The 144,179-nt window shown below is 38.7% G+C and overlaps 7 protein-coding genes across 7 annotated transcripts; all 7 read right to left on the bottom strand.

The window, feature by feature from the left end:
* Positions 1 to 32,962: 32,962 nt before the first annotated feature.
* On the bottom strand, positions 32,963 to 33,369 carry LOC148778699 (keratin-associated protein 19-5-like). Its single transcript, XM_088836258.1, has one exon. It carries the CDS (start codon positions 33,332 to 33,334, stop codon positions 33,113 to 33,115), a length of 222 nt encoding a protein of 73 aa, XP_088692384.1. The 5' UTR covers positions 33,335 to 33,369; the 3' UTR covers positions 32,963 to 33,112.
* Positions 33,370 to 40,706: 7,337 nt separating this feature from the next.
* LOC148778698 (keratin-associated protein 19-3-like) lies at positions 40,707 to 41,120 on the bottom strand. The gene has a single exon (XM_088836210.1). It carries the CDS (start codon positions 41,043 to 41,045, stop codon positions 40,824 to 40,826), a length of 222 nt encoding a protein of 73 aa, XP_088692336.1. The 5' UTR covers positions 41,046 to 41,120; the 3' UTR covers positions 40,707 to 40,823.
* A 9,410-nt stretch (positions 41,121 to 50,530) lies between these two features.
* LOC148778694 (keratin-associated protein 19-3-like) lies at positions 50,531 to 111,463 on the bottom strand. Its single transcript, XM_088836175.1, has 2 exons — positions 111,171 to 111,463; positions 50,531 to 51,054 (listed from the first exon to the last, which is right to left on the bottom strand). Exon 2 carries the CDS (start codon positions 50,965 to 50,967, stop codon positions 50,746 to 50,748), a length of 222 nt encoding a protein of 73 aa, XP_088692301.1. The 5' UTR covers positions 50,968 to 51,054; positions 111,171 to 111,463; the 3' UTR covers positions 50,531 to 50,745.
* Positions 56,731 to 56,910, bottom strand: LOC148778697 (keratin-associated protein 19-7-like). The gene has a single exon (XM_088836133.1). The coding sequence runs from the start codon at positions 56,908 to 56,910 to the stop codon at positions 56,731 to 56,733; it is 180 nt and encodes a 59-aa protein (XP_088692259.1).
* On the bottom strand, positions 75,979 to 76,467 carry LOC148778696 (keratin-associated protein 19-5-like). Its single transcript, XM_088836110.1, has one exon. It carries the CDS (start codon positions 76,219 to 76,221, stop codon positions 76,000 to 76,002), a length of 222 nt encoding a protein of 73 aa, XP_088692236.1. The 5' UTR covers positions 76,222 to 76,467; the 3' UTR covers positions 75,979 to 75,999.
* LOC148778695 (keratin-associated protein 19-5-like) lies at positions 87,286 to 87,507 on the bottom strand. Its single transcript, XM_088836056.1, has one exon. It carries the CDS (start codon positions 87,505 to 87,507, stop codon positions 87,286 to 87,288), a length of 222 nt encoding a protein of 73 aa, XP_088692182.1.
* Positions 111,464 to 129,679: 18,216 nt separating the features above from the next.
* LOC148778693 (keratin-associated protein 19-9b-like) lies at positions 129,680 to 129,853 on the bottom strand. The gene has a single exon (XM_088836025.1). The coding sequence runs from the start codon at positions 129,851 to 129,853 to the stop codon at positions 129,680 to 129,682; it is 174 nt and encodes a 57-aa protein (XP_088692151.1).
* Positions 129,854 to 144,179: the final 14,326 nt, after the last annotated feature.

The raw sequence follows: 144,179 nt of genomic DNA, 5'->3' as shown, positions 1-144,179 counted from the left end.
GTTTTAGTCAATATTTGTTTTGTGATATATTTGCAGTTCACTGTTTTTTTCTCATATTTTATCACTCTGGCCAGAAAGGTATTAGAAATATTTTCTAGTTTGTGGGATATCTCCTTTTTTTCAACTCCTGCCAACTTTCTGGAAAGGAAACCCCAAGACAAGACTTGTAACTTCTATGTAGTTTGTTACTTTCAGAATATCAAATGTTAGCAGTTGATTCACTATTCTTTCAAGGGAGCACAGCACTTTAGATATAAACTGTTTATTAAATGTGGAAAACTATCTTGATAGCTTCTGTTACTCAGAAGTTGTTTTGATCGAAAAAATCTATTATTTTTTGGTGTTTCTGACACATATTGCATAATGTTGTGCACAGGTGTGCTTTCTGATGGACATAGGAAAACGCTAGAGACAGAGCAATCTTTTCAAGGGGGCTGAACGTTCCATTTCAGAAGCAGAGCATATTTCTTATTAATGACAACTTTAAGCACGCTTCTGTGTAAAGGGATGAAAGACCTTTTGAACAATGTCCATCTGTTAATACCAAATTACATTGTCAGGTTTCTATTGCTGGCTGAAAAAAAGATCACAACATTAAAAAAAAAAATCATTGTCTTTTCTCCATTGAATATTCTTACCTCCTTTGTCAAAGATAAGGTGTCCATAGGTGCATGGATTTATCTCTGGGCTTTCTATTTTGTTCCATCGATCTGTATTTCTGTCTTTGTGTCAGTACCATACTGTCTTGATGACTGTGGCTTTGTAGTAGAGACTGAAGTCAGGCAGGATGATTCCCCCAGTTCCATTCTTCTTCCTCAAGATTGCTTTGGCTATTCGAGGTTTTATTTTTTTGTATTTCCATACAAACTGTGAAATTATTTGTTCTAGTTCTCTGAAAAATACCATTGGTAGCTTGACAGGGATTGCATTGAATCTATAGATTGCTGTGGGTAGTATACTCATTTTCACTATATTGATTCTTCCGATCCATGAACACAGTATATTTCTCCATCTATTAGTGTTCTCTTTGATTTCTTTCACCAGTGTTTTATAGTTTTCTATATATAGGTCCTTTGTTTCTTTAGGTAGATATATTCCTAAGTATTTTATTCTTTTTGTTGCAATGGTGAATGGAATTGTTCCCTAATTTCTCTGTTTTCTCACTGTTAGTGTATACGAATGTAAGGGATTTCTGTGTGTTGATTTTATATCCTGCAACTTTACTATATTCATTGATTAGCTCTAGTAATTTTCTGGTGGAGTCTTTAGGGTTTTCTATGTAGAGGATCATGCCATCTGCAAACAGTGAGAGTTTTGCTTCTTCTTTTCCAATCTGGATTCCTTTTATTTCTTCTTCTGCTCTGATTGCTGTGGACAAACAAGTGGTGCTGGGAAAACTGGTCAGCCACTTGTAAAAGAATGAAACTAGAACACTTTCTAACACCGTACACAAAAATAAACTCAAAATGGATTAAAGATCTAAACGTAAGACCAGAAACTATAAAACTCCTAGAGGAAAACATAGGAAAACACACTCCAACATAAACCACAGCAGGATCCTCTATGACCCACCTCCCAGAATATTGGAAATAAAAGCAAAAATAAACAAATGGGACCTAATTAAAATTAAAAGCTTCTGCACAACAAAGGAAACTATAAGCAAGGTGAAAAGACAGCCTTCAGAATGGGAGAAAATAATAGCAAACGAAGCAACAGACAAAGAATTAATCTCAAAAATACACAAGCAACTCCTGCAGCTCAATTCCTGCAAAATAAATGACCCAATCAAAAAGTGGGCCAAAGAACTAAACAGACATTTCTCCAAAGAAGACATACAGATGGCTAACAAACACATGAAAAGATGCTCAACATCCCTCATAATCAGAGAAATGCAAATCAAAACCACAATGAGGTACCATTTCACGCCAGTCAAAATGGCTGCTATCCAAAAGTCTACATGCAATAAATGCTGGAGAGGGTGCGGAGAAAAGGGAACACTCTTGCACTGTTTGTGGGAATGCAAACTAGTACAGCCACTATGGAGAACAGTGAGGAGAGTCCTTAAAAAATTGGAAATACAACTGCCATATAACCCAGCAATCCCACTGCTGGGCATACACACTGAGGAAACCAGTTTTGAAAGAGACACTTGTACCCCAATGTTCATCGCAGCACTGTTTATAACAGCCAGGATATGGAAGCAACCTAGATGTCCATCAGAAGATGAATAGGTAAGAAAGCTGTAGTACATATACACAATGGAATATTACTCAGCCATTAAAAAGAATATATTTGAATCAGTTCTAATGAGGTGGATGAAACTGAAGCCTATTATAGAGAGTGAAGTAAGTCAGAAAGAAAAACACCAATACAGTATACTAACATAGATATATGGAATTTAGAAAGAAGGTAATGATAACCCTGTATGCAACACAGCAGAACAGACACAGATGTACTGAACAGTCTTTTGGACTCTGTGGGAGAGTGTGAGGGTGGGATAATGTGGGAGAATGGCATCAAAACATGTATATTATCATATGTGAAACGAATCACCAGTCCAGGTTTGATGCATGATACAGGATGCTCAGGGCTGGTGCACTGGGATGACCCAGGGGGATAGTATGGGGAGGGATGTTGGAGAGGGGTTCAGGATGGGGAACACATGTACACCCGGGGCAGATTCATGTCAATGTATGGCAAAACCACTACAAATTGTAAAGTTAAAAAAAAAAAAAATCATTGTAGACAAAAATAAAAACTGGTGATCGCAATTACAATCATTAATCCATTCACTTCTATGTTACTTTTAAACACAGTAGACTCAATTTTGTGGGTTTTCTTCTTTTATTTCATCATTTATTATTTGTTTATTTTTGGCTGTGCCAGGTCGTCTTTGCTACGCACAGTCTTTCTCTAGTTGCAATGAGTGGGGGTTGCTCTCTACTTGTGCAGGGGCTTCTCGAGACAGGGTTGCAGATCATGGGCTCTGGGGCACAAGGGCTGCAGTAGTTGGGGCGCACTGGCCTAGTTTCTCCACGGCAAGTGGAATCTTCCTGGATCAGGGATTGAGCCCATGCTCCCTGGATTGACAGGTGGACTCCCAACCACTGGACCACCAGGAAATTCCTTGGACTTTTCTTTTTAATAATACATTCTACAACCATATACTCTTATAATCCATAAAAAATACAAAGTTGGGTTGGGTATTAGTTCAGTTTTCTGTTTGTTTGCTTTGCCTTGTTTTAAAATAGCATAAAGAGAAGTTTATTTGTCCAAGATCATACAGCTAGTTAGTGGTGTATTGTAAACTCTGTTTTACTTTTAAAACTCTTTTTAACATATCACCCTATGCAAGAAGTAAAAACAGATTAACTGGAAAAGAACACATCCTGATGATAATGAACCATAACAATCTTCTGGGTAATTTGTTTTTGGTCAGTCGCTCCGTTGTGTCCAACTGTTTGTGATCCCCATGGACTATTGCATTCCAGGTTTCCCTGACTTTCACCATCTCCCTGAATTTGCTCAAAATCATGGCCTTGAGTTGATGATGCCATCCAACCATCTCATCCTCTGGGTAATAAAGTATCTATTTTCCTTATTAACATCTTCTAAGCATTTGACATCAAGGAAACATTGAGCATTAAGTTTTCAAAGGCCTGAAAAAAATGTCACATTTTGTTATTAAGAATCTATGCTCTTAACAAATCACATGTCTTCATATTCATTTTACAAAGCCCAGTAAAAATTAAAATGAATGCTGACTAATGCTCTGAATAATTATAGCCATACTTATGATGAATATCAAAGAATATTTTTTGAGCAAGTGGAGTACAAATTGAGAAATGATGATATGAAAGAAATAGTGTAGAGAATTAAATGGAATTGCTTGCAAAGAGAAGTTCTACTTAAATTGTGACCCTTCTACACAAAGACAAGAATACTCACGCACAAGACCCAAGCAAAGAGTAGGCTTTCTTACACATGATATAATGCATTCTCATTAAACCCATTCGGCTACCACATTCTCATAACAACCAAATTAGAGACTTCCAACTATTATGAGATTGACTTAGGTCATGGATTTCACATAATACAGAAGGAATACAAAAAGTACCAACAAGAAAATTAAAATTAGGAAACATTTTCATTTTACTCTTTTATACATCATGCACAGAATATTTTGCTGCCTACCGAAACAGAGAAATGCAAGCATGTAATGATAAATTTTAAATTGCTTAAGCTCACAGTATCAGGCTCCTTTGAAGCAGTGGTCAAATTCATTCTAGCCACTTAAAAATCATGAAGTAGACCAGTTTTGAACAAATTATATTATGAGGAATTAAGATTTATTTAGTTTGTCCATTGTTCATCTCAACCTCCAAAGATGGCTTATATCGCAATGACTACACATAACTATTCATTATTTGTCTCTGTTTTTCATTCTATTGCATATGCAACCATTGAGAATATTCAACCATTTTCTATTTACATATAAAAAGAGCTCTATTAATAATAAAATGCTCTCATTTTTAAAAAGTGTTTCCTGAAAGTGATAACACTAAGTTACGGAGAGAAAGAGAGACTGGTTTTACTGAGAAACTGAGATCTTTAATATCCTCTGAGTTGTTACGGCAGGATGACACATCTATTAGTTTCCACATCTTATTCTTGAGAAATCTTCCTAATTTTTTTTCCTTTTAAACTTAGTTATCAGGGATGATTTTTTTTTTTTTAATCCCTGAGATACAAGCTGGTGAACCTTGGTGGCTTACCTTCTAGCCTCTATTTCGTCATTTTTACACTTGGATTAAAATTGCATATTTGGCAGGATTAGTCTAGGAACTAAAGGAGACATTATATTAAAAACACTTATTACCTAATGGAAGGTGGTGGCAACATTATGTCTTTCTTGCTACTATTTTTTATTAGTTTTAATTTACACATCCTAAAACAGGGAGATTTCTTCAGTTGATACTTAATACTGAATGGGGGCAGGGAGGAAAGAAGGGTGGAATGAATTGGGAGATTGGGATTGGCAATATACATGGCTACCGTATGTAAAATAGGTAGCTGGTGGGGAGCTGCTGTATTTTGTGACCCACCAATAATATAGAACTCACAAACTGAAAAACTTTGCTAAGATTTTCCACATCAGATTTATCAAAGCAACTAATTTCATGTCTGAGCACAGGAAGTTCAGCTCGGGGCTCTGTGATGACCTGCTGCTGCTGCTGCTAAGTCACTTCAGTCGTGTCTGACTCTGTGTGACCCCATAGGCGGAAGCCCACTAGGCTCCCCCGTCCCTGGGATTCTCCAGGCAAGAACACTGGAGTGGGTTGCCATTTCCTACTCCAATGTGTGAGAGTGAAAAGTGAAAGTGAAGTTGCTCAGTCATGTCAGACTCATAGTGACCCCACGGACCTACATGGGTGTAATGGGGGCTGGGGGGAGGGAGGTCCAAGAGGGAAGGCATATGTGTATGCATGCATACATCCCATCCCATCTCATTCTATTCTATTATTTCTCACTAGAAGAAGTACTGATCACCATCAATAAATAGATTATGTGACCCACTAATGCTACAGAACTCACATACTGAAAAATTTTGCTAAGGAGATTTTCCACATGGGACTTATTAAAGCAGCCGATTCCATGTCTTCCTACTTGACCTTACTGCAAACATTTTCTTCTTTTTTATGTAACAGCACACTCTCTCTCTCCCAGTAAGTGAAACAAAATTCCTATTAGACAGTTGTTCTACCCTGGGTCACTAGATGTTTGCAAAAGAAATCTTAGAATTCTAGATACTTTTTAATCAGATAAAATTACAAACTTTAGATGGAAAGATACTTTAGGATAAAATCAGTTGTTATTCTAAAAAGGATAAGTAATAATTAGGAAAGCATGTTGAGGCAAATTTAAATCAATTAAAAATATCTCATATATGTCTCTGCTTATATCATAATCAAAAAGAATACTAATGTGTTTGAGTTTGAATTCTTTCCAGTTAAACCCTTAACAAAGTTTAATGTTCCTCATGATGACGGAGAATGAGATGGCTGGATGACATCACCGACTCAATGGACATGAGTTTGAGTGAACTCCGGGAGTTGGTGATGGACAGGGAGGCCTGGTGTGCTGTGATTCATGGGGTCGCAAAGAGTCGGACATGACTGAGTGACTAAACTGAACTGAACTGAATGTTCATACCATGTTTTACAGTTTATATGGCACTTTAATACACATACATTACATTATGAACACCACATCGTATATTACAAAAGATTTAGGTACTTGCTTCTTTTACAAAGATATTGCATTACAGTGTGCTCCTGATGGAGAATTATGTGTGTGCATGTGTGTACTCAGTCTCTCAGCCATGTCTGACTCTTTTTGATGGCATGGTCTGAGCCCATCAGACTTCCCTGTCCACAGAATTTTCAAGGCAAGAATACTGGATCAGGTTGCCATTTCCTACTCCAGGGGATCTTCCCCACCTAGGGATCAAACCCTACAATCTGCTTAGATGGTAGAACCCACTTCTATAATCCCACTATCTAGTATTAAATTCTTTGTCAAGAATGAAACAGAGAGAAAGCTTTGGCTGGATATACAGGAGCTGAGCCAGTGACATTATAGAAAGAATCGTGCAGCCATCATGGATTTGGGAATTGTCTTGAAAGGCACAAGGAAGAAATGGACAAAGTGGCTTGGATAGGAAGACTGAAAAAGAGAAGCTACAGGGAGCCCCAAGGACCTAACTGAAGTTTCCAGAATGACAGACGATAGCAGTTCTGAGGCGTTCGTTTTTAGGGAGTGGTCTGAGAAAGTGTTTCAACCAGTATTCTAACCTTTGTGCCTTAGTAATGGACGTAATGTCAACACATGATTTCGGATGAATCCATCACCTTACTAAAAGTGCAGGTAGACACATGTCATGTGCATTAATATTTAGTTGAATTTCCTGGGAGTTAGTGGTGAGGGAGACTTACTTATATGTAATAAATCTTGTAATCATTTTCGGAAACCTTTTCTCTTTTTAAAGTAATCATTTCACATAATTTTAGCCATTAATTCTCAAAACACTGAATTAAGTATTTGCCAAGACCAAGCATCTCAGGAAACCTGAGCTAGGACAACTAAAACATAGGCCTTTAAAAATAGTCTAATGACACAGTTTTATCAGATGAAAAATTATAATTTAATCTAATCACCACCCACCTTGCTGGAAACCTTTCAAAAATATCACATATCTTCAAAGGAAATGTGGGAAACCGAAAGAATTAAAAACTGACACCTCTAGTCATTAAGACAATTAGAAGTCAATCAAGGAAACATATATGCAAGCAAAACCCTAGAACAAGTGAGTCAGAGAGGATTTCTCATCAATCAGCCAAACAGTTAGCATCTTTTGACTCATTATATGTCAGACACATGCTGTGTATAGAGTGTTGAACAACACTGGAATGATTCCTTATCACAGAGAGCTTACATTCCACTGACATTACCAGGTATTTAGTTTAGTTCAGTTCAGTCGCTCAGTCGTGTCCGGCTCTTCATGACGCCAGGAACTGCAACACACCAGGCTTCCCTGTCCATCACCAACTTCCGGAGTCCACCCAAATCCATGTCCATCGAGTCAGTGATGTCATCCAACTATCTCATTCTCTGTCATCCCCTTCTCCCCTGCCCTCAGTCTTTCCCAGCATCAGGGTCTTTTCAAATGAGTCAGGTCTTCGCATCAGGTGGCCAAAGTATTGGAGTTTCAGCTTCAACATCAGACCTTCCAATGAACACCCAGGACTGATCTCTTTAGAATGGACTGGTTGGACCTCTTTGCAGGACAAGGGAATCTCAAGTGTCTTCTCCAGCACCACAGTTCAAAAGCATCGATTCTTCGGCGATCAGCTTTCTTTATAGTCCAACTCTCACATCCATACATGACCAGTGGAAACACCACAGCCTTGACTAGACAAACCTTTGTTGGCAAAGTAATGTCTCTGCTTTTTAATATGCAGTCTAGGTTGGTCATAACTTTCCTTCCAAGGAGTAAACGTCTTTTAATTTCATGGCTGCAATCAGCATCAGCAGTGATTTCAAAGCCCAGAAAAATAAAGTCAACCACTGTTTCCACTGTTTCCCCATCTATTGGCCATGAAGTGATGGGACCGGATGCCATGATCTTCGTTTTCTGAATGTTGAGCTTCAAGCCAACTTTTTCACTCTCCTCTTTCACTTTCATCAAGAGGCTTTTTAGTTCTTCTTCACTTTCTGCCATAAGGGTGATATCATCTGCATATCTGAGGTTATTGATATTTCTCCTGTCAATCTTGATTCCAGCTTGTGCTTCCTCCAGCCCAGCGTTTCTCATGATGTACTCTGTATATAAGTTAAATAAGCAGGGTGACAATATACAGCCTTGACGTGCTCTTTTTCCTGTTTGGGACCAGTCTGTTGTCCATGTCCAGTTCTAACTGTTGCTTCCTGACCTGCATACAGGTTTCTCAAGAGGCAGGAGAGGTGGTCTGGGATTCCCATCTCTTTCAGAATTTTCCACAGTTTATCATGATCCACACAGTCAAAGGCTTTGGCATAGTCAATAAAGCAGAAATAGAAGTTTTTCTGTAACTCTCTTGCTTTTTCCATGATCCAACAGATGTTGGCAATTTGATCTCTGGTTCCTCTGCCTTTTCTAAAACCAGATTGAACATCTGAAGTTCACAGTTCACGTATTGCTGAAGCCTGGCTTGGAGAATTTTAAGCATTACTTTACTAGCATGTGAGATGAGTGCAATTGTGCAGTAGTTTGAGCATTCTTTGGCATTGCCTTTGTTTGGGACTGGAATGAAAACTGACCTTTTCCAGTCCTGTGGCCACTGATGCTGGCATATTGACTGCAGCACTTTCACAGTGTCATCTTTCAGGTCTAGTCAATAGATTAATAATAATTCGAGGTGTTCATGCCAATGGTGATTTTAACATCTAGACTGACTCAGCACAATTACACTCAAACCCATCAACCTGTAACAAATGAAACATATAAAGACATATCAAGAGAACAGAGAATAAGTGAACAAGAGCTGGTGAAATCTGATTGCCGCAACCCCATCCCTGCTTTTCAACTCCATGACTCATATCTACAAATAAACTTTATATTAGATGTCTCTTCCTTTTTTTTTTTTTTTGTTTGTCTGCTCACTCTTTATTAGCCACCACTGGCTTTTCCCTGCTGAAATGCTAGGTTACTGGTCGTCAATGCCCAGCTAGTGATCAAATTCAGTGGATTCTTCTCATACTTCCTTGCCCTTTCTACACTGTCTCATGGGACCACTTTTCTACGTTTCTTGAAACTCTCTTCTCTGAATCATTTATCTGATTCTGCATCACTTTGATCTCCGTATCCACCTCACCACAAATTCTCCATTGTCATGTCCTTCTTTTCAGTCCTCAAAATATACGCATTTTGCAAAATGGAGTACCATGCTCGTTCTTTTTTTAGTTTTTTAATACTCTATGACTCCTCCCAGGATAGCTGCATCTTCTTTAATGTTTTTCACTGTTAGTTTTACAGGTAATCTAAAAATTTGCATTCAAAATCTTAACTAGTTTTCAGAGAAAAGTCTTGAATGTCAACTAATTCCTAGCTATCTCTTGCTGTGTTTGTTAACCATCAATATCTCAAAGGCAGCTTGCAAAATTTCGACTGATTGTTATATCTCCTTATTTCTACTAAGATAAGCCCTTTACTTCTGTAACCAAGACTCAAAATCTTCATATTGGTTTGGCTTTTATCCTTCTCTTAATCTTCATTTACAACAAATTAGATTAGCCTGTTCTTTTAGAATGTTCTCAGCAGCTACCATTTGTTCCTATTTCTTTGCTTCTCTCTTACATAGACTTTTGCAAGCTCTTGTCAGGCAATATTGCAAGGACTTTCCTCTGTCTGATTGCTTCCTATATAAATTTAGTCTCTGTGTTAGATACAACTAAACTTAATTGATAAAACAGAATTTCCTTCTTAAATCAGTTAGCATCATTCCTCTCCTTAAAGCTGTTCAGTGGTTGGCCAACAAGACTAAAGATTTCCTGAGAACTATTTGCTGGCATATGTGATACGTACTTCACCTCAGAATTCAAAACTCGGTCAAATTGGCCCCTCATTCATCTGCTCAATCAATGAACCATTCAGTTATCATTCATTTGTTCAGTAAGTACTTATAGAGAATCTCTAAAGGCCAAGGTTTCTTTTAAGTTTTATTGAAATGACATATATCAATTGCCCCAGTGTTCTTTGTTTTTTTTTAATTGAACAGGTTTTCAAAATTTTAAAAGGAAGAGATCGAAAGATATATTGGTACTCTGATTATTTTTTAAATCTTGTAACTCTTAGCCTGACTCCTAAAGGACAATATACTAAAACTGCCAAATGTTTCCTTTTATCCTGGGATATGGTCCTACAGTTCACCAGTTTCTTTTAAACTGAATTAATGTGATTAGAAGTTGTTCATGTATTTGTACTGTTTTTTGTCATAAGGTAAAATTTAAAAAATGGTGAAATATTTCTTGAACTCTCAGTTCAGTTCAGTTCAGTCGCTCAGTCGTGTCCGACTCTTTGCGACCCCATGAATCACAGCACGCCAGGCCTCCCTGTCCATCACCAACTCCCGGAGTTCACGCAAATTCATATCCATCGAGTCGGTGATGCCATCCAGCCATCTCATTCTCTGTCGTCCCCTTCTCCTCCCACCCCCAATCCCTCCTAGCATCAGACTCTTTTCCAGTGAGTCAACTCGTCACATGAGGTGGCCAAAGTACTGGAGTTTCAGCTTTAGCATCAGTCCTTCCAATGAACACCCAGGATTGATCTCCTTTAGAATGGACTGGTTGGATCTCCTTGCAGTCCAAGGGACTCTCAAGAGACTTCTCCAGCACCACAGTTCAAAAGCATCAATTCTTCGGTGCTCAACTTTCTTCACAGTCGAACTCTCACATCCATACATGACCATTGGAAAAACCATAGCCTTGCCAAACAGACCTTGGTTGACAAAGTAATGTCTCTGCTTTTTAATATGCTATCTAGGTTGGTCATAACTTTCCTTCCAAGGAGTAAACGTCTTTTAATTTCCTGGCTGCACTCAGCATCTGCAGTGATTTTGGAGCCCCCAAAAATAAAGTCTGACACTATTTCCACTGTTTCCCCATCTATTTCCCATGAAGTGATGGGACCAGATGCTGTGATCTTCTTGAACTCTAGTCTCTAGCAAAAGTGAAAAAAAAATTGAGGTCTCTATGTTTTTAAAAATATGAAAGAAAGAACATATTTCTTTGTGAAAGATTATTTCTACATACTGAATACACTAACCATATTGGTCAACTGTGTTCATGAGAAAATAAAAATAGAACCTAAGATACTATTTGAAATATGATGTATGGAATCATTATGTGAGACTCTCTTGTGCTCATTTATATAAACTGCCTGTCTCTTGTTGCTATTTAAATATGAGGTCTCACCTTTGCACAAGATAACTTACTTAATTCTCACGACTCTGTGGAGTTGGCACTAGAAATCAGGGAAAACAAATAACATGCCAAACAACACCCAGCTAATAATTTTTGAAGCTGGGAACCTTAGCTCAGTCTGAGTCCAAACTCATCTTTTCAGTACAGTTCTTTCACATAATAATCTATGATTTGGTTCCAACCTTCTTTTTCTAATTCGTTTTCTCCACACTCCAAATTATTTATCAATTTCCTCCCATCCAGTACTTTTATACACACTTGCTTTTGTTTGAGACATTGCTCGATTGTTTTCACATTTTGCAATGCTCGACTGCTTTTATGCATATTCTGACACATAGAAGACTGTATAAGAAGTGTTCAGAAGTGTTCTTCTGCTCTATGAGATTGCTACTCATAACAATCACTTTTCTTATATTGAAGAACAAGGGGTGTTCCTGTATGTTTGCTTCCTACTATTTGAGTACATACTTTCCTAAAAATCTAATACAGCATCCAGCTCTGGTTTTTTATTGTATACTAGAACTTCCATTCTTATTTATTGTTTTGGACTTGATGTAATCAGAGGAGTCTACCTAGACAAAATATATTTTATATAATAGTTCCCACAGTATTGCTCCTCTTTCTAATGTTATGGCCATTAACAAATATGGGAATACTATGATAAGGTAATCATTTTACTTGTAATCATCTACTTCTTCAAGAGATAGTGGATGCTGTTCTGACGGGGTAAGATATTGACATCACAGTAAGAGTGCATGCTTAGGTTGTAGCAGATGTTCCAAAACATGTGATTTCTTGCATGAGTACATAATTATTGAAACTTACACATAAGCATTACTAGTTTAGCATCAATGGTGGGGTCAAAAGTGTTTGTACCTATTTTTTTTTTTTTTCAATTTTCTCGACCTTTCACTGAAGACATTGGGATATGGTATACTCACAGTGATGACTTTCTGAAAGACTCAACCATTGGCTTTTCCTTATGAAAGCCATGTTGCTAAGCAACACATGTGCATTGGTATATTTCTTTACAAAACCATCTATCATGAGAGAGGCCAGGGCTTCTTCACTTGTAATTACCAGAGTCCGTTGAGAAATAAACCACAGCACAGCCACTAAGCTTTGCTTTGTAGTTTGCATTGGATTTAATAGGAGATGAGTATTCCACTTGACCCCTGAGTGCAGAGGTGATTTCCAGCAAAGACATTTTCAGGTTGAAATAGAACATGATTTATGACACATCTCAGAAACCACATCAGCTGCTGTCCTCCATTATGTTGCTTAACTCTGATCCCTATAAGGCATTTGCCTTACAAAGGCTGTGCCTTGCAAGGCGCATAGAAAATCATGTTTTCTATTATTGATACACAGCCTCTGTTTTCTTCAGGTTCACGTATTAAAAACCAACTGGCTGAGAAAGCTCAGTTTTTACATTCAATTTTACATTTGCCACATGTTCTGAAATTCTAATAAGGATATATGTGTGTGTGTGTGTGTGTGTATGGAGAGAGAGAGAGAGAAATCTCCTTTTTATATGTTGACAAAGGCAAAATGTCTCCAGTAGTACCTTCTGTACACCAAGGATTATGTTATATAGTTTCAAAAATCTATACTCTTTATTAACTGAAAATAAAGGATTTTTGGTAATGAGCTTTTTTTCTTTTGAGAAGCATTAGACAGTATTAAAGGATTCTTTCTAAGTGTCCTTAAGTATTACTGTTTTGGCATTGATTTTAATGAGAATTGTTCTAAGTAAGGTCTAAAAGATCCTCAGCAAATTAGCAATGGACTGCAACCATCCAAAGCATGTAAATCATGGAAAACTAGGTCATGCTCATCCTATTTGCAGAAGTTTCTACCTCAATGGAAACATCAAGCTTCACAGAACAAAGAATTTAGGCTTTTAAATAAGGAAAGTTTGAAGAGTTTTATTCCAATCTTAAAATGGTTCCTGTTGGCTTCTAAACGACACAATATTAACTCCCAGCCAACTTCAGCTCTTAGATCTCCAAGATAAAATTAGAAGAGACCAAAAGTAGTCTTGAAAGATTACCAAATGATCAGTGAGACAACAAGGAAGACAGAGTGAATGAGAGTTCTCATAATTACTTTAGAAATTTCCTAAATGGTAAACAATGGCGACTCGCCCCCTGGTGGACAGACATTCCCCTGCAGCTGTTTTGTCACAAAAAATGGTGTGGATGTGCATCATGGATTACCAGAGACTCTTGAATCTTGAGAATATCAAATAGATTCTCTCCACACTCACAGAAGCAGAAGATACTAAGAAGAGGTGGCAAGAATACACAGAAGAACTATACAAGAAAAAAAGAACTTCATGACCAAGATAATCATGATGGTGTGATCACTCACCTAGAACCAGACATCCTGGAATGTTAAGTCAAGTGGGCCTTAGGAAGCATCACTACGAACAAAGCTAGTGGAGGTGATGTAATTCCAGTTGAGCTATTTCAAATCCTGAAAGATGATGCTGTTAAAGTGCTGCACTCAATATGCCAGCAAATTTGGAAAACTCAGCAGTGGCCACGGGACTGGAAAAGGTCAGATTTCATTCATATCCCCAAAAAAGGCAATGCCAAAGGATGCTCAAACTACCGCACAATTGCACTCATCTCACACTCTAGCAAAGTAATGCTCAAAAGCCAGGCTTCAACAGTACATGAACCATGAACTTCCAGATGTTGGAGTTGGATTTAGAAAAGGCAGAGGAACCAGAGATCAAATTACCAACATCAGTTGGATCATCGAAAAAGCAAGAGAGTTCCAGAAAAAACATCTACTTCTGCTTTATTGACTACTCAAACCCTTTGACTGTGTGGATCACAACAAACTGTGGAAAATTCTTAAATAGATGGGAATACCAGACCACCAGACCTGCATCCTGAGAAATCTGTATGCACATCAGGAAGCAACAGTTATAACTGGACATGGACAACAGACTGGTTCCAAATAGGAAAAGGAGTAGGTGTATAGGAGTACGTGTATATACAAGACTGTATATTGTCACCCTGCTTACTTAACGTATATGCAGAGCACATCAAGCAAAATGTCAGGCTGGATGAAGCACAAGCTGGGATCAAGATTGCTGGGAGAAATATCAATAACCCCAGATATGCAAATGACACCACCCCTATGACAGAAAGTGAAGAAGAACTAAAGAGCCTCTTGATGAAAGTGAAAGAGGAGAGTGAAAAAGTTGGCTTAAAATTCAACATTCAGAAAACTAATATAGCATCTGGTCCCATCACTTCATGGCAAATAGATGGGGAAACAGTGGAAACAGCGACAGATTTTATTTTGGGGGCCTCCAAAATCACTGCAGGTGGTGACTGCAGCCATGAAATTAAAAGACACTTGCCCCTTGAAAGAAAAGCTATGACCAAACTAGTCAGCACACTAAGAAGCAGAGACATTACTTTCCCAACAAAGGTCCATCTAGTCAAAGTTATGGCTTTTCCAGTCATCATGTTTGGATGTGAGAGTGGGACTGTAAAGAAAGCTGAGTGCCAAAGAATTGATGCTTTTGAATTGTGGTGTTGGAGAAGACTCTTGAGAGTCCCTTGGATAGTAGGGACATCCAACCAGTCCATCCTAAAGGAAACCAGTTCTGAATATTCATTGGAAGCACTGATGTTGAAGCTGAAACTCCAATTCTTTGGCCACCTGATGAGAAGAACTAACTCATTAGAAAAGATCCTGGTGCTGGGAAAAATTGAAGGCAGGAGGAGAAGGAGATGATAGAGGATGAGATGGTTTGATGGCATCACCAACCATGAGTTTGAGCAAGCTCTGGGATTTGGTGAAGGACGAGGAAGCCTGTCGTGCTGCAGTCCATGGAGCTGCAAGTAATTGGACATGACTGAACAACTGAACTGAACCGTACTCACAACTTTCTTTTCAAATATTATTTTATTATTAGCTCCATTTATTTAACTTCATTTATGTGACCTCTGCTGTTCAAACCATTTTCCCTTTAGTAATAATCCAACCACTCTCAGCACAGAGAATCCAGACTTGATGTTAGGCACCATTGTATTCACGTGCTCAGTCACTCAGTAATGTCTGACTCTTTGTGACCTCACAGACTGTAACCTGCCAGGTTCTTCTGTCCATGGAATTATCCAGGTAACTCTTCTGTCCATGGGATTTTCCAGACATGAGTACTGGAGTAGGTTGCCATTTCCTTCTCCAGAGGAATCTTTCTGACCCTGGGATTGAACTTTCATCTCTTGTGACTCCTGCATTAGTAGGTGAATTCTTTACCAACAGTGGCCACCTGGGAAGCCCATAAGCAACATTGCACCTTAGAGAAATGTTCTATAAAGGGAGGATTTCTTCTTCCTTTTTTGGGGGAGGGGGGCCCATTCCATCTAGATTATTCTTTGAAATTTTCTTCTTCCAAATGCCCTAGGCTATCTCTCATGAAATTTCCTGTTCTCCTTGGGAGAATTTTGGCAAAATTTACCTTCCTTAAAAGTTATCTGATAGGATTTGAGACATTATATATCCCATGGTGAAACAGAAAGGGTTAGCGGAGATGGGGCAAGATTAGCATGTTGCTTATATGACAGTCTTCCTTAGCTCATATTCCGGTAGACCTAAGCCCACTGTTGCAGTTCTGAGCCCTATGAAGTTTCCTCTAACAAAGTAAATTTTCTGTCCATCCTCAGCTTAAAAGTATAGGTCCTGTTTGACAGTGATACACAAAATATCATTAATATTTATTTCAACTGGTGTAAAATATGATATACTAAAACAAAATGCTATAGAAAACTATTCACAGTTGGTTTATACTAGAGTTGCCTTAATTTTTCCTGGGTGTGTGCCAATGAAAAACTCCTGATCTAAACAAAACTTTTTTCCTATTTTTTTTCTTGTTTCTAGATTTCTTCAGTCTTACCAATTAATGCTCGATTTTCGTTAGCCAGCAAAGACAAAGAAGTCAATCTACCATCTCTTGCAATCCACAATTTATCCTAAATATCAGAACTGATGCCTTCTCTCTGGGAACAGCAAGGTGTTGAATAAAGAACAAACATGGATTGTGAATCCAGATTCGAATCTTGACTTTACCACCTACTAGATGTTTGATATTGGACAACAGGTGACACAGTGGTAAAGAATCCCACCTGCAGCAGATGTGATTTGATCCCTGGTCTGGGAAGATCCCCTGGAGAAGGAAATGGCAACCCACTCCAGTATTCTTGCCTGGAGAATCCCGTGGACAGAGGAGCCTGGTAGGCTGCTGTCCATGGGGTCGCACAGAGTCTGACACGACTGAAGCGACTTAGGAGCAGCAGCAGTAGCAGAGTAACTAATTGTTAGGCACTATAACTCAAACTCATCAAAAAGCACATGTTCACTTGTTTTATTTTTAGCAATAAAAATCAATTCATAAAGGGTAAAGAAATGTCTTGAAAATAAAAATCAGTTAACCCAAGTTATTTCAAGTCATGAATTTAAATATTCATTAGATTCTTCAGTAAACATTAAAGAGCAGTTATCTTTTATGACTTTTATTTTAGGTAAAGCTGAAAACATATATTTGGCTTGAAAGTTGTACCACTTTCCTCATAGATTTTATAGGCTACTTATTAGATAATCAGGCAAATAATAGGGACAATGAAGCGACATTTCATGACATTCTGTTAAGATAAAATAAAAAAACATATAAAAGCACATATATCTGTAATAATTTTTAGTTGTAATAACAATTCTTAGCCATCTTAAATCAAAAGACAGTATATAAATATATTAAGGGTATTTGATTTTATTTTCAAAATAAAAATTTAGCATGCAAAAAGTACACTTAATATCTAGTAATGGTAAAAACAGGATCATAGACTATTAAAATATCTTGGTTATAATATGAATACATTCTTAATTTACAGATGTTGAAAGTGAGATTCAGTGAATTATGAAAGGAATATAAAATATGTGAGCATGACATATGATGCTTAAACTATACTACTCTGAAATAAAGATGAAAAATATGAACTCTGCAGATATAATCACAGTGGTTTCCCTGGTGGCACAGATGGTAAAGAATCTGCCTGCAATGCAGGGACCCAGGTTCAATCCCTGGATGGGAAAGATCCCCTGCAGAAGAGAACAACTTCTCACTCAAGTATTCTTGCCTGGAGAATTCCATGGACAGAGGAACCTAGCAGGCTACAGTCTATGGAGTTGCAATGCGTTACACACAGCTGAGCGACTAACATACACAAAGTCACTATTATAGACTATTTATTGGTGTTTCTAAAAGTAATAAAAGATATAATTCTGAGGTAGATATTAAGCAGTTTGAAAGATTGCAATATGATTTGCAAGGTATTAAAGTTGAGGTTTAGTCCACAACAATTAAATACTCATTACTTGCTGAAATTATTTTGGGGAAAAATGTCATGCTTTAAAAATTCTGATCTACAAATGTGATGGCACAAAGATAATCTTACATCAATAAATCCAAAATGTTAGCATCTTGTTAATGGGTGTTGAATTGATTACTGGGAACATGAACTTTCCATGACCTGACAGAGGCCAGAATAATTTACCTTGTCTTCCAAAGTTCTCATCTCCATAGTCAGAATGAGAGTGGCGACTGAAACCACCAAGGTCACAGTACCCATTGCAAAGCTTCTGGGGAGTCCTGGATTTTGCCAGTCACCACAGCTCAATCTATGACGGCGATGAATCCAGATGAGGAGTAAAAGTTCAGTTACTTGAGCTTCATTGTTCCTCTCAGCACAGGGACTGCAAATCCTCAGAAGTGGGACTAGTGAAGCCTGCAGTCTTTACATCTCAAATGGCATCTGAGCCTCCCAGTCCCTTCAACATTCCCTGGATGCCAGCAAGGGAGGGACTGGGCCTGAGGCAGGAGATAGATGAGCTTCAGTCCCACACCTAAAATTTCCTGAGACAGGAGATAGGGGGGCTGCAAGTTAGGTATTTACGATCAGCCTCCTGTTTACACTTTGAAACAGCTACAGAAACAGGGCAAATTAACCAGATAAGTAGCCAGGCTTTTCCTGTTTCTTAGTTTCCTGTGGACACTTTAAGATGCTTCCCTGGTGGTTCGGATGGTAAAGAATTGGCCTGCAATGCAGGAGACCCAGGTTTAATCCCTGAGATAGGGGATCCCCTGGAGAAGAGAATGGTAACTCACTCCCGTATTCCTGTCTGGAGAATCCCATGGACAGAGGAGCCTGGGAGCTACAGTTCCTAAGGTTGCAAAGAATCAGACCCAAGTGAGCTACTAACACACACACACACACACACACACACACACACACACACACACACGGCACATGTCAGAGACAGAGAGGACTAAGCCCTGTTTGAGCAAAAGATCAAGAGGTCACATATTTCCCCTCCTTGGGGCAAGGGAGACACTTCCTCCAAGCGCAGGAAGGCCCCTCGGGAGTCATAAAGGGGGGCCCACTCTCTGCAGCTGATGATGACAAGGCCCTCCCATGGGCTGGAATCCATTTTGCAAAAACTGCACCTGCGTGTTGGCGAGTATCCTAGGGCAGGCCAAGCCTGAGAAAGAAAGCATATACTTGGCCAAAAGCAAATAAAGGCCCAGAACTGTCCTATATAAATGATTTAACTGCTTCCCTGCTCATTAAGGGGGAAGCCCACGCCCTTTCTCTCCACGTGTGTATCTCTGCCTTGCCTCTGTCTTAAATAAGCAAATTGCTTCTCTGTACGCTCTCCCATTTGTGCTGGGTCTTTAATAACAAACTTTGCACCTGATTTGACAGTTTGGCCTCCTTGAGAAACGCATTGTTCAATAGTGGCAAAGGCCAGGGGATTTTGTTTCTAGCTCCCAGCCCCTGGTGGACACTGGCTAGGAATCCTAGTTTTTATCCAGGCTACCCAGGGCCAGGTCCTTTGCAGGGAACTAAGATCTCACTTCAGGCCCCGGCTCACTGCTGCCTCTCCGAGAACACTACATGTTAACACGTTTTAAGTTAGTATACCTTTAATCAACGTTGTGCCTATTAGAGGTAATTTTTCCATTCTCAAAGCTTTGGCTTTTATGTGACCCTGGTTAGATTCCCATAAACTGACTCTATGACATGAGGTAATATCCCGACTGTATTTCAAAAGATTGTTTTGGTTCACTAATTATATATGACTGCTTCTGACATCCTCTGTAAGAAGATGTTTTATGTAAATGTCACATCTGCCATTATTCAAAACCAGGCTCTGCTAAAGTGCTAAAACCACTTCAACTGATTCCCTGGAACAGACATATCTCACAGTTTGGTAATAATAATAGTAAAAACAGTGTCTATTCATATTATCATGTTCAGAAACTTTACATGTATCCATTCATTTAATAAAATGACCCTGTGAGGTGGATACTGTTGCTATTCCCATTGCACTGATGGCTCAGAGCACTTAAGTGGTAACATGCCTAAAGGCACCACACTGCTAACTGCACAGGTTGGATGTGAACTTAGGTAAGAGACTCAAAAGCCTATTTGTCTTTCACTTGCCCGAACTGCCAATTAAGAGAACCGTCCAGACCGGGGAGAAGATAGACACTCCCGGATGGTCTTTCTCCAACACTCTTAGAACAAGGGAAAGCCTAAGGCATAACTTTGGTAGAGGTGATTGATCTTGGTGGCTTCTCTTCCATTTCCTTTTAGTCACTGGCTCTCACCCCTGTCACATCTGTTCTTAGAATTCCCCTCACTATGTGCTGTCTCCTGGGTTTGCAGACTGAAAAAGAAAAATGCACAATCTAAAAGTTGAGAATTATGTTTTATTTGGAGGACATTCTGAAGGCTTCAATCCAGGGAGGCAGCTTCTCAGAGGGCCCCGAGGGACTGCTCCAAAGCACTAAGGGAGGAGTGAGGATAAACAGGAGGTTTTGCAGCAAAGACCAGGCAGTCAGAACATCGAAAGATTACTGCTAGTTAAAGAAAACCTAGACATCTCAAGTCAATAAATTGAGCACTTCTCTATGTAGGGGAAGACTGCACCTGCTCCTTAGCTATCCAGGGTCCGTTTCCTATTCTTTCCCAGCCTGAGTCCCCTTGGGCTGCACCGTTGAGAATGGCTACAGAACCTGAGGGCTTGGCAGTGGGCCGTCCTTTTGTCTCCATCCTGAGTTCCCTCCGGGCAGCTGCAACATCTTTTGTTTACTGACCTGGCAGGGAACGTTTTCATTCATAGGTTCCATGGTTTTCGCTGCATCATTCCAGAAGTCTGCTCTCTTATCACCTTATCTCTTGCTCCAGATTTATCTCTTTGTTTTCTTCTTCTCTTCTTTTCTTTATTCTCCCAACATTTTTGTGTCTAGTGTTTCAGGGACAGGTGGGGAATAATGTACAGTCTGCCCTCCTCTCAAGCCCTGAGAAGTAAATGAACAGTTCTAACCATTGAGCTCATGTCATAACCCTAAGGGCTAAGTGGTGATTTCACTTGGTTTAGGGAAATTTTCATCACCTATAGAAAACTGGAATGGGTGAATTTAACTCGGATGACCATTATATCTACTACTGTGGGCAGGAATCCCTTAGAAGAAATGGAGTAGCCATCATGGTCAACAAAAGAGTCCGAAATGCAGTACTTGGATGCAATCTTAAAAATGACAGAATGATTTCTATTCATTTCCAAGGCAAACCATTCAATATTACAGTAATCCAGGCCTATGCCCCAACCAGTAATGCTGAAGAAGCCGAAGTTAATCGGTTCTATGAAGACCTACAAGACCTTTTAGAACTAACACCCAAAAAAGATGTCCTTTTCATTATAGGGGACTGGAATGCAAAAGTAGGAAGTCAAGAAACACCTGGAGTAACAGGCAAATTTGGCCTTGGAGCATGGAATGAAGCAGGGCAAAGGCTAATACAGTTTTGTCAAGAGAATGCACTGGTTATAGCAAATACCCTCTTCCAACAACACAAGAGAAGACTCTACACATGGACATCACCAGATGGTCAACACCGAAATCAGATTGATTATATTCTTTGCAGCCAAAGATGGAGAAGCTGTATACAGTTAGCGAAAACAAGACCAGGAGCTGACTGTGGCTTAGATCATGAACTCCTTATTGCCAAATTCAGACTTAAATTGAAGGAAGTAGGGAAAACCACTAGACCATTCAGATATGACCTCAATCAAATCCCTTATGATTATACAGTGGAAGTGAGAAATAGATTTAAGGGACTAGATCTGATTGATAGAGTGCCTGATGAATTCTGGACGGAGGTTCGTGACATTGTACAGGAGACAGGGACCAAGACCATCCCCATGGAAAAGAAATGCAAAAGAGCGAAATGGCTGTCTGAGGAGGCCTTACAAATAGCTGTGAAAAGAAGAGAAGTGAAAAGCAAAGGAGAAAAGGAAAGATATAAGCATCTGAATGCAGAGTTCCAAAGAATAGCAAGGAGAGATAAGAAAGACTTGCTCAGTGATGAATGCAAAGAAATAGAGGAAAACAACAGAATAGGAAAAACAAGAGATCTCTTCAAGAAAATTAGAGATTCCAAGGGAAGATTTCATGCAAAGATGGGCTCGATAAAGGACAGAAATGGTATGGACCTAACAGAAGCAGAAGATATTAAGAAGAGGTGGCAGGAATACACAGAAGAACTGTACAAAAAAGATCTTCATGACCAAGATAGTCACGATAACGTGATCACTGACCTAGAGCCAGACATTTTGGAATGTGAAGTCAAGTGGGCCTTAGAAAGCATCACTATTAACAAAGCTAGTGGTGGTGATGGAATTCCAGTTGAGCTATTTCAAGTCTTGAAAGATGATGCTGTGAAAGTGCTGCACTCAATATGCCAGCAGATTTGGAAAACTCAGCAGTGGCCACAGGACTGGAAGAGGTCAGTCTTCATTCCAATCCCAAAGAAAGGCAATGCCAAAGAATGCTCTAACTACCGCACAATTGCACTCATCTCACATGCTAGTAAAGTCATGCTCAAAATTCTCCAAGCCAGGCTTCAGCAGTATGTAAACCGTGAACTCCCAGATGTTCAAGCAGGTTTTAGAAAAGGCAGAGGCACCAGAGATGAAATTGCCAACATCCGCTGGATCATGGAGAAAGCAAGAGAGTTTCAGAAAAACATCTATTTCTGCTTCATTGACTATGCCAAAGCCTTTGACTGTGTCGATCACAATAAACTGTGGAACATTCTGAAAGAGATGGGAATCCCAGACCACCTGACCTGCCTCTTGAGAAACCTGTATGCAGGTCAGGAAGCAACAGTTAGAACTGGACATGGAACAACAGACTGGTTCCAAATAGGAAAAGGTGTACGTCAAGGTTGTATATTGTCACCTTGCTTATTTAACTCATATGCAGAGTACATCATGAGGAACACTGGGCTGGAAGAAGCACAAGCTGGAATCAAGATTGCTTGGAGAAATATGAATAACCTCAGATATGCAGATGACACTACCCTTATGGCAGAAAGTGAAGAGGAACTCAAAAGCCTCTTGATGAAAGTGAAAGAGGAGAGTGAAAAGGTTGGCTTGAAGCTCAACATTCAGAAAACAAAGATCATGGCATCTGGTCCCATCTTCATGGGAAATAGATGGAAAAACAGTGAAAACAGTGTCAGACTTTATTTTTTGGGGCTCCAAAATCACTGCAGATGCTGATTGCAGCCATGAAATTAAAAGACGCTTGCTCCTTGGAAGGAAAGTTATGACCAACCTTGATAGTATATTAAAAAGCAGAGACATTACTTTGCCAACCAAGGTCCGTCTAGTCAATGCAATGGTTTTTCCCGTGGTCATGTATGGATGTGAGAGTTGGACTGTGAAGAAAGCTGATCGCCGAAGAATCGATGCTTTTGAACTGTGGTGTTGGAGAAGACTCTTGAGAGTCCCTTATACTGCAAGAAGATCGAACCAGTCCATTCTAGAGGAGATCAATCCTGGATGTTCATTGGAGGGACTGATGCTAAAGCTGAAGCTGCAATACTTTGGCCACCTCATGCGACGAGTTGACTCACTGGAAAAGACTCTGATGCTGGGAAAGATTGGGGGTGAGAGGAGAAGGGGACGACGGAGAATGAGATGGCTGGATGGCATCACCGACTCCTTGGACATGAGTTTGAGTGAACTCCGGGAGTTGGTGATGGACAGGGAGGCCTTGCGTGCTGTGATTCATGGGGTCGCGGAGAGTCGTACACGACTGAGCGACTGAACTGAACTGAACTGATAGAAAACTGGAAGAATTGTTAAGAGAAGGAATAGTGTATACAGACTCTTTGCTACCCTATGGACTGCAACCCACCAGGCTCTTCTGTCCATGAGATTCTCCAGGCAAGAATACTGGAGTACAGTTGTAACCAGGAAGGATTAATTTTGAATTTATGTTGGATCTGCGTCTGTGACTTTAACCTTTATCTTGCCAGTTTGTAGGCATACATAATGGGCTGCCTCAGGGAGTTAACCTGACCCTGCCCATCTGTGAAGGACTGGAATATGCTTGAGTTCGTTATGGCAAATTGTTCAGCAGCTGGTGCCTCCTCCTTGGGGGAGGCCGGAATCATAGACAAATGTGACATCTTTGTTTGTTGATATGACAGAAGATGTTGCATTTAATACCGTCCATGAAATGACTCTAAGAACTGAAACTAACACATCCCTTACCTGAGGCTTGCCATTCTAGGAGATATTTGCAGGAATTAAATGGTCTTTTTATTTTGTTTCCTCACCTGCCCCCATCTCTGATCCATCAAAGATCTAACATCCAGGTCCCTAAAAGATGATTGTTTTGAGGTGCTAGCTTGCCATCTTCTCAGTCAGCCATCTCCTGAATAAAATCCCTTCCTAGTCCCAACACTTCATCTCAGGTTCATTGGCTTATTTTGCAGTGAGCAGAACAAGCTTGGACTCCGTAACAAGTTGTCATGCCTTCTACCCAGGGATTGAACCCACGTCTCTTATGTCTCCTGCATTAGCAGGCAGGTTCTTTACCACTAGTGCCACCTGGGAAACCCTCATAGAAAACTGGAAGAATTATTAAGAGAAGCAACAGTATACATAGATATGGATGTTGTAAATACAGCGTGTATATGTATACTTTTACTTGTGTTTATTTTAAGGAATTGATTCACAGGACTATGGGGGCTAAGAAATCCAAAATGAAGTGAAGGTTGGCAAGCTATAAATTCAGGTAAGGTTTGGTGCTGCAGTCTTAATGGGTTCTTTCTTTGGAAAACCTTAATTTTTGCATTTAAGACTTCCAATTGATTGGCTGAAATCCATCCATATTATGCAGGTAATCTCTTTTATTTAAAGTGGACTCATTGTGGATCTTAACTGTGTCTTCAAAATACTCTCACAGCATAGTGTAAACCCTTGGCAGTTGTTTTGTTTTACTTTTTTCTCTTTGTAAACCAAGGGCCTGACTTAAGCTTTGATCACCCAGGCAGCCACTTCAAAGAGACATCCACTTCAAAGAGGCTATCTGGAACAAACGCAGTGCCAGCCACATGATTAGATAGAGTCAAGGCAATTTTGTTTTGGAGCTCTTGGTTGATTTCAGTGACTGGCCATTGGAACCACTTGTTTTTTCTCTTCTTGCACTTTGAATCTACACTCTTACATACTAACTTCTCCAAAAAAGGCTAAGACCAAGTAACCCTTACCCTGAGTCCCACTAAAAGCAGAATCCCAGATATATGCGCTCTCTCTCCATTGACCTTGCTATATGACCCCGGGTGTGTTGTATACTTTCCAGGTCCTGTAAGTAATAAACCTTTTGTTTTGTTTTTCCCCTAAATTTCCTGGCAGTTCTTGCTGACAGTGTCTCACAATTATAAGTACCACAGGACTGGTCCAACCACGTCAGCCCAACAGTAATGGATAAGGCGATATTTTAAGACTGCAACATTGACACGATTGTTACTCCAACCATCTCTGCACCCCTGGATCTTGGAAAAGTTGTTAAACTAATCTCCCAGCTTACAAACGTTTTTTTGAGTAACCCATATTCTCAGTAAATGTATTTGTTTTCAAATGATTTCCATCTCTTTTGATCAAGAACTATGTCACATATAGCCTATTTCTCCTTACATTTACTTCTGAAAGAAAAGTACATGATGAAGACAGTGATAACTTGAAGTTATGTGAAGAACTGGCAATCTTTCTTTGAACCTCTTCCTTGCCTAGTAAATCGTGCTGTCCTAAGATCTCTTTATTAGAACTTCCATTCCAACAGTCATTTGTACTATGAAGAGACACAAACTCATGTTCTCACCACCAGTTATTCCTTTCATCCACCAGATTACCCTAAGGTTCTCTTCAGAGATCTTGCTGCTGTAATCTGGTGGATGGAAGGAATAACTGGTGGCAAGAACATGAGTTGGTGCCTCTTCTTAGTACAAATGACTGTTGGAATGGAAGTTCTAATAAATTATTGTACTCACAGTGTGCATTCACTGTCTACCTAGGAAACAATGCATTGTTTTATAAGGGCTGTTTAAACCTTTTTTGAAAATTATTTCAGTTATCATTTTAGCATAAAAATATAGCATAAAGGAAACTGCCTTAACAAGCATCTAGTATTATAGAAACGGATGAAAAAAAAAAGTAAAATATTTCTCTAATGAGTCTATAATAAATTTCAATGCAGCTGTATTGAAGGTGAGTAAATATAGACTTCAATGAAGGAGTTCAATGAAGGAGCAGCAGAGAAATATAAGCAAACATCACCTTATAAAATAATGGTTATTGTGAAAAAAATAAATCATGTGAAAAGAATATAGTTGAACACGGATTTTAGTTTTTATATGCTAGGCATTAGAGGATGAGGGTACTTTTATTGAATTAAATAGAGGGAAAAGATATGTACTAATAAAATTATTAAAGTAATAATTATACTTATAGCTAACGAATATTGTTTACTCTGTCTGGCCATTCTTTGTACTTTACAAACATTAGCTCATTTAATACTCACAATATTACAAAGAAAACAATGAAATAATCTTTAATTTTCAGGTAACAAAAATGAGACTCAAAATAAAACATATTCTCAAGGTCATAGAGTTAATCAATATTGACATTATAACCCAAGCAGTGATGTCAAACTTTGGGTTTCTAACCAATAAGATGAATGTAAGGGAATGACATCTTAAGATCGGAATGGAGTGAGAGTTGATTTCAGAAGACTCTTAATAGAGAATATTGTGAATTGATGAAAACATGTCAAATAAAGAAGAAGAATTGGTGATGAAGATGACATTTCTTTTGGGAAGATTTAGATGGCAGAATTAAAGATAAATCAATGAATGAGGAGAGGAGACAAACTGAAAATTGTTTTCATGACTGGCTCAGTCTTGGAGTGCTAGGTAGATGGAAATACCAGAACAAAAGGTCTGTTTCCTCTCAGTTGGAGACCAGCAATTATATTTGTTAAATTAAAAAAAAAAAAAATCCCACTTATTCAGACTTGGAAAATTGACCACGTATAATGAATTTTTATTCTATATGCACAAAAGATAAAATATCTAAAAAGTCCTTTCATATCAATGGAGCATTTTTCATTGATTAAAAAGTTTTTGTATTGACTTTAATCAGTAGATTCCCTGTGACCAATTTGAATTATAAAGAGATTATGATTTTAATGTTTCTAAAACCCTTTTCAGTGGAGATAAGAAATTTTACACTTTGATAAGCACATTTCAAGAAATTATTCTCCTTTTACTTCTATTCTTTAACAATTATCCTGGATCCTAAAGTATGCAATCTTTATTTACTAGCATACCAGGGATAAAACTGACAGTATTATACCTTCTATTTAATCAAGAGATTTCTCCTCTACTTACATTCTGGAAAGTTCCATGGACAGAGGATTCTGGCAGGCAGTCCTTGGGGTCACAAAGAGTGGGACACAAATTAGAACACACATATATACATGCCAATTTTTTGTTTTCAGGAAATTTCTAACTAGACTTTTCCAAGATATCAACTAGACCTTTCAAAGATGTTGATAATTTTACTTGTTCAAAATATTTTTCAACTTGCAAAATCCTCTGAAATTTTATAAGGACTTGTACAACCCGGAATACTTAAATTATCCAAATACATGGCACAGTTGGAAAAACGGACAGAGAATAAGGATATGCTTCTTGGAAACTTTTGATCAGGTATTCACAGAGTTCCTCAGGTTAGCCCAGTGAGGTTGTTACTAACACCCAAAGCTGGTCCCATACCTGAAAAAGCCCTAAGTAAATGTGCCCATAGCTTGAAATTTGAGAAAGTTCCTTGAAGGTCAAGAAACATGTTTTATGGGAATATAACAATGGCAAGCCATTCCAGTACTCTTGCCTAGAAAATCCCATGGATAGAGGAGCCTGGTAGGCTGCAGTCCATGTGGTCACTAAGGGTCGGACACGACTGAGCGACTTCACTTTCACTTTCACACATTGGAGAAGGAAATGGCAACCCACTCCAGTGTTTTTGCCTGGAGAATCCCAGGGACAGGGGAGCCTGGTGGGCTTCTGTCTATGGGGTCACACGGAGTCGGACACGACTGAAGTGACTTAGCAGCAGCAGCAACTGTATTGCTAAGCTTTTGCTGAGATTTATAAGCAACATTTGGATAATGTATTTTTGTCAGATTTGTTCTCTGACATTATCCTACTATCTAAATAAAACATAGCAACAGTATTGTCTAAAGAATTTATATGACTGTGATGTTAAAATGAGGAACATGTATATCATAGCCTGAATAATTGTGTTGGCTATCCTAGGAAATATTTGAAGGTTAATGTGAGTTTCAACAGGCTTTCTGGCTACAGAATGGTATTGCCCCAATGTCAGACTTTAATCTCTTACTTTATCTTTGCTTACTATTTAATCTGCTACTTTAACTCAGTTTTATACCATTTTTATTTTGTATTCAGATAAACAGCTGATTGAAAATATTAATATTTTTATTTTTAATGAATAATTTAGAAATACAAATAAATTACATAATATTAAAGATTTCACACTCTTCTTGTATGATTTAGTCAGAGCATATGACCAGGATTAATAGTTGTTTTTTTAAAGTGTTAGGCTGTCTCTACTTTATACATGGAAAAAATATGGGATATAACTAAAAATCTTCAATAACAATAAATGCTAAAAAAAAGAAAACAAATAACAATGGTATTCATATTTTACAAATGCTCATTAGCTGTTTGAAAAAAATGAAAGCAAAAATAATTAGAAAATTATGGAACAATTTTTTTTCCCCACAAGCACAAGAAAAAAAGTCACGTTGGGAATTTCTCTGGTGAGTTATTATTTTCCTGTTTAATCAGTGGATCAAAAGCAGATTCGGATTATATTTGTTTTAATTTTTAAATCATGACCTAAGTTTCTATTCATGTTGATGGGTGAAAGAGTGAAAAATGTTCTCACATTTTTCCTAGAAGAAGTCTTTTGTTATAAATTCAAAACATTTACTTTCATCTCAGAGATAGATCAATGAAATCTTAGCCCAGAATTATGACAATATTGATTACATTAAGAATATCAGCAATAATAATAATAGTATTGATTACTGCTTGTCATCCTTATGTGTATCGTCCCTAGAGATATTCAGTTCAGTTCAGTTCAGTCGCTTAGTTGTGACCAACTCTTTGCAACCCCATAAATCACAGCACGCCAGGCTTCCCTGTCCATCACCAACTCCTGGAGTTCATGCAAACTCATGTCCATCGAGTCAGTGATGCCATCCAGCCATCTCATTCTCTGTCATCCCCTTCTCCTCCCGCCCCCAACCTTTCCCAGCATCAGAGTCTTTTCCAGTGAGTCAACTCGTCGCATGAGGTGGCCAAAGTATTGGAGTTTCAGCCTCAGCATCAGTCCTTCCAATGAACACCCAGGATTGATCTCCTTTAGAATGGACTGGTTGTATTTCCTTGCAGTCCAAGGGACTCTCCAGAGTCTTCTCCAACACCACAGTTCAAAAGTATCAATTATTCTGCGATCAGCTTTCTTCACAGTCCAACTCTCACATCCATACATGACCATGGGAAAAACCATAGCCTTGACTAGACGGACCTTGGTTGGCAAAGTAATGTCTCTGCTTTTTAATATACTATCTAGGTTGGTCATAACTTTCCTTCCAATGAAGAGGGAATAGAAATTCTTCTCTTCTGCATCAAATTATTAATATATAGTCTGATTCTTCAACAGAGCAACTTGCCTTTATTTCTCCTGCTGAGCCCGCAATGGTGCTACATACAACCCCTAGATAATGCTGACTGAAAGAAAAGATGGTGAATTTTTGATTTGCTATGTTTTGGTTTGTTTTTATTTAAACTTGAATTTTAACATTGCTTATTGTTTAGTTACATTAAAAAACAGATAAACTAGAAATTGGCAATTTCTATTCTCTGTTTGAGAACAGTAAAAATGTTAAAGAAACACAGGTATTGATTTATGAGACCAGTCCATAAAATGAGTTGTCATAATTCAGCTCTAATAACTATCACCAAAACTTTTTAAATGCTCTATCTGAGAACTTTCAGGGAGAAAATATTTGGAGAGTGAACCTTGTATAGTCATCATGGAAATCAGGACAGCAGAGTTCTGTCCATTATTTTGTCACTAATTTTCAAGGGAAAATCATTTGTTCCAAGATCCCCTGTCTGCAAAATCATGCTGTAAATCCTTCAGCATAGGCTTCAACAGTATATGAACCAAAAATTTCCAGATATACAAGCTGGATTTAGGAAAGGGAGAGGAACCAAAGATCAAATTGCCAACATCCTCTGGATCATAGAAAAAGCAAGAGAATTCCTGAAAAACATCTGCGTGATTGACTATGCTAAAGCCTTTGACTGTGTGGATCACAACAACCTGTGGAAAATTCTTAAGGAGATGGGAATATCAGATCACCTTACCTGCCTCCTGAGAAACTTGTATGCACGTTAAGAAACAATAGTTAGAACTGGACCTGGAAAAACGGACTGGTTAAAAATTGGAAACGGAGTACATCAAGCTGTATATTGTCACCCTGCTTATTTAACTTATATGCAGAGTATATCATGTGAAATGCCATACTGGATGACTCACAAGCTGGAATCAAGATTGCCTAGAGAAATGTCAATAACCAAAAATATGCAGATGATACCACACAAATGGCAAGTGAAGAGGAACTAAAGAGCCTCTTGATGAGGGTAAAAGAAGAGAGTGAAAAAGCTGGCTTAAAACTCTACATTCAAAACACTAAGATCATGACATCCAGTCCCATCACTTCACAGGAAAGAAAAGGGGAAAAAGTGGAAACAGTGACAAACTGTATTTTCTGGATCTCCAAAATCACTGTGATGGTCACTGCAACCATGAAATAAAAAGAAGCTTTCTCCTTGGAAGCAAAGCTGTGACAAACCTAACTATGACAAACAGCATATTAAAAAACAGAGATATCACTTTGCCGACAAAGGTGTGTATAATAAAACCCGTGGTTTTTTCAATAGCCATGTACAGATGTGAAAGTTGGACTATAAGGAAAGGATGAGCACAGAGGAATTGATGCTTTTGAACTTTTGGTTGAAGACTCTTGAGAGTCCCTTGGACTGCAAGGGGATCAAACCATTAATCCTAAAGGAAATCAACCCTGAATATTCATTGGAAGGACTGATGCTGAAACTCCAATACTTTGGCCATCTGAAGTGAAGAGCTGATGCATTGGAAAAGATCCTGATGGTGGGAAAGATTGAGGGCAAAAGGAGAAGGGGGTGACAGAGGATGAGATGGTTATATGGTATCATGAGCTCAATGGACATGATTTTGAGCAAAATCAGGGAGATAGTGAAGGACAGGGAGGCCTGGTATGGTGCCTTCCATGGTGTCCCAAAGAGTCGGACAAGACTTGGCAGCTGAACAAACACAACAGCCTTGCCTACAAGATTATGAGGCAGCACTGTAGGGTTTTAACTTTGCATTCAAGCCTCTATGATTTCACTCTTTGTTGTTTTATAGAATTACTGTTGTTTAATAACTAAGTTCTGTCTGACTCTTGTGACCCCATGGACTGTAATCAGCTAACTTCTTTGTCCATGGGATTTCCCAGGTAAGAATACTGGAGTGGGTTGCCATTTCCTTCTTCAGAGGATCTTCCTGTCCCAGGGATTGAACCCAGGTCTCCTACGTTGGCACGTGGTTTCTCTACCACTGAACTATGAAGGAAACTCTTTTTAAAATTATATTTTCCCAATTTATGCCAAATATTATTTGGTTTATATCATTTTCTGAAGATATCATGCAGTTTTATGAAAACAGTTTAGAAACTCTGGTATTCTACATCTGTTCCTCCATTCTTTTATTTAAATAAAATAATTATTTTTGAAGGGAGAATGTTTTACTGAAATTCATCTTTATATAATTTTTAAAAAATCGTTCAATGATAATCTTGTTCAGTAGAAGATAAACAATGTTTTGCGCATTTATTGTTCTTAATGAATTACAATATTTCAGTGTAGCAATGACTATGCAAATGAAAAACTGTGTTCCCATAGGAGGGTAAGTGCGATGAATGAGCTGAATGACTAAATTTCACATTTTTATTATACAGATTGTTAAAGACTTTTGAGTCACTTCAGTTCAGTTCAGTCGCTCAGATGTGTCCGACTCTGCGATCCCATGAATCACAGCATGCCAGGCCTCTCTGTCCATCACCAACTCCCGGAGTTCACTCAAGCTCATGTCCATTGAGTTGGTGATGCCATCCAGCCATCTCATTCTCTGTCGTCCCCTTCTCCTTCCACTCCCAATCCCTCCCAGCATGAGAGTCTTTTCCAGTGAGTCAACTCGTTGCATGTGGTGGCCAAAGTACTGGAGTTTCAGCTTTAGCATCAGTCCTTCCAGTGAATACGCAGGACTGATCTCCTTTAGGATGGACTGGTTGGATCTCCTTGCAGTCCAAGGGACTCTCAAGAGTCTTCTCCAGCACCACGGTTCAAAAGCATCAATTCTTCAGCCCTCAGCTTTCTTCACAGTCCAACTCTCACATCCATACATAGTCAGTGTTATTTTACATGTATAACAAAGTAGGTGAAAGCAGAAGATTATGAACAAAAGAAGACATTACAAAATATAACTAAAAGATTCACAGAGAAATAGAACTTACTTTCCCTGAAAATTTAGAAATATGGATTTTAAGATTTGTGAAATGCAAGTTTGCTCTCACTACAGTTTTAATTAAATATGGATGACTAGCCACTATAAATGGGTACATATAACATGCCTTGTTTTTATAAAAAAATTAAAGGACTTAATCCTTGGTTTATAACTGTCAAAGAGCAAAATTACATACAGATATGTACACATAACTGAGTTAAATAAACTGCAAAGAGACATATATTTTATTTCCAATTAGAACATTTATTGGTCACCAACATAAATCATCTGCTAGTGCCCAAGCAAATGAATGCCAGGAGACATGTGATAGACAAGCTTACAAATAATAAATTCTCTGAAATTCTTGAGTTTAGCATGCTATATAGGGCTAGGGTTATCTTGATTCATCGACTGAATAACCTTATGTCAAATCCACTCATGGTAGCAGATGTTGGGTTACTAGAGTCAGAGTTTAGTAGAAGCTGGAGAAACCACATCTTCTGAAGAACAGTGGACGGTGACAGCAGCCAGAGCCAAAGCTTCCGAAACCAGAGCCACACCCGTAGCCTCCAAAGCCAGAGCCAAAGCCCAGCCTGCGGAAGCTGCCGCATCCGCAGCCACGGCCAAAGCCCAGGCCGCCAAAGCCTCCGTAGCCGTAGCCCAGGCCTCCGTAGAAGTTGCTGCAGTGGCACATGGCGTCAGGGGTGGTGAGTCCGGTTTGCTGTTCAAGACCAGGTCCTGAGTGTGGATGCCAGCTCGTTCAGAGGGATGCTTTTATACCCTTGATACAACACGTGGTAATACATAAGGCCATTTCTTTGTATCATTCCAAATTATGCATTTACTTGAGGCAAATTGCTAATCTGTTTGCTCACACAAGGAGAAGCACATACTCATTAAATTGTTTGAGATTGCATAACTGCCTGGTGAAATGTTCTTGAACTCATCACATTCTTTTTTAATGAGAGAAGAAAATATCTTCAAAGTCGCAAAATAAAAATTCCCTGAATAGAATTCATTACTAAACATATTGCATCATTCATATTGGGCAGTATTTTCTTATTGAATAGATCTCATTTCTCATTTTCATAGCATTCTTTGGATTTTTATGTATTAATTCCACCTAGATTTAGAAACATTGATCAAGATTAAATTTTTTAAATCTGTGAAATTCTTTAAAGAAATCTCAAATTTATTTCCATTTATACATTATGGTCACACAGAGTCGGACACGACTGAAGTGACTTAGCAGCAGCAGCATACATTATGTACATAGAGAAATTATATAATATACATATGTATGAGATATATACACACAAAAGAATACTATTTGATTTTATGTAACAACTTACAAAACATTTTTTTTTTGGTTTATCAACTTAATAAAGTTTATTTCAGGAACTGACAGACTATCAAAAGGAACTAATTCACTTTCATAATCAGTTTGAAAACTATGAAAAAATATTCTCTTTGCGTTGTTGTCCACTTTTCCAAATTGGGCAATACCCAGATATCTTAAAATGCAGGTGATTTTGTCTGCACGCTTTAGAGTTACCATTTTTCTTCTCTATGTACACTTCTTCATTATCCATATGTTACTCTCTTATTCAGCCTTTCTTTAAATCTCATTCCACAGTCATTCCCAATACATGCTTGCACCACCTGGATTTTTGTTTTTATCTTCTTTCCCAATCAATTTTTTATCCCTCTATTCATGTCTCTAGTTTGATCATATTATTTTTGCCTTCAAAATTTCTCTAACAGTTCTGACTGTCCAAGCCCCTTATTTTTTTCTCAAGCAATCAGCAATTTTTTTCATAATAAATTGCTTACTTATTAAGGCTTTAGATATAACAAAAAAGATTTATATGCTTTTAAAAATTATAGAACATTTCTAGTGGAGCTTCTTGAAATCCTGATGCCTTGAATATTGCCAAAAATGAATGTAGTGATGAAATCACTGAGACAGGAACAAGCATTTGGTGCAACTGGCCAGTCTTCTGCTTTTGCTTGGTTCACTCTGTAAAGATGGTAAATCCAACCTGTGTTCAAGTTCCTCTGAATGTTACCATATCTTGGACATGAGTCTTTAACATGTTCACTTTCCATTACTTAACCATGTTACAGAGTATTTTGTTTTGTTTTGTTACTGGTGCTTTGTTTTCATTTGTCTTGAGGTTTATAAATGACATTTTCATTGAGATATAATTGACAAGTATTAATGTATTGGTTTCAGGTGTACAGTGTAATGATTCAATATTTGTATACATTGTAAATTGATCGCCTTAGTAAGTCTAATTAAATCCATACCACACAGTTGCAATTTTTTGCTGTGATAAAAACTATTAAGTTTTACACTCTTAATAATTTCCAAATGTACAATATGGTGCTACTAACCATATCCCCTATGCTGTACCTTAGATGCCCATGATATATATTTTAAAACTTGAAGTTTGTAACTTTTGAGCACTTTCACCCATTTTGCCTAAGCCTCTGCACCTGTCTCTGGCAACCACCAATATGTTCTATCTGTGAGTTCAAATTTTCGTTTTCTTAATCCTACATAAATGTGAGATCATACAATATTTGTCTCTTTTTTTTTGTCCTTTTTCAATTAGCATAATACTTTCAAAGTTCATCTATGTTGTTGCCAGTAGAAAAATGCCTTTCTTTTAATGACTGAATAATACTTCATTTTACACATAACACATTTTCCTTGTTGATTTTTCCATCAATTGTCTCAGTTAATTCCATATCTGGGCTATTCTTAATAATGTACCCATGATCAGTCGCTTCAGTCATGTCTGATTCTTGGCTATGCTATGGACCATAGCTCACCAGGCTCCTCTGTCCATGGGATTCTCCAGGCAAGAACACTGGGGTGAATTGCCATGCCCTCCTCCAGGGAATCTTCCCAACCCAGGGACTGAACCCAAGTCTCTTATGTCTCCTGCATTGGCAGGCGGGTTCTTTACCATAGTGCCAAATGGGAAGCCATGAATAATATATATGCTGTGCTGTGTTTAGTCACTCAGCTGTGTCTGACTCTTTGTGACCCCATGGACTGTAGGACTGCCAGGCTTCTCTGTCCATGGGAATTTTCCAGGAAAGAATACTGGAGTGGGTTGCCATGCCCTCTTCCAGGGGATCTTTCCAACCCAAGGATAGAATCCAGATCTGCAATCCAGCATTGCAGTCGGATTCTTTACTTTCTGAACCATAAGGGAAGCCCAAGAATACTGGAGTGGATATCCTATACCTTCTCCAGAGGATCTTCCCAGTCAAGGAACTGAACTGCGGTCTTCTGCATTGCAGGAGGATTCTGTACCATCTGAGCTCCCAGGGAAGCCCCAAATAATATATATGGGGTTGCAAATATATTTTCTTTTTTCTTTCTTTCTGTTTTTCTTTGTTTTGTGAGACCACAGGGCTTGTGGGATCTCAGTTCCATGACAAGGAATTGAGCCTGATACCTGACAATGAAAGCCCAGAATCTTAACCACTAGGCCACGAGAAGACTCCACTCAAGTATCTTTTTCAGTTAGTGTTTTAATGATGTTTTTGATAATACATTTTCCCAACCAGATTTATTTACTGTTTTTCCAAACAAAAAACTTGTCAAATTAATAAAATAATAAATTCTGCAGGCCACAACTTGTAATAATTACTTAAGAAGAATTATTAACTCAAATGGCTTTCAGCTTTTAAAGAAATATTTAACTCAAAATAAATCAATCCTACTGTTAAATCCTCCTTTTTTGTTTAACAAACTATATTTCATCTTATTTTTTTATTCTGAAAAGGAAAGTCGTTGTCAAAGACTATTTTTTTCCTCAATGAGTAACTTTAAAGTCAAATAATGACAAAGAAATCTAAGTTTAAGCATCCCATAAATGATTAAGCGAATCTGCTAGACTGAGTGTGATAAGGGCTAATTTATGTTCTTATTACCAATGAAAATAGCTATGTTCATGTGATATAAAAAAAATAGATTTTACAATATTTTAAAAGCTGAACGATGAAATTTATCATTTATTATTATTTATTTATAATTTGTTAATAAATAATTTATTATTTATTTATTAATAATAAATTAATTTATTTTGTATTTTCAAAGAAAATAGTAATAGGCAAATATATAATTAAGAACAAAAATGTGAATGAATGCTAAGAAATATATGAATCAGGTATTTTTTATATATTCTATTTTGTGTAAAACAACAGAACAATAGTTATATCCTTTGGATATTAATTATTTTGAAAACTGAAATATGTATATTTCTTTTGAGAATCCTTTACAGAGTGGCCTTTGTGGTTAATTCAATGGACTCTAAGACTTGGGCAATTTGTTAATCGTTTTAGGAACTGCTACAAGAAGACAATAGGGCTTCATGTAAATGGAATGATACAGTATGTACTTTTTAGTGCCTGGCTCCATTCACTCAGCATAGCATTTCTGGGTGGTATTCTCTTGGAAATCTTTTTATTAATTCTCACAGAGGGACTGTTATGGTGTAGGCACTGTGCTAGGCATAGCACATGCTCAGGATTTTATGGCTGGTCATCTCTTTATCTTTTATTGCTACGCATCTGCCAGCAATGCGGGAGATGTGGGTTCGATCCCTGGGTTGGGAAGATCCCCTGGAGAAGGAAATGGCAAGCCACTCCAGTACTCTTGCCTGGAAAATTCCATGGACGGAGCAGCCTGGTAGGCTACAGTCCATGGGGTCGCAAAGAATTGGACACGACTGAGCAACTTTACTTTACAAGAAGACAATGAAGATTGTGAAGATTGTGAAGCTCGGCTCCTGTTTTGACATGCTAAATGATGAAAATATATTTTTCCATTGGCCAAATTGTAGCTTTTATTTAGAAGCTAAGGGTGTTTCTGAATGTTGAGCTTCAAGCCAACCTTTTCACTCTCTTCTTTCGGTTTCATCAAGAGGCTTTTTAGTTCCTCTTCACTTTCTGCCATAAGGGTGGTGTCATCTGCATATCTGATGTTATTGATATTTCTCCCAGCAACCTTGATTCAAGCGTGTGCTTCTTCCAGCCCAGCCGTCCTCATGATGTACTCTGCATATAAGTTAAATAAGCAGGTGACAATATACAACCTTGACGTACTCCTTTTCCTATTTGGAACCAGTCTGTTGTTCCATGTCCAATTCTAACTGTTGCTTCCTGACCTGCATACAAGTTTCTCAAGAGGCAGGTCAGGTGGTCTGGTATTCCCATCTCTTTCAGAATTTTCCACAGTTTATTGTGATCCACACAGTCAAAGGCTTTATTATAGTCAATGAAGCAGAAAAAGATGTTTTTCTGGAACTCTTTTGCTTTCTCCATGATCCAGCGGATGCTGGCAATTTGATCTCTGGTGCCTCTGCCTTTTCTAAAACCTGCTTGAACATTTGGGAGTTCACGGTTCACATACTGCTGAAGCCTGGCTTGGAGAATTTTAAGCATGACTTTACTAGCGTGTGAGATGAGTGCAACTGTGCGGTAGTTTGAGCATTCTTTGGCATTGCCTTTCTTTGGGATTGGAATGAAGACTGACCTTTTCCAGTCCTGTGGCCACTGCTGAGTTTTCCAAATTTGCTGGCATATTGAGTGCAGCACTTTCACAGCATCATCTTTCAGGATTTGAAATAGCTCAACTGGAATTCCATCACCTCCACTAGCTTTGTTCGTAGTGATGCTTCCTAAGGCCCACTTGACTTCACATTCCGAGATGTCTGGCTCTAGTTGGGGAAACAGTGGAAACAGTGTCAGACTTTATTTTTTTGGGCTCCAAAATCACTGTGGATGCTGATTGCAGCCATGAAATTAAAAGACGCTTACTCCTTGGAAGGAAAGTTTTGACCAACCTAGATAGCATATTAAAAAGCAGAGACATCACTTTGCCAACCAAGGTCCATCTAGTCAAGGCTATGGTATTTCCCGTGGTCATGTATGGATGTGAGAGTTGGACTGTGAAGAAAGCTGATCACCAAAGAATTGATGCTTTTGAACTGTGGTGCTGGAGAAGACTCTGGAGAGTCCCTTGGACTGCAAGGAAATACAACCAGTCCATTCTAAAGGAGATCAATCCTGGGTGTTCATTGGAAGGACTGATGCTAAAACTGAAACTCCAATACTTTGGCCACCTCATGCGACGAGTTGACTCACTGGAAAAGACTCTGATGCTGGGAGGGACTGGGGGTGGGAGGAGAAGGGGACGACAGAGAATGAGATGGCTGGATGGCATCACCGACTCGATGGACATGAGTTTGAGTGAACTCGAGTTGGTGATGGACAGGGAAGCCTGGCGTGCTGTGATTTATGGGGTTGCAAAGAGTCGGACACGACTGAGTGACTGAATTGAACTGAACTGAAGGGTATTTCTGGTGGCTCAGTGGTAAAGAATCCACCTGACGATCAAGAAGACTCAGGTTTTATCCCTGGATTGGGAAGATCCCCTGATGAAGGAAATGACAATTCACTAGAGTATTATTGCCTGGAAAATCTCATGGACAGTTGAGCTTGGCAGGCTACAGTTCATGAGGTCACTAAAGAGTTGGACACAAATAGGGGAGCCCAAATTAGTGACTAAACAGCAACAACAAAGGGCACTTCTACCATGAACTCAAAATGTGTTCCTTAGACAAAACTAATTGAATTGTAAAGTAGAATGTAATAAAACATGATCATGTATTTTTTTTAGAAATGTTATACACAATACTTCTCTATCTAATGACATTGATGACTCTTTATTTTTAGTCTTTTAGAGCATGTTCCTAGGCTTGCATGGGTGCTTGCTTAGCCGCTTCAATCTTGTCCAGCTCTTTTCGACCCCACGGACCATAGCCTGACAGGCTCCTCTGTTTATGGGATTTTTCTGGCAGGAATACTGAAGTGGGTTGCCAGACCCTCCTCTAGGGTATCTTCTGGACCCAGGAAACAAACCTGTGTCTCCTGCATTAGCAGGCAATTCATTACCACTGAGCTATCCAGGAAGCCCTTTTAAAAATTATATTTGCCAATTTATGCCAAACATTACTTTGTTTATATCATTATCTGAAGATATTCCATTTTAGGTAAATAATTGAGAAAGTCTAGCATTTTACCTAGTTTATTTCTCATTTCTTATATTGCAATAAAATGATCATTTTTGAAGTGAAACGTTTTACTGAAATTCCTCTACACATAATTTTTTTAAGTATTACCAAATGGTAATTTTCGTCAGTTGAAGATTAACAGTTTTACTCCTTGACAATTGTTCTGTGCATTTATTGTCCTTGTTGTTCAGTCGCAAAGTTGTGTCCGACTCTGTACAACCCCATGAGCTGCCGCACGCCAGGCTTCCTTGTCCTTCACTATCTCTCGGAGTTTGCTCAAACTCTTGTCCTTTGAGTTGGTGATACCACCCAACCATCTCATCCTCTGTCACTCCCTTCTCTTCCTGCCCTCAATCTTTCCAGCACCGGGGTCTTTTCCAATGAATTCTTACTGGATTACAAATACGTCAGTGTAGTAATGATAGTACAGATGAAGGGCTGTGTTTCCACAAGAGGGTGAGACGAGTGAGTTGAATGACCAAAGTTCATGTTTTTATTGTGTAGTTAAAGACTTTTAGATCATTTAAGTCAGTCTTGCGTTACATGCATAACAAGCTGAGTGAAAGTAGAAGATTGTGAAGAAAGGAAGATAACGTATAATTCAAACAGTCACAGGAAAACAGAGCTTACTTTCTCCAAAAATGTAAAAATATGGATTTTAAGTATTGTGAAATGCAAGCATGCTTTGATATAGTTTTAATAATATGGCTGACTACCAGTTATAAATAGCTATATCTATGATGACTTATTTTCATAAAAATTTAACGGAGATAATCCTTATATTTATAATTGACTAACAGCAAAATTACATATAGGTATGTATACATAACTGAGTTAAATGAACCACAAAGAGCCATATTTTTAATTTCCAATTAGATCATTTATTGTTCATCAACATAAGTCACCTCTTAGTGTCCAAGCTAACAAATGCCAGGAGACATGAGACAGACATGCTTCTAAATAATAAATTCTTTGAAAGTCTTAAGTTTTTCATGCTATATAGGCCGAGGGCAATTTTAATTCATTGACTGAATAATGTTATATCAAATCCACTCATGGTAGCAGATGTTGGGTTACTCGAACCAGAGTTTAGTAGAAGCTGGAGAAACCACATCTTCTAAAGAACAGTGGACGGTGACAGCAGCCGTAGCCAAAGCTTCCGAAACCAGAGCCATACCCATAGCCTCCAAAGCCAGAGCCAAAGCCCAGCCTGCGGAAGCTGCCGCATCCGCAGCCACGGCCAAAGCCCAGGCCGCCAAGGCCTCCGTAGCCGTAGCCCAGGCCTCCGTAGAAGTTGCTGCAATGGCACATGGTGTCAGGGGTGGTGAGTCCGGTTTGCTGCTCAAGACCAGGTCCTGAGTGTGGATGTCAGCTGGTGCGGAGGGATGCTTATATACCCTGGTCAGAACACGTGGTAATGCATTAGGCCATTCCTTTGTATCATTTCAAATTACACATTTTCCTGAGGCAAATTGTTAATCTGTTTGCTGACACGAGAAGAGGCACACAGTCATTAAATTGTTTGAGATTGCATAACTGCCTGGCTAAAAGATCCTTGAACTCATTACATTTTTCTTTAATGAGAGAAAACAATCTGCTTTTAAAGTCGCAAAATAAAAATTCCCTGAGCACACCGCGTCATTCATACTTGACAGTGTTTCCTCATTTCCATTTTCGTAGCATTCTTTGGATTGTCGTGTATTAATTCCACCTAAATTTAGATACAATGATCAAAATTAAATTTTTAAATCTATAAAATTCTTTAAAGAAATATCAAATTCATTTCCCATTTGTATACAATATATAGATTATATATAATATGCACACATATAATATATATATATATATTTACACAGAGAGAGAGAGAGAGGAAAACTCTTTTGATTTTATCAAACAGCTTGCAAAACATCTTTGGTTTATCAACATAATAAAATTTATTTCAGGAACTGAAGGACTATCTAATGGAACAAGCTCATTTTTTATAATCAGTCTGAAAACTATGAAAAAAATATTCTCTTTACATCATTATGCACTTTCCCAAAATAGACAATACCCAAAATTTCTAAAAATGTAGATGATTTTTTTGAGAAAAAACAATCTTTTTAATAAGTGTTGCTGAAAAAATTTCATTCTTGTTGAAGAATGAAATAAGTATGATTCTATAGTACAATATACAAAAAGTAGACACAAAATGGAGCAAAGATCTAAATGTGATACTGGATACTATAAAGTTTTTAGCTTCATTGATCTTTGCTATTGTTTTATTCACCTCTATTTTATGTATTTCTGCTCTGATTACTTAGAATTTCTTTCCTTAACATAACTTTGTGTTTTTTCATTTTTTTCTCTAGTTGCTTAAAGGATAAAGTTAGCTTGTTTATTTGAGATTTTTCTTATTTCCTGAGGTAAGATTTTCTGTCTGAAAAATCTGTGCACTGATGAAAGTAGGGTTTTAAAGTTGCCCATTATTATTGCCTTACTGACTTGATTTCTTTTTATGGCCATTAGCATTTGCCTTATGAGATGGAAGCTGAGGTGCTCCCATCTTGAGGCATATAAGTTTACAATTGCAATATCTTCTTGGATTGATCCTGTCATTGTTATACAGTGGCCTTCTTTGTCTCTCGTGACAGTTTGTGTTTTAATGTCTGACATGAGTACTGCTACTCCAGCATTCCTTTGATTTCCATTTGTATGAAATATCTTTGGCCATCCTTTCACTTTCAATTTGTATGTGTTCCTAGATCTGAAGCAGCTCTCTTGTCAACAGCATATATGTGAATTTGTTTTCATATCCATTCAGCCAGTCTATGTTTTTCACTTGGAGCATTTAATCCATTTACATTTAAGGTAATTATTAATTTGTATGCTATTATTGCCATTTTGTTAATTACTTTGGATTTACTTTTGTAAGGGCAGGATATATTTTCTGTGAAGAGTCAGCTCTCTATTATATTGTGCGATATCCTGGGTACCATTAACCTCTGCATCTTGTACTACACTCTCCTTTGTTACAAATAGCGCTTCCTATTTTAGAATAACATTAACATTTAGTATGTACATATAATAAAAAGTACATATAATAAAAAGCTGACTTAAAACTCAGCATTCAAAGAACTAAGATCATGGCATCGGGTCCCATCACTTCAAGGCAAATAGATGAAGAAAAATATAAACAGTGATAGACTTTATTTTCTTGGGCCTCAAAATCACTGAGGACAGTGATTGCAGCCACAAAATTAAAAGATGCTTGTTCCTTGGAAGAGAAGCTGTGACAATCCTAGACAGCATATTAAAAAGCAGAGAAATCACTTTGCCTACTAAGGTCTGTCTGGTCAATGCTATGGTTTTTACAGTAGTCGTGTATGGATATGAGAGTTGGACCATAAAGAAGGCCGAGCTCTGAAGAACTGATGCTTTTGAACTGTGATGCTGAGGAAGACTCTTGAGAGCCCCTTGGTCAGCAAGAGTATCAAACCAGTCAATCCTAGAGGAAACTAACCCTGAATATTCACTGGAAGGACTGATGCTGAAGCTCCAATACTTGGCAATGTGAGGAACTGACTCATAAAAAGACCCAGATCCTGGGAGAGATTGAAAGCAGGAGGAGATTGTTGAATGGCATCACTGACTCAATGGACATGAGTTTGAACCCCTCCAGAAAGACAGTGGAGGACAGGGAAGCCTGGCATGCTGCAGTCATAGGGCCGCAGAGTCAGGGACGACTAAGTGACTGAGCGACACCAATGGCGCACGCGATGCACCTTCTTCACTTTTCAGCCTGTGTTACATGTGGAAATAACGCAATTGACAACTTTAAGATATTACAGCAAGCAAAGTGTTATCCTTCTTTGTCAACCCAGGCACACTATTCACCATAAAATAGATATTGAAAATTTTACAGACCATACTTGTCCACTACTTGGGAAAGATTGACCCACCACCACTCACTCTGATTCTGTGTGAGAATCAGCAATACCCAGAGCATCAACATCCCGTAACAGATAACCCTGATCACAAATAGTGACAGCTGCAAGTCCTAACATGTGGGCAGTGAGAGCCAGCTCCTGACCCAACTTTTAAGCTACCATTCTGCCTAACGTTCCTAGTTTCACAATTTGGAAGCAAGTGGAGAATGTGGCCATGAAATCCAAATGTTCAGCATCTATCAGTGCAATGGCACTACCATGGAGTCCCTCTTCCTGAGGAGCTAGCAGGGTTCCGAGGAGAACCAGTGGAGCCCCAGCCGAACTGGGCGCAGACATGAGAAATTAAGACAGGAAAACAGACTTCACAGGAGACTCTGTGAAAAGAACTGATCATCAGCCTCAACCCAGCAGGTGCAGTAGCTCCACAGAAGTGACAGAAGGCTAAGACCAGGCAAAGAACTGAAACCTTCAGGGACAGAAATACACCAGAGTTCAGTGGATTTCCTTCTGAGTGCCTGATTGGTTTCCAAGACTCTGGTGAATAAGTCTGTGGTCTGTGAAAATCTGAAAAATTTGAGTACCTTGTACCCTTGTGACAGTGGACGCTCAAAGAAGAGAAAGGGACTATTTGTAATTCTCATAAAAACTTTGGGTGTGGTGATCCAGTGGTTAACACTCTGCCTTGCAACACAAGGCACACCAGTTAAATCCCTGGTATGGGAAGATTCCACATGCCACAGAGCAACTAAGCCCTGTGAGTAGCAACTCATGAGTCCAATCACTGCAATTACCGAAGCTTGTGGTACCTAGAGCCTGGGAACTGCAACAAGAATCCACTGCAATGAGAAGCCTGTGCACTGCAATGAAGAGTAGACCCTGCTTGCAGCAACTAGAAAAATCCACATGCAGCAGTGAAGACCCACTGCAACCAAAAACTTTAAGCAAATAAATACATAAATAGATAATCATTAAAAAAAATACTGGACCTGGAAAAAATCCTTGGTATGGGTTTATTGAGTGAATGACTGAAAAGAAAATTAGGGGTCTTATAGGTTTTGGTAATGTGTGGACACAGCAGTTTTGTATTCCGGTGGAGTAGGCGAAAGTAATAAATAATAATAGGAATTCTACCAGGCAGAAGGATACGGCAGTGCTGCAGGAGCCTTGGGTGGCCTCAGATAGCCAATCCCCCACTGTCCCTACCATCTGGCCTCTGTGGCATGGCCCAGCTCTTCTTGAGTGGAGACTAGGACATGGTGTGGAAAGCCCTTCATCCTGAGACACAAGGCAGAGTGGAAAAGCTGCCTCGCCCTCACCCATCACGCGCCACCAGGTGCTCAACCATTTGTAGACGACCTATTTCTGGGTTGGGGTTTATGACTTAGCAGAGCAGCTCCCTCACTGTTGTTCTTGTTTGGTCTCTCAGTCGTGTCCATTTCTTTGCGACCCCATGAACAGCAGCACACCAGACTTCCCTGTCCTTCGCCTTCTCCCAGAGTTTTCTGAAACTCATGTCCATGGAGTCGATGAAGCCATCCAACCATCTCATCCTCTGCCATCCCCTTCCCCTGTTGCCGTCAATCTTTCCCGACATCAGGGTCTTTTCCAGTGAGTAGGCTCTGAGCATCAGGTGGCCAAAGTATTGGAGTTTGAGTTTTAGCATCAGTCCTTCCAGTGAATATTCAGGATCGATTTCCTTTACAATTGACTGGTTTGATCTCCTTGGTGTCTCTGGTGGCCCAGATGGTAAAGTATCTGCCTGCATTGCAGGAGACCCTGGTTTGATCCATGGGTCAGGATGATCCTCTGGAGAAGGGCATGGCAATCCATTCCAGTATTCTCACCTAGAGAATTCCATGGGCAGAGGAGCCTGGCAGGCTACAGTCCATGGAATCACAGAGTTGGATAGGACAGAGCAACTAATACTTCCCTCACTGACATCTATTGAATCTCAGCCCTGGAGACAAGGGTTTGGAAAAAAAAAATAGTAATAATAATCCTTACATGAGAAAGAGCCTGTGGACTGATTGATGGGTTGGGATTCAGGTCTATGAGGGCAGACACTAATTTCAATTTCAGTTTGCTTTTGTTTTCTTTGTTTGTTTGTTTTTCAACTGTCAATTCTGACAGAAGTTGTGAGAGAAGTGGAATCCATCTTTCAGATGAGACAGCTTGAAGGCCAGAAGCTGTGGACATATGAGATGAAGAAACCAACTGGGAAACTGTGCAGGGGAGCATGGAGGCCCTGAGTGAAAAGGGGCCCGTGCTGGACGTCACTGGGGCAAATAGAAATGAAGGAGGTGAGGTCTTTATGAACAGCAAAGCACGCTGAGAATTATACTTGACTCACAGTCCAAAAGGTTAATAAATCTCAGACCAAAGAGGGAAGAACAAAACGCAGATAATCTTGATTCTATACTTTACAGTTGCCATTTCTCTTCTCTTCTCTACTCTTCTTCATAATCCATATATTGCTCTCTTATACAACCTCTCTTTAAATCTCATTCTGCACTAATTCCCACTACATGCTTTGTTGATCTAAATTGTTTGTTCTTATCTATTTTTCCAATTAATACTTTATCCCTCTATTTGGGTCTCTAGTTCTATCATAATATTTTTGCTTTTAAGTTTCCATTATTCTGTGTGTCCCAGCCCCTGTCAGGTAATTAGCAAATATTTTTTCATAATATATTACTTCTTCATTAAGGTTTTAGATTAAAAGAAAAAAGATTTATATGCTTTAAAAATTATGAAGAAACCAACACACTGTATTTTTTAATTAAATAAAAGATAGAAAAAATATATAATATTTTAAACAGAGCTTCTTAAAATCCCAATGCCTTTAATATTTCCAGAACTGAATATGCAGTGATGAAATTACTGAGACAAGGATAGATATATGAAGTATGGTTAGTCATCTGCTATTTCTTGGTTCACTCCATGAAGATGGTAAGTTCAGTTCAGTCACTCAGTCATGTCCAACTCTTTGTGACCCCATGAACGGCAGCACACCAGGTCTCCCTGTCCATCACCAACTCCCGGAGTTTACCCAAACTCACGTCCATTGAGTCGGTGATGCCATCCAACCATCTCATTCTCTGTCATCCCCGTCTCCTCCAGCCCTCTATCTTTGCCAACATCAGGGTCTTTTAAAATGAGTCAATTCTTCTCATCAAAATATTTGAGTTTCAGCTTCAACATCAGTCCTTCCAATGAACACCCAGGACTGATTTCCTTCAGGATGGACTGGTTAGATGTCCCTGCAGTCCAAGGGACTCTCAAGAATCTTCTCCAACACCACAGTTCAAGAGCATCAATTCTTCTGTGCTCAGCTTTATTTATAGTCCAACTCTCACATCCATACATGACCACTGGAAAAAACAGAGCCTTGACCAGACGGACCTTTGTTGACAAAGTAATGTCTCTGTTTTTTAATATGCTGTCTAGGTTGGTCATAACTTTCCTTCCAAGGAGTAAGCGTCTTTTAATTTCATGGCTGCAATCACCGTCTGCAGTGATTTTAGAGCCCCAAAAAATAAAGTCAGCCATGAAGATGGTAAACCCAGCCCATATTCAAGTTCCTTTGAACATGACCATATCTTGGACTCATGTCTGTAAGAACATGTTCACTTTCCATGGCTTAAACATGTTATTGAGGATTTGTTTTGTTTTGTTTTGCTACTGTTGCTTTGTTTTGATTTGTCTCAAGGTTTATAAATAATATTTCTGTTGAGATATAATCTACATATATTATTATATTAGTTTCATATATATAACATATATATATGAAATAATTATATTAGTTTCATATATATATGAAATAATATATAATATATGGTGCTTCCCTGGTGGCTCAGATGGTAAAGCATCCGCCTGCAATGCGGGAGACCTGGGTTTGATCACTGGCTTGGGAAGATCCCCTGGAGAAGGAAATGGCACCCCACTCCAGTATTCTTGCCTGGAGAATTCCATGGACAGAGGAGCCTGATAGGCTATTATTATTATATTATTATATCAGTTTCATATATATATGAAATACATATATGAAATATTATATTAGTTTCACTATAAAACATAGTGATTCAGTATTTGTATATATTGAAAAATGATCATCATAATAAGTCTAGTTAAATCTATCACCACACAGTTAAATTTCTTCCTGTGATAAAACTACTAACATCACTCCCTTAATAACTTTCAAGTGTAAAGTATGGTGTTTTTAACAATATTCCCTACATTGTACATTATATCCCTATGATATTTATTTTATAACTGAAAGTTTATAACTTCTGACCATTTTCACCCATTTTGCCCAACCCTCAGCCCCTGTCTCTGGCAGCCACCAATCTATTACATCCATGAATTCAGATTTTTATTTTTTTAATTCAGTGTATAAGTGAGATCATACAATATTTGCCTCATTTCACTTAACATAATGTCTAGAAAGGCCTTCTATGTTGCTGCAAGCAGGAACATTCCTTTATTTTTAGGGTTGAATAATATTTCACACATTTTCTTTGTCCATTGTTCCATCAATTGTCTCTTACGTTGATTCCACACCTGGGCTATTGTAAATAATGTTGCAATGAACATGGGGGTGCAAATGTTTTTCCTTTTTTCTTTCTTTCTTTCTTTTAGCCCTGCCATATGGCTCATAGCAAGCTGTAGAAAATTCTTAAAGAGCAGGGGATACCAGACCACCTTGCCTGCCTCCTGCAAAACCTGTCTAAAGGTCAAGAAGCAAGAGTTAGAACTTGTCATAGAACAATGGACTGGTTCAAAATTAGGAAATGAGCACAGCTGGAATCAAGATTGCTGGGAGAAATATCAATTACCTCAGATATGCAGATGACAACACACTTATGGCAGAAACCAAAGAGGAACCAAAGAACCTCTGGATGAAGGTGAAAGATGAGAGTGAAAAAGCTGACTTAAAACTCATCATTCACAAAATGAAGATCACAGCATCCGGTCCCATCACTTCATGGCATATAGATGGGGAAACAATGGAAACAGTGAGACTTTATTTTCTTGGGCTCCAAAAATCACTGCAGATAGTGACTGCAGCCATGAAATTAAAAGATGCTTGCTCCTTGGAAGAAAAGCGATGACAAACCTGTTGCCGTGATGTGCTTAGTTGCTCAGTCATGTCCAACTCTTTGCGACCCCATGGATCCCGGGTTCCTCTGTCCATGGGATTGTCCAGGCAAGAATACTGGAGGGGTTGCCATGCCCTTCTCCAGGGGATCTTCCCAACCCAGGGATTGAACCCAGTTGTCCCACACTGCAGTCGGATTCTTTACCATCTGAGTGATCAGGGAAGCCCAAGATAAATCTAGACAGCATGTGATAAAGTACAGATATTACTTTGCCACCAAAGGTCCATCTAGTCAAAGCTACAGTTTTTCTAGTAGTCATGTATAGATGTGAGTGTTGGACCATAATGAAGGCTGAGCATTAAAGAATTGATGCTTTTGAACTGTGGTGCTAGAGAAGACTCTTGAGAGACCATTGGACAGCAAGAAGATCAAACCATTCAATCTTCAAGGAAATCAGTGTTGAATTTTTACTGGACAGACTGATGCTGAAGCTGAAGCTCTAATACTTTGGTCACCTGATGAGAAGAGCTGACTTATTAGAAAAAAAATCTGATCAGGGAAAGTTTGAAGGTAGGAGGAGAAGATTAGCACAGAGGATGTGGTGTTTGGATGGCATCACCAACTCGACGGACATGAGTTTGAGCTAACTCTGGGAGATGGTGATGGACAGGGAAGCCTGGCATGCTGCAGTGCATGGGGTCACAGAGTCAGACAGAACTGAGCAAATGAACCACAACAACAAATTTGGCTTGTGGGATCTCAGTTCTCTGACCAGGAATTGAACCTGGTCCGTGGCCGTGAAACTCTAGAATCCTAACCAGTAGATCACCAGGGAACTCCCTCAAATTTGTCTTGAGTTAGTGTTTCAAGAACATTTTTGATAATACTTTTACCTGTTTTTGTTTACTATCATTCCAAATAAAAATATTTGTTAAATTAATAAAATAATAAATTGTGCATGCTACAACTTGTAATGATCCCCTAAGATAAATTATTCATTCAAATGGCCTTTGGGATTTGAAGGAATATTTAACTCAAAGTACTAATTAATCTTATTATTGTTTTCCCCTTTATCAAATTTATTTTATTTTTATTATATTTTAGGAAAAAAAATCAATGCCAAAAACTATAGTTTTCTCAAGGAGTAATTTTGAAGTCAAATAATGACAAATAAATCTAACAAGTTTAAGAATCATTCCATGTATGATTAAGTAGTCTGCTAGATTAAGTGTAATGAGGGCTAATTTTGTTCTTATTTCCAATGAATATAGCTATGTTCATATGAGATAAAAATTCAATAGATTTTACAAACTTTTGAAAACTGAATAAAGAGATATGGCATGATTTGTTCTTGTATTTTTAGAGAAAATACTATTTAAGTATATAATTAGAACAAAAAATTTTGAAACAATGCTTGAAATATTTGAACCAGGTTTTTTTTCATTTATTTCATTCTGGGTTAAATAATGGAACAATATTAATATCCTTTGGATATCAATTATCTTTGGAAGCTGAGAAATATATGTTTCTTTTGTGAGAAAGAAATGTGTAATAATATGGATATATTATTTCATATATGTTTTAATGTATTTTAATAATATGGATGACTACCAATTATAAATAGGTATTCTAAGATGATTTATTTTCATAAAAAATTAACGGAGATAATCCTTATATTTCTAATTGACTAATAGCAAAATTTCATATAGGTATGTACACGTAGCTGAGTTAAATGAACCACAAGGAACCATATTTTTTATTTCCAGTTAGATCATTTATTGGTCATCAACATAAGTCATCTGTTAGTGCTCAAGCTGACAAATGCCAGGAGACGTGAAACAGACATGCTTCTAAATAATAAATTCTCTGAAATTCTTAAGTTTTTCATGCTATATATGCCTAGGGTAATCTCACTTCATCGACTGAATAATGTTATATCAAATCCACTCATGGTAGCAGATGGTGGGTTACTCGAGCCAGAGTTTAGTAGAAGCTGGAGAAACCACATCTTCTAAAGAACAGTGGACGGTGACAGCAGCCAGAGCCAAAGCTTCTGAAACCAGAGCCACACCCGTAGCCTCCAAAGCCATGGCCAAAGCCCAGCCTGCGGAAGCTGCCGCATCCGCAGCCACGGCCGAAGCCCAGGCCGCCAAAGCCTCCGTAGCCGTAGCCCAGGCCTCCGTAGAAGTTGCTGCAGTGGCACATGGTGTCAGGGGCGGTGAGTCCGGTTTGCTGTTCAAGACCAGGTCCTGAGTGTGGATGTCAGCTCGTGCGGAGGGATGCTTATATACCCTGGACACAACACAAGGTAATATATGTGGCCATTCCTTTGTATCATTTCAAATTATGCATTTACCTAAGGCAAATTGTTAATCCGTTTGCTCACACAAGGAGAGGCACACACTCATTAACTTGTTTGAGATTGCATAACTGCCTGGTTAAAATGTTCTTGAACTCATCACATTCTTTTTTAATGAGAGAAGAAAATGTCTTCAAAGTCACAGAGTAAAAATTTCCTGAATAGAATAGAATTCTTCATTACTAAGCATATTGCATCATTCTTATTTGATGGTGTTTTTGCATTGAACATTTCCTCATTTTCCTATCATTCTTTGTTTTGTTGTGTATTAATTCCACCTAGATTTAAATACAATGATCAAAATTAAAAATTTTAAATTTATAAAATTCTTTAAAATAATATCAAATTTATTTTCCATTTGTGTATATATAGAGACAGATTATACATAATATCTGTATATAATATAGATACACACATACAAGAAAACTATTTTGATTTTATGTAACAGCTTACATAGCTTCCTTTTGATTTATCAACATAAATGTATTTTCGGAACTGAGGGACTATCCAAGGGAACTAATTTGGAGCAGTTTCATGAACAGTTTGAAAACCATGAAAAAATATTCTCTTAATATCACTATCCACTTTTCCAAAATGCATAATACTCAAATATCTTAAAATGCTGATGATTTTGCCTCTATGCTTTATACTTAGCCTTTCTCATCTCTACTTATTTTCATAATCCATATATTACTCTCTTATTCAACTACTCTAAATATCATTCTACACTGATTCCCATCACATGCTTGTGCCATCTAGAATTTTTATTCTTATCTATTTTTTCCAGTCATTATTTTATGCTTTTATTTGTCTCTAGTTTTATCATAAATTTCTACTTTTAAATTTTCTTTACCTATTCTGTGCATCCCATCCCCTTATTTTCTGTCAGGTAATCAGCAAATAATTTTTCATAAAGTATTCCTTGTTCATTAAGATTAGATTTCCAAATTTTATATGCTTTTAAAAATTATGGCAAAAACCAATGCAACATTGTTAAAAAAATTTTTTGTACACTTAAAACAGTTGAAGATATATATACAACACTTTTAACAGAGCTTCTTAAAATCCTGATGCCTTGAATAACTCCAGAAATGAAGGTACAGTGATGGAATGCCTGAGATAGGAACAGGTATATGAAGTAATTGGCCAGTCTTCTGCTGTTTCTTGGTTCACTCTGTGAAGATGGTAAACCCAACCCCCATACAAGCTCCTCTGAATGTGACCATATCTTGATCTTGGGTCTTTAACATGTTCGCTTTCTATGACTTAACCATGTTACTGAGGATTTTATTTTGTTACTGTTGCTTTGTTTTGATTTGTCTTGAGATTTATAAGTGACATTTTTATTGAGATGTAGTTGACATACATTATTATATTAGTTTCAGGTGTACAACATAATGATTCAATATTTGTATATGTTGCAAATGATTACCATAATAAATCTAGTTAAATCCGTCACCACACAGCTGCAAATTTTTCCTGTGATAAAAACTGTTAAGATATACTCCCTTAATAACTTTCAAATATTCAGTATGGTATTTTTAACCATACTGTTTTTTTTTTCCTTTTTTTTTTCTCTTTTTGCCTTGCCACATGGTTTGTGGGATCTCTGTTCTATGACTGGGAATTGAACCTGGGCCATGGTAGTGAAACTCCAGAATCCTAACCACTAGGATAAAGAGAACTCTGCACAAATATCTTTTTGAGTTAGTGTTTCAATTACATTTCAATAACATTTTTGATGATACATTTTCCTAACTGGATTTGTTTTCTGTTTCTTTCCAAACTAAAAACCTTGTTAAATTAATATAATAATAAATTCTGCATTCACAGCTTGTAATGATTCTCTAAGATGAATTATTGACTCAAATGACTTTCGGTCTTAATGGAATATTTAACTCAAAGTAATGATTAATCCTACTGCTAAATCCTGTTTTCTCCTTTATCAAATTTTATTCTATCTTTATTTTTTATTCTAAAAAATACTTGGAAAAAATGATACTTTTCTCAATGAGTTATTTTGAAGTCAAATGATGACAAATCTAACAAGTTTAATCCCATGAATGATTAAGTAAATGGACTATATTGAGTGTGAAGTGTGAACGTCGCTCAGTCGTGTCCGACTCTTTGCTACCCTATAGACTTCAGAGTCCGTGGAATTCTCCAGGCCAGAATACCGGAATGGGTAGTCTTCCCCTTCTCCAGGGGATCTTTACAACTCAGGGTTCGAACCCAGGTCTCTTGCATTGCAGGTAGATTCTTTACCAGCTGAGCCACAAGGGATGTCCATATTGAGTGTGATGAGGGCTAATTTTTGTTCTTATTTAAATGAAAATAGCTATGCTCACATGAGATAAAACCCAGTAGAACTTAAAACTTTTTAAAAAGTTGAATAATGAAATATGCCATGATTTACTTGTGCATTTTCAAAGAAGATAATAATATGTAGATATATAATTAAGATAAAAAATTAGAAAACAAATCTGTGAAATATACCAACCAGGTAATTTTTTTTTATTGATTTAATTGTGGGTTAAATAAAGGAACAATGGCAATATCTTTTGGATATTAATTAACATGAAAACAGAGAAATGCAAATTTCTTTTGAGAATTTTCTTGGCTTTTTGTTTGCTTTGTTTTTGTTTTTTGTTTGGGTAATTCAATGGACTCAAAGACTCGGGCAATTCTTTGTTAGTCTTTTTGGAAACTGTCTACAAGAAGGCAAGGAGTTGATTGTGAAGCTCAGATCCTGTTTTGCCATTCTAAATCATGAAGACATATTCTTCCATTGGCCAAATTATAGCTTTTATTTGGAAGCAAAGGGCACTTGTGGTGGCTCAGCGGTAAAGAATCCACCTGCTATTGCAGGAGACATGGATTCAATCCCTGAGTCAGGAAGATCCCCTAAAAAAGGAAATTGTAACCCACTCTAGTATTCTTGCCTGGAAAATCCCACGGAAAGAGGAGCCTGGCGGGCTACATTTCATGGATTCACAAAAGTGTCAGACATGGATGGGGGAGCCTGAATTAGCAACTAAACAACAACAACAAAAGGCACTTCTACCACTAATTCAAAATGTGTTTTTTAGAAAAAATGAATCGAATCATGAAGTAGGATGCAATAAAATATGATAATATATTTGACCAGAAGTATCATTCACAATACTTCTAATGACGTTGATGGCAGTTTTAATTTTTAGCCCTATATGGCATGTCCATAGTTAGAACCAGAAACGGAACAGACTGGTTCCAAATTGGGGAAGGAGTACATCAAGGCTGTATGTTGTCATCCTGTTTATTTAACTTCCATGCAGAGTACATCATGGAAAATGCTGGGTTGAATGAAGCACAAGTTGGAATCAAGATTGTCAGGAGAAATATCAATAACCTCAGATATGCAGATGACACAACTCTTAGAGCAGAAAGCGAAGAAGAACTGAAGAGCCTGCTGATAAAAGTGGAAGAGGAGAGTGAAAATGTTGGCTTAAAACTCAGCATTTAGAAAACTAAGATCATGGCATCTGGTCCAGTCACTTCATGGCAAATAGATGGGGAAACAATGGAAACACTGACAGACTTTATTTTCTTGGGCTCCAAAATCACTACAGATCGTGACCACAGCCTTGAAATTAAAAGATGCTTGCTCCTTAGAAAAAAAGCTATGATAAACCTAGACAACATATTAAAAAGTATAGACATTACTTTGCCAGCAAATGTCCATGTAGTCAAAGCTATGGTTTTTCCAGTAGTCATATATGAATGTGAGAGTTAGACAATAAAGAAAGCTGAGCAACAAAGAATTCACGTTTTCAAACTGTGGTGTTGGATAAGACTCTTGAGAGTCCCCTGGACTGCAAGGAGATCAAACCAGTGAATTGTAAAGGAAATCAATCCTGAATATTCTTTAGAAGGACTGAAGCTCCAGTAGTTTGGCCAACTGATGAGAAGAGCTAACTCATTAGAAAAGACCCTGATGCTGGGAAAGATTGAAGGCAGGAGGAGAAGGGGACAACAGAGAACAAGAGGGTTGAATGGCATCACTGACTCAATGGACATGAGTTTGAGCAAGCTCTGGTAAAGGGTGAAGGACAGGGACACCTGGTGTGCTGCAGTCCATGGGGTCACAAAGAGTCAGACGTGACTGAGGGACTGAACAACAGTAGGGCTTGTCCATATACTAGGAACTATTACCTGATTGCTTGGGTGCATATTCAGTTGCTTCAGTCATATCTGACTCTTTGTGACTCCATGGGCCATAATCCGCCAGGCTCATCTCTCCATGGGATTTTCCCAAAAAGAATATTGGAGTGAGTTGCCCACCTCTAGGGGATATTCCTGTTCCAAGCATCTAACCCACATCCCGTGCCTTGGCAAGTAATTTGTTACCACTGAGCCACTCAGAGAGCCCTTTTTAAAATTATATTTGCCCAATTTATACAAAATATTATTTGCTTTATATCATTTTCTGAAGATATCATTAAGTTTTAGGAAAACAATTAAGAAAATCTGGAATTTTAACTATTCCCCATTTCTTATATTGCAAAGAAATGATTGTTTTTGAAAGAGTCATGTTTTATTTACATTCCTCTTTATATGATTTTTTAAAAACTTATCAGATGGAAATTTTGATCAGTTGTAGATTTTTTGCTCCTTGATAATACTTCTGCGCATTTAGTGCTTTTGTTTTCATTGTTGTTCAGTCTCACTGAATCATGTCTGTCTCTTTGTGACCCCATGAACTGAAGTAGGCCAGGCTTCCCTGTCCTTCTCTATCTCCCAGAGTTTCCTCAGACTCATATCCATTGCGCTGGTGATGCCATCCAGTCACCTTACTCTCTGCTTCCACGTTCTCCTCCTGCCCTCATCTTTCCCAGCATCACTGTTTTCTCCACTGAGTTCTTACAGAATTACAAACACTTCAGTGTAGTAATGATGATGCAGATGATTTAAGAGGATAAGTGAGATGAGTGAGTTGAGTGGCCAAAGTTCATATTTTTACTATCCAGTTTCTTAATGACTTTTAGATCATTTTACTCAGTCTTATCTTCCATGCGTAACACTAGATGAAAACAAAAGATTATGAATATAGGACGACATTATAACCACATTATAATTAATAGATTCACAGAAAACCAGCTTATTTTTCCTAAAAATTTAGAAATTTGGATTTTAAGATTTGTGAAATGCAGGTATGCTCTGACTACAGTTTTAATAATATAGATGACTACCAACTATAAATATGTACATCTAACATGACTTGTTTTATAAAAATATTAAAGAAGATAATCCTTACATTTATAATTGACAAATAGAAAAATTACATACAGGTATATACACATATTGAATTAAGTGAAAACCAAAGAGCCATACTTTGCATTTCCAATTAGATAATTTATTGGTCGTCAATATCAGTCATTTGTTAGGGTGCAAGCTAACAGATTCCAGCAAACATGAGACAGAGAAGCATATAACTAATAAATAAATAATTAATTTTCTGAAATTCTTAAGGTTTGAGTGTATGCAGTCCTAGGGTAATTAAATCCATCGACTGAATAACGTTATGTCAAATCCACTCATGGTAGCAGGTGTTGGGTTACTCGAGCCACAGTTTAGTAGAAGCTGGAGAAACCACATCTTCTGAAGAACAGTGGACGGTGACAACAGCCAGAGCCAAAGCTTCCGAAACCAGAGCCATACCCGTAGCCTCCGCAGCCACGGCCAAAGCCCAGGCCTCCAAAGCCTCCATAGCCGTAGCCCAGGCCTCCGTAGAAGTTGCTGCAATGGCACATGGTGTCAGGGGTGGTGAGTCCGGTTTGCTGTTCAAGACCAGGTCCTGAGTGTGGATGCCAGCTCGTTCAGAGGGATGCTTATATACCCTGGACTCAACACGTGGTAAAACACGTGGCCATTCCTTTGTATCACTTCAAATTATGCATTTACCAGAGGTAAATTGTTAATCAGTTTGTTGACATAAGGAGAGGCACACACTCATTAAATTGCTTGAGATTGCATAACTGCCTGGCTAAAATGTGCTTGAAATCATTACATTCTTTTTAAATTAGAGGAAAAAAAATTGCCGTCAAAGTCACAAATTTGTGTCGGCACAGTCACAAAGTAAAAATTTCAGGAATAGAATTCTTCATTACTAAGCATATTGCATCATTCATCTATGATGGTGTTTTCTCATAAAATTTTTTCTCATTTCTCATTTTCATAGCACTCTTTGGATTCACTCTTTGGGTTCTCATGTATTAATTCCACCTAGATTTAAATACAATGATCTAAATTTAAAATTTTAAATATGTAAACTTTTTCAAATAAATGTAAATTTATTTCCCATTTGCACGTGTATATATATATATACATATAATATACATAATATATAATATATATGCATACACACACAAGAAAGCTATTTTGATTTTACATATGGTGTACAAACCACCCTTTTGGTTATAAATATCGTAAAATTTATCTCAGGAGTGGAAAGGAGCTTTCCAAGGGAAAATACTCACTTTCATAACCAGTTGAAAACCATTATAAAATATTGCCTCATACGATAATCCTCTTTTTCAGAATGGACAACACCCAAAATATGGTCTAAAAGTGCAGATGATCCTGGCTCTATGTTTTACAGTCACTATCTTTCTTCTCTTCTCTTCTTCATGATCTGTGTATCATTCTTCTGGGAAACCACTCTTGAAATCTCACTCAGCATTCATTCCCAGGCATGCTAGCATCAGCTAGGTCTTTTGTTCTTATCCACTCGTTCCAATCAGTATTTTATCCTTCTACTCATGTGTCTAATTTTATCATAATATTTTTTATCTTAAATTTTCTTTAGCAATTTTGTTTGTCTCAGTCCCTTATTGTCTCTCAGGTAGTAGGCAAATATATTTTTTTTTCATAATACATTACCTACTCATTAAAGTTTAACCTTAAAGGAAAATTATATTGTCTTACAATTATACAGCATTTTTAACAGGTTATTTTAAAATCCTGATGTCTTGAAAATCTCCAAAAATGAATGTTCAGTGATGAAATGACTGAGACAGGAGAAAGGTACAGGAAGCAGTTGGCCAGTCTTCTGCTGTTCCTTGGCTCACTGTGAAGACAGCAAACTTAACCCACGTTTAAGCTCCTCTGGATCTAATTATATCTTGGACTTGGGTCTTTAACAACATATCACTTTCCACGATTTAAATTATTACTGAGGCTTTTGTTCTTTTGTTACTGTGGCTTTGTCTTGAGGCTTATAAATAGCATTTTTATTGAGATATAAATGACATATTGTATTCGTTTCAAATGTACAATGTAACCCTTGCAAGGAGATCCAACCAGTCCATTCTAAAGGAGATCGATCCTGGGTGTTCATTGGAAGGACTGATGCTAAAGCTGAAACTCCAATACCTTGGCCACCTCAAGCGACGAGTTGACTCACTGGAAAAGAGTCTGATGCTGGGAGGGATTGGGGGCAGGAGGAGAAGGGGACGACAGAGAATGAGATGGCTGGATGGCATCACCGACTCCATGGACATGAGTTTGAGTGAACTCTGGGAGCTGGTGATGGATAGGGAGGCCTGGCGTGCTGTGATTCATGGGGTCACAGAGTCGGACACGACTGAGTGACTGAACTGAACTGAATTGAATGATTCAGTATTTACATACACTGTAAAGAGATCACCATAATAAATCTAGTTAAATTCATCACCACACAGGAGTTAAATTTTTTCTTGTGTTAAAAACTATTAAGACTCGCTGTCTTAATAACTTTCAAATGTACAATAGTATCCCCCTGACAATCTATTTTATAACTGAAAGTTTGTAACTTCTGACCACTTTCACCTATTTTGCCCACCCTTCACTCCTGCCTCTGCCAACCAACAACGTGTTCTCTGTATCTATGAGCTCAGATTTTTGTTTTTGCTTTTGTTTTTTAATTCCACACATAAGTGAAATCATACGATATTTGTCTTTCTTTGACTTACCTATTTCACTTCGTGTAATGCCGTCAAAGTCTATCTATGTTGCTATAAGTAGAAAGATTTCTTTTTATGACTATGTAATGTTTCACTGACCTAGAGCCAGACATCTTGGAATGTGATGTCAAGTGGGCCTTAGAAAGCATCACTACGAACAAAGCTAGTGGAGGTGATGGAATTCCAGTTGAGCTATTTCAAGTCTTGAAAGATGATGCTGTGAAAGTGCTGCACTCAATATGCCAGCAGATTTGGAAAACTCAGCAGTGGCCACAGGACTGGAAAAGGTCAGTCTTCATTCCAATCCCAAAGAAAGGCAATGCCAAAGAATGCTCAAACTACCACACTTGCACTCATCTCACACGCTAGTAAAGTCATGCTCAAAATTCTCCAAGGCAGGCTTCAGCAATATGTGAACCGTGAACTTCCAGATGTTCAAGCAGGTTTTAGAAAAGGCAGAGGCACCAGAGATCAAATTGCCAACATCCGCTGGATCATGGAGAAAGCAAGAGAGTTCCAGAAAAACATCTATTTCTGCTTCATTGACTATGCCAAAGCCTTTGACTGTGTCGATCACAATAAACTGTGGAACATTCTGAAAGAGATGGGAATCCCAGACCACCTGACCTGCCTCTTGAGAAACTTGTATGCAGGTCAGGAAGCAACAGTTAGAACTGTACATGGAACAACAGAGTGGTTCCAAATAGGAAAAGGTGTACGTCAAGGCTGTATATTGTCACCTTGCTTATTTAACTTATATGCAGAGTACATCATGAGGAACGCTGGGCTGGAAGAAGCAAAAGCTGGAATCAAGATTGCCGGGAGAAATATCAATAACCTCAGATATGCAGATGACACTACCCTTATGGCAGAAAGTGAAGAGGAACTCAAAAGCCTTTTGATGAAAGTGAAAGAGGAGAGTGAAAAGGTTGGCTTGAAGTTCAACATTCAGAAAACAAAGATCATGGCACCTGGTCCCATCACTTCATGGGAAATAGATGGCAAAACAGTGGAAACAGTGTCAGACTTTATTTTTTTGGGCTCCAAAATCACTGCAGATGCTGATTGCAGCCATGAAATTAAAAGACGCTTGCTCCTTGGAAGGAAAGTTATGACCAACCTTGACAGTATATTAAAAAGCAGAGACATTACTTTGCCAACCAAGGTCTGTCTAGTCAAGGCAATGGTTTTTCCCTTGGTCATGTATGGATGTGAGAGTTGGACTGTGAAGAAAGCTGATCGCCGAAGAATCGATGCTTTTGAACTGTGGTGTTGGAGAAGACTCTTGAGAGTCCCTTGGACTGCAAGGAGATCCAACCAGTCCATTCTAAAGGAGATCAATCCTGGGTGTTCATTGGAGGGACTGATGCTAAAGCTGAAACTCCAATACTTTGGCCACCTCATGCGATGAGTTGACTCACTGGAAAAGACTCTGATGCTGGGAAAGGTTGGGGGCGGGAGGAGAAGGGGACGACAGAGAATGAGATGGCTGGATGTCATCACCGACTCTGTGGACATTAGTTTGAGTGTACTCCGGGAGTTGGTGATGGACAGGGAGGCCTGGCGTGCTGTGATTCATGGGGTCGCGGAGAGTTGGACACGACTGAGCGACTGAACTTAACTGAACTGAACTGAATGTTTCACTTTATATATATAAAACACAGTTTCTTTATCCATTTGTTTTTCCATTTTCTCTTAGGTTGATGCCATATCTGGCTCTTGTAAAAATGATGTTTCCGTGAACAAGAGGGTGTAAATATATATATATATTTGGCCTGCTCTGTGGCTTCTGGGTTACCAGTTTTGCAACCAGGGATTAAATCTGGCCATGGCAGTAAAAGTTCAAAATCTTAACCTCTAATAAACCAGGAAACTCCTCACGAAAATCTTTTGAGTTATTGTTTTTATAACATTTTTGATAATGCATTTTCCTAACTTGATTTGTTTATTGTTTCCCAACCAAAAATATTTGATGAATTAATGAAAAAGTAAATTTTATGTGGCAAAACTTTTGATAATTCTTTAAGGTGACTTATGGACTGAATTGACTTTCAGGTTTTAAAGGAATATTTAACTCAAAGGACTAATTAATCTTAGTGTCAAATCCTGTTTTCTCCTTTATCAAGCTTTAATTTTTATTTTTATTCTGAAAAAGAAAATAATTGGCAAAAATTATATTTTCATCAATGAGTCATTTTGAAGTCAAAGGATGACAAATAATCTAACAAAGTTAAGAATCCCATGAATTGATTCAGTATATACTAGGTTGATTGTGATGGAGCCTAATTTATGTTATTTCCAGTGAAAATAGCTATGGTCACATAAGTTAAAATCCAATAGATTTTACAAAATTTTTAAAATGCTCAAAAATGATATGTGGCATGATTTATTTGTGTAATTTCAAAGAAAATAATAATATGTAAATATATAATTAAAAATCATGGTAAATTGGAAGTGGTCAAGAGGAGATGGCAAGAGTACACATTGACGTTTTAGAAATCAGTGACCTAAAATGGACCAGAATGGACGAATTTAATTCAGATGGCCATTATATCTATTACTAGGGGCAAGAACCCCTTAGAAGAAATGGAATAGCCTCATAGTAACAAAAGAGTCCAAAACGCTGTACTTGGGTGCAATCTCAAAAATGACAGAATAATCTCTATTCGTTTCCAAGGCAAACCGTTCAATATCACAGTAACCCAAGTCTATGCCCTTAGGGAAAGCACACTGACTGAAACCGCCCACCTTGGCCAGGCACCATAGACACCATTTCATGAGCTGTTTTACACCACGAGGTCCTGGTAAGGAACTCAGAACTAGTAAGTCACCCCCAACCGGAAGAGTTCAGGAAAAGTCAAAAGGAGACACCACATGTCCGACCACCTCCCAGAATCCTTCTCACTGGCAACCATCTTGGCTGAACGAGATGCAGCACCACTTGCCCCACCAGGAAGGACTCTGAGTCAGAATGATTGGCTAAAGACAACCAGGAAACTAATCCCATCACCATAAAACCAGGTGCAGAGCAGTTCTCCTGGGTTCTCTTACCTTACTGCTCTCCACCCGGGTGCCCTTTCCCAATAAAATCTCTTGCTTTGTCAGCACATGTGTCTCCTCAGACAATTCATTTTCAAGTGTTAGACAAGAGCCTAGTTTCAGGCCCTGGAAGGGGTCCCCCTTCCTGCAACAAATGGCGACTCTGGTGGGGACTCTTTGCTGCAACTGACATCCTGACCACTCAGGATACTCAGGGGCCAGCTTGCCCACCAAAGGACCAGACCGCAACTGGGACCCTTTTGACCCTGGTCTCTCCTGACACAGACAACTGGCCAGAATGCCCTGACTGGGTAAGGAACAAGGGACTTTATTGACCTCCCTCCCCTTCCCTCTCTCTTTCCTCTCCTTAACCCTTCCTATCCTTCCCCTTTTTTCTAGTTCCCCGGTCCTGGATGCAGGAATCTGGTCGAAGGGCCTCAACCTGACCTGAGGATTGGAGATTGATCACCTCGTTTTGGCAGAGAACTCGAATTCTGGTTCTGTTCTGGTCTGATTTCTGGTTGGGCTGAGTTCCAGCCCTCCCTTCTCCGGAGGCCCAAGGTAAAGTCCCATAATGCCTGGTTATCTGCAGGTGGCAGGAGACGTCTGTAAGGCCACCCTGTTTGCCCCCCTCTCGCTCCTCCTCCCCCTTCTTCTTTCAGCCTGGTTTCCTTTCCTCTCTTTGAAATCTTTGAAGATCTGGGATATTTTCATTCACACTGTTAATACTTGGATCTGAAGTTTTGTGTCTTTATAAGAGTCCCTTGGACTGCAAGGAGATCCAACCAGTCCATTCTAAAGGAGATCAATCCTGGGTGTTCGTTGGAAGGACTGATGCTAAAGCTGAAACTCCAGTACTTTGGTCACCTCATGCGACGAGTTGACACACTGGAAAAGACTCTGATGCTGGGAAGGATTGGGGGTGGGAGGAGAAGGGGACGACAGAGGATGAGATGGCTGGATGGCATCACTGACTCGATGGATGTGAGTTTGAGTGAACTCCGGGAGTTGGTGATGGACAGGGAGGCCTGGCGTGCTGTGATTCACGGGGTCACAAAGAGTCGGACACGACTGAGCGACTGAACTGAACTGAACTGAACTGAAGAGGTTTCCTGAGAGACTGTATACTTGTATTTAAGGGAGTGTCTGATAAGGACTGCCAGGTCTATGTGTGTATTTTAACTCTGTGTTCTGTATTGTGATTTTTGATGGCCATTTTGCTTTGTCTGGTCACCATTTGGTTTAGACCTGCCGCCATTTTGTTAGAACTTGATTTCCTTTGTCTGTGCCTCCCTGTCCATCACCAACTCCCGGAGAGTGCTTACAAATCAAATAACTCTAAATTAAACAATAAATGCCAGGTTCATGTGACCTGGGAATTATTCAATTTTAAATACCTGATATTAATGTTTGTTTGTTGACCTATCTAATATAGACATGTCTTAGAGTAATTAACATTAAGTAGAATATTTTCATTGTACCTAGGTTTAATATAAGTCAAATGTAATCATATCTGTTACAAGTCTGTAAACAAGGAAATTACCTCAAATGAAGAAACTTCTAAAAATATGTAAATGATATATGAACTTTTAGATAAACTCTATTAAGAATAACTATGCTTTAGAAATGTCTGTCTAAAATAGTCTCTCCAGACTTAGGTAACTTGAATTTCAAAGGGTTGTGCTAAAATAAGTGTTGGAAGTCTATTGAATAGTTAGGTCATTTCCAAATAAAATAAGATTTTGAAACATTTCCTACTAAACACTAATTTCCATTTACAAAAAAAAATAAAGAGATTTGGGACTATAAATGAATAATGTTTGGTGCCGTCCTAAAATGTTCTAAGAAAGCAAGGGTTTTAGACATTGTCACTGGTATTTATGCTCAACAATCCATAAAATGCTAATATAAAAGTTAGTTCTTGGTTGCTAACGGAAAGTAGGAAGTGTTTCTTCAGAAAAAGAATAAAAGGTATGAAAAAATACTAAGAAGAATTATGCATGATTAGATTTTCTAAAATTAGATTACAATTAGTTAGATAAATGGATTTTGTTAAGAATGACACAGCCATAGGAAAACTGGTTAGAGCCAACTAGGTCCAAGATTTGACTTTCACTAGACCTTGGTATGTACACCCATTGTGATATATCAACAAGCTAAATTATACACCCATCAACACTGACTCAATCTGACCAAATGTTCTAAACCCTTTTAATTGATTTTTTTAAGCCCCTGCAACATCCCAAAGAGAGATATTAAACTAATTATGTTTATTTGGTTGGTTAAATTACATGAAAAAGATTATCAAATGAGTAATCCACTCATGTTATAATGTATGGTAAAATTACTAATACAGATATCCTAGAAATTATATGGAGTTCTTAACATTCTGATATGTCCTGGTTTTCTAATGGAAAACCTGATGACTTCACAAAAGTTAACAAAAGGACTGAATGAACCAGTGAATATGCTTATAACTTTTATGGTTTCTATCTGAAAAATTATGGCTTTGAATCTTGTGTTTTCGTGGAATAGGGAAAATCTTCCTCTCAAACTAATTATGAGAATAATTTGGTAAGATTATACGTTAGAAACAAAACAATTATATTTTCTTTCTATCTGACTCCTCCAGAAATTGGAAACTCTTAGATTTTCATTAAGTTTATCAAATGAATTAGGAAGGTTATCTCACTAACAGGTACAAAAATCTCAAAGAATTTTTGAGACCTAAAAAAGGGAAGAATTCACCTAGATTTGTTAGGTGAAATCTGTGATAAGCCTTGGTGTGAGTTTCCCAGCCCTGTTTTATTTTAAAAGTTTAGTCTGAGACTCTATAAATGTCTCAGCAAAATAAAAAGCCTATGATCAATTATGGTTATATCATCAGGCAAAAATTAGTGAGAGCAGGCCTATTTTGCAAGCAAACTAGTCTTAATTTGATTATATTTGATAAAAATGAGGGTAATTTTAGGGGAAAAAGATGTTTCAATAAAGGTTAAATCCCAGTTTATTCGTGGAGGTTTGCATCTAGTAAGACTCATTTCTTGGATAGTCCTTTGCTGTTATGCGATACTAATGTAAAATTTAATTGAATTCTTAAAGAACACACTAAATTTGTTTCTGAAGCTTATTTCAGTAATCCATCTTTGGATGAAGATCATTCACCTCATGACCTGCAACCAGGACTGGAAAAAGACATAATATAAGGGACTGTATCCAACTTGGATGGAAGGTCTCTTTATTCAGATACTCTTAACTGGCTCATGCACAAGGAAACTGAAGGGAAATTAACTCTGAGACTAATTCCCACTTCCAAAGGCCCCTGCACTGGATGGTTTATAGGGAAGACAGCTGACCTGATCTCACCTTAAAATGATGCTCAAACAGAGGAGAAACTGCCCTACACCAGGATGAGAAGACGACGACCTCAGAGGGAGGTAGCTTGCCCAAGATGCTGGGCCTGATTCGTATGACCATTTATAATGTTTCCTTAACTTCTTAGACATTTGCATAGAATTCAAATGCTTTTCTATCATAGGCCTGATCCTATGCTAGTTTTAGAAATCAATCCAGTTGTTGAGTCTGTGGCCAATTACCTGTGTCGAGTTCAGGGTTACCTTGGTAAATTTCTCTACTACAAGGCTCTAACCTGTTGGCCCTGAGAAAAGTTACTTTAAAAAAAATTATAGTCATATTCAGGTCACTATTGATATTACTAGATGGGAACACTTCACCTGGCCAATTAATAATGCCTGATCTGAATTGGCCATAAATTTGAGTTTTCTACTATTATTCAAGCTCAATCAAAGCAACAAACAAAGTTTCAGCAAAGGGAAAAACTCTTATAGTTATGGGATGGCTTTATATAGATAATACCAGGCTATGGTAATTTAGATTTAAAGTCTCCTCTACGTTGGAAACAATTACATCATACTAAGGATAATCAGTCTAGTAATGCTAGAAAACTGGGCCATATGCCATAGACAGTGCCAATATATAAGTTCCCTGGAAGATAAAGATTTGTACAGAGTAGACTAAGTCAGATGACCTTGGATATACTGGGCTACATCTAACGGAATCTCTTAAGTTTACTTATGACTTTACTAATACTGCTGGCTATGTTATTTGTATTTCACCTGTTTTACAAAATTGCTGTTTCTTACACTGCCAAATTTCTCCAAGCCAGGCTTCAGCAGTACGTGAACTGTGAACTTCCAGATGTTCAAGCAGGCTTTAGAAAAGGCAGAAGCACCAGAGATCAAATTGCCAACATCCGCTGGATCATGGAGAAAGCAAGAGAGTTCCAGAAAAATATCTATTTCTGCTTCATTGACTATGCCAAAGCCTTTGACTGTGTGGATCACAATAAACTGTGGAACATTCTGAAAGAGATGGGAATACCAGACCACCTGACCTGCCTCTTGAGAAACCTGTATGCAGGTCAGGAAGTAACAGTTAGAACTAGACATGGAACAACAGACTGGTTCCAAATAGGAAAAGGAGTACATCAAGGCTGTATATTGTCACCCTGCTTATTTAACTTATATGCAGAGTACATCATGAGGAATGCTGGGCTGGAAGAAGCACAAGCTGGAATCAAGATTGCTGGGAGAAATATGAATAACCTCAGATGTGCATAAGACATCACCCGTATGGCCGAAAGTGAAGAGGAACTCAAAAGCCTCTTGATGAAAGTGAAAGAGGAGAGTGAAAAGGTTGGCTTGAAGCTCAACATTCAGAAAACAAAGATCATGGCATCTGGTCCCATCACTTCATGGGAAATAGATGGGAAACAGTGGAAACAGTGTCAGACTTTTTTGGGGGGGGGCTCCAAAAATCCCTGCTGATGCTGATTGCAGCCATGAAATTAAAAGACGCTTACTCCTTGGAACGAAAGTTATGACCAACCTAGATAGTATATTAAAAAGCAGAGACATTACTTTGCCAACCAAGGTCCGTCTAGTCAAGGCTATGGTTTTTCCCGTGGTCATGTATGGATGTGAGAGTTGGACTGTGAAGAAAGCTGATTGCCGAAGAATTGATGCTTTTGAACTGTGGTGTTGGAGAAGACTCTTGAGAGTCCCTTGGACTGCAAGGAGATCCAACCAGTCCATTCTAAAGGAGATCAATCTTGGGTGTTCATTGGAAGGACTGATGCTAAAGCTGATACTTTAGCCACCTCATGCGACGAGTTGACTCACTGGAAAAGAGTCTGATGTTAGGAGGGATTGGGGGTGGGAGGAGAAGGGGACGACAGAGAATGAGATGGCTGGATGGCATCACCGACTCGATGGACATGAGTTTGAATGAACTCCGGGAGTTGGTGATGGACAGGGAGGCCTGGCGTGCTGTGATTCATGGGGTCGCAAAGAGTCAGACATGACTGAGCGACTGAACTGAACTGAACTGACACTGCCAAATATGTGACTGAGCCCTCTGATAAAATAATGTATAGTTCCATGTGAGATAGAATATGGTAACAGTGTAACTCTAGATATGGAAAGAAGCAACAAGAGGGAATGTTTTACGGGTCCAAGAAGCTAGTAAGACAGGTGGTCCAGGGAATTTTGGATACTGTTTTATGTCCTAGTCCAGTAACACCACACTGAGTGACCTGTCAGCAAAATCCTTGCCAAACCTGAGAATGGACATTCTCAGCACTGTGGGATAAAATGCTAATGAAATGCCCCCCCTCGAAATCATGGTTAAGTTTATGAGCAAAAAGGGGCTCTGCCAACTGAAAACTGACACTTGCCATCCACATCTACAAATATTAAATCATGGCCACTGCAACTGCTGACCTTCAACGCCCCTGAAAGGAGTTTAGGGTAAAAATAAGGAATGAGGCACTCTGTGCTGTGGGAAAAACTGGCAGACAGGCCTTCAGATAGTTAGATCTTTTCAGGAGAAGATTTTATGAGTCCCAATTCTTGCATCTTCTCATACCTAGAGAAACACTGACATCATTAATGGTGACATCTGCTTTGGCTAATAAGGAAATTTTTACAACTATAAGTCAAAATAGAATAGCTATGGTTCAGACATCCTGGGAAATAACTAGGTGATACTGTGGATGTAATTTCAGACTAGACCTTGTATTGCTAAACACTTGAGTTTTCTGCGTCATGTCAGGCTTGGATGCCACCATTCTCAAAACAATGTCTGCTGGAAGCTAGTGACTGCAACCTTACTTTTTATAAAACTAGGCAACTGGCTACCTGGCTACAAGTCTCCCTGAAGTGCCAGGTCCAGACTGGGTTTCAGGTCTGTTCTTCTAAAAAGAAATGAGATTTATTTTGTCTATTAAAATTCCAGCTATCATTCCTCCAACTACTTCTAATTGGGTCTGTTACACCAAATTGGCAGACCAAGGGATTGAGATTTTAATCATACAAGACTCAGATCTAGGAATTGGAACTCAGGAATACTTCCAATTCAGTGTCTCTTCTCCAAGCTGAGGCAGTCCTATGCCCCATTTTGGCAGGAAGTTATCACAGTCATAGTTGCTTAATTCCCTAAATTAAAACTGAGCAGGACTCTGTGGGGCTCTGGAGTACAGATCTGTTCTGTGTTCTCCATTTCTTGTCTATATGATATAGGCTTCATTCAGCCTCCTTGACCTTCCCTGAGTTCCAAACGGTGGATTCAAATAATTGCTAATCAGGGAAGGGAGGGGATACAGAAACAAAGGAGAAACAATCAAATGGTGGTACAGCCTCCAGACAGGGTTCTGGTTCCTACTCAAAAAATATGCTTAACAATGTCTTTGAGTTCTTCTACAGAACTGGGTCCCCCACCAAGGTGGAGGATGGCAACTTCAGACTGAACACAAGATTCCTGGAGCACAGCTCTGTTGCTTCACCACCAACCAATCAAAGTCACAAAACCTGCAGCCCTCACCCCAAATGTTGCCTTCTGTTTCCGAGGACCAGAGATGACCATCCTATTAGGTCTCCTGCTTGGCCCCTGTCTATTTCATCTCTGAGAGGAGCCAATAGGATCAAACTAAATTGTTATTATTACAAGGGTGATTGCTGGTTTCAGGCAGAAACATACCTCAACTTAGATCAGGTAGAGAAAGACTTCTGCTCTACTAGGCAGGCCTGCGCACATGCACAGCAGGAAGAAGTTACAGAAGAAAGAGACCTCTGCCCCAATTCCCAAGAAGTATCTTGAGTATGAAGTCTTTCAAGGGGGAGTTGTTAGGGGAAGCACACTGACTGAAACCGCCCACCCTGGCCAGGCACCATAGTAACCATTTCATGAGTTGCTTTATGACAGGAGATCCTGGTAAGGAATATGGAACTAATAAGCCATCACCAACCAGAAGAGTTCAGTAAAGTTCAAAAGGAGACACCACATGTCTGACCACCTCCCAGAATCCTTTTCACTGGCATCCATCTTGGCTGAATGAGATACACCACCACTTGCACCACCAGGAAGGACTCTGAGTCAGAATGATTGGCTAAAGACAACCTGGAAACTAATCCCATCACCATAAAACCCAAGACTGCAAAGCCACATGGAAGAGCAGTTTTCCTGGGTTCACTTACCCTACTGCTCTCCACCCGGGTGCCCTTTCCCAAAAAAATCATTTGCTTTGTCAGCACGTGTGTCTCCTTGGACAATTCATTTCTGAGTGTTAGACAAGAACCCAGTTTCGGGCCCTGAAAGGGATCCCCCTTCCTGCAGCACTACCACTAATTCCGAAGAAGCTGAAGTTGAATGGTTCCATGAAAACCTACAAGACCTTCTAGAACTAAAACCAAAAGAAGATGTCCATTTTATCATACAGGACTGGAATGCAAAAGAAGGAAGTCAAGAGACAACTTGAGTAACAGGCAAGTTTGCCCTTGGAGTACAAAATGAAGCAGGGCAAAGGCTAACAGAGTTTTGCCAAGAGAACACATTGGTCATAGCAAACATCCTCTTCTAGCAACATAAGAGACGTCTCTACACATGTACATCACCAGATGGTTGATACCGAAGTCAGATTGATTATATTCTTTGCAGACAAAGATGGAGAAGCTCTATAGTTAGAAGAGACAACACTGGGAGCTGACTGTGGCTGAGATCATGAACTCCTTATTGCCAAGTTCAGATTTGAATTGAAGAAAGGGAATCAAATCCCTTATGATTCTACAGTAGAAGTGTCAAATAGATTCAAGGGATTAAATCTGATAAACAGTGTGCCTGAAGAACTATGAATGGAAGTTCATGACATTGTACAGGAGGTGGTGATCAAAAGCATTCCCAAGGAAAAAAAAAATGCAAAAAGGCAAAATGGTTGCCTGAGGAGGCCTTACAAATAGCTGAGAAAAGAAGAAAAGCTAAAGGCAAAGGAAGAAAGGAAGATATACCCATCTGAAGGTGGAGTTCTAAAGAAGAGCAAGGAGAGATAAGAAAGCTTTCCTAAGTGAACAATGCAAAGAAATAGAGGAAAACAATAGAATGGGAAAGACTAGAGCTGTCTTGAAGAAAATTAGGGACACCAATGGAACATTTCATGGGAAAATGAGCACAATAATGTATAGAAAGAGCATGGACCTAGCAGGAGCAGAAGAGATTAAGAAGAGGTGGAAAGAAAACACAAAAGAACTATAAAAAAAAAAAAAAAAAGCTCTAAATGAACCAAATAACCACGATGGTGTGATCACTCACTCAGAGCCAGCCATCTCAGAGTGCAAAGTCAAATGGCCCTTAGGAAGCATCACTAAGAACAAAGCTATTGGAGGTGATGGAATTCCAGCTGAGCTATTTCAAATCCTAAAAGATAATTCTGTGAAAGTGCTACACTCAATATGCCAGCAAATTTGGAAAACTCAGCAGTGGCCACAGGACTGGAAAAGGTTAGTTTTCATTCCAATCCCTAAGAAAGGCCAAATAATGTTCAAAGTACTGCACAGTTGCACTCATCTCACATCCTAGCAAATTAATGCTCAAAATTCTCCAAGCCAGACTTCAACAGTACATAAACTGAGAACTTCCAGATGTGCAAGCTGGGTTTAAAAAATCAGAGGAACTAGAGATCAAATTGCCAAGAACTGTTAGATCATAGAAAAAGCAAGAGAGTTCCAGAAAAACATCTACTTCTGCTTCATTGACTATGCTGAAGCCTTTGACTGTGTGGATCACAACAAACTGTGGAAAATTCTTAAAGAGATGAGAATACCAAACCACCTTTCCTGTCTCCTGAGAAACCTGTATGAAGGTCAAGAAGCAGTAGTTAAACTGCACTTGAAATGATGGACTGGTTCAAAATTGGGAAAGGAGTACTTCAAGGTTGTATACTGTCACCCTGCTTATTTAGCTTCTATACAGAGTACATCATGTTAAATGTTGGGCGGATGAGGCACAAGCTGGAATCAAGATTGCTGGGAGAAATATCTCTAACGTCATATATGCAGATAACACCACCTTTATGGGAGAAAGTAAAAAGGAACTAAAGTGCCTTTTGATGAGAGTAAAAGAAAATAGTGAAAAAGCTGGCTTAAAGCTCAACATTCAAAAAATAAGATCATGGCACCCAGTCCCATCACTTCTTGGCAAATAGATGGGGAAACAATGGAAGCAGTGAGAGACTTGATTTTCTTGGGTTCCAAAATCACTGAAAATGTTGACTGCAGTCGTGAAACTAAGACAGCTGCCTCTTGAAAGGAAAGCTATGACCAACCTAGACTGCATATTAAAAAGCAGAGACATTACTTTCCTGACAAAGGTCCATATAGTCAAAGCTATGGTTTTTCCAGTAATCATATATGGATGTATAAGTTATACCATAAAGAAGGCTGAGAGCTGAAGAATTGATGCTTTTGAACTGTGGTGCTGGAAAAGACACTTGAGATTCTCTTGGACAGCAAGGAGATCAAGCCAGTCAATCCTAAATGAAATCAGTCCTGAATAATCATTGAAATGACTGATGACGCTGAAGCTCCAATACTTTGGCCACCTGTTGCAAAGAACTGATTCATTAGAAAAGACCCTGGTGCTGGGAAAGATTGAAGGCTGGAAGAGAAGGGGAGGACAGAGGACAAGATGGTTGGATGGCATCACTGACTCAATGGACATGAGTTTAAATAAGCTCAATAAATGGTGAAGGACAGGGAAGCCTGCTGTGCTGCAGTCCATGGGATCGCAAAGAGTTGGACACGACTGAGGGAATGAACAAGAACAACATTATTAAGAATAAAAAATTGTGAAACAATGCTGTGAAATATATGAGCCATGTATTTTTATTTATTTCATTCTGTGTTAAATAATAGAACAAATATAATATCTTGTAGATATTAATTATCTTTGAAAACTGAGAAATGTACATTTCTATTGAGTGTTTTTTTTTATTTTTTGGAAGTGTGGTTTTGTTAATTCAGTGGACTCTAAGATTGAGCCAGCTTCCCTGACAGCTCAGTTGTAAAGAATCCACCTGCAATGTGGGAGACCCTGGTTCAATTCCTGGGTTGGGAAGATCCGCAGGAGAAGGGATAGGCTACCCACTCCAGTGTTCTTGGGCTTCCCTTGTGGCTCAGCTAGTAATGAATCTGCCTGCAATGTGGGAAACCTGGGTTCGATCCCTGGGTTGGGAAGATCTCCTGGAGAAGGAAAAGTCTACCCACTCCAGTATTCTGCCTGGAGAATTCCATGGACTGTATAGGGGTCACAAAGAGTCGGACATGACTGAGCAGCTTTCACTAATACCTAGATTGAGTAATTCTCTGTTAATCTTTTGGGGAACTGTCAACAAGAAGACAGTGAGTTGATTGTGAAGCTCAGATCCTGTTTTGATGTACTAAATGATGAAAATATATTCTTGCATTGCCAAATTATAGCTGTTATTTGGAAGCCAAAGGCACTTCTGGTGGCTCAGCGGTAAAACAAAATCTATGTGCTAATTCAGGAGACACAGGTTTGATCCCTTGGTAAGGAAGTTCCCCTGGAGAAGGAAATGGCAACCCACTCCAGTATTCTTGCCTGGAAAATCCCATGGAAAGAGGAGCCTGTTGGGCAACATACAGTTCATGGAGCTGCAAAAGATTCAGATGTGAATCAGTGACTAAACAGCAGCAACAAAGGGCACTTCCACCGTGAATTCAAAATGTGATTGTTAGACAAAATTAATTGAATCATAAAGTAGGATGTAAAAAATTAGGATAGTATATTTCGCTAGGCTTGTCATCCACGATGCTTTTCTATATAATGATATTGATGGGTGCTTTTATTTTTAGCCCTATAGGGCATGTTCATAGACTAGGAACTATTACCTGATTAAGTGTGATATAAGGGAGTCATTAATGTATAATATCTCATCTGTTCTGTATATTGAAACTTTGTAATATTCAGACTGGATTGATTGAACGGATAGATGACAACTCATGCCTGAGCAAGTTTCTTTATACGTAGATGGTCTACGTATAAATGAGGACTTTCATCTTCTATAGACAAAGGTATATACATATACATATATATATATAAAATAGATATGCATATAAATATAGGCAAGATATAGGGCTTCCCCAGTGGCTCAGCAGTAAAGAATCCACCTGCAATGCCGGAGCTGCAGGAGCTGCAGTTTCAATCCCTGGGTTTGGAAGATCCCCTGGCTGAGGGCATGGTGGCCCACTCCAATATTCTTGCCTGGGGAATCCCATGGATAGAGGACCTTGGCAGGCTACAGTCCACGGAGTCACAAAGAGTCGGACACAACTGAAGAGACTTAGCATGCGAGCACACACATAGGTAAAATCTAGCTAAAGCTAGCACTGAAATTGAATTTCAGTTTTTTATATATTCTACAATAATAAAATATAAAAATGGCAATTCTGTCTAAGAAAATCTTCTTTCACATCCCCCATAAATTCAGCTAAGTTCAGGGGAGCTGAGCAAAGCTTTCAAGGTACTCTGCTTGCCTGCATGGATTGAGGGAAAGACACTGAAGGAGGCTGCCTTCTGGCACCGACATTCAGATCTCGGCCTTAGTCCTGATCTTGTCACTAGAGGTGATAGAACTCTTTAGAAACCAACTGCTTCTCTGACTTTTTTTTTTTTTTGAAGCTACAAGATGAGCTACAAAGCACTACTGATATTTAATGTTTGTTTATGAGATTGCTGTCTGACTGAATCAAATATATTTAACCAATTTTAACAAAACCCCTTCATAGATACAGAGAACAGATTGGTGGCTGCCAGAAGAGGAAGAGTTGGGGTGGGAAAAATGGGTGAAGGAGGTCAAAAGCTACAAACTTTTAGTTACAAACTAAGTAAATGGTTGTACATCATGATGATTATGGCTAATAATCACACTATATCACATGTTTTAAAGTTGATAAGAGAATACTGTTAAAAGTTCTCATAGGAAAAAAAAAATGAGACTATGTGGTGATGGATGCTAACTAGACTTAATGTGATATATATTTTGCAATGTTCTCAAATACTGTAGCTGAGTTGGTAAAGAATCCACCTGCAATGCAGTAGGCCTGGGTTCAATCCTTGGGTTGGGAAGATCCCAACAAGAAGGGAAAGGTTACCCATTCCAGTATTCTGGTCTGGAGAATTCCACGGACTGGATAGTCCATGGGGTCACAAAGAGTCAGACAGGACTGAGAAATTTCACTTTCACTTCACTTTCACAAATACTGAGTCATTATGTTATACACCTGAAACCAATATAATGCTATATGTCAAGTATAACACAATAAAAAAAATATTGTTTATATTTTTACCCAAATACATCATTTGATTTCAGAAAAGAATTGGTATGTGCTTACATATTTTTCTTATTTAATCAGTAAAATGTTCCATTCTGCCCAGTTTAAAAGGAAAAATTCAGATTTAACTGAAATTCAGATTTCTAGAAAAGCTCTTTGGATTTATCTGTGCTTGTCATCAGTATTAGCTAAAAAAGAAATTAATTCACAACTACATAATTTTGTTTCTTTTCCTTGTTAGGTTAAAAAATGGTCAATATAATGAAAGTAGAAAAGAAAAATATCACATGAAGTCATGAAGATTAAGTAATAATATAGGAGAGCTAATTCGAGATGTCTTATTTAAAATATTTTTAGTTAAATGATGTCCTATGAAAAATATTACCCTAATTCTTTATTTACTTATAGATCAGATGCTTGATGAAAGTATCAAATGAAATAATATGCAGAACAGAGTGATATAAAAGGTGAATTAAATTTTTGGATAGGTGGTTTACTTTCCTAATTAGCCTAGTGATGGTTTAATCTACTACCATTTGTTTGCACTTAAAATAAGCCAAATATTAATAAATTTTGGGTAAATGGAAAGATTCATTATACTAAATTAAGAAATGTGAGCTACATTACATAAAACATTTTTTAAATAAATTTGAAACTATGTTTAATCAATATTGCCTTTTGTTCACTTAAATCTAAAGACTATCTAAATAAAAGCAAGAAATAGAAAAATATTGGATCACTGAAAAACCTGTTCTTTTTAGTCTAGAATTAGTCCTTATGTCAGCCTTTCCATCTGTGCAGATACTTGTGAGTAAAAAAAGATTCTAAACTAAGGCAATACCACCCTTTATTGACAGTTGAGTAGGATGAAAACTTCATAACTTTCATATATTTTTCTTTCATGAAGAAGACAAAAACCAAATTTTATTTTCAAATTTAATGTTTTATTTGAAATTGAACAGATAATCCAATCAGTTTCAAAAGCAAAATTAGAGGATTCTAGGATTATGATGGAGATATAGAAGTATATTAAAAGACTATGCAAAATTCTAAGAAGTTAGATGCTTCTGTGCAAATAACTCCAGAATGATCTTTGTTGTCTTACTATTGAGATCAGACTTGGAAAGTCCCCTATAACTTCAGATGTTGGAGAGGGATTTCAGTAGAAGCTAGAGAATCCATATCTTCCAAAGAAAGATGGGCAGCGATTGTAGCCATATCCAAAGCTTCCAAATCCAGAGCCACATCCGTAGCCTCCAAAGCCAGAGCCAAAGCCCAGCCTGCGGAAGCTGCCGCATCCGCAGCCGCGGCCAAAGCCCAGACCGCCAAAGCCTCCGTAGCCGTGGCGAAGGCCTCCGTAGAAGTTGCTGTAATGGCACATGGTGTCAGGGGCGGTGAGTCCGGTTTGCTGGTCAAAGCGAGAACCTGAGTGTGGATGTCAGCACGTGTAGAGGGCTGCTTATATACCCTGGTCAGAGCATGTAATAAATCACATGTACCCTCGTGTTAGTCATGGTTTCATTATACATACTTGTCAGGCAACATACTTGGCACAACTCATTAGTTCATTATTCCCTAACACAGGGAGAAGGCCTTACACTCATTAAAATATTTAAGATCACTTTGATGCCAAGTTAGTGTGTCCCTTAAAAGTCAGGGCATCACTTTATCTTAAAAGCTATTGCATCACTTTATCAAATCATCACTTGGCACACTTTAAATACACACAATTATTTTTGTCAATTATACATCACGAAAGCAGGTGAAAACAGTTATTGCATCATTTTGTAAGAAGGAATGCTATATCTTCAAAGTCTAGACACTTCAGACTCCAAATAACATTCTTCATTGTTGGGCATACCGATCATGTTTGATTGTGTTGTGTTTTTCAATTAAATACTTCTTCATCTGGTTTTTTTTTCCCCCTTAGATGCTTCACTTGCAAACCAAAGAAACTAGGTCAAATTTAAAGACCTATAATCTATCATATCCTTTTAAATCATTTTTCCTCTGTTCCAATACTGACTTATTTCTTTCAAAAATAAAACAAACATTTGAGAGCCATAATGAATCAACTTGACTGTTGCAAACACCAGTAAGGACCTCTAGAAAAATAAATTTGTTTAGTTTTAGAATGTTGACAATCACAACTGACACGCATATTGCTTTTCATGCTACTTTAGAAATTAAAAAATATTTTGCTTTTTATAATTGATGAGCCAATCCTGCCATGTAATTTTAATTAAAATCCATTGGTTGCTCGTCATTCTCTGTGCTGTACACCTGCATGTGCTCTGACAATCACAGAATAAAACTGTTCCAAAACTGACAGCAAATCACAGTAATCAAAACTTCATTTCAGAACTTCTGCTTTAAAAGCAGATTAAAGGTTATCTTCTCAAATCCTCACCCTCTTCTCTAGCCTGTCATCCATCCAAGTTGCCTCCAAAGGGCATGTTACATCTCCCTCCTTGTCTTTACATTCACCATCTCCTCCTGTTTATTCACCCACATATCTACCTCATACAATACCCTTTTTTAATTAATACATTTTATTTGAAGGACAGTTTTAAGTTTACAGAGTAATTGAGCAGGAAATACAGAATTCCTATATAAACCCCCATACACACAATTTCCCCTATTATTGAACACCTTGAATCATATGATATATCGATTATAATTAATGAACCAATAATGACACATTACTAATTAAAATCTATGGTATACTGTCCTGTGGGTTTTGACAAATGCATAATGTCACTGACCTCTATTACAATATCATACAGAATAATTTCTGTGTTCTAAAAATCCCCTGTGCTCCAATTATTCTTCGCTCCTTCTTCAGAACTCCAGGAAACACTAACCTTTTGACTGTCTTCATTGCGTTTTCTTTTCAAGAATGTCGGACAGTATTTAGTCTTTTCACATTGACTTCTTCCACTTAACAATAAGCCTTTATGAGTCCTCCCTATCCTTCCATGGCTTGATACCTCATTTCTTTTTATTGCTGGATAATATTCCGTTGCCTGGATGTACCTCAGATGATTTATCCATTCACTCTTTGAAGGACACCTTAATTACTTCCAAAGTTTGACAAATAGGAATAAAACTTCTATAAACGTCCATGTTCAGGTTTTTGTGTGTTTATGTTTTCATTTGGGTAAATACCAGGGAAAGGGATTGTTGAATCTTTTTCATAAAACCGTCTTTAGCTTTGTGAAAAGCTGCCAGATTGTCTTCCAAAATTGCTATACCATTTTTTATTCCCATTAGCAATGAATAATAGCTTCTGTTGCTCCATAGTCAAGCCAACATTTGCTGTTTTTAGTGTTTTAAAATTTAGTCATTCTAACAGATATGTTGTTCTTCCCTCATGGCCCAGCTGATAATTCGCCTGCAATGCAGGAGACCTGGGTTTGATCCCTGGTTGGGAAGATCCCTTGGAGACAGGAACAGTTACCCACTCCAGTATTCTAGGCTGGCGAATTCCGTGGACTGTATAGTCCATGGGGTTGCAGAGAGTCAGACACGACTGAACGACTTTCACTTTCAATTCACTTTCAACATATATGTTACAATCTCTTTTAAAATATCAACTTTTGATATCAAGCTTCAGTTCTACAATTATCCATTAGGCTAGATGGCTAGGTAAAATTGTGGTGTATATAAAATTTCTTTTTGGCACCTATCAATTTTCACTCAATCTATAGTTTATTAGTTAATTCCTTCCTCTTCCGTCTTCTTGTATCATTTTTGTTGTAATTCAGTTGATAAGCTGTGTCCCCATAGAATGAAGCACATCAGCTCCACTGTCCTTCATTATTTCCTGGAGTTTGCTCAAATTCAAGTCCACTGAGTCGGTGATGATAACTAAACATCTCATCCTCTGCTACCTCTTTCTCATTTTTCCTTCAATCTTTCCCAGCATCAAGAGTCTTTTCCAATGAGTGCTCTTCACATCAGGTGGCCAAAGTATTGGAGCTTCAGTATAAGTCCTTCCAATGCATATTCAGGGCTGATTTCCTTCAGGATTGATAGTTTTGGTCTCCTTGCAGTCCAAGGGACTCTCAAGAATCACCACAATTTGAAAGCATAATTCTCTTGTGCTCAGCCTTCTTCATGGTCCAGCTCTCACATTTGTACATGGCTACTAGAAAACCATAGTTTTGACTCTATGGATCTTTGTCAGCAAAGTGATGCCTCTGCTTTTTAATATGCTGTCTAGTTTGCTCTTTTCTTCCAAGGAGCAAGTGTCTTTTCATTTAATGGCTGCAGTCACCATGGTTAGCGATTTTGGAGCCCATGAAAATAAAATCTGTCACTGCTTCCACTTTTCCCTTTCTGTCTGCCATGAAATGATGGAACTGGATGCCATGATCTCAGTTTTCTGAGTGATTAGTTTGATGCCAGCTTTTCCACTCTCACCCTTATCAAGAGGTTCATTAGTTCCTCTTCACTTTCTGCATTAGAGTGGTTTCATCTGCATATCTGAGATTGTTGATATTTCCCCTGGCAATCTTGATTCCAGCATGTGATTTATCCAGCCTGGCATTTCACATGATATACTCTGCCTATAAATTAACTAAGCAGGGTGACAACATACAGCCTTGTCATACTCCTTTCCCAATTTTGAACCAGTTTTTCCATGTCCTGTTCTAAGTGACGTCTCTTAATCCGCATACAGGTTTCTTAGGAGACAGATAAGGTTGTTTGGTATTCTCATCTCTAAGAATTTTCAGCAGTTTGTTGTGATCCACACAGTCAAAGGCCTTAGTGTAGTCAATGAATCAGAAGTAGATGTTTGTCTGGAATTCCCTTGCTTTCTCTGTGATCCAACAAATTTTGGCAATTTGATCTCTCATTCCTCTGCCTTTCCTAATCCCTGCTTGTACATCTGGAATTTCTCAGTCCACGTGTTGTTGAAGCCTACCTTGAAAGATTTTGAGCATAAACTTACTAGTATGAGAAATGAGAACAACTATACTATATATAGTTCGAACAGTCTTTGGTGTTGTCCTTCCTTGGGTTGTAATGAAAACTGACCTTTTCCAGTCCTGTGGCCACAGCACTTTAACAGTATCACCTTTTAAGATTTGAAATAGCTCAACTGAAATTCCGTCACCTCCCCAGCTTTGTTTGTAGTAATGCTGCCTAAGTTACACTTGATTTCACACTCCAGGATGTCTGGCTTTTAGGTGAGTGACCACACCATCGCAGTTATCTGGGTCATTGAGATCTTTCTTGTATAGTTCCTCTGTGTACTCTTGTCATTTCTTCTTAATCTCTTCTGCTTCTCTGAGGTCCATGGCATTTCCGTCATTTATCTCACCCATCCTTGCATGAAGTGTTCTCTTGATATCTCCAGTTTTCTTGAAGAGATATCTAGTCTCTCCCATTCTATTGTTTCCTTCTATTTCTTTGCATTGTTCACTTAAAAAGGCTTTCTTGTCTCTCCTTGCTGGTCTTTGGAACTCTGTATTCAGGTGGATATATCTTTCCTTTTTCTCATTTGCTTTTTGCTTCTCTTCATTCCTCAGCTATTTGTAACACCTCCTCAGACAACCATTTTGCCTTTTTCCATTTCTTTTTCTTGGGGATGGTTTCAGTCACTGCCTCCTCTACAATGTTTCTCTACAAGAATCTCCTTCCATATTTCTTCAGGCACTTTATCTATCAGATCTAATCCCTCGAATCTATTTGTCAGTTCCACTGTCTAATCATAAGGGAGTTGATTTAGGTCATGGCTTAGTGGTTTTTCCCCTACTTTCTTCAATTTAAGCCTGAATTTTGCAAAATGGAGTTCATGACCTGAGCAACAGTCAGCTCCATGTCTTCTTTTTGCTGACGGTATGGAGCTCCTCCATCTTTGGCTGCAAAGAATATAATCAAGATGATTATGGTATTGACAATCTGGTGATGTTCACATATACAGTTGTCTCTTGTATTGTTGTAAAAGGTGGTTTGCTATGACTGGTGTGTTCTCTTGACAAAACTAATTATCTTTTGCCCTGCTTCATTTTGTACTCCAAGGCCAAACTTGTATCTTTACGAAAATAATTTTCCCTTTTATTTATTTTTTTGTTTGCTTTTCTGTGCTTTTTTTTGGTGGGGGGTTCCCTTCTTTTCAGGAAATACCATTCAATAAGATCCAATTAACATTGGAAATGTTTTCAGAACTGCCTAATGGTAGACACACTGTTAAAAGATAAGAGATAGAAAAAGACAGCTGAGAGCTGAAGTCCCTCAGTCGATTCTAAGAAGTTAGTCACTTATAGCCAGTGCTGATCTCAAACCTGGTTAAGTTTTTCTTCTTATTCTTCTTTTTATTGTTGACATATAACTCTTTTCTAAGGCTGTGTTAGTTTCTTCTGTTCAGTGAAGTGAATCAGCCATATGCATACATACATCCCGTTCCCTTTGGGCCATCCTCCCACCACCTTCATCCCACCCCTCTAGGTCATCACAGAGCACCGAGCTAAGCTCCCCATGCTGTACAGCAACTTCCCACTAGCCATCTGTTTTACTGATTTTAGTGTCTATCTGTCTATCCCAGTCTCTCAGTTCATCCAACCCTCCTCTTCCCTTGCCTGTGCACATGTCTGTTCTCTCTGCCTGCATCTTTATTCCTGACTTGAATGTAGATTCATTTGTTCCATTTTTCTAGTTGTCACATATATGTGTTAATAAATGATGCTTGTTTTTCTAGTTCTGCTTATCTCAGTTTGTATGACAGACACTGGTTCCCTCCACTCTCTAGATATGATACTACGTATTTTACACTGAAATTTATATGCAATATATACTTCATTATTAGGGCTTCCCTGGTAGCTCAGCTAGTAAAGAATTCCACCTGCAATGCAGGAGAGCCCAGTGTGATCCCTGGGTCAGGAAGATCCACTGGAGAAGGGATAGGCTACCCACTCCAGTATTCTTGGGCTTCCCTGGTAGCTCAGCTAGTAGAATCCACATGCAATGCAGGAGACCTGGGTTCAATCCCTGATTTGGAAGATACCCTGGAGAAGGGAGCAACTACCCACTACAAAGTGTTCTGGCCTGGAGAATTCCAGGTCGCAAAGTGTTGGACACAGCTGGGTGACTTTCACTTTTCATACTTCATTATTATGCCTAAAAAAAGAACCAATGCAAATGAAATGATGATTATATATTTCTCTAAATACAGAAAGCCATTTGAGGTTATTTCTCCCTTACACTTTTGGGAACTTCCCTAGTGGCTTATCAGTAAAGAACCACTTGCAATACAGAAGACCTAGGTTTGACCCCTGGGTCACGAAGATCCCCTGGAGAAGGAAATGGCAACCCATTCAAGTTTGCTTGCCTGGAGAATCCCATTGGCAGAGGAACTTGGCAGACTACAGTCCATGGGTTTGAAAGAGCTGGACTCGACTTAGCAACTAAATCACCACCACAAGTCGGCTTCACAATTCTCAGTTCAGTTCAGTCACTAAGTTGTTTCCGACTCTTTGCAACCCCAACAGTCACAGCACGCCAGGCCTCCCTGTCCATCACCAACTCCCGGAGTTCACTCAAACTCATGTCCATCAAGTCGGTGATGCCATCCAGCCATCTCATTCTCTGTCATCCCCTTCTCCTCCAGCCCCCAATCCCTCCTAGCATCAGAGTCTTTTCCAGTGAGTCAACTCGTCGCATGAGGTGGCCAGAGTATTGCAGTTTCAGCTTTAGCATCAGTCCTTCCAATGAACACCCAGCATTGATCTCCTTTGGAATGGACTAGTTGGATCTCCTTGCAGTCCAAGGGGCTCTCAAGAGTCTTCTCCAACACCACAGTTCAAAAGCATCAATTCTTCGTCAGTCAGCTTTCTTCACAGTCCAACTCTCACATCTATTCATGATCACTGGAAAAACCATAGCCTTGACTAGATGGACCATTGTTGGCAAAGTAATGTCTCTGCTTTTTAATATACTGTCTAGGTTGTTCATAACTTTCCTTCCAAGGAGTAAGCGTCTTTTAATTTCATGGCTGCAATCAGCATCCGCAGTGATTTTGGAGCTCAAAAAAATAAAGTCTGACACTGTTTCCACTGTCTCCCCATCTATTTCCCATGAAGTGATGGGACCAGATGCCATGATCTTTGTTTTCTGAATGTTGAACTTCAAGCCAACCTTTTCACTCTCCTCTTTCACTTTCATCAAGAGGCTTTTGAGTTCCTCTTCATTTTCTGCCATAAGGGTGATGTCATCTGCATATGTTAGGTTGTTGCTGTTTCTCCCAGCAATCTTGATTCCAACTTGTGCTTCTTCCAGGCCAGCGGTCCTCATGATGTACTCTGCATAGAAGTTAAATAAGCAGGGTGACAATATACAACCTTGACGTACTTCTTTTCCTATTTGGAACCAGTCTGCTGTTCCATATCCAGTTCTAACTGTTGCTTCCTGACCTGCATACAGGTTTCTCAAGAGGTAGGTCAGGTGGTCTGGATTCCCATCTCTTTCAGAATGTTCCACAGTTTATTGTGATCCACACAGTCAAAGGCTTTGGCATAGTCAATGAAGCAGAAATAGATGCTCTTCTGGAACTCTCTTGCTTTCTCCATGATCCAGCGGATGTTGGCAATTTGATCTCTGGTGCCTCTGCCTTTTCTAAAACCTGCTTGAACATCTGGAATTTCACGGTTCACATATTGCTGAAGCCTGGCTTGGAGAACTTTGAGCATGACTTTACTAGCGTGTGAGATGAGTGCAATTGTGCAGTAGTTTGAGCATTCTTTGGCATTGCCTTTCTTTGGGATTGGAATGAAGACTGACCTTTTCCAGTCCTGTGGCCACTGCTGAGTTTTCCAAATTTGCTGGCATATTGAGTGCAGCACTTTCAAAGCATCATCTTTCAGGATTTGAAATAGCTCAACTGAAATTCCATCACCTTCACTAGCTTTGTTCATAGTGATGCTCTCTAAGGCCCACTTGACTTCACATTCCAACATGTCTGGCTCTAGGTGAGTGATCATGCCATCGTGATTATCTTCATCGTGAAGATCTTTTTTGTACAGTTCTTCTGTGTATTCCTGCCACCTCTTCTTAATATCTTCTGCTTCTGTTAGGTCCATACCATTTCTGTCCTTTATCAAGCCCATCTTTGCATGAAATGTTCCCTTGGTATCTCTCATTTTCTTGAAGAGATCTCTTGTCTTTCCTATTCTGTTGATTTCCTCTATTTCTTTGCATTGATCTCTGAGGAAGGCTTTCTCATCTCTCCTTGCTATTCTTTGGAACTCCGCATTCAGATGCTTATATCTTTCCTTTTCTCCTTTGCTTTTCATTTGCCTTCTTTTTTGCAGCTATTTGTAAGGCCTCCTCAGACAGCCATTTTGCTTTTTTGCATTTCTTTTCCATAGGGATGGTCTTGGACCCTGTCTCCTGTCCAATGTCATGAACCTCTGTCCATAGCTCATCAGGCATTCTATCTATCAGATCTAGTCCCTTAAATGTATTTCTCACTTCCACTGTATGATCATAACGGATTTGATTTAGGTCGTATCTGAATGGTCTAGCGGTTTTCCCTGCTTTCTTCAAGTCTGAATTTGGCAATAAGGAGTTCATGATCTGAGCCACAGTCAGCTCCTGGTCTTGTTTTTGCTAACTGTATAGAGCTTCTCCTTCTTTGGCTGCAAAGAATATAATCAATCTGATTTTGGTGTTAACCATCTGGTGATGTCCATGTGCAGAGTCTTCTCTTGTGTCGTTGAAAGAGGGTGTTTCCTATGACCAGTGAGTTCTCTTGGGAAAACTCTGTTAGCCTTTGCCCTGCTTCATTCCGTGTTCCAAGGCCAAATTTGCCTGTTACTCCAGGTGTTTCTTGGCTTCCTACTTTTGCATTCCAGTCCCCTATAATGAAAAGGACATCTTTTTTGGGTATTAGTTCTTAAAGGTCTTGTAGGTCTTCATAGAGCCGTTCAACTTCGCCTTCTTCAGTGTTACTGGTTGGGCCATAGGCCTGGATTACTGTAATATTGAATGATTTGCCTTGGAAATGAACAGAAATCATTCTCTTGTTTTTAAGATTGCATCCAAGTACTGCATTTCGGACTCTTTTGTTGAGCATGATGGCTACTCCATTTCTTCTAAGGGATTCCTGCCCACAGTAGTAGATATAATGGTCATCTGAGTTAAATTCACCCATTCTAGTCCATTTTAATTCACTGATTCCTAGAATGTCTACGTTTACTCTTACCATCTCCTGTTTGACCACTTTCAATTTGCCTTGACTGATGGACCTAACATTCCAGGTTCCTATGCAATATTGCTCTTTATAGCATCGGACCTTGCTTCTATCACTGGTCACATCCACAACTGGGTATTGGTTTTGCTTTGGCTCTTACCTTGGTCGTGGGATATCTCTTCACAGCAGCTGTACTTTGCTGGAGCAGCTGTGAAGAGATATCCCATGACCAAGGCAAGAAAAACCCAAATAAGATGGTAGGTATTGCGTGAGGGCATCAGAGGGCAGACACACTGAAATCATAATCACAGAAAACTAGTCGATCTGATCACATGGACCACAGCCCTGTCTAACTCAATGAAACTAAGCCATGCCATGTGGGGCCACCCAAGACAGGCGGGTCATGGTGGAGAAATCTGACAGAATGTTCACAATTCTACCATTATATTATTACCTTGGTTTAATTGGATTTGGTGACTCAAAAGATATTCAGTTTCTTTTCACAACCTACATGTATAACAGTTTGGGGAGGGGGTATGATGATATTTTGTTATATAATTTTTCACAGGCAAATAATACTTATTTATAGTACTAGCAAGAAATAACCCACTTTTTGAATGTCAGCACTATGAGACCCTCGTTAGAATGTACAAGGACTTCCCAGTGGCAATAGTGGTAAAGAATCCATCTACCAGTGCAAGAAGCGTAAGAGATGCAGGTTTGATCCCTGGGCCAGGAAGATCCCCTGGAGGAGGTTATGGCAACCCACTCCGGTATTCTTGCCTAGAGAATCCCATAGACAGAGGAGCCTGGTGTGCTACAGTCCATGGGGTCACAAAGAGTCAGACACAACTGAAGCAATTTAGCACAGTACACAGAATGTACAAGGTTTCAGATCAACCATTACCTCAATACAGATTATTTCACAAGTAATGGCAGTGACATTTAAATTTCCTTGGTGAAGTGCAAAATATTTCAATGTGCTGATAACACTGAAGAAAAATATCATGTCACACCATGGCATAAAATGAGGAAAACATGGTCAGTCAGTTAGTCAGTCAGTTCAGTTGCTCAGTCCTGTCCGACTCTTTGCGACCCCATGAATCACAGCACGCCAGGCCTCCCTGTCCATCACCAACTCCCGGAGTTCACTCAAATTCATGTCCATCGAGTTGATGATGCCATCCAGCCATCTCATTCTCTGTCGTCCCCGTCTCCTCCTACCCTCAGTCGCTCCCAGCATCAGACTCTTTTCCAGTGAGTCAACTCGTCGCATGAGGTGGCCAAAGTATCGGAGTTTCAGCTTCAGCATAAGTCCTTCCAATGAACACCCAGGATTGATCTCGTTTATAATGGACTGGTTGGATCTCCTTGCAGTCCAAGGGACTCTCAAGAGTCTTCTCCAACACCACAGTTCAAAAGCATCAATTCTTCAGCGATCAGCTTTCTTCACAGTCCAACTCTCACATCCATACATGACCACGGGAAAAACCATAGCCTTGACTAGACAGAACTTCAGCTGAGTGTTGTGGTTTGCACGTATGTATTTAGACATATGAGTGAGTGTAGGAGCTCCTATTACCTTAAGTCTTCCTTGAGTAGCTTATTCTTTTTTTTCATTGCTAGTGAAAGTTGCTCAGTCGTGTCTGACTCTTTGCGACCCCATGGACTATACAGTCCATGGAATTCTCCAGACCAGAATACTGGAGCAGGTAGCCTTTCCTTTCTCCAGGGGATCCCAACCCAGGAATCGAACCCAGATCTCCCACATTGCAGTCAGATTCTTTACCCAGCTGAGCCACAAGGGAAGCCCAAGGATAATGGAGTGGGTAGCCTATCCCTTCTCCAGTGCACCGTCCCAACCCAGGAATCGAACCAGGGTCTCCTGCATTGCAGGCGGATTCTTTACCAACTGAGCTTTGAGGGAAGCCTTTTTCCTTGTTGATTGAGTGCAATTACAAATAATCACTTTGATCTTGTGAGTTAAATTAAAAAATAAAAGTCATGTATGCTGTTTCAGGAAAAAATTTATTGCAAAATGCTTAGAGGAATTCCCAGTTATGAAAGCACAAATAAGAGACAACAAAAGACATGATGTAGACAATTATGAAGTGATAAAATATCCCTAAAATCTTAGACACTAAATAATATTTTTGATCTCGGCTTGGCCCCTGGTATCTTGTTTAGTATGGTTATTGGAGTCAGATAATTCATTTATGGGCTCGAATGTTGGGCTCTTGGGAAAGGATTTCAGTAGAAGCTAGAGAATCCATAACTTCCAAAGAAGGATGGGTAGTGATTGTAGCCATATCCAAAGCTTCCATAGCCAGAGCCAAGTCCATAGCTTCCAAAGCCAGAGCCATAGCCTAGCCTGCTGAAGCTGCCGCATCCGCAGCCACGACCAAAGCCCAGGCCGCCAAAGCCTCTGTAGCCATAGCCCAGGCCTCCATAGTGGTTGCTGCAGAAGCACATGGTATCAGAGGTAGTGAGTCTGGTTTGCTGTTCAAAGGAAGAACCTGAGTGTGGATGTCAGCACATGCGGAGGGATGCTTATATACCCTGGTCAGAGCATGTGATAAATCATGTGTCATTCTGCCTATTACCTGCACAGCCTTCCTATGAGGCATTTCTCACATTACCTGATATGTTATAATTCAGTAATTTGTTGTCTCCAGACACACAGAAGAACCCTCATTAAAATATTTGAGCTTACTTTAGCTTTCTATTTTACAATTTCCTTGAGCCTGTTGTTTTGATTTTACGGGAGAAAAATGACTGATTCTTCAAAATTTGTAAGTTTCAAACTCTGAATTGAGTCACCTATTATTGTGCATATTGCATCATTTACAATTGATGGCATTTCTTTTGTAATTAACCATTTGCTCTATTCTGTCATCTCCTGAATGAATAACTCCATCTCCAATGAAATTCACAGATACTTGTTCAGGCTACAGATGTTAAATCTATATTTTTTAGAATGCAAACCTATGTACTGGGTTGAGGACTGAATAAAATGCTTCTATCCAGAATATATGAAAAAGTTTGTTTTTTTTTTTTTAAAAAAAAGCCAAAACATATGTTGATTTTTTAGCATTTAATTCATAATAACCTTTATAATTTTGACTTTACACACCAATTTCAGAAAAATTTGGTTACAAGACATAGAACAATATTAATTTCAGAAATTGAGAGCACAAAATCCATCTCAAAGGCTGGCTTATCAGAGAAGCCATTCTGATGAATTCAGAAGAATTTCCATTTCCAATCCTAAAACCTTCTTCCATAATTTTTTCTGTTCAAAGTCCTACTAAAGTTGCAGATTGCATCTGTATCTACAATTTTTTACAAGCCAGCCAATTCCTCCCTTTTTTGTCTTTCTTTAATTATCCGTAAGTGGTCTCTACTTTCAATGTCACTTTAGCTTTCATTCTCCTTCTTTTGCTCCCAGTACCTACAAAGAACAACCAGGTAAAATTTTTAAGTTGAAAATACATCCCTTCCAAAGTCTGTTCTTTACATCTGTGTTTCTTTTGCTGCCTTGCATGTAGTTTTGCCGTTACTGTCTTTCTAAATTCCCATATATGTGCATTAATATACTGCATTGGTGTTTCTCTTTCTGACTTACTTCACTCTGTATAATAGGCAGAAGTAAAGAATAGACTTTTGGATTATGTGGGAGAAGGAGAAGATGGAATGATTTGAAAGAATAACATTGCAACATGTATATTACCATATGTAAAATAGATGAACAGTGCAGGTTTGATGCATGAAGCAGAGCACTCAAAGACACTGCTCTGGGACAACTCAAAGGGATGGGGTGAGGAGGAAAGTGGGCGGGGGGTTCAGGATGGGGGGACACATGTGCAGCTCAGTTCAGTTCAGTTGCTCAGTCATGTCCAACTCTTTGCAATCACATGAACTGTCGTCCACCAGGTTCTTCTGTCCCTGGGATTTTCCAGGCAAGAATACTGGAATGGATTGCCATTTCTTTCTCCATAACCACTCTATAAATCTGTTAATTGTTCATTAAGGTCTTATATATTAAAATATACAAAAACTCCTAGGGTCTTCTGAATGTTAAAATAGTATCTTAAGATTGAAAATATCTTCAAAGTTTTGCGAAGGCAAACAGGATGATACAAAGCTGAAATGACACAAACCAAGAAATATATGTGAAGACATTCAGCTTGGACTTCATGGAGTTCCCCTGCTAACTGCATCGAGTTAGTCAGTGAGGTCCAAGGTTGACCCTACACTTGACCAGTCTTCATGCAGCACTTGCTTCTTGACTTGGGACAGTAAAAACTTATTTAGTTGACATAATCTTGAATATGTAATTGAGCTTTTGTAATATTTCCAAGTATTTTATCAAAGATGAATTTCTTCAAATGGATGTTTTTCATTCTAAGCAGCAGAGTAGGAAATTAAAAACTGTGTATAGAATTCATAAATGAAGTGTAAGTAAATTACAGTTGCTATCATGGCTACCATATTCTGTGCAGTTCTTTCTACACTCTAGCAAACTACCTGTTTAAAGTCACAATAAGTGTTTGTTAGCCATCTGTATGTCTTCTTTGTAGAAATGTTTGTTTAGTTCCTTGGCCCATTTTTTGAGTGGGTCATTTGTTTTTCTGGAATTGAGCTGCAGGAGTTGCTTGTATATTTTTGAGATTAATCCTTTGTCAATTGCTTCATTTGCTATTATTTTCTCTGATTCTTAAGGCTGTCTTTTCACCTTGCTTATAGTTTCCTGTGCTGTGCAGAAGCTTTTAATCTTAATTAGGCCCCATTTGTTTATTTTTGCTTTTATTTTCAATATTCTGGGAGGTGGGTCATGGAGGATTCTGCTGTGATTTATGTCGGAGAGTGTTTTGCCTATGTTCTCCTCTAGGAGTTTTATAGTTTCTGGTCTTACATTTAGATCTTTAATCCATTTTGAGTTTATTTTTGTGTATGGTGTTAGGGAGTGTTCTAGTTTCATTCTTTTACAAGTGGTTGACCAGTTTTCCCAGCATCACTTGTTAGAGATTGTCTTTTCTCTATTGAATATTCTTGCCTCCCTTGTCAAAGATAAGGTGTCCATAGGTGCATGGATTTATCTCTGGGCTTTCTATTTTGTTCCATTGATCTATATTTCTGTCTTTATGCCAGTACCATACTGTCTTGATGACTGTGACTTTGTAGTAAAGCCTGAAGTCCGGCAGGTTGATTCCCCCAGTTCCATTCTTCTTCCTCAAGATTGCTTTGGCTATTTGAGATTTCTTGTATTTCCATACAAATTGTGAAATTATTTGTTCTAGCTCTATGAAAAACACCATTGGTAGCTTGATAGAGATCGCATTGAACTTATAAATTACTTTGGGTAATATATTCATTTTGACAATATTTATTCTTCCATCCATGAACACAGTATATTTCTCCATCTATTAGATACTCAACATCACTCATAATCAGAGAAATGCAAATCAAAACCACAATGAGATACCATTTCACACCAGTCAGAATGGCTGCTATCCAAACGTCTACAAGCAATAAATGCTGGAGAGGGTGTGGAGAAAAGGGAACCCTCTTACACTGTTGGTGGGAATGCAAACTAGTACAGCCACTATGGAGAACAGTGTGGAGATTCCTTAAAAAACTGGAAATAGAGCTGCCATACGACCCAGCAATTGCACTCCTGGGTATACACACCAAGGAAACTAGAATTGAAAGAGACACATGTACTCCAATGTTCATTGCAGCACTGTTCATAATAGCCAGGACATGGAAGCAACCTAGATGTCCATCTGCAGACGAATGGATAAGAAAGCTTTGGTACATATACACAATGGAGTATTACTCAGCCATTAAAAAGAATACATTTGAATCAGTTCTAATGAGGTGGATGAAACTGGAGCCTATTATACAGAGTGAAGTAAGCCAGAAAGAAAAACACCAATATAGTGTATTAACGCATACATATGGAATTTAGAAAGATGATAACGATAAACCTGTATACAAGACAGCCAAAAGAGACACAGATGTATAGAACAGTCTTTTGGACTCTGTGGGAGAGGACGAGGGTGGGATGATTTGGGAGAATGGCATTGAAACATGTATATTATCATATGTGAAATGAATCGCCAGTCCAAGTTCGATGCATGATACAGGATGCTCAGGGCTGGTGTACTGGGATGAACCAGAGGGATGGGATAGGGAGGGAGGTGGGAGGGGGATTCAAGAGGGGAACATATGTACTCCCGGGGCAGATTCATGTCAATGTATGGCAAAACCAATACAATAATGTAAAGTAATTAGCCTCCAATTAAAATAAATAAATTAAAAAAAAAAAAAAGTCACAGTAAGGCCCAGTATGTCATAAGTCATGTTTCTTAAATCTTTTATCCAAATACTGTTTTGCTACATCTCATTCTGAGCTACAAACAATTGATAAGCTCAAATTTTATTTTCAATGAATCCTTTCAAAGACAGAATCACAAATAATTCAGACGGAATTAAGGATATCACTTTTTGTGAATGTAAGTCAAGTCATATCATGTAAGAGTGATTAATGTCTAGTCAAGGAAAGTTATGACCAACCTTGATAGTATATTAAAAAGCAGAGACATTACTTTGCCGACCAAGGTCCGTCTAGTCAAGGCAATGGTTTTTCCCGTGGTCATGTATGGATGTGAGAGTTGGACTGTGAAGAAAGCTGATCGCCGAGGAATCGATGCTTTTGAACTGTGGTGTTGGAGAAGACTCTTGAGAGTCCCTTATACTGCAAGGAGATCCAACCAGTCCATTCTAAAGGAGATCAATCCTGGATGTTCATTGGAGGGACTGATGCTAAAGCTGAAACTCCAATACTTTGGCCACCTCATGCGACGAGTTGACTCACTGGAAAAGACTCTGATGCTGGGAAAGGTTGGGGGCGGGAGGAGAAGGGGACGACGGAGAATGAGATGGCTGGATGGCATCACCGACTCTGTGGACATGAGTTTGAGTGTACTCCGGGAGTTGGTGATGGACAGGGAGGCCTGGCGTGCTGTGATTCATGGGGTCGCGGAGAGTCGGACACGACTGAGCGACTGAACTGAACTGAACTGAACTGAACTTGTTTGTTTGGAATAAAAGGGATGCATCTTCTTGAGATAGAAAATAGAAAACTTCAACAGTTAAATAAAAATTGAAATAGTTCCAAGGAATAGCCTCAAAGGAAAACTAAATTATAAATTGAGAAGTAAGAGATTATATACAATATAATAAAACTGTAATAGCAAAAATGAAAAAGAAAACAAAATAAGGGGTAGTTAATCTAACAGAGGGAAATAATTCCCATAAATTTAGCTATAAAAGCATAACTTTTCATGAAATGATGAGAACTTTCCAGATGGTATTCAAATTCTTAAATATATAATGAAAAAGAATCAGCATGATGGAGTAGAACCCCAGGATTCAGGTGAACTACTTCTGATCTTGGTTCTGACACTTGTGCTTGTAGGTTGCTGTTCAGTCACTCAGTCATGTCCGAATCTTTGCGACCCCGTGGACTGCAAAATGTCAGGCTTCCCTCACCATCTCCTGGAGCTTGCTCAAACTCATGTTCATTGAGTTGGTGTTGTGATCTAACCATCTCGTCCTCTGTCGTCCCATCCTCCTCCTGCCTTCAATCTTTCCCAGCATCAGGGTCTTTTCTAAAGAGTCAGTTTTTCACATCAGGCGAAAGAAGTATCGAAGCTTCAGCATCAGTCCTTCCAGTAAGTATTCAGGGTTGATTTCCTTTAGGATTGACTGGTTTGATCTCTTTGCAGTCCAAGGGACTCTCAATAGTCTTCTCTAACACCATAGTTCAAAAGCATCAAACTTGATGCTTGGAAAGATTGAAGGCAGAAGAAAAGGGGATGACAGAGCAGTTCTCAGCCTTCCTTATGATTCAGCTCTCACATCCATACATGACTATTGAAAAAACCATACCTTTGACTATACGGACCTCTATAGGACCTCTAAAGTAAAGTTTCTGCTTTTTAACACACTATCTAGGTTTGTCATAGCTTTCCTTCCAACAAGAAAACATCTCTGAGTTCAGTTCAGTTCCATCACTCATTCATCTCTGAATCTTTGTGACCCTGTAGACTGCAGCATACCAGGCCTCCCTGTCCATCACCAACTCCTGGAACTTACTCAAACTCATGTCTATTAAGTTCCAGTGATGCAATCCAACCATTTCATGCTCTGTCGTCCCCTTCTCTTCCTGCCTTCAATCTTTCCCAGCATCAGGGTCTTTTCAAATGAGTCAGTTCTTTGAATCAGGTGGCCAAAGTTATTGGAGTTTCAGCTTCAGCATCAGTCCTTCCAATGAATATTCTGGACTGATTTCCCTTAGGATGGACTGGTTGGGTCTCCTTACAGTCTGAGGGACTCTCAAGAGTCTTCAACATCATAGTTCAAAAACATCAATTTTCGGTGCTCAGTTTTCCTTATAGTCCAACTCTCACATCCATCCATGACTACAGGAATAAATCATAGCTTTGACTAGTCAGACCTTTGTTGGCAAAGTAATATCTCTGCTTTTTAATATGCTGTCTAGGTTGGTCATAACTTTTCTTCCAAGGAGAAAGTGTCTTTTAATTTCATGGCTGCAGTCACAATCTGCAGTGATTTTGAAGCCCCCAAACTAAAGTCTGTCACTGTTTCTATTGTTTCCCCATCTATTTGCCATGAAGTGATAGGACCGGATGACATGATCGTAGTTTTCTGAATGTTGAGTTTAAGCCAACTTTTTCACTCTCCTCTTTCACTTTCATCAAGATGCTCTTTAGTTCTTCACTTTCTGCCATAAAGGTATTGTCATCTGCATATCTGAGGTTATTGATATTTCTCCCAGAAATCTTGATTCCAGCTTGTGTTTCATCCAGTCCAAGGTTTCTCATGATACACTGTGCATATAAGTTAAATAAGCAGGGTGACAATATACAGCCTTGACGTACTCCTTTCCCGATATGGAAACAGTCTGTTATTCCATGTCCAGCTCTAACTGTTGCTTCCTGAGCTGTATACAGATTTCTCAAGAGGCAGGTCAGGTGGTCTGGTATTCCCATCTCTTTCAGAATTTTCCAGTTTGTTGTGGTCCACACAGTCAAAAAAGCAGAAGTAGATGTTTTTGCTGGAACTTTTTTGCTTTTTTCATGATCCAGTGGATGTTGGCAATTTGATCTCTGGTTCCTCTGCCTTTTCTAAAACCAGCTTGAACATCTAGAAGTTCACAGTTCACGTATTGCTGAAGCCTGGCTTGGAGAATTTTGACCAAGACTTCACTAGAGTGTGGGATGAGTGCAATTGTGTGGTAGTTTGAGAATTCTTTGGCATTGCCTTTCTTTGGGATTGGAATGAAAACTGACCTTTTCCAGTCCTGAGGCCACTGATGAGTTTTCCAAATTTGCTGGCATACTGAGTGCAGCACTTTCAAAGCATCATCTTTCAGGATTTGAAATAGCTCAGCTGGAATTCCATCACCTCCACTAGCTTTGTTCATAGTGATGCTTCCTAAGGCCCACTTGACTTTGCGTTCCAGGATATCTGGCTCTAGGTGAGTGATCACACCATCGTGATTATCTGGGTCATGAAGATCTGTTTTGTATAGTTCTATAAATTCTTGCCACCTCTTCTTAATATCTTCTTCTTCTGTTAGGTCCATACCATTTCTGTCCTTCATTGAGCCCATCTTTGCATGAAATAATCCCTTGGTATCTCAAATTTTCTGGAAGAGATCTCTAGTCTTTCTAAAGAAGACTTTCTCATCTCTCCTTGTTTTTCTTTAGAACTCTGCATTCAAATGGCTATATCTTTTCTTTTCTCCTTTGCCTTTCACTTCTCTTCTTTTTCTCAGATATTTGTAAGGCCTCCTCAGAGAACCATTTTGCATTTTTGCATTTCTTTTTCTTGGGAACGCCTCTTTCTTCTGGCTCCTGTATAATGTCATGAAACTCTGTCCGTATTTCTTCAGGCACTCTATCAAATCTAATCCCTTGAATATATTTGTCACTTTCACTGTATAATCTCAAAGGATATGAATTAGGTCATACCTGGATGGTCCAGTGGTTTTCCCTACTTTCTTCAATTTAAGTCTGAATTTGACAATCAAGAGTTCATGATCTGAGCCACAGTCAGCTCCCAGTCTTGTTTTTTCTGAGTGTATAGAGCTTCTCTATCTTTGGCTGCAAAGAATATAGTCAATCTGATTTCTGTATTGACCATCTAGTGATGTCCATGTGTAGAGTCTTCCCTGGTGTTGTTGGAAGAGGGTGTTTGCTATGACCAGTGTGTTCTCTTTGCAAAACTCTATTAGCCTTTGCCCTGCTTCATTTTGTACTGCAAGGCCAAAAATGCCTGTTACTCCAGGTATCTCTTGACGTCCTACTTTTGCATTCTAGTCCTGTATAATGAAAAGGAAATCTTTTCTGGGTGTTAGTTCTAGAAGATATTGTAGGTCTTCATAGCACCGTTCAACTTCAGCTTCTTCAGCATTACTGGTCAGGGCATAGACTTCGATTACCTTGATATTGAATGGTTTGCCTTGGAAATGAACAGAGATCCTTCTGTCGTTTTTGAGATTGCATCCAAGTACTGCATTTCAGACTTTTTGTTGACTATGATGGCTCTTCCATTTCTTCTAAGGGATTCCTGCCCACACTAGTTGACATAATAGCCATCTGAGTTAAATTTACCCATTCCAGTCCATTTTAGTTCGCTGCTTCCTAAAATGTCAATGTTCACTCTTGCCATCTCCTGTTTGACCGTTTCTAATTTGCCTTGATTCATGGAACTAACATTCCAGGTTTCTATACAATATTGCTCTTTACAGCTTTGGATTTTACTACCATCACCAATCACATCCACAACTGGGTGTTGTTTTTGCATTGGCTCCATTTTTTCATTCTTTCTGGAGTTTTTCTCCACTCTTCTCCAGGAGCATGTTGGGCACCTACTGACCTGGGGAGTTCATCTTTTAGTGTCCTATCTTTGAGTATCCAGTGTAGCATCTCCAGGCAAATCATTTAACCATTTGCAGTTTCCCTACTTGTTCTATAGGGAGCAGTACTATACAGCAGTAATGCTAGGTCCAGTACCTATTTACATTGTTGTCCTTGTATTGCTAGATTTCACCAACTAAAATAACAACAAACTTCCCTTATACCATCACCTGAATATGCAATTCATATTTGAAATGGCAATATATTTATATTGCATGGTGTATATATTCAATTCTGTGTAACACCAACAATAAAATGCTTGCTTTTTGGTTTGTGTTAATCTTGAGAGTCCCTTGGACTGCAAGGAGATCCAATCAGTCCATTCTAAAAGAATGCATTTGAATAAATTCTAATGAGGTGGATGAAACTGGAGCCTATTATACAGAGTGAAGTAAGCCAGAAAGAAAAGCACCAATACAGTATACTAACTCATATATATGGAATTTAGAAAGATGGTAATGATAAACCTGTATACGAAACAGCAAAAGAGATACAGGTGTATAGAACAGTCTTTTGGACTCTGTGGGAGAGGGTGAGGGTGGCATGATTTGGGAGAATGGCATTGAAACATGTATATTATCATATGTGAAACAAATCACTACTCCAGGTTCGACGCATGATACAGGATGCTCGGGGCTGGTGCATGGGGGTGACCTAGAGGGAAGATAAGGGGTGGAGGGAGGTGGGAGGGGGGTTCAGGAAGGGGAACTCATGTACACCCGGGACAGATTCATGTCAATGTATGGCAAAACCAACCAATATAATATTGTAAAATAATTAACCTCCAATAAAAATTAAAAAAAAAAGAAAAGTAACCTCAGGAAAAAAATAAATAAATTTTTGCTAAAAAAAAAAAATAAAGGAGATCAATCCTGGGTGTTCATTGGAAGGACTGATGCTAAAGCTGAAACTCCAATACTTTGGCCACCTCATGCGACGAGTTGATTCACTGGAAAAGACTCTGATGCTGGGAGGGATTGGGGGCAGGAGGAGACGGGGACGACAGAGAATGAGATGGCTGGATGGCATCACCGACTCGATGGACATGAGTTTGAGTGAACTTTGGGAGTTGGTGTTGGACAGGGAGGCCTGGCGTGCTGTGATTCATGGGGTCGCAGAGAGTCGGACATGACTGGGCAACTGAAATGAACTGAACTGAATTGATGGAAATTCCACTTAAAAAAAGCAAACTCTTTTGTTCATTCCCATCAAATAAAGCCACGGAATAAGAAATTTGTTATAACTAGATGTTTACATTCCATTTACAGCTGCAAAGGTCTTTAATGTCGTGATTATGAGAATGATATTAAAGAATATCATTGCATCCCACTGAAGAACAGTAACAAAAAACTTGACTGAATGTGTTTTAATACTACGCATATTTTAACTTGCTTGTGATACTTTTAGTAACTTTATAAATTACTATTTTCATAATGATATCAAGTGAAACAACAGGAAATAGAGAAAATAATATATAATTAAGAAATTAATTTAAAAAATAGTTTTCTTTCATAGAAGCTTGGTGTTTATCACTGTTCTTACCACAAAAGGTCAAATTTTGAAAGAAGGGATGGATTATTTATATATTTTGAACTAAATTGATAAATAAAATTGCATAAAATATAAAATATATAAATAATTTTTATTTGTTACCGTAGATAACGTTACTCAAAATTGTTAATTGAATTTTTTATTGTTTTTGAAATAAACTCTAAATATTATCTGATTAAAATCAAGGAAAAAAATTCAACAATTGTATCTGAGTAATTATTCATTTCAATTCATATTTATTTCTCTTTTTCAAATGTTTCCGTTCATGAAATAAATATTTAATAAATAAGAAAGTATATTAAAATAATCATTTAAAGTTGTCCAGTGTTTACACCTAATTGAGACTAAATAAATTAAACCAAAACTGTATTTGCTGTTTTAAATTAAGAGATTTAAAGAAGTTGAGGAGACCTGATGAAGTCAGGATTTTGTAATTATAAATGTGCTAAAGGTGGTTCCCTAGTGTCTCAGTGGTAAAGAATCCTCCTGTCAATGAAGGAGACCCAGGTTCAATCCCTGGGTTGGGAAAATCCCCTAGAGAACAAAATGGCAATCCATTCCAGTATTCTTTCCTGGAAAATTACATGGACAGAGGAGCCTGGTGGTTTACAGTCCACGGGGTTGCAAAGAGTCGGACATGACTTAGCAACTAAATAACAGCAACAATGTACTAAAATTCTCAGGTAATTTTTTTTTTTGTACAAGTGGACTCATCATAATCTTGTCCCAATGGTTGAAATCAGGTGAAGCAAATCAACTTATGGAGCCAGATATTAGATGCACAAAAAAGAAGAATTTTAACAGAAGCTACAGAATCCATATCTTCTGTAGTCCAATGGACAACAGTAGCCGTATCTGTACCTGCCATGCCAGAGCCAAATCCATAGCCTCCATGGCCATAGCCATAGCCCAGTCTGTGGAAGCTGCCACATCCTCAAGCATAACCATAGCCCAGGCCTCCGTAGAAATTGCCATAGAAGCTTATGGTGTGGGGGCTAAAGTCTTGGTTTGCTATTGTATGTGTATTTCCTGGGTATGTATCTAAAGACCTGTGCTAAAGTTTTTACACTCTAAGTTACTGACATGGTAAATCATTCAGAGATACCTCATTTTCATTCTTCAGAAGATATTTTATGAAACAAATAGTATTGGCTATTTATTTTGTTTAATTCTCATGGAGTCATCTCCCATCATAGTAAAACTTTTAAATTAAATTTTTAGCTCATTTGGATTCCTCTGATTAAATTGTCTCTATAACAAGAAATATTATTTGCAACTTCAGAGACTGTTCTAATTTAAGGGCTGGCATAACACACACATAAACTCCACCTCATTTAGGCTTCTGAGAGTCTTAGTCCAGTCAACTGGCTGACAACACCATGAAGATAATACTCCTTGGCTGTGAGTGCTCTCTGCCTTTATTTTTCCGTAACGGTGACTAAATCTTCTCATCTGAGGTAATCAAGGCTCTCACTAATTGTACTCCTAAATCCATGTCCCATTTAAAATTATAATCACTTAGATGTCAAATATCTAAAAATAGTGAAATACAGACAAGTTCTACTGATTCTGTGTAGTTTGAGGCCACCATAGGATCAATCTTGTTTAAACTGTCCAATGTAGACTTTTTCTTAATTTTTAACAGACAATATTAAAATCTAGATGCCTTCTTAAAGAAGGCATTTCCAAGCCTGACAAGAGCTAGAAAGAAGAGAGAGAAAATAAAACAAATAAATGTTTCTTGCAACATATATTTATATCTAGTCAAAATTGATGGTGACCCATTAAAATAATGAATGTTGACACTTCTTTTGCAATGATTTGCTTAAAAATTTCAAGGGGACATTCTGAAAATTTAAGACTAGTTTCTGGAATTCAGGATTATGATACCATGCTGAAAATAAGTGGTTCTATTGATCTTTTGCAAAAAGTAGAGGAACAAAATTGTAAACAATGTGTCTACAATAGCGATTTCTTTCAGAGATTAATAATGGATGTCTTTAATATGATTTTTTTTTAAATTTGAACACATTTTTAAAATTTATCACCATCAAAGAATGAATAAATTAAATAACTATTTGTTAAGAGTTTATACATGATGTCATTGGGATTTTTGATATTCCACTGCCTGATACCCACGTGTTTCATTTTTGAGAAAGTGCTACTTAATGACTAGAAACATATTTGAAGTTCTTTGAAGAAAGATTACCACAGGGCTTCAAGTTAATTTAGTTCAGTTCAGTCTCTCAGTCGTGTCCAACTCTTTGCAACCCATGAGCCGCAGCACGCCAGGCCTCCCTGTCCATCACCAACTCCTGGAGTCCACCCAAACCCATGTCCATCGAGTCGGTGACGCCATCCAACCATCTCATCCTCTGTCATCCCCTTCTCCTCCTGCCCTCAATCTTTCCCAGCATCAGGGGCTTTTCAAATGAGTCAGTTCTTTGCATGAAGTGGACAAAGTATTGAAGTTTCAGCTTCAATATCAGTCCTACCAATGAACACTCAGGACTGATCTTTAGGATGGACTGGTTGGATCTCCTTGCAGTCCAAGGGACTCTCAAGAGTCTTCTCCAACACCACAGTTCAAAAGCATCAATTCTTCGGCACTAAGCTTTCTTCATAGTCCAACTCTCCCATCCATACATGACCACTGGAAAACCATAGCCTTGACTAGATGGACCTTTGTTGACAAAGCAAAGTCTCTGCTTTTCAATATGCTGTCTAGCTTGGTCATAATTATGGTGACTGAAAGAGTCACAAAATTCTTCACGCCATTGTTTTATTCTGCAGCTTCAATTTTGGATTTTATTAAGCAAGATCGATGTTACAATTATCACCGCCCCCCAAAAAAACAAACAAACAGAATTTCTTTTCAGTCCAGTAGTTAGGACTCATGCTTCCACTACAGAGGACATGGGGGACACAGGCTCCATTCCTGGTGTGGGAAATAAAATCCCACATGTTAGTACAGCCTATATATAGTTTTGTTTAATCTCTGAGTCTTGTTGACTTTTTTGCAACCCCATGGACTGTATCTTCCCGACCCAGGGATCAAACCTGCATCTCCTTCATTGGCTGGTAGGTTAATTATCACTGAACCCCCAGGGAAGCCATATATATACATATATATCCTATGTATATCAATCAGTTGATCAAAGCATTAGTATTAGTACTGGTTCTACCTCGATGGACATGAGTTTGAGTGAACTCTGGGAGTTGGTGATAGTTGGGAGGCTTGGCGTGCTGTGATTCATGGGGTCGCAAAGAGTTGGACACGACTGAGTGACTGAACTGAACTGAACTGAACTACCTCAGACAGGAATAATACATAGCAAACAAATTAACCTGATGTTCCAAAAGTTTTCTTTATACCAGATGAGATAGAAATCAAGTGCCCTGTACTCATTTTTAAACTGTATACTGCATGGATGAAGTTAACAAATTCTTCAAAATAAAACATTTATTAAAACTGACCCAAAGGAAAATAATGACCTTTAAGATTATATCTCTTAAGAAAATAGAATTTGTAGGAAAAAAATTAGACTCTTCACAAAGAAAACTGCAGGTCTACCTTGTTTTAATGATTAATGTCAACAACTATTAAATAATTCTGATTAGTGAAAGAAGTGATATTAATTTTACACTATTTCATAAAATTAACACAAACATAATTATATACAAATATATAATACAATTATATATGAAAGTTGGAAAACAAAATGGAAAAATACCTTTCAAAAAACAAAATCTATAAATTCACTATGAAATTATACATTAAAAATTAGAAAATAAAATTCATAAATGTCATTTACAATATTATCAGAAAACATAAAATACTTAGAGATAATTTCAAGGAGATATGCAAGACCTAGTTCTTGATAGTTACAAATTAATAAAAATATATGTATATACGCTGCTGCTGCTGCTACTAAGTCGCTTCAGTCGTGTCCAACTCTGTGCAACTCCATAGACGGCAGCCCACCATGCTCCCCAGTCCCTGGGATTCTCCAGGTAAGAACACTGGAGTGGGTTGCCATTTCCTTCTCCAATGCATGAAAGGGAAAAGTGAAAGTGAAGCTGCTCAGTCGTGTCCGACTCTTAGCGACCCCATGGACTGCAGCCTACCAGGCTCCTCCGTCCATGGGATTTTCCAGGCAAGAGTACTGGAGTGGGTTGCCATTGCCTTCTCCCATATGTGTATATATATATATATGTACACATATATGGAATAAATTAAAGATATATATTTTATGTGTTCTGATAATATACAAAATTAATTTTGTATATTATCAGAACACATAAAATATATTGTAAATTAGATGTTTTTGTTTGTTTTGTTTTAGAAAACACTGAGTATAAAATAAACATTGAGCAATGGACTTCATTGCAGACTGGAAGAAATGAAGCAGAGATACAGATGACATAGATGATGTAGATATAGCTTGGAGGCAGAGATTAGATAAAGAGATGAATATATTCATCATAAATAAAGATCTCCTACAACTCATAAGCCCAAGGATAAAATATCACCAAAAACCTGGGCACAATGAAACGAAGATATACAAATGTCCAACAAGCAAATGAAGTATTTTACACCGTTAGTTATCTGAGTTATTGGGAAAATGCAAATTAAAACCATAATTATATACTGATCCACTAAAAGTGCTAAAATGAAAGAAATAGTTATAATTTTTGCACTCAATGGATTATGATTTATATTAACTGATTAACATGAAATCTCCTATCAGATTAATTTTTAATGCTTCTAACTGATTTTTTACTCTCAATTCATTTCCCAGTGTAATTTCTCAATTTGATTCCCAAGAGATTAAGTCTAAGGTTTTGGTGCAGAGTCCCATACTTCAAAAGACACTGTTAACATGCTTTAAAAAGGTGCATTCATGTGTGTTCAGTTGTGTCCCACTCTTTATGACTCCAAGGACTAGGCAAGAATACGGCCATCAGGACTTTATAAGCAGGATTTCAATCTAGGGATATTAGCACCCAAAATCATTGCCATAAACTAGAATTCACATGGATATAAATTTTGATTAAGAACTTAAAAAGCCATACTTACTGTCTAATAAGTATTTTCAGTGATGACTGATGAGACCACTTAGGTCTGGAAATCTGGATTCTGACTCATAAATACAGAATACAGAAGAAAAATAGCAAACCAAGAAAGATCAGTCATTTCTCCCTCTCAAACTTAATCTGTGCCATTTGTATTTCACTGATTTAATAATTGGTATAAATGAGGTCTTCAGGAAATTAAAGAGTTGCCCTCATTTCAAACACCATAAAACAAACCAAATTTATTAAGATAAATAACTAAAGTTAAGGCCATATTGTGATGCCATCTTAAACACATGAATTGACAAATGATTATAGAGATGTCTCCCAGTGTAAAAATACACTAAAGAAATTTCAGATGAAAATTCATTATCTTGAGCTTGCAAGGAGAAATAACTGTTGTGGCAAAATATCCAATATTTATAAAATAAGTCCAAATTGCTATTGAACAGCTGTACATATACAGACAGCTCTTAAATCTTATGCCAACAAGTTGGTAAGCTTGCAACTCATCCTTTCTGCTTGTTACAACATGGAAGAAGAATTGAAAGGATGAAACGCTTGAAAAGTTCAATTTTGTTGTTGGATCATTCTCCCAGGCATCTTTGGTCCTAAGTAGAAACTAGAGGTCCAGCACCTTTCATAACTGACTAGCAACACTCATATCCACAACCACCACAACCAAAGTCATATCCATACACTGTTCTCAAAAGCTACCACATCCACAGTCACTAGCAACATCCCCGGCCAAAGAAGCCAGAGCCCAGTGCTGTCTATCGCATTGTGTAGAGTTGCAGTTTGATGTTGAAAGACATTTAAACATCTTCAGTGGTGTGACATGTCTAAGGCGCTGTAAGTATATTTACACCAGTCGCAACATACATGAAAAAAATCTCAGTAGTTAAGTCATGCATCTATTAAGACTAGGTTTATTTTGATAGCTTAATCAATACTTCCCAATTAGTGCTATTAGGTTTTATTTCTGTTTCCCACTTATTCATCTTCAGTACAGATTTTATACTTCTCATATCTTCAAGGACTTCATGATATCATGCTTTTGAATGTGTGCTCGGTCGCTCAGTTGTGTCCAATTCTTTGCAACCCCATGGACTGTAAGCCACCACGCTCCTCTGTCCATGAAATTTTCCAAGCAAGAATACTGGAGTGGGTTGTCATTTCCTTCTCTAGAGTATGCTCCCAACCGAGGGATCGAACTTAAGTCTCTTGCCCCCCCTGCATTGGCAGGTAAATTCTTTACCACTGTGCCAGCTAATATCTTCAGCATGTTTTAAAAAGAAGATCGCAAAAAGACCGTGCTGATGGTGTCTTGAATTTATGTATCGTGGAGGGTTTGTAGTCACCACATGAATGATATTATCATTTTGCTTTTAGGGAAGAAAAAAAATCTATAGCTCCATTTAAACCTTTATTTTAAGCTCCATCTCTACTTCTCTCTGTCATGATTACATCATGTTATGTTGTAGATATTTGATGGCAGGTCAAGCTCCACTAGTGCCAGATAAGACCTGGTAAAGTCTATATTGGATTGATCCTTTTATCTGTTGGATGCTTAGCACATAAAGTCTGTGTTTAATAAATGTTTTTGAGTGAACAAATGTACGTTCATTTGATTCAGTTATATGCACAAATCTCCATCATCATGACAGTGTATTTGGCACTCCTAAAGACAATAACGTTCTGCTTTTTTACCCAGAAGTTGACTAATGCTCACTTTGGAAAAGTCAAACTTCCTTTCTTTGGCATTCCAAGAAAACAGATCTTCACTTAAACTTAAGAGTATCTCTCCTCTTTCCTACTCTTTAAACCTCAAACTAATTTACTAGAGAGAAAAATCCCTGAAAAAATTTTCCTTAATCTGTTAAGTGAAAGTATTAGTCACGGAGTCCTGTCTGACTCTTTGTGACCCCATAGACTGTAGCCCACCAGGCTCCTCTGTCCATGGAATTCTCCAGGCAAGAATACTGGAGTGAGTTGCCATTCATTCTCTAGGGGATCTTGCTGAACCAGATATCAAACTCAGGTCTCCTATATTGTGAACAGATTCTTTACCATCTGAGCTACCAGGGAAGCCCTTAAATCTGCTAAGAATTCACCACAAGTGGAATATATTTAGTGATACAATTTTCCCATTTACCATTACTTTAGAAAAAAGAGGCATCATCTGATTTTGTAAGAGAGTAATCAATATCATTATAACTTCTATTATGAAGATCTGAAATGCTTAAAATTCTTAATTTATAGCTTTTAGAAAAAGAAGTAAACAAAATGCAAGTATTCCTTGGAATATCTCAATTCAGTTGCTTGAAAGGCTCATGGCCAAGGAAGCGATCTTGGAAAAAGATCCCACTCCAGAAAGGAAATTTATTTTTCTGATTGGATAGTTTTTTTATTTTTAATCAGTTGGTAGGGGGTGGGGCTGGGGGAGAGATGAGAATTTTTGGCTTTGTAACAAGCTTTATCAGAAAATAAATATAAAAATGGAAGCAATAACTGTATATGAATAATTGAACGATTCAGAGATGAACCTCAGTTTTGCTGATGAAATCCATTATTTCACTGTTGATGCCATTGGCACTGCTGGTTGCTATCCCTATTTATTGTGGAGTATCCCACCAGAGTCATGAAGGCTTGTTGTAAAATCCAAAAATAATATGTTTGAAAATCTTTCAGGCTAAAGGATCTAGAAGCTGACCTTTCTATTTCTGAAGCCTCAAAACATTAATCGATTTTTTCAGTGCAAGTCAGATCTGCTTATCTTAGGGCCAGAGGAAGAACCAAGACTTCCACAACGTGAACAAAGTCGTAGACCAGGCAGTGGAAGCTCTCATAACCACAGCCGGAACCCATGTCCAGGCCATTACGGTCAAAGCCCAGGCCTCCATAACAGTTTAGAGTGACAAGGCTTGTGGGCCTGGTTGAAATTCCTCTGTGTGACAATACCCACAGAAAGAAGCTTCTATACCCTCTCAGAGATAGATGTGGCAAACCATGCTGTTTTACTTCAAGAGACTCAGCTATATACATATGCATGTATCCATTCTCTGTTTCTGTTTGATTTTCTGCAGTTTGAAGGTGATATGCCTAGGTGTGTGTGCGGGGGGGTTGCTGATTATTAATTTTGCCTTTTTAAACTTTTTGTTGGTATTCTTAAAATTATCTGGATCAATTTGTTGTGTGAATAATGTCAGGAATTTCAGCCAGCGTTAATTCAAATATTTTTTCTCTGGTTTTTATTATTCCTTCTCCTAAATTGTTACTACTATGTGCATATTACACACTTTAATATTGCCCCACAGCTCTTGGATGTTTTCTTATTTTTTCTCTTTACATTTCTTTTTGTCTGGTTTATACAGATCTATCTTCAAGTTCAAAGGCATTCTTTATTTCTGTTGCTGTCTTCTATTTCTAGCATTTCTTTTTGCTTCTATTTTGGAGTTTCCATCTCTGCTTACTTTGCTTATCCATTTTTGCCACTGGATTGCTTAACACATTTATTATTACATATAGAAATTTCATGTTTATTCATCTATGTCATATTTAAGCCTAGTTCAGATTATTGTTTTCTTCAAAATTTGTTCTTTCTTTCTTGTAGGTATGCCTTGAATACTTTTGTTGAAAGTCAGTGATGATGTTGTTGTCGTTGTTTAGTCACTAAGTTGTGTCCCACTCTTTTGTGACACCAAGGACCAACAGGCTCCGCTGTCCATGGGAGTTTCCAGGCAAAAACACTGGATTTTCATGACCCAGGGATTTAACCCACTTTGCCTGCATTGGCAGGTGCATTCTTTACCTCTAAGCCACCAGACTTCCTTCATAACTCAGTTGGTAAAGAATATGCCTGCATTGCGGGAGACCTGGGTTGGGAAGATCCCCTGGAGAAGGGCATGGCAACCCACCCCAGTATCCTTGCCTGGAGAATCCCCATGGACAGAGGAACCTGGGGGGCTACAGTCAATGGGGTCGCAAACTGTCAGACACCACTAGGCGACTTTCACTGAAGTCACCAGGGGAGCCTGCAGTCATGAATCATTAGTCAGTAAAAACTGAATTGATATAAATTGGATGTTAGTGTAAGGATTTATGTTTATCTTGCTAGGGATTTGGCTTTTTAAATGTTTCCTGTAGTTACAGGTGCCAGCAATTTCAAGGCTTCAAATTCCTCCAGCATTCTTTTCTGTTTTCAACCCTGTAGACCTTGGTTAGAAGGCAATGGCAAACCACTCCAGTACTCTTGCCTAGAAAATCCCATGGACGGAGGAGCCTGGTAGGCTGCAGTCCATGGGGTCGCTAAGGGTCGGACACAACTGAGCAACTTCACTTTCACTTTCACACATTGGAGAAGGAAATGGCAACCCACTCCAGTGTTCTTGCCTGGAGAATCCCAGGGACAGGGGAGCCTGGTGGACGTCTATGGGGTCACACAGAGTCGGACACGACTGAAGTGAAGCAGCAGCAGCAGCAGCAGCAAACCTTGGTTTTCCTAATAAGCCCCTCCTCAGAGAGAATCTGTGTACCACATGTCTTTCAGTTTGAATACACTTAAATTTGCTACACTAAAGCCCTTCAGTGTAAAAGTTTGGTGATAAAATGTGGGGAAGGGGACCATTCTACAGTCTTCTGATTAAATAACAATTTTTTACAGGGACGGGTCAACGTTATGAGCTTAAATTTTTCTACAGGTTCTTCAGGTATGTGGCTTCCCTTCCACTTCTCCTATTCCCTTCCTTGACTGCTGCATTCACCATCTATTTCCTTGGAGCCCTTCTTATTTATTATCCTTACTCTACTTTGGTGGTGCTGCTGCTGCTTCTAAGGAGCTTCAGTCGTGTCCGACTCTGTGCGACCCCATAGATGGCAGCCCACCAGGCTCTGCCATCCCTGGGATTCTCCAGGCAAGAACACTGGAGTGGGGTGCCATTTCCTTCTCCATACTCAAGGTAAAACCAAAAGTCTGGAGGAAGCTGGAGTTGTACGAATTTCCTTCTCTTATCTGGGATAGTTTCAGAATTTAACTCTGGCAGAGTTTTTAATTTTGAACTGTTTTTCTCTCTCTTGAAGGTTAGACCATTTTTATCCAAAAGCCTCTGGGCATACTTTACTACGTTTACTTTTCCCTCCCGCTTCCAGAATCAAAAAGGGATCCTTCTTGTTTTCACAGTGGAAACTCGATGTGGTTCTTAGAGGGAAATCCAAAAATGGTATGAGGACTTCCTCATACTGTGCCCCCAATAGTTTCTCACTTATGTTTGTCTATACTCAGCCTCTAGAAATTCACCAAACATTATCATTGAAGTGTTCCCATCAGTGTGTGACTCCAGCAACTTCTGCTCCAGGTAAGTAGATTTTGGTAGCTGACTCTTTCTCAATGTACACGTCTTTTTAGTTGTGGGTAGTAGTTTTCCCAGTGACTTTATCTATCTGAAGAATATAAGAAAATTCATCGAGTCTCAGTTTGTCCAAAGTCCTCCAAGCTCTTTACTTGCCAGAACTGAAACTGGATGTCCTGTATATCACCTTTTAATATATGCACAGGATATTTTTCAAGCAGGTCACTTGAGGGTCACATGACTATCCAGTGGAATAAAATTTTATCTGAATAATGGATTAGGACCTGACATTTTAAAATAATAAAACTGAAGAAGTGTGATGATGCTCTTTTCATGAATGTAGAAAACTACAAATATTATTCATTGCCTGTTTGAAAATTAATAATTTGGGGGGTCTAAGTTAGCCATCTCAGTATTTATTTTACTCACTAATAATGGATATCTTGCTTTTTCACATATCCTTTTGAAACCAAGTTTACCATTCTTTTGGTTCCCTGCTAATACATGAAATAAAATTTTATGCAATCTTACTATCTCTTTTTTTAAAAAAATTATGATTTTTAAACTTTGTAGAACCTATGCTTTCATGGTGTCAGACTGTAAAAGACTTTCTGATATGATCCAAAGAATTACTAATTTTATGGTGTGCTAATTGAATTTGCATTGCTCATGGCTGGACACTATTTCTCATGCTAATAAGCACATCTTGTTTCTTTCAACCTTCTTACTTGCCAAGGATGAAATATATCTTTCAATACTTAACTTGGGACTCACATCTTTTTAATGCAGATATCGTCTTTTATTTGAAGCATAGTCAATTTACAATATTGTGATAGTTTCAGGTAAACAGCACAGTGATTCAGTTTTATTTAAAAAATATGAAGAATTTTCACCCAACTTGAAGGTTAAAAAGTATTACATATAAAATAACTACTATGCTATGTATTTTTCTCTCCTTAAAATTGCACAATATTTACTCCTTCTTGAAAAAATGAATTTTCGCTTGCTCACTTTAAATCTCCGAATAGTTACCATTTTCTTTAGAATGCAGTAGAAAAAGAGGAATGTATCTACTAAATTGAATGGAATATAAAAGTGACAGAAATACAGTCATGTCTCAACATATTTCATTCCAAATGGGGAGATAAATGAAGAATAAAATTAACTTTAATGGGTATAAGCATGTATATGTTTAATGATGCAAGTATAGGTAAAATATACTCGAGAGTAGAGGAACATATAGGTTATAATAAAGAAAATACTTGGAGCTAATTGAAGGAACAGAATTTGACCAGTGTTTTGAGAAGTATAGACACTGAGAAGAAGAAAAATCTTTTAAAAGAAAGAAAACAGTAAACAGTAATAAAGAAATACTAAGACACTCAAGGAAGTTTATACTTAAGACAAAATATATTTCCCCAGTAAACTTTATTTATTTAGATCTGGCAGTTCTAGAGAACAATAATAAAAATATATATAAAATAGGAAAAAATTTAAAATATATTTAATAATATTATAATTCAAAGCATTATATGTAAGATCTTTAATTAAGAATTAATAAAAAGGAAGCATTTTTGCTGTGTAAGCTAAGGACATTTTATTTTATTAATCAACAGAGAATATGCACTGGAGAGGGCTCTTTAAGAATAGTTTGACAATAATGTGGTAGAACATTTTCCTGATCAGGCAAGGGTGTATGAGGCATGAGATCCTGCTTATTTGTACTAGCATTTATCCAAAAGCACACATTCTTCATCATTACGCTTGCCTGTGACAAAGATTATTTTCTTCATGAAACTATTTCCAGATTCTTCTGAGCTCCCTTCTGAACAGAGCTTCAGCCTTACCTGTAAGAAGCTCAGCTCTCAGCCTTCCAACAAAGTCTGTCTGAGAAAACTCAGTGCTGCTGAAAGAAGTTGGTTTGTTCCAATCAGAAGCTGACCATAGGCCCCAGACCACTCTTAACTTGGAAGCATTTACTTTAAAAAGTTGTGATTGTTGGGACTTCCTGGTGGTTCAATGGTTAAAACTTTGCCTTCCAACACAAGGGATGCAGGTTCGATTCCTACTCTGGGGGCTAAGATCCCCCATGGCTTGTGACCAAAAAACAAAAACATAAACAGCAGAAGATATATTGTAACAAATTCAACAAAGACGATTAAAAATCGTCCACTTCAAAAAATCTTAAGAAAAAAAGATTGTAAATCCCTTCTCTATCCCTTTTAGAGACAGGACTCTAAACCTATGACTCTCTCCTCAAAGACCTGGGAGTCACCTCTCTGAAATGTAAACCTTCAAGCATTTGCATTGTCTCCAGTCCCTAGAGGAGGATAAGGGCTTAACTTACACTGAGTGCCCTGTTATACCTTGCAAAACTACTTCTTACCCTGAAGACTTGAAAAGTTGTTTTCCCTTCAGATAGACACCGATGAACAAACCCAGACGGCCTAGTCACATTGGCCAATTCTGTCTACCTCCTTTCTGTGCTTTCCCACTGCTGTGACTCTGCTCAAGACCATGTTTGCTCCTCCTTCCTGTGCCCTCGTTCTCACTCTGAAACACCCTGCTATTTCTGCATAGATCGGAATTCAGCTCAGTTCTGTGAAGCTCTTTCCCCTACCCGAATGGTACTGAATAAAATCTTTCTTACTACATCTAATTAGTGTCCAGCTTTGTTTTCCTGTTTTATTTATTTTGGTTTGGTCTTTGTTTTGTCACTGGATACCAAATATTAATAACTAGCTACACACCAAAGATAAGTCAAATATGAGACACGATGCAGAAGACCATGTAAATAACACATGACTGTGCATAGCTTCTAAGGTCCTAGGAGATCAGCAAGTTCTACTGATATACTGAACTGGATGCAGAATTTCAGAGAATAGCAAAGAGAGATAAAAAGGACTTCTTAAATTAGCAACACAAAGAAATAGAGGAAAGTAAGAGAATGGAAAAGATTAGAGATATCTTCTAAAAAACTGGAAATATCAAGGGAACATTTCATGCAAAGATAGGCACAATAAAGGACAGAAACTGTAAGGACCTAACAGAAACAGAAGATATTAAGAAGAGGTGGCAAGAATATACAGAAAAACTATACTAGAAAGATCTTAATGACCTAGATAACCACATTGGTGTGATCACTCACCTAAAAGTAGAGCTTCAGTTCAGTTCAGTTCAGTCGCTCAGTTGTGTCTGACTCTTTGCGACCCCATGAAACAGCACACCAGGCCTTCCTGTCCATCACCAACTCCCGGAGTTCACTCAAACTCATGTCCATCGAGTCGGTGATGCCATCCAGCCATCTCATTCTCTGTCGTCCCCTTCTCCTCCTGCCCCAATCCCTCCCAGCATCAGAGTCTTTTCCAGTGAGTCAACTCGTCGCATTAGGTGGCCAAAGTATTGGAGTTTCAGCTTTAGCATCAGTCCTTCCAATGAACACCCAGGATTGATCTCCTTTAGAATGGACTTGTTGGATCTCAGCATTTTTATGAACAAAGCTAGTGGAGGTGATCGAATTCCAGCTGAGTTGTTTCAAATCCTGAAAGATGCTGTTGTTGAAATGTTTCATTCAATATGTCAGCAGATTTGGAAAACTTAGCAGTGGCCAGAGGACTGGAAAAGGTCAGTTTTCATTCCAATCCCAAAGAAAGGCAATGCCAAAAATATTCAAGCTACCATACAGTCTCACTCATTTCACATACTAGTAAGTTTATGCTCAAAATTCCTCAAGCTAGGTTCAGCAGTATGTGAGCCAAGAACTTCCAGATGTACAAGTTGGGTTTAGAAAACACAGAGAAACCAGAGATCAAGTTCCCGTCATTCATTGGATCATATAGAAAGCAAATAAATTCCAGAAAAAAAAATCTGCTTCATTGACTACACTAAATAAATACCTGATTAAAAATTATACCAATTGGCTATAACTTTATTATTAAAGGTAGCTCCAAACATGATTGAAGTCAATTTTTCCTTTGAGTTTATTTGATTGTTGCATCTAAGACCCAGTCTTTATACAGAAAAGCAGGTTTTACATTAAAAAGCTAATGACTACACCTATTTCTGTGTTTAAAATGTCATCCTGAAATCCCTTGCATCAGGCAGCTCATTCATGTCATTGTCAGATAATTTGAATTTTTCATATGATATTTCCTTCACTCTGTCTAAAATAGAGTTTCAATATGTGCCAAATATCATGTTTCCTTTCTTTTTTAAATTCAATAAACTAGCATGCAAATTATAAAATTATCATGCATAATTATATAATTTTTAAACAGGAGAGATAGTTTATTCAGAGAAAACAATGAATATTTGTCCATCCTTCTGTTTCCTTTTTCTGTGAAACAATATTCTAACTTCCAGCATATTTTGTTGGTCAAATTCTATTCGATTATATTCAAGTCCAACTTTCTTTTCACTGCTACCCATCATGTATAGAATTATCCAATTGTTTCTAAAGCTGCAATTTGTATCTGTATTCAAAGCTTGTTCTTACACCTTTCAGCTAATCATTCCTATACTTCCTACTCCAATGGAATACATTCTCCTTATAGTCTTTCAATATTCCAGACCACAGTCATCTATTGAATTACTCTTTTTGTATCACTGATTCCCTATCATATAAAAGGTAATTTACTATACTTTTAGACAATAGGATGATAAGTGAGAAAAAAATAAATGATGGAGGCAGGCACAGACGCGGGAGACGCCCGGCTCCGGCGGCGCAGGCGCAGACGCGGGAGACACCCGGCTCCGGCGCAACCGACCACGTGCAGAATCGTGGCTGAGATGAGCTACCCCGCGCCCAGGGTTAGGGCGGTGGCTGCTTGGGCACCGGAGGGCCGAGAGGCGCTGATCTACATTCAAAGCAGGAGGCGCGGCCTTGAGGAGATACCCCTCGTCCAAGGTAAGGTACAGCGGCTGCGCCTTGCTGGAGCAGCTGGGAAGAGATACTCCACGACCAAGTGGAATATAAGAATCCAGTGTTCTGGGGAGGAAGGAACAAGATGGCAGAGGGATAAGATGGCAAGACCACTTTCTCCCCCACAAATTCATCAAAAGAACATTTGAACGCGGAGTAAAGTCCACAAAACAACTTCTGAATACTGGCAGAGGACATCAGGCTCCCAGAAAAGCAGCCCATTGTCTTCTAAAAGAGAGAGAAGAAATCCAGCTCCACCCACCAGAACACCGACACATGCTTCCCTAACCAGGGAACCCGGACAAGTCACCCGTCCAACCCCACACACAGCGAAGAAACTACGTAATAAAGAGAACTCCACAAACTGCAAGAAGAGGGAAAGGCCACCCCAAGCAAAACAATATAAGCAAGATGAAGAGGCAGAGAAATACCCAGCAAGTAAAGGAACAAGATAATTGCCCACCAACACAAACAAAAGAAGAAGATATAGGGAATTTACCTGATAAAGAATTTCAAATTTTGATGGTGAAAATGATTCAAAATCTTGAAAGCAAAATGGAGTTACAGATAAATAACCTGGAGAAAAGGATTGAGAAGATGGAAGAAAGATTTAATAAGGACTTAGAAGAAATAAAAAAGAGTCAATATACAATGAATAATGCAATAGATGAGATCAGAAACACTCTGGAGGGAACAAACAGTAGAATAACAGAGGCACAAGACAGGATAAGCGAACTAGAAGATAGAATTGTAGAAATAAATGAAACAGAGAGGAAAAAAGAAAAACGAATTAAAAGAAATGAGGACAATATTAGAAACCTCTGGGACAATGTTAAACGCGCCAACATTCGAATCATAGGAGTCCCAGAAGAAGAAGACAAAAAGAAAGACCATGAGAGAATACTTGAGGAGATAATAGTTGAAAACTTCCCTAAAATGGGGAAAGAAATAATCACCCAAGTCCAAGAAACCCAGAGAGTCCCCAACAGGATAAACCCAAGGCAAAATACTCCAAGACACATATTAATCAAATTAACAAAGATCAAACACAAAGAAAAAATATTAAAAGCAGCAAGGGAAAAGCAGCAAATAACACATAAGGGGATTCCCATAAGGATAACAGCTGATCTTTCAACAGAAACTCTTCAGGCCAGAAGGGAGTGGCAAGACATACTTAAAGTGATGAAAGAAAATACTCTACAGCCCAGATTACTATACCCAGCAAGGATCTCATTCAAATATGAAGGAGAAATCAAAAGCTTTACAGACAAGCAAAAGCTGAGGGAATTCAGCATCACCAAACCAGCTCTCCAACAAATGCTAAAGGATCTTCTATAGACAGGAAACACAGAAAGAGTGTATAAACTTGAACCCAAAGCAATAAAGAAAATGGCTACGGGATCGTACTTATCAATACTTACCTTAAACGTAAATGGGTTGAAATTTTCAAAAAGGCTAGGAAACAATTCTCATAGCCATCAATAGTTCAGTGTTGAGTTCATGAATAGTTTTTAAAGTTTGGGACAAACTGTAGTATTTGCTATTTGAAGTACTATTTGTAATTGGCATATTACGATGTAACATTGGTCTTCATTTCCAACTTAAAACGCCTAAAAATGCCTAACAGGTTTTTAGATTTGTGAATTTTAGTTGAAATGTATTTTACGATGTTACTAAACCTGGAGAAATATTGAAATATTTCAGAGAACTTATTCACTGTACATTTAATTTATTTTATTTATAAAAGTTATGAACTGTAGAAAGTTTTACTTGTTGGGTCAAATGCTTGTTGCTTCAAATGCTTGTTGCATTTGAAGTGCTAGTTACAAGAAAATCAAATACCTTCAATGTATAAATGCTATTAAGTTTTTAAAGGACTCTGGAGTATAAGTAAGTTTGTTTAAAGAAATTTAGTCTGTTCAACTTGAAAAAAATAAATAAAATTGGAAAAAAAATAAATAAATAAAATAAAAAAATAAAAATAAAAATCCACAGAGGTAGCAAAAGAAAGGAAACTACAGGTCAGCCTTACTTATGAAGATCAGATGAACAATCCCAAGTGAAATATCTTTAAATCAAAATCAATGATGTTAAAAAAAAAAAAGGATACATTAATCCTAGGAATATAAGGATGTTTGTGAACCACTGCAGAGTGATTGCATAAATGACCCTAATTAAATGGCTAAAAAAAAAAAAAAAAAAGAACAAAATTGTCTCTCACTGGGAAATTTACATTCTAGTGAGGATACACAGGTGACAAACAAATAAATATATAATTTCTTTCTCCATAGTATAATAAGCACTGTGGAAAAAAATGAAGTAGGATAGATAGAATAAGGAGTGACAGGTTGAGAGAGGTTTTATTGCTGTTTTATAAAGCTTGTAGCAGTTGGGACACGAGTTCCTTTTTGAATGGGAGATTTTACAGCAGGTGGATATTCATAGGAATGATCTAAAAGGGAGGGGATAGAGGGAAATATCATGAGGTGAGTTACTGACTAAGGATGGAGTATGGGGTCCAGTATAAGAGTGGTGCCTTAGATGTAGATTGAAGCCTGGATAAGTATGATGATGGGATGGGGAGGGAGGTGGGAAGGGAGTTCTGGATGGGGAACACTTGTGTGCCCGTGGCTGATTCATGTTGATGTATGGCAAAAATCACTACAATATTGTAAAATAATTAGCCTTCAATTAAAATAATTAATTAAAAAAATAAATAAATAAATGATGGCTTCATGGTCCTAGAAGGCTTACCCTTCCTTGCATTAGAGTCCCAAGAGGTGTAAGCATGCATGCATGTGTGTGTGTTTCTACACGTGTATGTGTTGAATGCAGGTACAAACCTAAACATACAGAAGCACAAAATTAGAGGACGTTAAATTTACTTGAGAAGTTTTTTTCAGAGAAAGAAAAATCTATAATGGGCTGGATTGTGCTATAAAAGAAGCTTTGGAAAAGGTTTAATTCAGGCTGCATCACAAAAAATTTATAAGAATTTAATAGGGAAGGGAAGAGGGGATGTCCTCAAGAGGCAAAGGTTTAACCAGTACTGAAAGACTAAGCAAGAATTGCATGTAGGCAAGACAGAAAATTTCCACAGAGTAACTGAAGATCAAGAAGCATGCTGTTGTCAGATCCGTAAGGATCTTTGCATATCCCCTGTTGCTTATGAATAGTCAAATATTCTAAGGTTTTATGTAAGGTACTACTACAACAAAATGACTTTTTAGGAATAATTATTTGATGTCAAGATGAATTGCTTGTAAAGACCAGAAAAATTTGTATATTTGTGGTCTCTTATATTTCCATATGAATCATAAAAGTGTGTTTTTTTCTGGAAAAACGACATTGATTTTTGATAAGGATTTCATTTAATCTGTAGATTACTTTGGGTAGTATGGATATGTTAAAATATTACATTTTTCCAATCCATTAATGCAACTTATCAACACATTTGTTTGTGTCTCCTTTAATTTTTTTCATCCATGTTTTGTAAATTTGAGTATACAAGTCTTTTACCTTCTTGACCCCTTCTATGGGGTCACACAGAGTCGGACACGACTGAAGTGACTTAGCAGCAGCAGCAGGAAGTAGTTCTTTACCTTCAGTGTGGAAAGGCAAATGAATGCAAGTCATTTCTCATGTCATCTGGGTCAAATTATTATGTTTGTTGAGTCCCTGATAGGCTAGGACTCTCTCAGGTGTATCATTTTGCCTGCTTTGCCCAGCCTTCCCAGGTATACCCAGGTCTCTGTATTGTTCCCACTTTGCTGATGAGAGTGAGGCCCTAGGAAGATAAGTGACTGATCTTTGTTTTCTAGGACAGAATGGGCAACAATTTTTTTTTTTAATAAACGATGGAACAGTTAGGATGTGCAATCTTTAGTATCCAGTGTAATACCTTACACTCTATTTTAATAAATCTTTATTGAATGAAAAAAAAATATGCTTTTAACTTTAAAACCCATTTCTTTGTATTTCAATCACAAAACTGCATTCCTAGAAATCTTCAAATATACCTTATTAGGGAACACTTACTTATCAAGTTGAAAATTTCCATATGCTACGTTCCATGTAATTATCCAATATCAACTATTGAGCTTTGGTTTTTCTTTAGTTTTAAACTTAAGAAAATTTTAATTTAATGTATTCATTTACATGTTCAGAATGCATAGCCTACTGTGGCATTTATTATGCTTTTAATCAACTAGCATGAGATAGTCTTAACCTTTTTGTCAGGTAAACTGTTTTCTCCTCTGATTATTTAGTTTGATGTGATCTATGTATCCAGATTCTTTAAGTCATGTATTGCTTTTTCCATGATAGAACTTTTAATTGTGGCAATATGTTTCTATACTTTTGCATGGAAAAGTGCAGACATGGATAATATAATGAACTTATAGACAAATGTCATCCATCAATAACTGTAATCAATTCATTGCCAATTATCTTTTTTTATACATATACTAATGCCTTGTTTTTATAATTTTGAAAAAAATCCAGATATCATCTCGAAGGTGTATTTGTGTGTGTGTGTCTGTGTATAACATGGAAACATACAGAACATAAGGATATATTAAAATAATGGAAGCAATTATAGCTGCATTTTTATCTTTCTTCTTACTGGTGAAACAAGCTTTCATTGGCAGGGTCACGTTTTAGATTCTACTGCAATGCTACATAAATGCTTGCTACTGAATTGGTTGAAAAACTTCAATTCTCTATGGAATTGGTGAGTATCATTCCTGTGATCATGCATGACTTCTCTAAGTTATCAAAAAGAGTCGTTACTGACACACTAAATTTCTTTCTTAAAATCATTGTTGAATTACTCTTGAGAATAGATTGTAATATATGGAAACAAAAGAGGCTCACAAATTGAGTGAACGGTGGGTCAGGAGCAACACTGACTGAGAACAAAGGGTCAGAAGAGAACTGAAGGAGTCAAACACACAGCAGAGGTTCACAGCCCCTCTCATGATCGAAGGCAAAAGACAGAACAAGAGCTAGGAAGGAATTCCTGGCAAATTTTATAAAAGGAGAAAGAATTGAGTGGGCTTCCCTGGTAACTCAGCTGGGAGAGAATCCTCCTGCAGTGCAGGAGACCCTGGTTTGATTCCTGGGTCAGGAAGATCCCCCAAAGAATGAATAGGCTACCCAGTCCAGTATTCATTGGCTTCCCTTGTGGTTCAGATAGTAAAGAATCCACCTGCAATGCCAGAGACCTGGGTTCTATCCCTGAGTTGCAAAGATCCTCTGGAGGAAGGCATGGCAACCCACTCCAGTATTCTTGCCTAGAGAATCCTCATGGACAAAGGAGCCTGGTGGGCTACCATCCATGGGGTCGCATAAAGTCGGACACGGATGAGTGACTAAGCACACAGCACACACAGCATTAACTGAACATCTGAAAAATCTTAAGAATTATTCCAACGTAACAGAGGTGGTGTGTGTTATTCAATATACCATAATGCCTTTGACCTCTAAGAAAGCACACTACATCAAAGTACCCTGAAGACACAACAATTGTTTCTATGTGCCTGTTTTTCTCACTGTTTAGTAATTCAGCAATATCTGATGTCACCAAAAAGGGGATCCCACACCTTACAGCACTGAAGATTCTTAGTAATGTGTATAATGATATTGAAAATAAAACATGGTTCTTTGAATTTCCTGGTGGCTCAGATGGAAAGGGTCTGTCTGCAGTGCAGGAGACCCAGGTTCGATCCCTGGGTTGGGAAGATCCCCTGGAGAAGGAAATGGCAGCTCACTCCGGTACTCTTGCTGGGAAAAATCTCATGGATGGAGAAGCCTGGTAGGCTACAGTCCATGGGGTCTCAAAGTGTCGAACATGATTGGGCGACGTCACTTTCACTTTTACTTTGTTTGAATTTCATAGAGAAAAAGTATATCCGTTGGAATTTACAATGTCTAAAACAATTTGGCTCTGTGGGATTTCCAATCAAATGGAAACATGAACGAAGCAAAACCTGTATCTCAGGAGCCTTTATAATCCTGTGGAGGAATTATAATGTGAAAGCATCAGTGAGTATAATGAATTAAGGAACATAGTAGGAAGGAAATAATTCCATTTGGAAAAAAAATTGATATAAAAACATTACTAAGATATTACAACACTTGAAACTCAATTATGTCAAAATGAATGAAAAGAAATACACCCAAGTTTTTATGCTTAGGAAGAATGTTTATTAGAAACTATGCAAAAATTATTACAGGATAAGTTAGGAAAGAAACTACATGTCAGGAATGTTCCCAGAATGAGAATGTCTGACTTGAGTGATCAAACTCTGGTCCAGATTCATACATCTCCATTGACTCAAGGTGTCAGTCTGCGTTGCAATAACTTCTTCAATGGCTTCTCAAAAATTTCAGTGCTCATTTTGAAGCAAATAGTAGAACTAATCTATTTTAAAAGTATAGTGGATGAGTAACTGGAAAATATTTTTAGAAAAATCCAGAGGACAAATATCTTCCATAGAAATAGGGATAGAAGTGGCCACAGCCATAACCTCCATAGCCTCCAAGGCCATAGCTAGAGCCATAGCCATAACCCAGGCCTCTGAAGCCACCAAGGCCATAGCCAAGGCCACCGTAGTAGTTGCCGTAGTAGCAGCTCATTGTGTCAGGGTTTGAGGATTTGGCTGGATGTCGAAGGTGACTCTCCTGAGAATGAATATCACCAGCTGCACCCGGACTTTTATACTCCCTCCATGTGGGCGTGGTGAACCACAACACACAAGTGTTATTCTCTTTGAAAACCCATGTTCAGTGAAAAACAAAACTATTAAGCCATACCTTTCTTTATGAAGGCTAATTCCAGAGATGCACAAATATGTTTTTCCTTTGAATTGAATGCTCATTATTCAGAAACAAGCTGTGGGTTAATCATTATTTTCATGTTTTCAAAGCTTATGTTTTTACGTATTTCTATACTTTACATCATAATTATCAGGGTCCCTGATTTTAGACAACTTTTGATCTTGGTCAATGGTATCTCCATTTTGCTTCAGACATGTTCTCTTCAATAATCATTTTCTTTACTATTTATGATGAAAAAAAATGGGTAAAAATATTAAATAATTCATAAATGATTAAGAACACCTATTTTTAGAAAGGAGGTGTGCACAAGTATGTGACTTTCCTTTTTTGTTGCATACTTGCATGATAACCCTTTGTGGTATGCTAAGTTGCTTCAGTCATGTCCAAATTTGCGACCCTATGGGCTGTAGTCTGCTAGGCTCCTCCATCCATGAGGCTTTCCAGTCAAGAATACTGGTGTGGGTTGCCATGTCCTCCTCCAGAGGATTTTCCCAACCCAAGGACGGAACCCACATCTCTTATATCTCCAGCGTTGGCTGATGCGTTCTTTACCATTAGCGCAAGTTTAGCACTTTCATACCTAAAAAGATAGTTTTCAAATCCTGTTATAAAACAATTTAAGACACTTTCTCAAGTTTCTTGCCACTACAACTGACAATAAACCTCCAATCTGCCTAGATGAGCCCTCTCAGATTGTCTCTTGAAACTTCAATTGCCTTTCTCACTTTAAACTTGTTTTTCTTTCTTTCTTTTTTTTTTTTTTATTACAGTTGCTTTACAATGTTGTGTTAGTTTCTGCAGTTCAGCAAAGTGAACAAGCCACGTGTATACATATATCCACCCACGCTAAGCTTTTTATCAGATATCCTTTCTCATTCTGAAGTAATTCCTTTTCCTCATAGCTTCCTTCAACACTTCTAGTTGACAAACACCTACAAACACAAATCTATTCTTTTACCTTGACACTGTCTCTTATAAATTTCCATTTTTCAACTTGCTACTGGAATTGCTTTATAAGCACTTCACGGGTATGACATGACACCTCATGCAATACCTCATAAAAGGAAAAAAGTACATATTTGTTGATTTTTTTAATTTAATTTTTTTTTATTGGAGGCTAATTACTTTACAATATTATATTGGTTGGTTTTGCCATACATTGACATGAATCCACCCCGGGTGTACATGTGTTCCCCTTCTTGAACCCCCCTACCTCCCTCCTCCCCTATCCTCCCTCTGGGTCATCCCCGTGCACCAGCCCTGAGCATCCTATATCATGCATCGAACCTGGACTGGTGATTTGATTCACATATGATAATATACATGTTTCAATTCCATTCTCCCAAAACATCGCACCCTCACCCTCTCCCACAGAGTCCAAAAGACTGTTCTATACACCTGTGTCTATTTTGCTGTTTAGTATACAGGGTTATCATTACCATCTTTCTAAATTCCATATATATGCAATAGTATACTGTATTGGTGTTTTCTTTCTGGCTTAATTCACTCTGTATAATAGGCTCCAGTTTCATTCACCTCATTAGAACTGATTCAAATGTATTCTTTTTAATGGCTGAGTAATACACCTGACCTGCCTCTTGAGAAACCTGTATGCAGGTAAGGAAGCAACAGTCAGAACTGTACATGGAACAACAGACTGGTTCCAAATAGGAAAAGGAGTACGTCAAGGCTGTATATTGTCACCTTGCTTATTTAACTTATATGCAGAGTACATCATGAGGAACGCTGGGCTGGAAGAAGCACAAGCTGGAATCAAGATTGCCGGGAGAAATATCAATAACCTCAGATATGCATAAGACACCACCTGTATGGCTGAAAGTGAAGAGGAACTCAAAAGCCTCTTGATGAAAGTGAAAGAGGAGAGTGAAAAGGTTGGCTTGAAGCTCAACATTCAGAAAACAAAGATCGTGGCATCTGGTCCCATCACTTCATGGGAAATAGATGGAAAAACAGTGGAAACAATGTCAGACTTTATATTTTGGGGCTCCAAAATCACTGCAGATGCCTATTGCAGCCATGAAATTAAAAGACGCTTACTCCTTGGAAGGAAAGTTATGACCAACCTTGATAGTATATTAAAAAGCAGAGACATTACTTTGCCAACAAAGGTCCGTCTAGTTAAGGCTATGGTTTTTCCCGTGGTCATGTATGGATGTGAGAGTTGGACTGTGAAGAAGGCTGATCGCCGAAGAATTGATGCTTTTGAACTGTGATGTTGGAGAAGACTCTTGAGAGTCCGTTGTACTGCAAGGAGATCCAACCAGTCCATTCTGAAGGAGATCAATCCTGGGTGTTCATTGCAAGGACTGATGTTAAAGCTGAAACTGCAATACTTTGGCCACCTCATGAGACGAGTTGACTCAGTGGAAAAGACTCTGATGCTGGGAATGGTTGAGGGTGGGAGGAGAAGGGGACGACAGAGAATGAGATGGCTGGATGGCATCACCGACTCTGTGGACATGAGTTTGAGTGAACTCCGGGAGTTGGTGTTGGACAGGGAGGCCTGGCGTGCTGTGAGCGACTGAACTGAACTGAACTGAATACTCCATTGTGTATATGTACCAAAGCTTTCTTATCCATTCGTCTGCAGATGGACATGTAGGTTGCTTCCATGTCCTGGCTATTATAAACAGTACTGCAATGAACATTGGAGTACATGTGTCTCTTTCAGTTCTGGTTTCCTCTGTGCATATGCCCAGGAGTGAGATTGCTGGATCATATGGCAGTTCTATTTCCAGTTTTTTGAGGAATCTCCACACTGTTCTCCATAGTGGCTGTACTAGTTTGCATTCCCACCAACAGCGTAAGAGGGTTCCCTTTTCTCCACACCCCCTCCAGCATTTATTGCATGTAGGCTTTTGGATAGCAGCCATTCTGACTGGTGTGAAATGGTATCTCATTGTGGTTTTGATTTGCATTTCTCTGATTATGAGGGATATTGTCCATTTTTTCATGTGTTTGTTGACTTTTTAATTTTTTTCCTAAAATGCCAATTCATATTGTATGAACTTTCCATAAATAGAGAAATATTTATATGAAGGCATACTTTACATTTCAAATTGAAAAAGAATCACAATTAAATATATTCAAAATAGATTCATATTTGATTTTATTTTGAGAAAGAAGGGCTTCCCAGGTGGCTTAGTGGTAAAGAATCCATCTGCAGTGCAACAGATACAGGTTCAGTCTCTGAATCAGGAAGATCCCCTGGAGAAGGAACTGGCAACCCATTCCAGTATTCTTGCCTGGAAAATTCTATTGATAGAGGAACCTGGGGAGCTACAGTCCATGGGGTCCCAAAGAGTCAGACATGACTTAGTGGCTAAACAAATGACTAAACAATGACAAAAATGAGACAAAAACAATAATAAGCCTTTGGACAGGGAGATGATAGATGTTAAATTAAATTTATAAATGACAGCTCGATGAACTTTAAATCTCACAGCTTAATTGTACTTGCAATCATGTATGTGCTTGTCTCTTTATGTTGTATGTATGTGTGTTCAGTCCCACAGTCGTGTCCAGCTCTTTGTGACCCCATGGACTGTAGTATGTCAGGCTTCTCTCTCCATGGAGTTTTCCTGGCAAGGATACGGAGTGGATTGCCAATCCCTCCTCCATGGGATCTTCCCGACAAATGGATCTAACCTGCATCCTTGTGTTTCCTGCATTGACAGGTAGTACCACCTGGGAAAAACCAGGTTACACATATCTCTATGTGTTCTTTGGTGAAGTGAATGAAGACATATGTGTGTTTTTCCTTATAAATACCATAAAGAGGTATACGGAGGAATAAAATGATGGGTAGTTCCACTGATTTCAAGGGTATTTAAAGGAATTAACTATTAAAGTGGCTGCAGTGTCGTGCAAGTAAGAATTTTGTAGAAATGTAAAATGAGTTACATCTCAGAGGATGTACGCAAGAATTCTACACAGTGAGAAGAGAGAGGAGGTTCCAACAAGGAAAATGGTCTTAGTTTATGATCAGATACAATGGTAAGCAAAGGCAAAGTGTATCCTCAGTGAGCAAAACATTGTGGTTGGAGAGCAGAGTCTAAATAAAAAATAATTGATGGTTGGGAAGCATATTAAGTTACCTGCAGGGAAAACCATACATTATATTCTATAGTTTTGTTTAGGGCTATGGGTTCAGAGAAGTGATGTTTTAGGAATATATAATTTCTCTGAAATGTAGATTGTATGATGAATTCTTGAAAGCAAAAGGACTACTTGAGAAGCTCTCACAATATCCTATCATAGTATAAAACAAGCAGAAGGGACTAGAAAGGATGAGCATAAGATATATTCTTAAAACCAGTCATACTAAAGCAGATGTTTAGAGACAAATGACTTCCTTGGTGGCTCAGACAGTAAAGTGTCTGTCTCTGTGCAGGAGACCCAGGTTTGATCCCTGGGTCTGGAATATCCCCTGGAAAAGGAAATGGCAACCCACTTCAGTACTCTTGCCCATGGACAGAGAAGCCTGGTGGGCTACAGTCCATGGGGTTGCAAAGAGGTGGACACAACTGAGCAACTTCACTTCAGAGACAAATATGAAACTTACAAGCCACAATTATTATCATTTCTTATTTAAATATAATGTGCTGCCCGCTCTAAGTTAACCTTATCAAAAATGAAACAAATAATTCTAGCTTAATTTTTGTATCAGGTTCTAAGATTTCTCAATATCTTTATCTAAAATAAATGGTTTAAATAATTAGGATGAAATCCATTTCCTTGGAATTTTAGTCACTCAACAACCAATTGGAGGGGAAATATATTTTGTAAATACTATCCAAGAATGAGAACACAGCAAGGTAACTTAATGGTAATAATAAAAGGAAAACTCTGAAAAAATAAATATTTTGGTGCTAAAACCAAATTTAGAAAGTCATTTTGACTCCTTTACTCTGAATTTGAGAGATAATTATCAGCTGTGAGCAAAGTATATTTGAGGTGTTTCTTTGAAATTACAAATAATTTATAAGTAAAATTATACAAAAGTATAATTAGATGGAAACATCAATCATTCCATTATGTCAGCAAGGTATTTTCATTTGGCAAGCGAAGAGGCAGTGTAGATGCAAATATTCTGAGATCAAAGCTTCTTTTCTTTTATTCATATGTGTATCTACTTCTCTGTTCATAAGATGATGAGCAGCAACTGTATTCAGGTCTCCACTCCTGGAAACTTGAACTCAACTTGCAGTCCTCTTTTTTTTTATCATCCTTCATATGATGTTTGCACGACATCTTGAAATATAGTTCCTCAAACTTCTTTCCTTTCTATGCCAAAACCTATATATGGGACAGTGTTTGAGCTGGGACTTCTTTGAAATTGTGCCAAGATCACAATGCTTTACCTGGATTCCAAATGCTTTCTTTTAAACATTTTTTTCTGTCAGTAATTTTTTAAATTTGTGGCAATATGAAATAAAATTATTTTAATTATTTAAAGATGCTCATGTATGTTACTCACTTTAATAATCCAGCAAAGACCCTAAAGCTCCAATTCCTTCTTTATCCTGTGGGAAATACTTTTCTTCTCTTTCTCCATGACTACACATGCTGTTTTCTTCTTCAACTCTACTTTTCTCTAATTTATTTAAATACCATTTAGTCTTCTCCTAAAATTTGTTTCTGAAGTTGTTTGTTATTATTGTTCCGTTGCTAAGCTGTGTCTGATTCTTTGTGACCCCATGGACTACAGCACGTCAGGCTTCTCCGACTTTCCCTGTACCCCAGAATTTGCTCAGATTCACATCCACTGAGTCAGTGATGCTATCTAACCATTTCATCCTCTGTCACCCTTTTCTCCTCCTGCCCTCAATCTTTCTGAGTATCAGGGTCATTTCCAATGAATTGGTTCTTCGCATCAGGTGGCCAAAGTACTGAAACTTCAGCATCAGTCCTTCCAATGAATATTCAGGATCAATTTCCTTTAGGATTGACTGATTTAATCTCCTCGCTATCTAAGGGACTCTCGAGAGTCCTCTCCCTCACCACAATTTGAAAACATCAATTCTTTGGCATTAAGCCTTCTGAAATTATGGTGATGGACAAAAATTTAAATACAGAAGTATAGTAACACAATATAGACAATTCCCACCAATCATTCATTTACTTTAAAGAATTATCAAGTCAAGGTCAATTGTATTTCAAACTGAGTCTCACATGCTTCTTTCACTGATGCATCATTTTGAGTTGCCTTGCTTTGGGGGTCCATAAATATTTCAACATATGCCTGGTAGATACAAAGATGCTGTCTTTCAAACAAAATATTGGGTGTGTGATTTTTAAATTATTATTTATTTCCTGGAATTTAAGCCCCATTAATTAAAACTTCCTATTAGGTTGAATTTAATGCTGTGTAAGTGACAGCTTGGCAACCCACTCCAGTACTCTTGCCTGGAGAATCCCATGGACAGAGGAGCCTGGTAGGCTACAGTCCATGGGGTCGCTACGACTGAGCGATTTCAGTTTCACTTTTCACTTTCATGCATTGGAGAAGGAAATGGCAACCCACTCCAGTACTCTTGCCTGGAGAATCCCATGGACAGAGGAGCCTGGTGGGCTACAGTCCATGGGGTCGCTAAGAGTCGGACACGACTGAGCGATTTCACTTTCACTTTTCACTTTCATGCATTGGAGAAGGAAATGGCAACCCACTCCAGTACTCTTGCCGGGAGAATCCCAGGGATGGAGGAGCCTGTTGGGCTGCCGTCTATGGGGTCGCACAGAGTCAGACATGACTGACGCGACTTAGCAGCAGCAGCAGCAGCAGCAGCAGCAAGTGACAGCTAATGATAGAACTGAAAATTCCTACTTCTAGCTTGAATCAATGCAACTCATCCTCCAAATCATTCCTCCAGTCACTAAATCATAAAAAGCCAGCACAACTATTAGTTTATGCACATGTTACTGAAGTATACTAATATGACTCACTGGAGATCTGAGAAAATGTGTGCAACTTATCTAATTAAATGAGAGCTATATTAGGAATCATACCATGTTTAAAATTAAAGAGTAGGGATCTCAAGACCTTAAATATGAAAATTCAAGATAAAAATTAATAATTCAGTCTTAGGTTTGGAGGAAGCCCCCCTCCCCCACACACACACACAACAGCTACAGTAAAATTCAGCTCAAGATTTAAATGAGGAGCAAATTCCACTACTAAACCTGAGTTAGAAAAATTATAGAAACATTGATTCAAGCCTCAATTATTTTTAATTTATAAAAAATGTAGTGTAAAACTTGAGAAGTTAGTTACATATTAAAGTGTTAAAATAAAGTCTGAACATAAAGAAAACCCCAGACTCTGGTTTTTTGGTTGTTGTTGTTTATTTGTTATTTATTTACAATTGGAGGGTGCTTTCTTTACAATGTTGTACTGGCTTCTGCCACACAAGATGAATCAGCCATAAGATCACATATATCTCCTCCCTCACGAACATCCCTCCCAGGACATCACAGAACACTTCCTGAGCTCCCTGTGTTACATAGCAACTCCCCACTAGCTACTTATTTTACACATAGTAGTGGAGAAGGAAATGGCAACCCACTCCAGTGTTCTTGCCTGGAGAATCCCAGGGACGGCGGAGCCTGGTTGGCTGCTGTCTATGGGGTCGCACAGAGTTGGACACAGCTGAAGCAAATTAGCAGCAGCAGCAGCAGCAGCAGCAGCAGCATATATAGTCCAGTTGAAGCTTCTGGAGTGGGCCGTGTGTGTATGTTTGGGTACAAGGGATGAGAGGGGGAGAAGACTTAAACAATGTTTACCACTGTCATTGTGTTCCTAGGCGGTACCTGGTGGTAGACATATTGAACAAAGTCTGAGCAAAAAGCACGGGTAACTCTTCCTTAAAAAACTCATAAAAGTAGCAGCTTTTGACTGTGTGGATCACAACAAACTGTGGAAAATTCTGAAAGAGATGGGAATACTAGACCACCTGACCTGCCTCTTGAGAAATCTGTATGCACGTCAGGAAGAAACAGAACTGGACATGGAACAACAGACTGGTTCCAAATAGGAAAAGGAGTACATCAAGGTTGTATATTGTCACCCTGCTTATTTGAGTTAATAATATGCAGAGTACATGACGAGGAACGCTGGGCTGGAAGAAGCACAATCTGGAATCAAGATTGCCGGGAGAAATATCAATAACCTCAGATATGCAGATGACACCACCCTTATGGCAGAAAGTGAAGAGGAACTCAAAAGCCTCTTGATGAAAGTGAAAGAGGAGAGTGAAAAAGTTGGCTTAAAGCTCAACGTTCAGAAAACAAAGATCATGGCACCTGGCCCCATTACTTCATGGGAAATAGATGGGGAAACAGTGGAAACAGTGTCAGACTTTATATTTTGGGATTCCAAGATCACTGCGGATGTTGATTGCAGCCATGAAATTAAAAGACGCTTACTCCTTGGAAGGAAAGTTATGACCAACCTTGATAGCATATTAAAAAACAGAGACATTACTTTGCCAACCAAGGTCCGTCTAGTCAAGGCTATGGTTTTTCCTGTGGTCATGTATGGATGTGAGTGTTGGACTGTGAAGAAAGCTGATCGCCGAAGAATTGATGCTTTTGAACTGTGATACTGGAGAAGACTCTTGAGAGTCCCTTGGACTGCAAGGAGATCCAACCAGTCCATTCTAAAGGAGATCAGTCCTAGGTGTTCATTGGAAGGACTGATGCTAACGCTGAAACTCCAATACTTTGGCCACCTCATGCGAAGAGCTGACTCACTGGAAAAGACTCTGATGCTGGGAGGGATTGGGGGCAGGAGGAGAAGGGGACGACAGAGAGTGAGATGGCTGGACGGCATTACCGACTCAATGGAGGTGAGTTTGAGTGAACTCCGGGAGTTGGTGATGGACAGGGAGGCCTGGCGTGCTGTGATTCATGGGATCGCAAAGAGTCGGACACGACTGAGCAACTGAACTGAACTGAACTGAATGCTCAAAAATATTATTTTATTGGTATACTGAAGATAAAGTATTTAGTGTATTAAACTAATAACTTTGTAAGGAAAGTGCTATTTTTAAGAACTAGGTTGTTTCTAAATACTTTGCTTCTGTAGAATGTCAAATCAAAAAGGGAATAATATCTGAACAATTTATCACATGAGGTATAGAAGCTACTGGGCTTCCCTGGTGGCTCAGCTGGTAAAGAATCTGCCTGCAATGCAGGAGACCTGGGTTCGATCCCTGGGTTGGGAAGATCCCCTGGAGAAGGGAAAGGCTGCCCACTCCAGTATTCTGGCCTGGAGAATTCCATGGACTGTATAAGTGATTGGGTTGCAAAGAGCCAGACGTGACTGAGCAACTTTCACTTTCACATAGAAGTTAATAGCTAAAAGTTAATAAGATCATTTCTAAAGAACTAAATGGAGCTTCCCTGGTGGCTTGGTGGTAAAGAATTCATCTGCAAGGCAGGAGATGCAAGAGACATGCTTTCAATCCCTGGGTGGAAAGATCCCCTGCAAAAGGCAATGGCAACCCACTTAGCTTTGTTGCCCGGGAAATCTCATGAACAGAGGAGCCTGGTGTGTCCATGAGGTCACAAGAGTCAGACACAACTTAGCAACTAAACAAGCACGACAACCAAGGAAGTGTAAATAACTGGATGTAGAAAATGTCCCAACCCAGTATATTAATCAAACGGGCCAAGCTTATGTACAAAAAGTGCATTTACATTGACACAAATAATGAAACAAGGTTCTGAATGTTCATAAATTTTACCGGAAAATACCCCAAAGGAATCACAGAAGGGATAAAGAAAGATGCTTCATGTCAGTAGCATAGCAGATTAGAAGTCTCGTTGATTAATTCTGGATCAGGGAAACAGACTGCTATAGAAGGACAGTTACTTCAGTAAAATGCAGAGGACAAGTATCTTCCATAGAAAGAGGGACGGAAGTAGCCACAGCCATAACCTCCATAGCTTCCAAGGCCATAGCTGGAGCCGTAGCCATAGTCCAGGCCTCCGAAACCACCGAGGCTGTAGCCAAGGCCACCATAGTAGTTGCCGTAGTAGTAGCTCATTGTGTCAGGGCTTGAGGATTTGGCTGGATATTGAAGGTGACTCTCCTTAGAAGGAATATCACCAGCTGCACCCGGACTTTTATACTCCTTCATTGTGGGTGTGGTGAACCACAACACACAAGTGTCATTATCTTTGAAAATCCATCTTTGTTGAAAAACAGTACTATTAACTCATAGCTTTCTTATAAAGGAGGAATACCAAAGATGCATGAAATGTTTTCTTTTTTCTTTGAAAACATTTTAATTTTTATTTTCCTCTCATATCAATTACTTATACTCCTACAGTTAAAATATAAGGTCCTTTGAAATAGATAGATTGTTTCTCATTTCCTGAGATCTTGGTCCTTACCAGACAATATCTTCTTCATGTTTTCTTATACACAATTTCCATCTGCTTTAAATATCACATTTTCTGTCTCTTCTTCTCTTTGGCTTTTAATAAACCAGGGTATCAAGTATTAAATAACCATGAATGATTGAAATGAATCGAAAAATTAAAGACTGCTTGTTTAGAAAAAAAGTGAAAATATATTCATCTTCTTTGTTTCCATTTTCCGTGTTACTACATTTCAATCCCTCTAATTTGTAAAGACAAACGCCATAGATGAGTATTTGTGCCACAATATAAATAATACTACTGTGTTAGTTTCCTAGGACTGCTGTGAAATGGTACCACATATTTCTTTGGATAATTGTTTCCTGTTTCACTTAGAATAAAAGAAATTTATGTTATCACAGTTCTAAAAGCTAGAAGCCTAAAATCAAGATATTTATAGGGTTATGCTCCCTATAAATGCTCTGAGGAAAATTATGCTTTGGCTCTTCCTAGCTTCTAGTAGTCCGTGGTAAGTCTTACCATTTCTTGTCTTGTTGCTCCATCATTCCAGTCTTTGCCTCAGTCGTCAGTGGCCTTCCTCTCTCCTTTGTGTGCATGCATGTGTGTGTGCTTCTAAATCTCCGTTTTCTAATAAGAACATCAACAATTGCATCTAAGGTCCATCCTAACCCAGTTTAATCTCATCATAACTAGGCTACACCTGTGAAGATCCTCTTTCTAAACAAGTTCACATTCACAGGTACCCAGGTTACACTTCACAATTTCTTTTTAGGAGACATAGTTCAACTTGTTAGCACTGACTTTTTGATGAAACATACATTGAGGGCAAAAGGAGAGGAGAGCGACAGAGGATGAGATGGTTGGATGGCATCATTGATTCAATGGACATGAACTTGGGCAAACTCTGGGAGACAGTGAGAGACAGGCAGCTCAGGTGTGCTGTAGTCCATGGGGTCGTGAAGAGTCAGACATGACTTAGCAACTGAACAGCAACAACAACGTCTTTTGTCAGATTGTATTTTGAAAATTTAGCTAAACTGAGAAGAGTTTTCAAGCAATCTCCTTCCTATATAGCTCTAGGTTGAAAAGTGAAAGTGGAAGTCACTCAGTCGTGTCCAACTCTTTGTGACCCCATGGACTACACAATGCATGGAATTCTCCAGGCAGGAATACCAGAGTGGGTAGCCTTTCCCTTCTCCAGGAGATCTTCCCCATTCAGGGATCAAACTCAGGTCTCCTGTATTGCAGGAGGATTCTTTACCAACTGAGCCACAAGGGAAGCTCAAGTTCTAGGTTCAGTTCAGTTCAGTCGCTCAGTCATGTCCGACTCTTTGCGACCCCATGAATCAAAGCACGCCAGGCCTCCCTGTCCATCACCAACTCCCAGAGTTCACTCAAACTCATGTCCATCGAGTCGGTGATGCCATCCAGCCATCTCATTCTCGGTCGTCCCCTTCTCCTCCTGCCCCCAATCCCTCCCAGCATCAGAGTCTTTTCAAGTGAGTCAACTCTTCGCATGAGGTGGCCAAAGTATTGGAGTTTCAGCTTTAGCATCAGTCCCTCCAATGAACATCCAGGATTGATCTCCTTTAGAATGGACTGGTTGGATCTCCTTGCAGTCCAAGGGACTCTCAAGAGTCTTCTCCAACACCACAGTTCAAAAGCATCAGTTCTTTGGCGATCAGCTTTCTTCACAGTCCAACTCTCACATCCATACATGACCACTCGAAAAACCATAGCTTTGACTAGACGGACCTTGGTTGGCAAAGTAATGTCTCTGCTTTTTAATATACTATCTAGGTTGGTCATAACTTTCCTTCCAAGGAGTAAACGTCTTTCAATTTCATGTTAGGATTAAAAGGAATATTTTACATGAGATTTGGAAGGCAGGAAATGAAACAGATCTTAATTTCTTTGCCCTGACTTTTGTGAGACAGGGAAACTACAGGTAGGCTGAATGAGAGGAATGCCTTTCTTCTCGGACTCTGGGACAAGGCTATGGTAGCCCATTCTCTTTGAATCAAGACCTTCCAAGATATGGTCAGGGCTCTGGGTGTCTCTGGTTGTCTCTGAGTGTCTTTCACAAGGTTCTTCCACTCCCCACTGCCAGAGCAAATAAGGGCTCCTTCTCAGATTTTCACAGTGAGAACCTGGTATATTTCCTGTGGATAAAGCCCATAAAAGTGTGGGCCCCTCTAAGACCAAAGCCCCTTCTAGTTTCTCACTCTTACACAAATCCACACTTAGCCTCTAGCAATTTGTCACAATTGCAACTTGAGTATTTGTAAGAGTTTATAACTTCAGAGGCTTCCATTAGTAAGCAGATCGCTATTGTGACTGTGGATTCTCCCATTTCTTCAGATTTTAGGTTTGTCTTGCAAATTCAGTTTTCTGCTGGATTCTAGAATAGCCATTGATTTTTAGTTTGTGCAGCTTTTTCTTGTTGGAAAGACCAGATTGACAATTTTTGAATTCTGACCATGTCAGAGCAAAACAAATAGTCCTAATTTTTTATTTAATAGAAAATAGAACAATTATGTAGGGAAGAGAATCCTTCAAAGTTTAGATTGCACACAGAAAGGATTACAAGTGAAATGAGGATTCATTCAAACAATGAATTTTATTGAATAGCTTGAATATGAAACTTATTTTGAAGAAGGAATTCATAGGGCCTGGACTCCATCTTAGGCCTGTTCATGCTGATTATGCTCAGCCACCTTTCCAATGGACTCTGAACTCTGTGTTTAGTGCCTATGAAAACGATAACAGAAGGAAGACCCCCTCCAGACAGGGGAACCTTGAAGATCGTATCTAGGTTACTCATTGCCTAAGGGAAAACATAGACTAATCACCCCTTCCTCCAGATAGGCCGTAAATTTTTCTGTATCTATCGGAGTGTAACCTCAGGCTTATTGATTATTGGCTAACTGTTTGACTGTTTGAGCACATAGCACATGAATGATGGGGTTACTGGGGTTGTATTTTCCTTGGTTTATGTAAGTCTCAAAGAATTTGGAGTGGTGGGTTCAGACACGTACTGCTGCTGCTGCTGCTGCTAAGTCACTTCAGTCGTGTCCGACTCTGTGTGACCCCATAGACGGAGGCCCACCAGGCTCCCCCATCCCTGGGATTCTCCAGGCAAGAACACTGGAGTGGGTTGCCATTTCCTTCTCCAGTGTGTGAAAGTGAAAAGTGAAATTGAAGTCGCTCAGTCGTGTCCGACCCTTAGCGACCCCATGGACTGCAGCTTACCAGGCTCCTCCATCCATGGGATTTTCTAGGCTAGAGCACTGGAGTAGCTTGCCATTGCCTTCTCTGTCAGACACGTACATGTGGGGTATGAAAGATTTTCACAAATGTTGGTCCGGGTCCTTAGCTAAGAGGAGACTCTGCCTTGGGCCTGCCGGTGTAATAAACTGCACTTCACTATCTGCATTGTCCTTCTGAGTGAGTTTGTTTCCCAGAACACTTGGCTACAACAATTTCACTGTGCTTTGAAAAAAGTAGATGATTAAAGGCAAAAATATAGAATGGCCATTCATGGACTTAGAAAGACTTCCCTTCAGCTGTGGTCTCAAAATGTGTGTGTCTGGGGTGTCTATGGTTTTCTGAGTATTGTAGCCTGGGAGTAGGGGTGGGGTGGAGCGACAGATTGAGCCACATAAGGGAGTATAGAGAAAGGCAAAATAAAAGGTCAGTTCAGTTCAGTCAGTCAGTCATGTCCGACTCTTTGTGGCCTCATGAACTGCAGCACACCAGTTCTCCCTGTCCATCACCAACCCCCAGAGTTCACCCAAACTCATGTCCATCGAGTCGGTGATGCCCTCCAGCCATCTCATCCTCTGTCGTCCCCTTCTCTTCCTGCCCCCAATCCCTCCCAGCATCAGGGTCTTTCCAAAGAGTCAACCCTTCTCATGAGGTGGCCAAAGTATTGGAGTTTCAGCCTCAGGATCAGTCCTTCCAGTGAATACCCAGGACTGGTCGGTATTTCAAGAAAAGTGTAAAAGAGCTTCAGATTTCCTGGGCTAGCTTCATCCATCAAAGAATTATGGAGAAGGTGGGGGCACACTGGATGTGAAGAATGCATAAAACTTGATAAAACATCTAAGGGAAAGACAAACTAGAAGGATGCAATGACTTTAGCTAAAGCTCTGAGGCAAGATTCAACCACATGTATCCTAGACGGGTACATGTAGATCAGTGTAGCAGGAGCAGAGTTTATGTACAAGCTAAATATATTTGGTAAGTACACAGATTTCAGCACAAGAAGGGTCTAGACAGAGAAAGATAAATACTGTATGATCTCACTTACATGCGGAATCTAAAAGAGCAGAAGTCGTAAAGAGAGAGTAGAGTGATGGTTTCTAGGGACTGGGAGCTGGAGCAAATAGGGAAATGTTGTTCAAAGGCTACCCACTTCCACTTATAATAGGAATAAGTTCTGGGATTTAATGATATAGTTAATGGCTGTGTAGTTAATAATACAGTCACATACTTGAGAGTTGCTATGAGTAAATCTTAAATGGCCTCACACACACAAAACAATGACAATTATATGAGGTGGTGGAAGTGTTAAACTAACCCTATTGTGGTAATCATTTCACAGTATATATGTGCACTAAATCACCATGTTGTATGTTGTATTCCTTAAGTGTGTGCGTTGTATGCTGATCATATGTCGATAAATCTGGAAACAATTCAAGTAAAATGAAAAGCTTGAGATTTGGGTTTAGAAGTTTGTTGTTTATGGGGTAACCCTCTAATTTTTGTCCAAGGAAGTACTATAAAGAAGTGAAATTGTAAAAATATTTGGTTTTTAGTTCAAGTTGGGCAGTGTAGGGAGATCTGGAGAGTAAGGAGATGACATAGACACTACGCCACGAATCACAGTGCAATCAAATACTATAAGAACTGGACTTAGGGTTCTAGTAACAGGGATGGCCAAAGTGGCGAAGGATGGATATAAGGTAAAACTAACATTAAGTCGTTGCATGAAATGTTCCCTTGATATCTCTAATTTTCTTGAAGAGATCTCTTGTTTTTCGTATTATGTTGTTTTCCTCTATTTCTTTGCATTGATCGCTGAGGAAGGCTTTCTTAGCTCTCCTTGCTATTCTTTGGAACTCTGCATTCAGATGCTTATATCTTTCCTTTTCTCCTTTGCTTTTCCCTTCTCTTCTTTTCACAGCTATTTGTAAGGCCTCCTCAGACAGCCATTTTGTTTTTTTGCATTTCTTTTCCATGGGGAAGGTCTTGGTCCCTGTCTCCTGTACAATGTCACAAACCTCCGTCCAGAGTTCATCAGGCACTCTATCAGATCTAGTCCCTTAAATCTATTTCTCACTTCCACTGTATAATCGTAAGGGATTTGATTTAGGTCATATCTGAATGGTCTAGTGGTTTTCCGTACTTTCTTCAATTTAAGTCTGAATTTGGCAATAAGGAGTCATGATCTGAGCCAAAGTCAGCTCCTGGTCTTATTTTTGCTAACGGTATACAGCTTCTCCATCTTTGGCTTCAAAGAATATAATCAATCTGATTTTGGTGTTGACCATCTGGTGATGTCCATGTGCAGAGTCTTCTCTTGTGTCGTTGAAAGAGGATGTTTGCTATGACCAGTGCGTTCTCTTGGCAAAACTCTATTTGCCTTTGCCCTGCTTCATTCCATGCTCCAAGGCCAAATTTGGCTGTTACTCCAGGTGTGTCTTGACTTCTACTTTTGCATTCCAGTCCCCTATAATGAAAAGGACATCTTTTTTGGGTGTTAGTTCTAAAAGGTCTTGTAGGTCTTCATAGAACCGTTCAACTTTGGCTTCTTCAGCGTTACTGGTTGGGACATAGGCTTGGATTACTGTAATATTGAATGGCTTGCCTTGGAAACGAACAGAAATCATTCTGTCGTTTTTAAGATTGCATCCAAGTACTGCATTTCGGACTCTTTTGTTGAGCATGATGGCTACTCCATTTCTTCCAAGGGATTCCTGCCCACAGTAGTATATACAATGGTCATCTGAGTAAAATTCACCCATTTCAGTCCATTTTAGTTCACTGATTCCTAGAATGTCTACGTTCACTCTTGCCATCTCCTGTTTGACCACTTCCAATTTGCCTTGATTCATGGACCTAACATTCCAGGTTCCAATGCAATATTGCTCTTTACAGCATTGGACCTTGCTTCTATCACCAGTCACATCTACAACTGGGTATTGGTTTTGCTTTGGCTCCATCCCTTCATTCTTTCTGGAGTTATTTCTCCACTGATCTCCAGTAGCATACTGTGCACCTACCGACCTGGGGAATTCCTCATTCAGTATCCTATCACTTTGCCTTTTGATACTGTTCAAATAGATGGGGAAACAGTGGAAACAGTGTCAGACTTTATTTTTGGGGGTTCCAAAATCACTGCAGACGCTGATTACAGCCAGGAAATTAAAAGACGCTTACTCCTTGGAAGGAAAGTTATGACCACCTAGATAGCATATTAAAAAGCAGAGACATTACTTTGCCAAACAAGGTCCGTCTAATCAAGGCTATGGTTTTTCCCGTGGTCATGTATGGATGTGAGAGTTGGACTGTGAAGAAAGCTGATCGCCGAAGAATTGATGCTTTTGAACTGTGGTGTTGGAGAAGACTCTTGAGAGTCCCTTGGACTGCAAGGAGGTCCAACCAGTCCATTCTGAAGGAGATCACTCCTGGGTGTTCATTGGAAGGACTGATTCTGAAGCTGAAACTCCAATACTTTGGCCACCTCATGCGACGAGTTGACTCATTGGAAAAGAGTCTGATGCAGGGAGGGATTGGGGATGGGAGGAGACGGGGACGGCAGAGAATGAGATGGCTGGATGACATCACCAACTCGATGGACATGAGTTTGAGTGAACTCTGGGAGTTGGTGATGGACAGGGAGACCTGATGTGCTGTGATTCATGGAGTTGCAAAGAGTCGGACACGACTGAGCGACTGAATTGAACTGAACTGATGCTAAAGCTGAAACTGCAATACTTTGGCCACCTCATGGAACGAGTTGACTCACTGGAAAAGACTCTGATGCTGGGAAAGGTTGGGGGCGGGAGGAGAAGGGGACGACAGAGAATGAGATGGCTGGATGGCATCACCGACTCCGTGGACATGAGTTTGAGTGTACTCTGGGAGTTGGTGATGGACAGGGAGGCCTGGCATGCTGTGATTCATGGGGTCGCGGAGAGTCGGACATGACTGAGCGACTGAAATGAACTGAACTGAACTTAACTGATGGGGTTCTCAAGGCAAGTATACTGAAGTGGTTTGCCATTACCTTCTCCAGTGGACCACATGCTGTCAGACCACTCCACCATGACCCATCCGTCTTGGGTGGCCCCACACGGCATGGCTTAATTTCATTGAGTTAGACAGGGCTGTGGTCCATGTGATAAGATCAACTAGTTTTCTGTGATTATGGTTTCAGTGTGTCTGCCCTCTGATGCCCCCTCGCAATACCTACCGTCTTATTTGGGTTTCTCTTACCTTGGTGTTGGAATATCTCTTCACAGCTGCTCCAGCAAAGCATAGCTGCTCTCTTCAAGAAAATTAGAGATATCAAGGGAACATTTCATGCAAAGATGGGCTCAATAAAGGACAGAAATGGTATGGACCTAAGAGAAGAAGAAGATATTAAGAAGAGGTGGCAAGAATACACAGAAGAAATGTACAAAAAAGATCTTCATGACCAAGATAATCACGATGGCATGATCACTCATCTGGAGCCAGACATCTTGGAATGTGAAGTCAAGTGGGCCTTAGAGAGCATCACTACGAACAAAACTAGTGGAGGTGATGGAATTCCAGTTGAGCTATTTCAAATCCTGAAAGGTGATGCTGTGAAAGTGCTGCACTCAATATACCAGCAGATTTGGAAAACTCAGCAGCGGCCACAGGACTGGAAAAGGTCAGTCTTCATTCCAATCCCAAAGAAAGGCAATGCCAAAGAATGCTCAAACTACCGCACAATTGCACTCATCTCACATGCTAGTAAAGTCATGCTCAAAATTCTCCCAGCCAGGCTTCAGCAATATGTGAACCGTGTGAACCTGTTCAAGCAGGTTTTAGAAAAGGCAGAGGTACCAGAGATCAACTTGCCAACATCTGCTAAATCATGGAGAAAGCAAGAGACAGAAAACATCTATTTCTGCTTCATTGACTATGCCAAAGCCTTTGGCTATGTGGATCACAATAAACTGTGGAAAATTCTGAAAGAGATGGGAATACCAGACCACCTGACCTGCCTCTTGAGAAACCTGTATGCAGGTCAGGAAGCAACAGTTAGAACTGGACATGGAACAACAGACTGGTTCCAAATAGGAAAAGGAGTACATCAAGGTTGCATATTGTCACTCTGCTTATTTGACTTATATGCAGAGTACATAATGAGGAATGCTGGGCAGTAAGAAGCACAAGCTGGAATCAAGATTGCCGGGAAAAATATCAATAATCTCAGATATGCAGATGACACCACCCTTATGGCAGAAAGTGACGAGGAACTCAAAAGCCTCTTGATGAAAGTGAAAGAGGAGAGTGAAAAAGTTGGCTTGAAGCTCAACATTCAGAAAACAAAGATCATAGCATCTGGTTCCATCAGTTCATGGGAAATAGATGGGGAAACAGTGGAAATAGTGTCAGACTTTATTATTTTGGGCTCCAAAATCACTGCGGATGCTGATTGCAGCCATGAAATTAAAAGATGCTTACTCCTTGGAAGGAAAGTTATGACCAACCTAGATAACATATTAAAAACAGAGACATTGCTTTGCCAACCAAGTTCCGTCTAGTCAAGGCTATGGTTTTTCCCATGGTCATGTATGGATGTGAGAGTTGGACTGTGAAGAAAGCTGATCACCAAAGAATTGATGCTTTTGAACTGTGGTGCTCGAAAAGACCCTTGAGAGTCCCTTGGACTGCAAGGAAGTCCAACCAGTCCATTCTGAAGGAGATCAATCCTGGCTGTTCATTGGAAGAACTTATGCTAAAGCTGAAACTCCAATACTTTGGCCACCTCATGCGACGAGTTGACTCACTGGAAAATACTCTGATGCTGGGAGGGATTGGGGGTGGGAGGAGACGGGGACGACAGAGAATGAGATGGCTGGATGGCATCACCGACTTGATGGACATGAGTCTGAGTGAACTCTGGGAGTTGGTGATGGACAGGGAGGCCTGGCGTGTTGTGATTTATGGGGTTGCAAAGAGTCGGACACGACTGAGCGACTGAACTCAACTGAACTGAATATTATGTCACTTCAGTCGTGGCCCAGTATGTGCGAACCTATGCACTGTAGCCCACCAGGCTCCTCTGTCCGTGGGATTTTCCAGGTAAGAATACAAGGGAGGGTTGCCATGCCCTCCTCCAGGGCATCTTCCTGAGCCACAGATTGAGTCCATGTCTCTATGGCTTCTGCTTTGGAGGGCAGGCTCTTTACCACTAGCACCACCAGAGGAATCTTAAGCACATGCTATTAAAGGAGCAGGACCCACAGGGGCTCACTGAGCGAAAATAGAGACATTTCCAAGCTACAATTTTTGATCCTTTGTATCATTTTTTTTTAACTTTTAAGCGAATATACGCTGATAGAAGTTGATTTCCTGCCAAAAGTAAAAATCATTATGACCAGTGCTTGCTCTTTAATAAAATAAGTGAAATACTTTATGTGTCTGTTTAGTGCATATTTGAGGTAAAAGCTTTGGAGAGTAATAAAAAATAAAAAATATGTTTTTGAAAAATATCTCGAGTAGAAGTCAACAAAAGGTAATTTTAGAGCTTCAGTTATTTAGAGATAAATTAATATTTTACCTTAAGTCAGTTTTTGAAATGTTGCCATGAATCCAGTTACCAATATTCTCCTCAAATTCTGAAGGGACATTTTGAGATGTTTGCTAGTGAACAAAATGAATGCTAAAGTAATAATTACAAACCATAAAGCAAATTATATTTTCCTACATCACATTTTAACTTTGATATTTGTGTAGTATAATTAGCATATTTGATAGTAGCATCAGATCATTCCTCAGTATAGCAAAATTATATTAACTAATAATCATGAAATAGTTATAATAACCAGAAACAAAGCACATAATGAAAATATTGTTTTATTAAAATACATGTATAAATTATAAAAATTATTGTCTACTAACTAGTGAATTTAAACAAAGATAAAATACCTGTAAATATTTGTTTTTAACAAATGAAAATAATACATTGTGTAGTCTTGCAGCTTTTCATTGTTTTGGATTTATGACACCACACACACACACACACACACACACACACACACTACTCTAACTGGGCTATGTTACTACAGACCCTCTTTCTCCCTCCTATCCTCCCCCTTTCTTTCTTGCTTCCTTCTTTTCTTCCCTTTTCTCTTCTCTCTCTTTTCTTTATTATTGGAGAAGCAATATGTCTGCTTATCTGTGGGTTTTCTAAATTTAATTTTTCTTTGCTATCTTTTCCTCAAAGTCTACAAAACATGGAAAAGTCAAATCTTTTTGTCAGTCAGTTAAAGCTCTCTGTAAGCTGTATTCTTTTTAATAAGTCAATATTTCTCTTTAAATGACAATTACTCCATAACCTCAAGAATAGTGCATTCTCTTTGTGCCCATGATAATGTCATTCTCTTCTCATCTGACATTCCTTTACCTTACTAGCTACAGTGTTTTTAATTAAGATGAAACATAGTCTTCTTTGTTATAAATTTGCTTTTATTGATTTATCTTTCCCTGTTCTTTAAATCTTGTGCTTTATTTCCCATGCCACACAGTGAAATATTTCGTTATGGCCATAAAATATAAAAATAGTGTGACAAAAAGAATAATTATATAAATAACTTATCTTCATATATTATCACCTTGTGACCAATCATAATTCCTCTATACCTCTGTCCTTTTTCTTGTTATCAGCTGTGTAATTTTTAAACAACTCCCAGTAATCATATCATTTTATCTATAAATATCATCATATGAATCTCTAAATAATAGGGACTTTCAAAAAACACAGTCATTTTGAAAAATTTTTATTTTTGAATTGAAATATCAGATTTTTCTGGTAAAGTTACATACTAAGTTTATTGAGATTGATTGAAAAGTAAAACCTTTAATAATTATTCTTATGGTTCAGCATTCTAAGCATTCCTTATTTCATAAGATCATCAGAAGAAATGAGAATAAAATTTAGCCTAGGATGATTTTTCTCTGAAGCACAGTGTTGGAAGTATCTGTGAGATTCATTGCAGACTTATGAAGGCCCCTGGGATTCACCCAGTTTGCTGAGAGTTATATTAGTAAACCTCTTTATGCAGGACTCGAAGGTGAAGGCTAATATACAAGGAAACAAAAACTCCCACAAAAGTCAATCATCCATCTCTGGAATAGAATTCTGATCAAGGTGTAAATGAAAAACCAAGACAAATACTGAACTGAAATTGGAAAAAGAACTAGGAACATTAATTTAGAGTCAATTTCTAAATTCTAAGTGAGTTTAAAGTGAGAGTCTATTTCAAATGTTGATTTGTATGTGCTATAATACTGAGCTAACCAAAAATCCTAACTGTGGTGAATTCTTAGGTTTTTCTCTCTTTCATAGACGTCCCGCATTTATTGATAAATTATACAAGAAGGATACTGAAACAAAAAGATTTGGGATAGTGAGCTACAAATCAAGGACACTGCTTTCTTTATAAGCTCAGAAAAATAAGAATACCTTCTGGGTAAGTAAAACACACAAAAAGAACTCTTTCCTATAGGGCTGAAAGTCTCCTAACGTTTCATTAAATAAAAGGAAGAATAGATATTCCATCAAACTTCACATATTTACATATTGTTGATGAAGGATATCTCTTCATAAGTATTCAGAATGTCTGGATATATTTGGTTGTATATGATTCCATATTTTAAAAAATAGAAGCATCAATTTAGCAAAATAAATCATGTACATGAGTTATACTTTAGCTATCAGTAAGGATTATTTCTAAGGAAGTATGAATACAAAGTAAACATGTTCCATGGGAAATATGTTTCAATGCAACAATACTCCTAAAAAATTTTTTTAATACTCCTAAAATTTTAGAAAAAATAAGTAGGGAAATGAAGTTTGATATTTAATGTTCGCCAAAAAGTATTTATTCAAAAGCAAGTTCAGAAAAAGCACAGAATGAAAAGGAGGACAAAACAGGCCATTTGCAGAGCAGTTGACTGCATCTTGGTAGAGCGTTCAAATCACCCATTGGAAAGATGGGTGTCTGCCAGCCCGAAAAGCTGCAAGTGCGTGGCGGTGGCATCTTTGAAGTACTAATAATGAGAGTGGGATAAACACTGAGTCCCCAAATAATGATCAGGTCTTTCAGAAGAATCTAGTTGATGAAGATCTTCCATAGAAAGTGGGGCGGAAGTAGCCAAAGCCATAACCACCATAACATCCAAGGCCATAGCTGGAACCAAAGCTGTAGCCCAGGCCACCCAAACCACCAAGGCCATAGCCAAGGTCGCCATAGCAGTTGTCATAGTAGTAGCTCATTGTGTCAGAGGCTGAAGGTTTGGTTGGAAGTTGAAGGTGAGTTTCCTGAGAATGAAGATCACTAACTGCATCCAGACTTTTATATCCCCTCCATAGGGTGTGGTAAGCCACAAAACACAAATGACATTCTCTTTGAAAATGTATCCTTGGTGAAAAATGGTACTATTAGGTCATAGTTTTCTTATTAAATGTAGTTCTAAAGATTCATGAAGACATTTATCCTTTGAACATACTTTAAGTTTCACAACTCAAGATTAATATTTGTTTTAATTATGTTCATCTTCAAAGCTGATTTTTTCATGCATTTCTACATTAAAATTAAATGTGCACGGTTTCTTTCATGAAACAGATAATTGCTGACATTTCTCTGTAATTTTCAATACTGCAAAACGATATCTTTTTTCCTAGATTTTGTTTTTATCTTTCCCAAATATCTTTTTCTTTAATTATTCAGTAATTAAATTAGAAATTTGTAAAGTTTAATTATGAAAAATAAAGCCCAGGTTTGTTATCAATTAGATAACAAAGACATCATCTATTTAGAAAAATTTGGACAAGTTATGACTATCCTCTTTTCTTCATATTCTATGTCACAAACTTTTAACCATCTCTGCACTTGCAAATACCAAATTCTATAAGAGAACTGACCTGTCCTCACACAAAACAGCATGATTTTCTTCTCCTCCCTTACAAAAAAAATCCTCTTGACCACGTGATATACCAATGTTTCCTGTAACTGGGAGTTGGCATCTTTGTTATATGTTTTTTCTTACATGTACTTATTCTCTCGGGAAAAAAAAAAACCAAAAAACCAAAAAACTGACTCTTGTCCCTGTGCCATTTTCACCCATTCTAGCCCAGAATCCCAGTATTTTACTATTATTTTTAATTAATTTATTTATTTTAATTGGAGACAAATTACAATATTGTGGTGGTTTTTGTCATACATTGACTTGATCAGCCATGGGTGTACAAGTGTCCCCCCAACCTGAACCCCCCTCCCACCTTCCTCCCCACCCCAACCATCTGGGTTGTCTCAGAGCACCAGCTTTGAGCGCCCTGCCTCGTGCACGGAACTCGCACTGGTCATCTATTTTACATATGGTAATATACACGTTTCAACCCACTGGCTTACTATTAGCATGGTATTTCTTCTACCTTTCACACTGCCACCTAGTGGTCAGATTTCTTTATCATTATTTTCCTTTTCATTTCTTTTCCTTTTTCACCCACTGCAGTGTCAACATCTGCTTGTTGAGTAGCAAACACTGTGATGGAGTCAAGAGTGACATCAAGGAGGAACGTCAGTGAAAGGAAAAGAAAGTATGGAAGACTAAGCAGGGGAGTCATGAGACCATAACGCAGACAACACAAATTCTCTGCTGCCCAGGAGGGACACCAGCAAAGAGCGATTTCAGAGGAGACCCACGTTAAGCAGAAATGCTGTG

Source organism: Moschus berezovskii, chromosome 1, assembly GCF_049115385.1.
Source record: "Moschus berezovskii isolate FMDL1 chromosome 1, NW_MosBer_1.0, whole genome shotgun sequence".
Lineage (NCBI taxonomy): Eukaryota > Metazoa > Chordata > Mammalia > Artiodactyla > Moschidae > Moschus > Moschus berezovskii.
Note: the sequence above shows the minus strand (reverse complement) of the source record. Positions and strands in the feature narration are given on the sequence as shown.

Bases quoted from the DNA above. Each gene is read 5' to 3' on its own strand.
- LOC148778694 (XM_088836175.1), bottom strand. From the start codon at position 50,967: ATGTGCCACTGCAGCAACTTCTACGGAGGCCTGGGCTACGGCTACGGA.
- LOC148778698 (XM_088836210.1), bottom strand. From the start codon at position 41,045: ATGTGCCATTGCAGCAACTTCTACGGAGGCCTGGGCTACGGCTACGGA.
- LOC148778695 (XM_088836056.1), bottom strand. From the start codon at position 87,507: ATGTGCTTCTGCAGCAACCACTATGGAGGCCTGGGCTATGGCTACAGA.
- LOC148778696 (XM_088836110.1), bottom strand. From the start codon at position 76,221: ATGTGCCATTACAGCAACTTCTACGGAGGCCTTCGCCACGGCTACGGA.
- LOC148778697 (XM_088836133.1), bottom strand. From the start codon at position 56,910: ATGTGCCATTGCAGCAACTTCTACGGAGGCCTGGGCTACGGCTATGGA.
- LOC148778699 (XM_088836258.1), bottom strand. From the start codon at position 33,334: ATGTGCCACTGCAGCAACTTCTACGGAGGCCTGGGCTACGGCTACGGA.
- LOC148778693 (XM_088836025.1), bottom strand. From the start codon at position 129,853: ATGAGCTACTACTACGGCAACTACTATGGTGGCCTTGGCTACAGCCTC.